This window comes from Camponotus floridanus, unplaced genomic scaffold (assembly GCF_003227725.1).
Source record: "Camponotus floridanus strain SB8 unplaced genomic scaffold, Cflo_v7.5 scaffold18, whole genome shotgun sequence".
Lineage (NCBI taxonomy): Eukaryota > Metazoa > Arthropoda > Insecta > Hymenoptera > Formicidae > Camponotus > Camponotus floridanus.
The window spans coordinates 249747-371642 of NW_020229303.1; the positions used below are offsets into that span (position 1 = coordinate 249747).

General features: G+C 31.8%; 15 protein-coding genes across 20 annotated transcripts; 9 read left to right on the forward strand and 6 right to left on the reverse strand.

The window, feature by feature from the left end:
- Nucleotides 1–2280: 2280 nt before the first annotated feature.
- Nucleotides 2281–5644, reverse strand: LOC105255493 (venom serine protease 34). Its single transcript, XM_011264798.3, has 8 exons — nt 5526–5644; nt 4310–4533; nt 3857–4063; nt 3493–3691; nt 3073–3270; nt 2851–3002; nt 2581–2737; nt 2281–2432 (listed from the first exon to the last, which is right to left on the reverse strand). Exons 1-8 carry the CDS (start codon nt 5530–5532, stop codon nt 2407–2409), a joined length of 1170 nt encoding a protein of 389 aa, XP_011263100.1. The 5' UTR covers nt 5533–5644; the 3' UTR covers nt 2281–2406.
- Nucleotides 5645–7525: 1881 nt separating this feature from the next.
- On the forward strand, nt 7526–12377 carry LOC105255492 (ATP-binding cassette sub-family E member 1). 2 transcript variants are annotated; one of them, XM_011264797.3, is made up of 9 exons: nt 7526–7688; nt 8935–9160; nt 9423–9638; nt 9729–9936; nt 10022–10208; nt 10290–10696; nt 11089–11401; nt 11486–11720; nt 11966–12013. In XM_011264797.3, exons 2-9 carry the CDS (start codon nt 8948–8950, stop codon nt 12011–12013), a joined length of 1827 nt encoding a protein of 608 aa, XP_011263099.1. In that variant the 5' UTR covers nt 7526–7688; nt 8935–8947. The 2 variants fall into 2 exon arrangements, with proteins under 2 accessions (XP_011263099.1, XP_025263352.1); XM_025407567.1 differs by lacking the exon at nt 7526–7688 and having other exon boundaries at nt 8948–9160; nt 11966–12377.
- Nucleotides 12378–17395: 5018 nt separating this feature from the next.
- Nucleotides 17396–23294, forward strand: LOC105255509 (retinol dehydrogenase 11). The gene is made up of 6 exons (XM_025407586.1): nt 17396–17609; nt 18136–18217; nt 21575–21876; nt 22098–22217; nt 22682–22898; nt 23103–23294. The coding sequence occupies exons 1-6, from the start codon at nt 17492–17494 to the stop codon at nt 23251–23253; spliced, it is 990 nt and encodes a 329-aa protein (XP_025263371.1). The 5' UTR covers nt 17396–17491; the 3' UTR covers nt 23254–23294.
- A 5953-nt stretch (nt 23295–29247) lies between these two features.
- On the forward strand, nt 29248–31497 carry LOC105255490 (26S proteasome regulatory subunit 7). Its single transcript, XM_011264793.3, has 6 exons — nt 29248–29622; nt 29706–29743; nt 29896–30378; nt 30461–30625; nt 30706–30872; nt 30950–31497. Exons 1-6 carry the CDS (start codon nt 29550–29552, stop codon nt 31326–31328), a joined length of 1305 nt encoding a protein of 434 aa, XP_011263095.1. The 5' UTR covers nt 29248–29549; the 3' UTR covers nt 31329–31497.
- On the reverse strand, nt 31470–35522 carry LOC105255491 (cytochrome P450 302a1, mitochondrial). Of its 2 annotated transcripts, XM_011264796.3 has the most exons (10): nt 35404–35522; nt 34593–34711; nt 34271–34455; nt 33796–34036; nt 33498–33673; nt 33120–33324; nt 32455–32605; nt 32070–32318; nt 31733–31957; nt 31470–31650 (listed from the first exon to the last, which is right to left on the reverse strand). In XM_011264796.3, the coding sequence occupies exons 3-10, from the start codon at nt 34446–34448 to the stop codon at nt 31537–31539; spliced, it is 1539 nt and encodes a 512-aa protein (XP_011263098.1). In that variant the 5' UTR covers nt 34449–34455; nt 34593–34711; nt 35404–35522; the 3' UTR covers nt 31470–31536. The 2 variants fall into 2 exon arrangements, with proteins under 2 accessions (XP_011263098.1, XP_011263096.1); XM_011264794.3 differs by lacking the exon at nt 35404–35522 and having other exon boundaries at nt 34271–34601.
- A 62-nt stretch (nt 35523–35584) lies between these two features.
- On the forward strand, nt 35585–38582 carry LOC105255508 (retinol dehydrogenase 11). The gene is made up of 6 exons (XM_011264824.3): nt 35585–35739; nt 36482–36563; nt 36792–37096; nt 37303–37419; nt 37938–38154; nt 38334–38582. Exons 1-6 carry the CDS (start codon nt 35622–35624, stop codon nt 38488–38490), a joined length of 996 nt encoding a protein of 331 aa, XP_011263126.1. The 5' UTR covers nt 35585–35621; the 3' UTR covers nt 38491–38582.
- Nucleotides 38583–38971: 389 nt separating this feature from the next.
- LOC105255489 (retinol dehydrogenase 11) lies at nt 38972–44382 on the forward strand. 3 transcript variants are annotated; one of them, XM_020028865.2, is made up of 7 exons: nt 39549–39812; nt 40210–40536; nt 42077–42158; nt 42333–42637; nt 42799–42915; nt 43568–43784; nt 44197–44382. In XM_020028865.2, exons 2-7 carry the CDS (start codon nt 40419–40421, stop codon nt 44345–44347), a joined length of 990 nt encoding a protein of 329 aa, XP_019884424.1. In that variant the 5' UTR covers nt 39549–39812; nt 40210–40418; the 3' UTR covers nt 44348–44382. The 3 variants fall into 3 exon arrangements, with proteins under 3 accessions (XP_011263094.1, XP_019884424.1, XP_011263093.1); XM_011264791.3 differs by having other exon boundaries at nt 40302–40536; XM_011264792.3 differs by lacking the exons at nt 39549–39812; nt 40210–40536 and adding an exon at nt 38972–39103.
- A 5446-nt stretch (nt 44383–49828) lies between these two features.
- LOC105255507 (retinol dehydrogenase 11) lies at nt 49829–54996 on the forward strand. The gene is made up of 6 exons (XM_025407588.1): nt 49829–50080; nt 50481–50562; nt 53461–53765; nt 53981–54100; nt 54324–54540; nt 54720–54996. Exons 1-6 carry the CDS (start codon nt 49963–49965, stop codon nt 54868–54870), a joined length of 993 nt encoding a protein of 330 aa, XP_025263373.1. The 5' UTR covers nt 49829–49962; the 3' UTR covers nt 54871–54996.
- A 3973-nt stretch (nt 54997–58969) lies between these two features.
- On the forward strand, nt 58970–74401 carry LOC105255488. Of its 2 annotated transcripts, none has more exons than XM_011264788.3 (4): nt 58970–59119; nt 71482–71741; nt 71828–71947; nt 72070–74401. In XM_011264788.3, the coding sequence occupies exons 1-4, from the start codon at nt 59084–59086 to the stop codon at nt 72674–72676; spliced, it is 1023 nt and encodes a 340-aa protein (XP_011263090.1). In that variant the 5' UTR covers nt 58970–59083; the 3' UTR covers nt 72677–74401. The 2 variants fall into 2 exon arrangements, with proteins under 2 accessions (XP_011263090.1, XP_011263089.1); XM_011264787.3 differs by lacking the exon at nt 58970–59119 and adding an exon at nt 63975–64360.
- Nucleotides 74402–76280: 1879 nt separating this feature from the next.
- LOC105255487 (endocuticle structural glycoprotein SgAbd-2) lies at nt 76281–80335 on the reverse strand. The gene is made up of 4 exons (XM_011264786.3): nt 80209–80335; nt 78655–78830; nt 77805–78066; nt 76281–76515 (listed from the first exon to the last, which is right to left on the reverse strand). Exons 1-4 carry the CDS (start codon nt 80218–80220, stop codon nt 76420–76422), a joined length of 546 nt encoding a protein of 181 aa, XP_011263088.1. The 5' UTR covers nt 80221–80335; the 3' UTR covers nt 76281–76419.
- Nucleotides 80336–82085: 1750 nt separating this feature from the next.
- On the reverse strand, nt 82086–85364 carry LOC105255506 (stabilizer of axonemal microtubules 1-like). Its single transcript, XM_025407543.1, has 12 exons — nt 85316–85364; nt 85149–85208; nt 85007–85051; nt 84775–84924; nt 84528–84717; nt 84219–84373; nt 83716–83997; nt 83121–83310; nt 82712–82949; nt 82525–82598; nt 82396–82437; nt 82086–82315 (listed from the first exon to the last, which is right to left on the reverse strand). Exons 2-11 carry the CDS (start codon nt 85167–85169, stop codon nt 82406–82408), a joined length of 1377 nt encoding a protein of 458 aa, XP_025263328.1. The 5' UTR covers nt 85170–85208; nt 85316–85364; the 3' UTR covers nt 82086–82315; nt 82396–82405.
- A 765-nt stretch (nt 85365–86129) lies between these two features.
- On the reverse strand, nt 86130–92542 carry LOC105255485 (folliculin-interacting protein 1). The gene is made up of 12 exons (XM_025407542.1): nt 92325–92542; nt 91216–91420; nt 90744–90830; nt 90562–90641; nt 90394–90467; nt 89860–89979; nt 89561–89792; nt 89010–89342; nt 88863–88947; nt 87261–88603; nt 86605–87058; nt 86130–86511 (listed from the first exon to the last, which is right to left on the reverse strand). The coding sequence occupies exons 1-12, from the start codon at nt 92423–92425 to the stop codon at nt 86299–86301; spliced, it is 3327 nt and encodes a 1108-aa protein (XP_025263327.1). The 5' UTR covers nt 92426–92542; the 3' UTR covers nt 86130–86298.
- Nucleotides 92543–93581: 1039 nt separating this feature from the next.
- On the reverse strand, nt 93582–96332 carry LOC105255505 (dnaJ homolog subfamily B member 13). The gene is made up of 6 exons (XM_020028860.2): nt 96214–96332; nt 95746–95967; nt 95339–95483; nt 94859–95036; nt 94146–94317; nt 93582–93876 (listed from the first exon to the last, which is right to left on the reverse strand). The coding sequence occupies exons 1-6, from the start codon at nt 96330–96332 to the stop codon at nt 93582–93584; spliced, it is 1131 nt and encodes a 376-aa protein (XP_019884419.2).
- A 3865-nt stretch (nt 96333–100197) lies between these two features.
- On the forward strand, nt 100198–109563 carry LOC105255503. The gene is made up of 6 exons (XM_025407509.1): nt 100198–103622; nt 104330–104838; nt 105039–105183; nt 105367–105545; nt 106365–106502; nt 106590–109563. Exons 1-6 carry the CDS (start codon nt 103430–103432, stop codon nt 107103–107105), a joined length of 1680 nt encoding a protein of 559 aa, XP_025263294.1. The 5' UTR covers nt 100198–103429; the 3' UTR covers nt 107106–109563.
- Nucleotides 109564–112941: 3378 nt separating this feature from the next.
- LOC105255484 (brachyury protein homolog) lies at nt 112942–118405 on the forward strand. Its single transcript, XM_011264783.3, has 6 exons — nt 112942–113675; nt 114871–114966; nt 116080–116323; nt 116461–116614; nt 116725–116922; nt 117191–118405. The coding sequence occupies exons 1-6, from the start codon at nt 113359–113361 to the stop codon at nt 118075–118077; spliced, it is 1896 nt and encodes a 631-aa protein (XP_011263085.1). The 5' UTR covers nt 112942–113358; the 3' UTR covers nt 118078–118405.
- The last annotated feature ends 3491 nt before the right edge of the window (nt 118406–121896 follow it).

Below are 121896 nucleotides of genomic sequence, written 5' to 3' on the forward strand. Positions count from 1 at the left end.
CCGTGCTGATTGGATTAATTTCCGGAATAAATGTAATCTCAGTTCAGTACTTAATTATAAGTTCTGCTCTCAAAGATAGCATACACGGCTTACTTAGCAATTTAACTTTATATATATATATATATATATATATATATATATATATATATATACTGACACACAAATATACTCATGCATATGAATCTATCTCTATGTGCATGTACATGTCCGTAACTGTATATTATTTTAATTTCAATAAACACTTCTTTTCTTAATTCTTGTTCTTGAGTATCATGTTTCTTAGATATGTGTAAATAAAATACATTCTTCGTTATTATGCTTCAGTTTCCAAGTGTTCTCTTTATTGTTTCTTTTCTCGAACAAAAGAAATTTCGGTTACAAAAAACATGTCGGAAGAATAAAAAGCATTAAACTATGAATAGCCAAAGAAATGATAAGTCATTAAATAAAAAAACCATTTTCTATATGGAAGCAAACATAATGAATATTATGTTTATATAATTAAAATAAAATATAATATAAATACGTTATTATAATATTATAGTGCATACATTTTATACATATCTTTCTACAAAATTGCGAAGCATTGATTTATTGATGATAAAGAGTCATCATAATCTTGTGAAATAATTATGTAAAGAGATTATTCTATGCCACAAAATCGGACATCTAAAATAAAAAACATGATATTGACTTTATCTTTTATTGCGATGACATTTTCATATTTCTAATTTGCCTATTTGTCAATTCTTACCAGATGTTTCAGATAATATCCAATTAAAGCAAGCTCCTACACGTACATACATAGCTGGCATGCTGAAGCATGGCTAACACTTTCAGATGTTATATAAACTAATACAAGTCTTTTTATAGTAAGATTCTTCCATAAGAGAGGCCCGCCGCTGTTCATCTGTGGCAAAACATATAGAAAAAAATGTCATAACTTTGAGATGCTTTATATATCACTGTTCTTGAATATAATCATAACTTTGCATTAATAACAATCAAGCAATAAAAAAATGTTGTTTTTTACTTGATAAGTATCCTTTTCCGAAGTGTAAGTGCATATGTTTTTGTTAGTTATGTTAACATCATTACTTTTAGAATAAGCATCTTCGCATTCTTTTGGATTTATCACATTTGAATTTACTTTTTGTAGCGAATCAGGTTTGCTGCCAAATTCCATTAAACCTCAGTCTGATGGTTGAATGGGATTATATCATATAAAATCACTAATTGTAAATATATTTTAAATCCAGAATATTTCGTACATGTCGTCAAATATTTTCTACTCACTTTTATTCTGCTTGTTTAAAATTTATAAATTGTTCAACGAAATAAATTAATGTTATTTTTATACGTTCAAAAAATAATTTCCAGAGATTTTTTAAAATCTTACTACTTTATCTAGAGCTTCAATTAAATATGATTTTCTTAAGCTAATCATGCGTCTAATTTTTTCATGCAAGAAAAGATATATTATTACGCGACTCCAGAGATGATTTCCGTTTTATTAAGGAGATTCTTGATCAACAAAATGGACATTTTGTGGAAAGTTTAGACACTTGAGTTTTGCAACTGCAATGTGCTACGATAGCTATGATTATTGCAATATTTTTCTGTGTTTCTAAATATTATTAAAATTATTATGTGCTTTTCAAAGAATATTATTATTTTGTACAAATGCTATGGCAAGGGGATATTACGAAATTAATCGAGATTGATTCATGCAGGTATTTAAGATCATATTAAGATCAAGATCACTTGGATTCAGTAATCAAAGATATTTACTGCACTCAATAACTGCATCATGTTTTGTTGTGTAGTTTTAAATAACTTTTGAACCATTAGTGAATTCAAATAAAATTTAGGATAAATGTTAAAATTAATAAATTCGTTAAAATTAATAAATGGAAAATTTGATTTGATTAGCAATGTCTTTTATCTTTATTAAATTTCTCAAGTAATGCTGCAATGCACAATAAGAATTAATTATTTTAAAAATTATAATCAATTTTGATTAGTGTAAAAGTTAAATAACTTTAATCAGATTGAGAAATCATGCTTAAATTTTGAGCAAATAATTATTATGAGAAATAATAAAATAAAATATGAAATTTTTATATTTTTTAATGTGTTTAAATATGTGACTAATATACAATTTTAATTCAAATCTGATATTTTAATTGGTATGGCGATAAATATAATTAAATATCTTTATTAAATAATATTTAATTATACATTATACAATATCTTTGCTAATTAAATGATATTTAATGCACACATTATTAATATTTATAAATACATTTCAAAATACATAATTTGCAAAAATTGGTAACATGCAGAAAGCATGTAACATAGATCCATAATTCTACAAATTAATCCTTCTCTTTAGTCATGCAAAACTCATTCTACCTTGCAATATTGTACATCTAAAATAAAATAAAATATAATAATAATAAAAGAACAAAATAATAATAAAATAATAATAAAAGAATAATGAATATATTACACCGATTTTTTTTCGTAGTAACAAAATTATTGTATTATTCTAATTTCTCTTTTACTGCCAATTCTTACCAGATGTTATAGACTGTATCCAATCAATGTAGGCTCCTGTACGTTTTTCAACAGCAGGTTCGTCTGAAGCACAACCAATACCTTTAGATATTATACCAGCTAATACAAGTTTACGTGTGGTAGGATCTTGCCATAAGAGAGGTCCGCCACTATCCATCTACAAAAAAAAAGAAGGAATTGTATCTTTGAAATGACTTGTTTCACTATGTTTTTGAATAATACAGTTTTGCACTCTTATGTTATAACTATTAATAAATATTATTTCTTTACCTGGCAAGAATCCTTTCCAGGACTATAAGTACATATATCGCTATTGGTTAATTCATGATAATAATCCTTGCAGTTTGTAAGATTTATTACCGTTAAGTTTACTTTTTGTAGCGTAGTTGATTTGGCGCCGCCAAATTGTTTCAAACCCCAGCCTGACAATATAAATTATATAAAATTAGATTGTATAATCAATAATTACGAAAATAATTAGAGAATACTAACCCAACGCAACTACATCATTATCTTCGAACGTGTCTTGTTTATGATGAAATGGTAAACAGACTGGACCAACCTCAGCACTATAATTTATGGTACCAATAATTTTACAAACAGCTATATCGTCTTGTTTATTTTCTTTGTAAGAAGGATGCATTATGCACTTATTCACAAGAAACAGCTTAGTTGCATTGGTCTCCTCACCTATTTACAAAATGATATAGTTCAAGATTAAGCTATTATTTCAGTGTTGAAATTTAGAATATTCTCGATGCATACGGAAAAGCATTTCTTTGCTGCTTTGAGTTTCTTTCGAAATATCATACGAAATCAATTGATCAACCGGACATGAAGACTATTGCAATCACAAAGATTTGCTTAAAATTTTTTTATAAGTATTAATTAAATATTTTAGTATAAAATTACCTGTAGTTACATCGTGTTCACCAACAAGAATGCCAATTCTAGTGATATCTTTATTTTCAATACAATGAGCTGCTGTCAATACATATTGTTCAGATATTATAGTACAACCACAATATATAATTTTTTCATTAATATCAACGAGTCCGCACATCATAGGATATTCATTTACTCCAGTTTCCGTACCGCCTACTATTCTGGTCTAAATAATTTAAATTATGATTGATACTTTATTTTAAACGCTTATCAAATTAAAGTAGTTTTAATAAACAGTTATATACTTGGCTATAGAATATAAAGTCAATTACAAATCAATAACTACTAACCAATTAGTAAATAATATTTTATGAATATAAATTGTACTTACTACTTTTTTCCAACCACATTTGCAATTGTTTTCATCGAACGGGTTCTCTGCTTGAATTTTACATAAAAATCGACCTCCTTGAGAAGAAGAAGATGAATTGAGTTTTATAATCGGATCTATCCCTTCAAAACCCAATGTACTGAAACCACAATTCTGTATATTTCCTCCAGTAAATTCGATAGAAAAACTCTCTTGTTCACAACCATTCTATGAAATAAAATAAAATAATAATTAATAAGATAATATAAGATAATATAAGAATAGATAAAATAATATATTAAATTTATTCTTTCCATTCTATACTGTAGCTACATAATATAGTAAAATACAATAAAATGATTTTTTTTCTTGGATTCTTTTCTGTTAAATTGTATTATGCTTGAAAATTTCCAATTAATGCTAAAAAAAAATCTATGCATAAATCTCGAACAAAGTATTTATCTACAAACTTACAGACGCTGGTATCTCAACACTGCAATTTATTTTAGTAACATAAGGACTTTTAGTTTGCCACATGCAATGTTTTTCACCGTTATATTTATTGGGATACTCAGAATTATACACATAATATATTCGTCCAGCTTCTAAATTTTGAAAGTAATTGCAGGCAGATTCATCCCCTTTAGCATCAAGAATGGCAATCCCATTTAGCAGCAGGAAGCCAAATAACACCTTGACTAATTGTAAGATAATTGGAATTGGTTTTTTTATTACACTATATTTGAGTAATTTTCTGCATAAAAAATTTTATATATTTACAAATATGAGATAGCGCATTCAATAAAAAACTAATAATTAATAATTAACTATTGGACACATTGCTTTTGTAATTTTTAAAATGTTATTGTAATATTTCTTGTAAAATATTACAATTATACATATCTCATTCTTACAATATCTGTACAATATACATTGGAACTTGCAAGAATATAACATTGCTGCAATATAATTGATATATTTCGTGTTATATTAATTAAGGCATGTTGAGTATAATATTTAAGAAACAGTTTTTCTGTAACATCAAAAATTATTTCTTGACAAATATGTAAATGTTTATTTATACATTAATATTTACAGTATATAAAAAATTCTTTTTATGAATATTAAATATATTTTATGAATATTAAATATTAAAACACAATCAAATAATATAAATAAGATATAATTACAATATTATTATTGACGTTATTATAATTAACTTTTCAAGAAAAAAATAAAAGATGAATTTCCTCTTATAATTATTTCTTATATGCACCATATTTATCTTTATCCTTATCTATTATTTATAATAGAAATAAAATACAATAATATAACTATAGAAATTAAAAGTATATAAAATACATAATAGAATTTGTATTTTGCTTCATATTGTATTTTTGTTCATTTAGTTGGACTAGAATACTACTAATTTTTGCAATACTACTAATTGTTGCAAATATTGGAATACATATAAAATATACCAGAAATATTCTAAATCATATAAATAAAGTCCTCCTAACAAATATTAACAAATATTCTATAATGTTTGATTTAAATAATTTAATTTAAATAATTTATATATATTTAATTTATATTTGTTAATTTATATGATAATAAATAATAAAATCATATAATTATTTATTACTTCATATACGATTCACTTTATATATTATTTCGAATTTTCACATACCCTTCATATTTCCACAGAATTTCCAACAAAATCCTATAGTCAGAATACAAGTGTATATTGCGACAAGTAAGTTTCGTAAATCATTAAACAAGTAGCTTGCAGCGTCTAAAGTATTATATATTGTGTCAAGTTTCTCTAACAAAATGTAAAAAAGCGGAATTGTTTCCTGGAAATAGCAATTCTGCTCTATTATTTTGCACAAAACGATAACGCCGATACGCAATACTGATATTGCAAAATATCGAAATTGCAAAATTTTGAAAATACAAAAATACAATATATACCGATCACATTTTGTTCTTATTTCTACACATATGTATAAGAACTAAAAGTATTAAATATAACTATTATAACATTTTATACAAATGTTGGAAATTTGATGGCTTCAATTTCCAATGAAAAAATTAACATTATAATGTAAAAAAAAATAAAATAACATAAAAATTTGCACGTATGTTTTGTTTTTAATAATACCTATGTTTATATAACTTGAACTAAATTTTGAATGTGTATATAATTTAATAAAAAGCATCCTCTCTCCAAATTACTTTAATATTAACATATATTGTCAAAATTGTGATTCTGAATAATCTTTAAAAGATTTTAATCGCTTATCATTAAAACAAACTAATTAATAATCGTTTTTCTCTAATGCTTTCAGTTACTCTTTACATGAAGATCTATCGATTTCAATTTTGTACGATGCTTTCAAACAACCATTATACAATACTTTTAAATATTTCCCTTCTTAACAGCTTTATATTTCTTGCCTTCATTTTTTCAAATTAAAATATCTATGAAAGAATACATTCTGAGGAAAAATAATTTATAATATATGTATATAGAAGTAAATTGTAAATTATAAATTATTAAATTTCTATCTAAATAATACATATACACATATACATGCGAGCGCGCAAGTATTTTACCATTTATAAATTTAAATTTTATCAATTATAGCGAGAGAAATTAATTTATGTGTAAATAAATATATAATTTTTTATATAAAATATATTTAAGCCAAATGCAAAGACTGTAATTTAAAAAAGTGCTTACTAGTTACATACACTGTCCTTGAATATTTTTCTTGGAAATATTTTCCTATCATTAAAGATAATAAAGTTATTTTCAGTTATTATGATAAAAGTCCTATTTTGTACAACGATGTAGATAAAAGTATTTTAGGAAATAAAAAAGTAGATTCAAAGGACAAATAGCAAATATACGTGCGATATATTAGAGCATAATTTATACAATATTTTATGAGAATCTTTGTCAAAGAATTATGACAGATATAAAATAAAAACCAAATATGAAAAAATTCAGTACTATAATGTAAAATAGGTAGTTTTAATTTGATTGAATTGTTTGATACTTTATATATATATATATATATATATATATATATATATATATATATATACATATTGTTTCCATTTTATAATAAGTTCGAATGCATGCACTATAATAAATACTGTGCATATTAAATAAAAAAACTCTGTTGTATACAAATTTACAGTAGCATAATAAATATATACATATATTTATTCTAAAAATAATAAAAAAGAAAAACAATTTGTTACAGGTGCCTCCTTTATTCCTTATTAAATTAAGAATTATTAAGAAAATTGATTGAGAAAATTTATTTTATTGTATACACATGCGCACATATACATACATATAAAAATAATAATAATTCAATAATAATTTATAATTTATAATAATAATTCAATAATAATTTATATACGCTGCCCATAACATATGCTAAAATAAAAGGACATCACGCGCAACTAATAAAATTATATTATTAAATTCATAATATTTCCGTACTTCTCTGATCCTTACACAATATATGTAGTACGGACATACACCAAATGAAGATTTTACCAACATCGAAGGAATAGATGTACTATGGAGTTTCGGGAACTCTAAAATGAATATAGAGGCGCTGCCATTCAAGCTTTTAGGATCCGTCATATGGTCGATGACATACTCACGCGTGCGCACAAAAGTCCCGCCTAGAAAGATTCGTTCCTCCATCTCGCATTACGTGCACTGTGCACTTGCGTGTTTAACACGGAAATAGCAAATATTCCTTTAGAAAAGTCAGAAAATATTGAGCAGAATCGCTTCCACATTATTGGTTTTGAGAATTTACAATAGGTATGCATCGATATACTGTTCTGTCATTTGTATTGTAACATATGTTTTCTGTGTTATTTCTGATAATTTTCTTTTCGAGATTTATTTTCGTTGAAGTATGATCTAACGTTTAGAAAATGTTAGGTTAAAGCCGCATGGCATTAACATCTTTTACATTTACAATAGTTAAAATCCAATTATAAGTGAACTATTTAATGCATTTGCGTGTTATTATTTTATTTACTCCAAAATGTAAAGTATACAATGTTCATAATATGGAGTATTATCTTAACAGCTTGTATTAATTTGAACATTGATATTCTCATGTGAATTATTTTAATTTATTTCATTTATACTTATCATCGTTTTGGTCTTTTGTTATTGTATATCTTATTTTAATTTTGTGTTATATGCTTAATTAAAATTTATAATATATTCTTTATATATATATATTAATTGATATATATTCTATATTCTTAAAATACTTTGTTATATATCTTTAATGCATTATTGTATTCAAGCTTTATTTAAGTTTTTGTTGTTCTGCTGATTTTTCTATCTGTAGAGATTATAAAACATTCTGTTAATCATAAAAATATAAGTTTAATAAATATAATAAATTTTTGGAAAAACAATTTAAAAAATATTTAAAAGTGTATTAAAAGAAAATTACAGAAACTTTATTTACTTCTTATTGCAAGTTTCATATTATATAACTTGTACAAAAAAGTTATAATTCACTTATTGGAAATATAAAAAATATATAGGTGTATATAACACAGTTTCTATTAAATAAAATATAATATATACATATAACTTAAAAATATTCTAATATATATTCTAGAGTGAGGAAAAAGAGATAGGGGAAGAAAGAGAGAGAGAAAGAGAGAGAGAATCTGTATATGTGTGTGCATATGACACTATATATATTTAGTAATTCTAAAATAATGTCATCTAAGATATAAATACATATAAGAGAAATTTAAAACTATTTACATATACATACATATATATATCTTGAATCTCATTTATACTTAATATGGATAGTCTATATATATAATTATAATTATATATATTTTAAGTATTTAACTTACTTCATAACAATCTGCATAATATTTATGCTTCAGAATACATAAAAAAGTTAGAAATAATTTTGACAATTATTTTGTAATATATACTATATTTAGAATATTGAATATAGTAGTATACATTATATTTATATATAATTTATTTTAATTGTACTTAAAGTTCTCTTATCTTTCTTAAGTTGATATTCTACTATGCCGCCGAAAAAGTCAATGGAAGAGACAGATCGGTTAACCCGTATAGCAATTGTGAATTCTGATAAATGTAAACCAAAACGATGTAGACAAGAATGTAAAAGATCATGTCCTGTAGTACGAATGGGAAAACTTTGTATAGAAGTCAACCCAAATAGTAAAATAGCAGCTATTTCAGAGGAGTTATGCATTGGATGTGGTATCTGTGTCAAGGTAATAATTATATTATAATTATACCTATATTCTCAGTTGTAACTATATCATATAATGTGCTTATAATATAATAGAATTTATATATAATATTGATATAAAATATATAAAATGTTCTTTATTAACTATTTAAACATTCCTTAAAATGATATTATCATTAAATTATCAAGTTTCAAATATCTTGTATATATACAATGTCTATCTTTATGAATATTACACAATAATAATTTTTAATAATGATACTAACAAAAACATATTCTTGCAGAAATGTCCATTTGAAGCAATATCTATTATTAATCTTCCTAGTAATTTAGAGAAAGAAACAACGCATCGCTATTCGAAAAATTCATTTAAACTGCATAGACTTCCTATTCCACGTCCTGGAGAAGTTCTAGGACTCGTAGGAACTAACGGAATTGGTAAATCTACTGCCCTTAAAATTTTAGCTGGCAAGCAAAAACCAAACCTGGGAAGATATTCTGTATGTACCCATAAAATCGATTTAAACTATATATATATGAATATATAGTTTTTCAATAATAAAATGAATAAAATTTGTTTTATTTGGTAGGATCCACCAGATTGGACAGAAATTTTGAGTCACTTTAGAGGTAGTGAATTGCAAAATTATTTTACTAAAATTTTGGAGGATGATTTAAAAGCACTTATTAAGCCTCAATATGTTGACCAAATTCCTAAAGCTGTAAAAGGTACTGTGCAGCAACTTTTAGATAAAAAAGATGAGTGCAAAAATCAAATGGAAATTTGCAAAATGCTTGGTGAGCAATAATGTTAATTATTATAATTTTGAATATTTAACATATTATATAATTCTATTAAGATTTTCTTCTTTTCTTTTTTTAGATTTATTGCATATACGCGATCGAGGTATTGAAGCACTTTCAGGTGGTGAACTTCAACGATTTGCTTGTGCAATGGTTTGCATCCAAAATGGAGATATTTTCATGTTCGATGAACCTTCCTCATATCTAGATGTCAAACAACGTCTTAATGCTGCTAAAACTATTAGATCTCTCATTCATCCAGACAAGTAAAGATTTATTTTGTAAAATACTTTACATATATATTAATTTTTATTAAATTTTTAATATATTTATATTTTATATATTAGGTTTATAATAGTAGTGGAGCATGATCTGTCTGTTTTGGATTATTTATCAGACTTTATTTGTTGTCTCTATGGTGTTCCTGGGGCATACGGCGTTGTTACTATGCCCTTTTCTGTAAGAGAAGGAATAAACATTTTTCTTGATGGATTTGTTCCCACGGAAAATTTACGATTCCGCGAAGAATCTCTTGTATTTAAAGTAGCAGAAAGTGCAACTGAAGAAGAAGTAAAACGCATGAATCATTATGAATATCCTGCAATGACAAAAACAATGGGAACCTTTAAATTGAATGTTGAAAAAGGACAATTTACCGATTCGGAAATACTTGTTCTGTTAGGAGAAAATGGAACTGGTAAAACAACATTTATCAGGATGCTGGCTGGCAACTTAGCATTAGATGATGGCTCAGGTAAACTTAAATATAAGTATGCAAGATTATATGGTTCATTATTAATTATTTTTATTTATTAATTTAAAAAATCAAAATTTTATTTATTTAAAATTTATTTAAGATTTTACTTAACTTTATTTAAGACTTATATATATATATATAATAAAAGTAAATCTTTTGTATCATTTCTATGTATAAAAAATAGTTAAAGATGTAAAATAAAATTTTATTTACAAAAATCTTGCTTTTGAAAAAATTGAATTAAAAAATTGCCAGATATCTTTATGAATAATATCATTTTTGTGTTTTATACTTTTGGGAAACTTTTATAAAATATTTGATGAAAGATATAAAAGTCTACACATTATATATTTTATATAAAATAAAACGATAAAATTATTGCTTTGCAGAAAGTATTCCTCAACTTCATATCAGTTATAAACCACAAAAGATAAGTCCCAAATCTCAAGGTATTGTTAGACAATTATTACATGAAAAGATTCGAGATGCATATGTACATCCACAATTTGTAACTGATGTAATGAAGCCTTTAAAAATCGACGATATTATGGATCAAGAAGTGCAAAATCTTTCTGGAGGAGAATTGCAACGAGTTGCTTTAGCCCTTTGTCTGGGAAAACCAGCTGATGTTTATCTAATCGATGAACCATCAGCATACTTAGATTCTGAACAACGTTTGGTTGCAGCAAAAGTCATTAAAAGGTATTTAATAAGTATTTTTAATTGTGGAAAATGCGCAATATACATAAATAAATAAGAATTATAAGAATTGAACTTACATTTTAGATTTATATTACATGCAAAGAAAACAGGATTTGTAGTAGAGCATGATTTTATTATGGCTACATACTTGGCTGATCGTGTAATAGTATTCTCTGGTACACCATCTCTAGCAACTACTGCCCATAGTCCTCAGTCTTTATACAATGGAATGAATAGATTTTTGAAGCTATTAGGTATTACTTTTAGAAGAGATCCCAACAATTTTAGACCAAGAATTAATAAAAATCAATCAGTGAAGGTATGTATAAGTTTTATTAATATATGTAAGGTTTCTCATATATTTATTCGAGATTATATTTGTGAAGAATTTATTAAAAATTGCAATGTGTATATTTTTGCATACACATAGTATTTTTAACACACACACACACACACACACACACACACACACACACACACACACACATATATATATATATATATATATATATATATATATATAATAAAATCTTACACGTATATAATTTTAACTTTCTTTTATAGGATTTAGACCAAAAGAGGGCTGGACAATATTTCTTCTTGGAAGAATAAGTACGTTCTATTTTCTACAAGTTAAATGGATGGCATATATAAAATATTATTGAAGAAGTTTTTTAATCTTTATATTTTTTAAATGATATTCAGAAATAAACGTATAATGTATATCATAAAATATTAATGCTCTGTTTTATGGTATTCTGGAATTGATTATTTAACAGAAATATTATTCTCTTGTGGGAATAAATTATTTTACTCTGCAAATAATGCAAAATACGTACATAAGTTATAACAACAAGATAATAAAATGGATTATGTATATGAAAAATTAAAAACATTGATTTTGTACTAGTATATTTAAGCTATGTAATTCGCATGTATCCGATATGAAAATAAAAAATAGCTGTAGTAGTGTACAATGAAATCTCGAAATAGTGCAAAACATCCTTTCCACATTGTATTAAATCAGAGAGAAGACAGAGATATCATGATCATGACCTGCTTTTAGGTAATCTCTGTGAAAGGGATATCTAAATCTCCCTGGACATTAAAAACGTGAACTACAATGTCCACAAATGTTCTTAGAGGATATGTTATCATCTTTTTAATGTCCAGAAAGAGCGTATTACTTTCAGAGATCACCTAAAACGGACCATGATACCTGTCAGTCTTCTCTTTGATAATATAAATAATATAAATAAAAATATAAATACGTACGATCGCTTATTGATAATTTCATTAGTTTTATTTGTTTACGTTATCTCGCGTCTATCTACAGTTATTTATTTTATTTATTCAATAATTTACTTCATTTATTTATTTATTTTTTTTACGTGTTGGGCACTTTTTTTAATAATAATTATTTGCGGTTAACGAAATTTTATTTTTGCGTTTGGAGATTTAATATCATGAATACATACTCATGGTTAAAGGATTAAGAAACTCGCACATATGGCATATGACATATGATATAAATAATTATGTTAATTACTTACCATATATCTCATTGATCCGTCCATTATTTAAATCTTCTTTTTCTTTCTTGCTCACTTTGTTGTTTCTCGTGGCACTTGCACTCATTCAAATTCCTCATGGCACTCACTCGCGCAAATACTCGCAATTGCATTTAAAAAAGTAATTCGACAATATACGAAGCATATTGGATCACTACCTCAATTTACATAAATTATTATATACATATATGTATATATATTGCAATGAAAATTCTCGAAGTGCATATTTCGCGTAATTTATTCATTTAATCAAGTAAGAATCGTAGAAACAGAAATCTAAAATAATAAATTGTAGTTTTGATGTGAAATTGATTTTTATAAGAAATTATTAATGATATATATTTATAGAATACATAATTTGATCGCGATGCTTTATCTTGTTTTATTTTTCAATTATTATAAATTATTAATATAATTTTCAATTATAAATATAATTTAGATTCAAAACGCACAGCAAAACAAATCGAATCATAAATCGATATAATTAACATAATGAAAAGCTTCGTAATATATCAATCCTTCAACAAATATTATTTAATTAATCTGTATAATCTAAAACACTTCTATACGCTTTAATATTCCGTGTACAATATTAAAGTACGTAAAGTATTTCGACAATGAATGGACAATAACACGTTTGGCCTTGGCGGCGTATGACGCGCTGTGTTTACTAGTGTGGCTTTAATATTATTCAGTGATGCCAGAATACCCACGCGAGCAACACGCAATCGCGAGTGGAGGGGGTAACGATCATATGAGCCATTCAAGCTCCGTTACCCCCTCCATTCATTTCATCGTGTTGCTCGCGTGGGCATCATTGATACCATTCATACGGCAATATTCGAGGAGTAAGGTGCGAAATACTTTATATATTGTCAAATTTTCTCTCTAAGAATAAAATCGCGAAACATAATTTGCCATGATAATTATAATTAATACTTGCTAAACTTTTAATTGTAATTATTACGCGATCGAGAGTGCTATGCAAAGTGTCTTACGATCGTTGCGTACACTAATCTTAATTAATTAATCTTAATTAATCTTATTTTCGGGAGTGAATGTGAGTGCAATGAAGAAATAGCAAGGGAGAAGAAAAGCAAGTCTGAAAAACACTGGGCAACGTACGGAGCAACAATATGCGGTAAATAATTTATAAATTATTTATCATTTATATTTATCATTTATATTCAGATTATACACAGAGAAAAATGTATACTGTATTCAAATAAATATTATTTATTTTAACTGTATCGTAAGTTTGTATATCCGCACATATATCATAAGTTTACCACAAGCATTAAATTTAATTGAATATATTCTGAATTTTAGTAAGTGCAGTATTTTAGTCAAGAATATTAAATTAAAACAAAAATTTGGTTTGCTTATTACAAGAGCTGACGTAAAGGAAGTTTGATTTTTCTTTGATACAACTTTACAATATTCTTGAAGAGAAAATAAATTCTTCTTTTGAGTACATGATAATGAGATTTCCTAACACTTTTGATGAGTATATTTTAAGATTATTATCAAGAATATATTCGTTGTTGAAGAAAACTATTATTTAAAAAGGAAAAATAAACTGAGTAATCGCTTTTCTTGACAGTAGAATGATATTTTTCTCTGTGTATTATATATATCATTTATATATTAGATTTATATATATATATATATATATATATATATATATATATCATTTCTATTCAGATCATATTATATATTGCTTGTTCTTTTTTCATTTTCTCGGTAATGATTCTCCTTCCCTCTCTTTCCCTCTCTCCCCCTCTCTCTTTCTCTCTCATTCTAAATTATCTAAATTATTTAAATTTTTTAATTAAATTAATATAACATACATATGTATAAAATATTCTAGATTTTATTTTAATATACTCGAAATATTTATAAAATGTTCTCGTATTAATTAATACTTTTAGGTAGTAATATCTTATAAACTTCTTCACAATAATATGTTATTTAGATATTTTATGCATAAAGGGTCCTATGATGAATTGTTAAATAAATAATCAATTTTAATCAATAAATTAAAATACTTCTTAATTTAATATTCTGCGCGTGTGTATTTTATAGTACATAAAATATTTCGGCAACAAATTCATCAATAAAATCCTGACTTTGACTTCGTAAACAATAGCGCGTTGTTTATATGTTACGGTTTTACTATCATTTGCGAGCAGTAAGTAATAATGCGAAACATTTCATATATTAATGATTATATTAATATATTAATTAATACATAGTAATTAATATATAATAATATTTATTATATTATTATATTAACATTTTTGAGTAAAATGAAGCAAAAGAGACAATAATCGAAAGAATACAGTAAAAGATACTTCAGCAATTTATAATATTTGTTAAAAATGCTTGAAGAGACAAATTGCCACAAAAGGTATTCCAATGGACATCACAAGGAGAAGCGTTTCTACAGTTTTAGGATGAAGCAGTGCGACAGTTCATAACAATCCGAAGACTTCAAGAAAATAATGCATTAGACAGAGACACATAATAATACATATATATATATATATATATATATATATATATATATATATAATTTTATATTGTTAAGATAAGAAGGTAAGAAAGAATCAAAGACGAAACGTTTGTTATTTTTGTAGGTTTTTAGTTTGAAATAAGCAACAATTAATAAAAAGGAAGTGTTATTCCTTTCCTGCGCTCCAATTACCGCGCTGTGACTTTATGTGCCAATTTTGATTTAATTGATATAAAATCAATTTTTACGAGTAGAAATTACTTTTTATTGATATTTATATAAAGTCAAATATAATTTATTTTCAACATGTTATCTATTTTTCAATCATTTAAATACAATTCGGATTAAAAACGCGCACTAAACATCGAATGATAGAATCGTCTAAATAATTAACATAATGAAAATCTCTATAAAAAATATATTAATCTTTTAATAAATAATTATGTAATTAATCTACATAATCTAAAATATTTATGTACTTTAACATTCCGTGCATATACTTGTTACAGTACGTAAAATATTTCGATGAATGGACAATAACATTTTGGCGGCGTAAACAATAGCGCGCTAATGTTTACATGACTTTAATATTATTCGCCAGTGATACTCGAACAAAGATAGTGATACGAAATACTGTGTATATTATCGAATTAATAATTAAGTAATTATTGCATATTATGACTTTAATCAATCTTTCGATCTTATAATTCGTGTTAATATAATGTTAATATACATATATTATACATATATCAACAATAAAAATAGCATTTAACGAGTAATATTGAGTTTGGCTTGTTATAAATGTCGAATCATATATGTTCTTCGTGTTCTCTATCTCTTATAATATAATAAAGTGCATTTTTTGTATAATTATTCCACGATGAGACGCGCAAGATATCTCGCAATCATTCCATAATTATAATTAGTCGTATTTTCGAGTATGAGTGCCACGAAAAAAGGACAAACAAGAGAGGAAAATGAGATTGCAAGCATATAGGATAGGCAACATACGCGGAGTAATGAAATTGCACGGTAAGTGATTTATAAAAATTATTAAATTATTTTTCTTTTCTCACACGTTATGTAAATTAGTTTTTATTACATATCACTTTATTATAATGTTAAACGAATTCAACGGCATAATTTGCTAAAATAAAATATATTTTTAAACATATTAAAAGTCTTTGTTTTAGTTGTATTTTATTAATAAGTTATTAATAAATTAATATTTAATTCCACACATATTTTACATTTTCAATATACTTAATATACGTTCTAGTATTGTTATTAATATGTAGCTATATATTTGCTAAAAATTTACAATTATTTATTAATTCATAAATCTTAAAAAATAATTAAACTGTATAAATTTTCCTATCGAATATAAGTCTCAACATTTAATAATAAGTCGCACAAAAACTAATTTATATTGATTATATTGTGATTCATGACATGCAATAGTGTATGACAGATAATAGATTAGAATAAAAAAAAATAACTTCTTAAAAAATAAATCGATAACTTTTTGAAAAGATAATTTTTTTTTCAAAGTTATTAAATCGTGATGTTTAAAAAGATAATTTATATTAAAACATGATACAGAAGAGAGCACTAATGCATGACGACAATAATAACCGAAAAGAAATAATTTTTTTCTATCTAATGCAAATCGTGATATATAAAAAATTATTTCATATTAATATATGATGACGCAATAATAACAAAAAAATTTTTTTTAATTTTATAATCATTCGTAGGAGGAATCGAAACGATAAAATTGAAATTCACGTTAAGATTCTCAATAGAAGGAAACGGTTATTATAGTTCTAAAGTGCGTAGTTCCACGCTTCTCCTTCTTCTCTTACGTAATTTTTTCCCGTCATTCAAGTATCCTTCCCATCAATAAATACCGCTTTATATTCTTGTTGTGCTCAGTGCAGCGCTTAGTTCAGCTAGATAAAGAAAGCATTTTATTCGCAAGATAGTGAAAAAAAGAAATTCCAAATGTGGACCTATAATAGAATGTGTACCAGTAAAGCGCGTCTTGATGGTAAAGTTGCTATAATAACAGGTGCGAATAGTGGAATTGGTAAAGAGACCGCCAAAGATTTTTATAGGAGAGGTAAATATCGACTTTTAATTTTTACATTTTATGGAATACGTAATCACACATTCATATGCAATATAATTATAGAAACACTCTCACATAATTTTTGTTTCATATTTTTATAAACAATTTACGGAGTAATATTATATATACAAGACTTTTAAAAGATTTAAATGTTTCTTTTAAAGGCATTTAGATATTTTAGAGACACGTAGATGTCTCTTTTTTTGGCCAATTTGAAATCAATCATTCTAGTAAAAATATCAGTAATGCATAAATAAATATCCAAAAATAAAAAAAACTCTAGTAAAAAAATCTTTAGTATTAAAAAATAAAATAAAATAATTTCACTAATTCTGCTTACATGCGTGTATTTTCATAAATCATTTAAATAGATATAATTATTTCTTATAATATTTTAATAAAACAATAATACAGAATGTAAGTATATATATATATATATATATATATATATATATATATATGTTTATTTATTTATTTATTTATTTATTTATTTATTTATAAATAATAATTTTTTTAGGCGCAAGAGTGATTTTGGCTTGCCGGAATCTGGAAAAAGGAAAGGCTGCAGTGGAAGATATAAAAAAGAATCCAGATCCGAGGTAAGCATGTGAAATTATACTTAAGCTTATAATTATCGTTTTGATGTAAATTTATTCTAAAGAAAAAAAGAAAAGTAAAAAATTCGAAATAATAAGTTATGAATTTATTTATCATAGATATTTAGCAGTTCTATTAATTATTATAGCAGCTATTTTAATTATTATAGATAGTTTGATTTAAAAAATGAAAGTAAAATTCTGATTGATTTAAAAGATGAAAATAAAATTCTGATGGTTATATATATATATATATATATATATATATATATATATATATACATATATATACCCAGAGTTAGCACATATTCGTTTCAAAAATGTTTCACAAATGTTTCTTCGAAGTGTTTCATAACCAACTCTTGAAAACGTTTCTGATTGGTTAAAATATCTATGTGAAAAACATTAAGAGATATAATTCTTTTCTGATAAAAAAACGTTTAAAAAAGTTTAAAATATGTTTTTTTACGTTAAACGTTTGTTATATGTTCGTCATATTTAAAATACGTTTTTTTAACGTTAAACATTGTTTTCTCATGGAATTAATAAAATAATGCATTCATACGCACTCTCTAAAAATGAATCAGCATATTATCAAGGAAAACAGTAAATAGAATCGCTGATGCAGCAGTTATAAGTTATTACAGCAGTGTAAGTCAAGCAGTTATAAGTTATTATAGCAGTGTAAATCAATAATATTTCACTGAAAGAATTAGTAATTTTAACTATTTTAATCAGTAATATTAGATTATAATTTATCTTGTATAAAATTAAAAATTTTATTTATATTTACATGCATATTGAATATGTATCTTAAATGGATGATGATTTATTTTACTTCACTAGATAAACGAATTTATTTTACGGATTTATTTTATTTAAATAGATGAACGGATCATTTTTGTTTATTGGTCGGACATTTAGGAGTACTTATTCGACTTATAAAATCGATTTAATATCTGAAATTCCTCTATTAAAATTGTATCAGAAATTAAATCGAAGTAATACTTTTAATTTTATTTATCGCTCTGCAAGTTTTATATAGTTCTCATGACTAAAACTTAAGTACGAGAAAAATAGCGTACCGTAGCGTGTATTACCATAACGAACTAGCGATTACTGATTTTACAATGAAATTTTATTTCCACTGACTATAATTAGATATAAGAGTGAGATATAAGATAAAGTAACAAAAAATAAGCGTTTCTACTGGAGATCAATGAAATATTTGACTGTTTCTTAGTGATTTTATTCATATATTCATAAATAGAAATTAATACATATAGTTTTCGTAGTAATTATATATATATATATATGTATATATAATTTGAAATTAATTAAAAATTAATTAAAAATTAATTTTTATTTTGTCTATAGAAACGTGAAAAATACATTTACTTAATCGTACATTTTGTAATAAAATATTTATTAATCTGGACAGAAAATGGTGGAATGTACAATAATATAAAAACTATTTTACGGAATAGTATAGTAATATGTAAATTAAACTTAATTTTTGTATATTTTATATAAATACATATCTTATACATATAAATATTTTTCTATTTCATTTTTCACATTTTTTGTTTAAAATAATATTCTTAAATATTAGTGTTATTTCAATTTATAATTGATTTTTATTTAATGTAATATTAATATACAATAAATTAACAAACAAAATCAATGAAATAATAAATTATAGCTGAAGTAAGAATCTTGTAGGTAAAACTGCGAAGATTAATAAAAAATGTATAAGCATTATGTATGCATATGTAGGTTTTTTTAAGCATATAATTATAAATCATGACGCAAACGTTATTCTGACGTATATTTAAATTTAAATATCTATTATATTGGAGCTATCTAATACATACATGATAATGTTATATTTCAAGGTCTGAGTCTGTCCAACTTTTAACAAAGTGTAATCGATTTTCATAATCAACAAACATATCACCGCATTTTTTTACTTTTTTTTGAAGTTCACAAGATAAAGAGTTTAGCACAGTAAAAACAAATAAATAATGATAATGCAATATACACAATTTATTCTTTTTAAACTTACAAAAATATTTATATAATATTAAAAATATTTTTAATATTATAAAAATATTTTTATAACTTTTTAAAATATCTATTACATGTATTTTCTTTTCTCTTTTTTTCTATATTTTTTATGCATAATGGCAAAGTTTGATTATTTTATTCAGATATATATATATATATATATATATATATATATATATATTATATATGCAGAATTGGGAAGTAACGCGAGTTATTTATAACGTTATTATCGTTACTTTTTTTCCATAATGAGTAATTGTTAATTTTTTTTGTCTGTAGCGGTAATGATAACGTCGTTACATTTTTACAGTAATCGTAACGAAACCGTAATTTACCGTAATTTTTATCGTTTCTTTAGTTATTTTTATTTAATAAATCAGCATGAATAGTTGTAATATTGAATATACGCAGTTACATAGTAAGTGCTTATGGATATTTTGATTCTACATGATCAATAATAGAAATCAACGAGCTTAGTGTAAGTGTAAGTGTATCCAATAATACGACCGTTTACTATGTATTACTGACTAAATAACAGTGTAATTGGTTGGATACAAAGGTGAAAACGAATCACATTTTACTGCTATTTAATCACTGTAAATAAAATATATCTATATGATATGACATTGATCAATTCAATCGTAATTCTATAATTCCTGATATCTTAGTAATTAAAAAATTTATTTGTATTGCAAAATATCTTGTAAATATTTTGAAAAATTATATATGCAATTTTTGGTACCGATAAATTTAAAATTTCTAAATTACAAATGGAAAATTCAATATTTTGGAATCACAGTGCATATATTGTACATGAGTAAATTATTTTTGCTATCTTTATTGAATATAGTAACATTTTTAAGAAATGATAAAGAAATTCCAAACGTCACTGATGCCCTGAGTTCAATTACGGATTATTATGTCACATTATTTCATTCAAGAAAAAATAAAAAGTATAAAATTAATAAGAATCGAACAAAATTGGTTTACAAAATATTCTTTACAAGTGATTTATAAAATATACTTTACATTCCTTAATTTTATATATCACATTTAGGCATCCTATTGATCAAAAATATTAATTTTATAATAGTTTATATAGACAAATAGAAAGAAAAGATTCTTAGAAAACTTTCTGATATTTAAATATATATAAATCTATGTAAATAAGATATTTATTTTATGAAAATTCTTTTACGAAAAATTAAAAATATGTAATTTATAATTATTTTAAACTACGCTAACATTCTATATTTATAATTAAGTATATAATAAATTTTTATTAACATTTAGCACAGGCAAAAAGTATAACGATAAATTAGGCGAACTCGTGATCTGTTCATTGGATCTCACTAACTTAAAGAGCGTAAGAGAATGCGCTAGGAAGATTTTGTCAGATGAATCAGTTATTCATATATTAATAAATAATGCCGGTGTAATGATGACTCCGTATGAAAAAACCAAGGATGGATTCGAGCTGCAACTGCAGTCCAATTATCTCGGTCATTTTCTTCTGACATTATTATTGTTGCCGAGAATACAATCATCCGCTCCTGGCTGCAGAATAATCAATGTGTCATCAATTTGTCACCGCGGTACGTATTAAGAATAAAACATAATACAAAAATAAAATACAAGAAATAAAAGATAAAGTATTTTATTATTAAAATATAATATCTCGGTTTTTATCTTCTTTTTTTATTAGCCGAAAAAAGAACAAAATTCTTTTTATTACTTTTTTTACTAATATATTATATATAATATTAATGTATAATCAGATAATTACATATTAGGTAATCCGTTATTATCATTGCAGTTGGTAAAATATACTTCAATGATATAAATCTAGAAAACTCGTATAGTCCTATGAAGGCATATGGACAAAGCAAACTAGCGAATATATTATTTACCAAGGAACTTGCACATCGATTGAAAGGTGAATAGAAAAGTGAAATACAGATATACACAATGTAAAAGAAATTACAATTACTCACGTTTAAATAATAAATTATTTAACACGTTAAATGCCATGTGCATGAAAAAGTATACACGCTAGTTTTGTCTTTTAAAAAGAAAAGGTTAAGAAATGAGAATAACTTAAAAATAAATAATTTACAAAAAATGTAATTTTACTGTGTAATAGTCCTAAGTACATCATTCTTAGGAAAATTAATAAAAAAAAGTGATGTGGCCTGAGGGACCTTTTTCCAAAAATACCCGCGACAGTTAACGTATTAAAAATTAACTTACTCTTACTACTCTTTTGATATGATAAAGTTATTTTACATACTATATATTGTGCCAAAATGACATTTTTTAATAGAAAATTTGCATATAGTTCCAGTTGTAATCTAATCCAGTTGAAATATAAATTTTAAAATATGAATTTTATTTTTTCAGAAGCTAGGATTAATGGAATAAACGTGTACTCTTTACATCCCGGCGTTATAAGAACCGAATTAAGCCGATATTATAGTAGAACGATAATTCCAGGTGCAAATTTCATCTACCGAAATATTATGCGACCATTCATCAAAAATCCGGTACAAGGAGCACAAACAACGATACATTGTGCGGTTGATGAAAAAGTAGCTAATGAGACCGGTCTTTATTATGCGTAAGAGCAAGCCATACGACATAAAATCTTTTTTATGAATTACAATAATACACAAATGTCAAAGAATTTTTTTCTTGTAATTTTTTTTTATTTCTAAAATCTATTTCTAAAATCTATTTTTAATAAATTTATATATGTTGTTACTCACTCGTTCACTCACTCTCTCTGTCTGTTTCTCTCTCAAAATTATATTTTTTTTAATAGAGAATGTCGCGTGTCCAGCCCACAATGGAGAGCGAGAGATGACCAAATATCCAAGAAGCTATGGGACCTTACTTGTCGGCTATTGCATTTGGAACCTGATGAAAATTTTTCCACATTTTTGCAAACTGTTTCACGCCAACTTGCTGAATAATGTTATTCGTATAAAATCGATTCATAAAGTAATAAATATAATTTCTTATCTTTGATAAATATTTACATTTATAATATATACTATATATACAAAAACATGATATATACGATAAATATAAATAGTTAAAATATAGATACGGGTTACATGACTTACATGTGTGTCTCTGTATGAATAAATATTTTTAATATTTTAATAATAAGTTAACTCTACGCATATAACATTTAATATGTTAAAATATTATCTTTAAATCTTTATATCTTTAAAATATTATTATTACTAATAAAAAATAACAATTTTTTATAAAAATAAAAAGTACGTTTTAAATAATTTTAATATATAATCATGACATAAATATTTAATATAATTAATTTTACTATAAAAATTGAATTGTGTATTTTCTGTTAACAAAATCATTTTACCTAATCGACGAATTGTTTTTTCTAAAGATTTCTAATTTAATTGTACTTAAAAATATAATTATATCTAATATATATACATATATGTGATTTTATATGATTATGATGATTTATATATCATTAATTCGTTCGTTTACTGCTACACGACGCTATCTATCTCGTAAATTTAATCATGCGAATTATATAAAGCTTCCAAAAAGAGTGACAAATACGATAAAAATATTTTGTTTGAATTTAATTTCTGATACAACCTCGGTGGAGTAACTTCAGATATTAAATTGATTTTAGCAATCGGACAAATAAATATGCGGCAAATAAATGGATTCTTATGATTCGTATATTATACAGCATATAATACGCGTATCAGTTGTATACAGTAACACGCATTGCTGTAGCGAATGATTTCAGTCTCGTGTAAAGATCGTGTTGCTCTCTTACGATTTAATAAAATGTGTATTTTATATGATTATTTCGCGATCGAGTCTCGTGCAAAGTGTCCTATGTATTCGCTTAATTATAATTAAATCGTACTTTCGTGGGCGAGTAAGAAAACAATACCACGAGAAGAAACAATGACGAGCAAACAACGAAAAATATACAAGAGAGGAAAAGAAAGTCTGAAAAAACATCAGGCAATGTATAGAGTACATACACATGTGCAGTAAGTAATTTATACAAATTATTTGTCATATTTATGTTAATTTCAAAATGGATATGTGTTGCTTGTTTTTTTTCATTTCGTCTGTAATTATTCACATTGTAAATTATCCTATAATATAACGTATATAAATGTCATAATACATAAAATATATGTCGTAATATATATATATGTCAAAATATATAAAATATTTTTGCAACAAATTAATAAAAATATCGCGTCCGATCTTTAAAATCCATTTGAACTATAAAAAAACACGCAATAAAACAATTGAATTATATACGCAAATAATTAGCATAACGAAAGGCTCCGTGATAAATTGTTTCATAAATAATCAATTTTAATCAATAAATTAAAATACTTCTATAATTTAATATTCCGTTAGTGTATATTTTACAATGTATAAAATATTTCGGCAACGTATTATCGATAACACGATGTTTGACTTTGGCAATATAAAATATAAACAGTAGCGCGCTATGTTTCGGTTTTGTCATCATTCGCACAGTGACTCTAGAGTAATAAAGTAGTGATGAGAAACGTTTCGTATATGGTAATTTTTTTACTAAACATGATTATGATTAGAATCAGAACATAATTTGCTATAACTATTAATAAAAATTAATTAATTAAAAGTTAATTAGCGTCATGAAATTATATCGTAACGATAAATCTTTATCTTATCATAATCATTCATTACTGTGATTAAAAATTGAAACAGGGAATACAGAAAAAAGAATAAAAGAATTAATTATATTATCCTTCAATCATTAATGCTTATTATAATAATATTTCCTTAACAATATTAGAATGAAATATATTTCAACAAATGCTTTATATTTTCTCAATCCTTGTTAATTAAACAATATACAATTTAATCGAGAATCGATAAAATGATAGGAATACAAGATATTAAATAATCACTTCGATCATTGTAATCTCTTACAGACAATAATTATTATTTTAATATTTATTATTTTAATTTTATTTAGAGTCAAAAATATTTCACCCATGTTACTTTGTCGTACTACTTGACAATCTAAATGTAATTTGCATTATGAGAGAACACAAAGTAAAACAATCGAACACACAATTACAGATGCAAATAATTAACGTAACGAAATGCTCCGTGAGAAATTGTTTAATTAATAATCAATAAATTAAAGTATTTCTGTTATTTAATATTTCGCGTTAGTGTATATTTTATGATATATAAAATATTTCAACGAATTGCCGATAACACGGTGTTCGGCTTTAGCAATATAAAAAATATAAACAGTAGCACACTATACGTTATGGCTTTGTCATCATTCGCACGATGACTCTCGAGTAGTGAAGTAGTAGTGAAAAACGCTATAAAAAAAGTTATAAAATTTATATATTATATTATATATAAAATTATATATAATATAACCCTCCCATGGGGTACACCTTGTCGCGGTGGGAGGGCTTAGTACCTGGACGGTGCCTTGAGGTTTATCTTAAATTTTTCAATTTATGATAAATCTTAAGGTGCCTGAATGGGAAGCTAAGTACCCTTTCGCGTCGTCGGTGCCGTCAACGTGCCGCGGACGGCAAGCGCTTCGTCAACGCGTCGCGTTAAGTATTAATTAGGGAGTGCCGTTAAAGGTATATACATATTAAGTATATGCATCGCGCGATCAAATATAAAATTTTTAATCGCATCGAAATAGTGCGGGAGTGCCGTTCAGTATCGCGCGTAAAATAAAAAAAATAGCGATATAAAAATATCGCTCGCGAGTGCGGAAGTGTCGTTCAGAATCGCGCGCCAACAACATGAGAGGAGAAGGAGGCCTGGTAGAGGCATCGTGCTCCGGCAACTTTCTGGTAAGCAATTTATTTATTTGTAATTATATATTAAATATTAAATATATTTATTATAATTTAAATTAAACAATTAATCGCAACAATTAATTTGATGTTTTTATTTATATTTTTATTTGTATTTTAAATAAGAGAGAATTAAAGAAAAAGATTTTTAAATTAAAGCTATAATCTTGTAAAGGTGTAAGCTTTTATAAAGTTATAAGAAAATTATTAGTAATGTTTTTTAAAATTTATAGAATTATTTATTAATCTGCTATTATTATATGCATCGAATATAAAATTCAATGTATACAATAATTTTTGAAATATTAATTATTTTGAGCGCTGCTACATTGGAATCTTCTTTTGTATGTTATAGATTGATGCAATAACCCTGATGAGCTGAGAGGAGGAGCAGGCCTAGGAGAGGCATCCTGCACCAGCGGAACAACCTGATGGTGAATATTATTATTTATATATTAATTGTTATAAATCGTTAACTTGTTATAAACGAACAATAATTCGATCTTATTATTTAAATGAATTAAAAAGAAAGATTTTTATAAAAGTCATAAAATTTCTGTTTAAAAAACAGTTTCAAAAATTTATAAAATTTTTCCATGTGTGATTATCTGCTTATTATTTTACATGTCAGATATTAAATTCCGCGCGATAAAAATTTTTTAAAATATTAATTGCATTTTGTGAGCATTATTATAATAATATAATACAAATATAAATGAATTTTATATTTGTATGTTACAGACAACTAGCTTCGATTACAACAACTCCGCTGATGCGCATCAGTGCCGGTGAGTGAAAAAAACTTTTATTTAACTTAAGGTAACGGATTCGTAGAAATTGCAGATGTAGATGTAAATGAAGATTGTAGATTGTAGATAAATCCGTTGCCTTAAAATGGATGAGCTAGGATAGATTAAATTAAATAAATTAAATTAAATAATTAAATTAAATTAATTAAATTAAATAATTTTAATAAGTTTTTTTGACTTATGCTTTACATCTATTGCGAAAATATATTAAAATATTAATTTAAAAAAGGAGAGATCAAGAAAACATTTTTTTTTAAGATTTTGTCTAATTTATTAAATGAAGGACACCCATTAATAATTATCAATTTTATCAATTTTTGATGCTAATTTATTCTTATAATACGCACTTATTTTCTAATTGCTCATAGCTTATCCATCGTAGAATTTGTTTGTAGATATCGTTTTTAAACTTTATTTTAACTTAATATAAAGCCAAATGATTAAATAATTAAATAATTTGTAATATCATAAATGTAATATCATAAAAGTTATACATACACATGAATTTTATATTTTATTAGAAAATATAATATAAAGAAATTTGTAGTAATTTGGCTTTATTTTGAGTTAAAATAAAATTACATTCAAATATTTAACGAACGATCGTAAACTCGAGCGATCGTTACGATGAGCGTGAAATATTTACGCTCATTATCACCGGTAATTAATCGACGATAATATTTAATAAAAGAAGGAGTGTTTATTTCTTTTTTCGATCTCTGATTAGAGATCGAGCAAGAAAGTGGCCAGGATCAACGAAAGGTAAATTCAACTGGCCTGAAAAAAAGATTTACGTACAATAGCACGTAATGTCGGACATTTATTCACGCGGTTAGGACACGCGGTTAGAAAATGTAATTAGGGCACGTAATTTAAAATATACGTGATTAGAGATAGGCTCGAATAATTTCATTTAATCAAGAAATAAGATTGTTAGGGTTATCAAGTGATTATTAAGATTTTTTTAATTTTCCTTTCAAGAAATAGAGGATTGTTAGAACTATGATGTGATTATTTTAGGTGATTAATATATTATGTATCTTTTAAAGAATCAGGAAATGTAGGTTTAAATAATATTAGGAAAAACAGATCAATAAATATTTCAATAATTATAATTAATAAAAAAAGTATAAGACTCGAAATATAAAATTGAACAAATCAGTTTTAATGGCAATACGAGTTATAAGTGTTGATCTTATAACACAATTATTTATTATACAATCAAATAAGTATGGAACAAATTATAAAGAAAAGTTAGCGAACGTTTCGACCCTATTCTTGGGCCATCTTCAGCACAAATGTGATGATGTGATAAAAAACAATAACAAAAGGTTTTATATCGGAGTCAATTACAAAGTATGCCGTCTAAAGTAATAATAAATGCCTCGGTATCTCTTATTTTGACGATGCCTGTATTAAAATCAGTCAAATTTGTCAAAGAAAAAATTATTTAAAATTAAAAAACAAAAAGTGAAATAAATTAAATAAATAATGTAAACTAAAAATAAATAAAAAAATAGAATAATGTAAAAAAAAAGGATTGTTAGGGCTATTAGGTGATCATCAAAAATAAAATAATGTAAAAAAAGGGATTGTTAGGGCAATTAGGTGATCATTAAAATTTTCTTAGGAAGGGACAAGTATGACAAGTGATGATAATTTTTGATGTTAATACAAAGGAATACAATAAATCATAATAATCCAAGAACTCGAAGAAGAGAATATATTGGATAGAAATGCATAGTAATTGGAAATTGAAAGACAGTATGCATACAACCTATTTATTAATAGTAATACTATTTTGTAATTATATTAAATTTTATAATTTAGTACATTGTATTATATGAAGTATTAAGCATAAAAGTTATGCTGGTATGAAAATTATAATAAAAATATATAAATAATGTTAGCTATATTAGAATGGAACATATGAATTCTTTATATTTTATATAAAGAAGGAAACATTTAAAATATTTTGCAACTATCTATATCTATATTTGTTGAATCTTAATTATAAATCCTTCATAAGAATCAGCGATTAATTTAAATAAAAAATTCTATACATGTATTATTAATTAAATTTTTAAATAATTAAAAAAATGATTGATGAATATCAAAGATCAAATTACTGTTAAAAAGACTTAAGGAAATTTATAGAAATACGGTTAAATATGTTGTTTAACTCTACAGCAGGCATTTTGTTTTTTGTAAATAAAAATATAAATATGACAATGAATATACATATAGAAACTGAATATATATAGCACTGGTGTTATCGACATTTTGTGCGCATAGCACGGAACACAATCCGAAATTGTCCATTACATGTTACCCACTGAAAACATTCGTGGATATTGACTTCGTAGTTCATATGCACGTTTTTATATCCATAGAGAGCGCATAGCTTTCTAAAAGAGGACCGTCGCGATTTCGCTAATTCACTTGTAATCGAAAGGCAACATAACCCTCCTATACAACGATAGAATTGTCAATCTCTCCATCAATTTTGCGAAAAATAAATGCGTGTTGTTTGAATAAATAGACGATTTAATAAACTCAAAGATGCCGGATCATTTAGGAGAAGATATGCGAAAAGTGAAGAATGAGGAAGAAAAGGAAGAGAAGGAGATAAAATGTGAGTTGTAGCTCTCTCTGATTCTTTTATGTCACATTCACTATGTCATCTTATTTTCTAAATACTGTTCTTTGAATTTTCAGCATTGGATGAAGGCGATATTGCTTTATTGAAAACTTACGTGAGTTTAATTATTGTTAAAAGAATTTTAAAATTAGATATGATTCAGAGACGAGTACATTAATCGTATCAAAATGTCATATTTTAAAAATTAATATTCTTCTAAATTTCTAGTACATTAACATATGCAATAATAATTTTTATAATAAGCAGGGCCAAGGACAATACACAAAGAGTATTAAAGGTGTTGATGAAGATATACAAACTATCATTAAGCGTGTAAATGAATTGACTGGCATCAAGGAATCGGATACTGGTTTGGCACCACCAGCACTTTGGGATCTAGCAGCGGATAAACAAACTCTGCAGAATGAACAACCATTGCAAGTGGCACGCTGCACTAAAATTATAAATGCAGATTCCGACGATCCAAAGTATATAATAAATGTGAAGCAGTTTGCGAAATTTGTAGTTGATTTAGCTGATTCTGTCGCACCAACTGATATAGAGGAAGGTATGAGGGTAGGAGTGGATCGTAATAAGTATCAAATTCATATTCCACTCCCATCCAAAATTGATCCTACGGTAACGATGATGCAAGTAGAAGAGAAGCCTGATGTTACTTATAGCGATGTTGGTGGCTGCAAAGAGCAAATCGAAAAATTGAGAGAAGTTGTTGAAACGCCATTATTACATGTTAGCATATAATCATATTTTCTTTTAGCAATTTTTTTTTCTTAATAAAGTGCCAAAAATAAATAATAAAAATTAATTGCAGCCAGAAAAGTTTGTTAATCTGGGTATTGAGCCACCGAAAGGTGTTTTACTGTTTGGACCACCAGGTACAGGAAAGACTTTATGTGCCAGAGCAGTGGCTAACAGGACAGATGCCTGTTTTATTCGTGTGATTGGTTCAGAATTGGTCCAAAAGTACGTTGGTGAGGTAAGTCAAATCTCACGTAAAAATCCAGTTATAAAACTTTATATATAAATTGCGATACATGACAATTTAATCTTTCGCAGGGCGCTAGAATGGTAAGAGAACTATTCGAGATGGCGCGAAGTAAGAAGGCTTGCTTAATCTTCTTCGACGAAATCGATGCCATCGGTGGTGCCCGCTTCGACGATGGTGCCGGTGGCGATAACGAAGTACAACGTACTATGTTGGAACTGATCAATCAATTAGACGGGTAAACTATCTTGGTCTGAAAATCGTATGATTTAATTTTTCACAATTTATTTATAAATGAGTTCATCATTGTTTTAGATTCGATCCACGCGGCAACATAAAGGTTCTAATGGCGACGAATAGACCGGACACGTTGGATCCCGCGCTGATGCGACCGGGTCGTTTAGATAGGAAGATAGAATTTGGCCTGCCGGATCTCGAGGGACGCACGCACATCTTCAAGATCCATGCGCGCTCGATGAGCGTTGAAAGGGATATTAGATTCGAGCTGCTCGCACGTCTCTGTCCCAATAGCACAGGTGCTGAAATTCGATCCGTTTGTACCGAAGCTGGCATGTTCGCGATTCGTGCACGACGCAAAGTTGCCACGGAGAAAGATTTCCTCGAGGCGGTCAATAAGGTCATCAAGTCGTATGCCAAATTTTCCGCGACACCCAAGTATATGACTTACAATTAGAACGTACCCACGATCCGTTCAATTTTCATGCCTCATAAGTTAATATTAGCGAGATATAAATCTTATAATTATTTCTATTGCTGTCTATCTATTAAAGATAATCAAGAAACTCTATTAGATAATTAAGAAACAATTTCGTTCTAATAAACTATTGTTTCTCATACAAAGATCTTCGAGAGTATAATTGTAATCCCAATATCTAGATTTTCTACGTGCATAAGTCTTCGAATTTTATTTTAATCGGCTTATCAGGTAAATTTATTAATAACGATAGTGAACCGAGGGATTCTCCACACCATGTAAACCGCAGATTTCTGCATATCTACAAAGAATATGTTAAATTATGAAATTGCGTACTACGATATCTCTTTAGTGTATAGCTTTTAATATTTTAAAATACGTACCCGAAGTAAGAGGACTTGCAAGTTCTGTTCCGCGAATCGTCTCGCGATACACGATCGTGGACCGTGACCAAAGGGCAATACTATATATGGATTTATAGATTTTTCTTTTATAATTTTATCTGTTCCATTACTATCGCGTAACCATCTTTCTGGTATGAACGAATTTGGTTCGTCAAAATATTCAGGAAGTCGACAAATTACTTGGTTTTGCGTGACAACGACAGTCTGAAACATTTAAAATATATTTTCTCTCCACACAAAAAGAATTTCTCTTAAATATATATATTTTTTAAATAAAATATTTAATTTTATATATATAAGCAAAATATAATATTACCCCTCGGGGAACGCGATATCCGCTAAGAATCACATCGGTTTGCAGAATACGGCCTATTCCTACGGAGATAGGATTCATGCGAAAAGTTTCCTTTATTACAGCTTTAGTGTATATGGCGTTTCTCAAAGTCTCTGCTGTTATTGGAGAAGTACGATTTATTAATAAAGCCGTAGCTTCCGATCTTAGCTTTTCTTGGACATCTGTATTTCTTGCTAGATGATATAAAGCGAATGCCGTGCTATATGTCGTCTAAAACGAAAATCGCATGTTCCTTGTTACACTTTTGTTGTCTGTGGTAATTAGATTTATTTAGAAAATTAATTCAGGAATTAATTTATTTTAATTCTACGTATAAGATACATAATTAATTCTGAAACACTCTTACGGTATCCACGCCAGCGAGCAAGAAGTCACATGCCATGCCCACAATATCCTTGATATCTAAAGTTTTATTTTTCAAATACTGCTCGAGAAGCGATTGTTTTCGACAAATTGATGTGTCCTGATTTTTCTGAGTAACCATTTCCAGCGCTACTCTGAAAGGCAATTGAAAATTATAATAAAATTGCGTATGAATAGTGAAATTTTAATAGAGATTGATTTCACAATTGTAATGGTCATAAGTAATACAAAAAAGTAGTACATCTTTTTATGAAAAGTTTAAATTAAAATAAAATTATCTGCATATATTTTCTTGTCATCTCTTGTTCACCTTTTTTTATTTAATTTTTTAGTCTCCTTTTGAAAATAAAATATTCATGAAAAAATTCAATTAATTTTTATTCATTGATAATGCCATATATTTCATCTATTGCATATGCAATTTTACTTCCCAGCAAACACAGAATATTGCAGCAATATTACGACAATATTATAACATTGCAGTAATGTTGCGGCAATATTACAACATTGCAGCAATGTTGTTGCAATATTCTGTGTTTGCTGGATTATATTATTGCCTTTTTCGAAAAAAGATGATGTAAATATAAGATTAATTACGACGATATTTGTATATTTAAATATTATTATAATTAATTTTTATAAACTTACTCTTCCATATAATTTTGGGCTTTGCGCATTTTTTTGTACAATGGTGTTTCGAAAAATCGCCAAAGCATTGGACCGTTGTCTAGTTTCAAAATTGCGCTGTTTGTTGTAAATGCTGCATTGATAAGTCTTGAACTCCGGGACTTTTCATGTCTTTCTTCTTTTGATAAGCTCTCCATTTTTATGTCAAAGACAACGAGACACATCACTGCCATTATATAAACAAAGTAAATTGTAAACAAAATTTATATTCATTGGAGAATCAGTTAGCTTATATTTTACGTGCTCTTATTTTAATATGAATCGCTTTAAACTAATTAATTAGTAGTTTTTTCATAAATGAAATATAATTCGCCTTAATAATTTTAATAAAAATCTTACATTCAAGGAAAAGACGCGAGAATAACGGCAAGAAATCATCGGTTTTTTCACGGGAACAGAGCCGTACGAATTCCTGAACAACGAGATCAGTATCCTCCAAATAATCGATGACATTTTGTGGTTTACTAAGGACCTTTTGAAATTCACGGCGTAATCTCCACCATTCAGTGCCATTTCTAATTAAAAAATTAAATTTTTGCATGTATTTTTAAAATTATTAGCGGAACAATTCTACCTGGCTCTGTAGACTTTTCTTATATTACATGCGAAATTTTGTAAAAATCATAAAAATTCTTACGTGGCTATAAGACCTCCACTGTTGTAGATGTTACTTCTGTCTTTTCTATACTTAAAAAGTGCCAGGTGAGATCTTCTTTTGGGATGTAAACCCGCTTCGGCTTTGAAAATTTTCGCGATATCTTCCGGTCGAAACACCCATACCACTGATTCACCTGGTACTATTTCTTCTCGCACTAAAGGTCCGTATCGCTTTAGTTTCAATAAACCATTCGTATGCATTTTAACGAAACTGTATTCACCTACGTCATTGACGGTTAATAAAATTAATTTATTATAAAATTATAAAATGGAAAGATATATATTTATATTAAATGTAAGAAAAAAATATAAAGTAAAAATCGATAGAATTAAAATGGGAGTCCCATAATTCAGTAGAAATAGAAAAAAATAGAAAAAAATATAAGTTTCGCGCTCCTATCACAAATTTAATTTTGAAAATTTATAATCCAACATCATAATAATACTATTCTTACCGATAAAAGGCAAATATTTATACAACGTGCCAATAATGGGTAAAGATCTCGGTCCTGGAATGTCTTCAAAAGGTTTCGGTTCGATTTCTTCAACATGACTTGAATCAGTCGCACAAGATCGAACGTACAATTTCTTAATCACTCCGCTTCCTATACATTGTTTCACTCGCATGTACATTATTGTCCTATTTGTTTATCAAATATATATTTTACACGTATATATATTAAGTAAATAATGTTGTCGCCAAATGTTACACTTTTTGAAGGAGAACTGTAAATAGATCACCAGAGCGAAACAGGTTTCAGAATCTGTACAGCCTACCTGAAGTCTCGACCGGTCAATGATTTTCTACCTCTCGTTCTTTACTTCTCCGCCTTTCGTCTAATCTTCCAATCTCGTTCTGAATCGTTGGCATAAATTTGATGCTAGAAAGATAAAACCTGCATATCGTTTTTTAATATTGCTTTTAAGGAAACATGAGCGTACTGACGTATATTGCTGACTGCTAACGCTGACTCTTGTAACTTTAACGAAAGATTCTCTGACACGATATTAAATATTTACTTAAATATTAGCTGCCCATATAGGACTCGAAATATCTTCTACTTTAAATTTATCTTCTACTTTATCTTTGATAGAGAATATAAAAACTTGTATTCACATGTAAAAGTCTATAAAAGATACTATTTTAAATAAAAATAAATGTTCATGTGTGAAAATTGTCGCAAAATTGTCGTACGAATTTAATATAAATTTACTTTGCTAAAATAGCAACAGTTTAGAATATCGTAAAAGAAAGTTTAAAATCAAAATATTTATATAATAAAATTTAAAAAGTATGTAATAATACTCTTATTAAAAATTTACAATAAATAAATCATTCCTTTTATTTAATATTACTTTTAAACAGCTTTAAATTTTGAGTAAATAAGAAATTAAGAATTTTATACATATATATAATGGAATTTATTGTTAACGATATTTACTATATATATATGTATTTTATCAAAATTATCATATAATTTTCTTTTTTCTTTTCATTTTTTTTAGCACTTGACAGCGATAAGTTACAGTAAATATAAGTACCGTTAACAATAAATTCCATTTCGCACTGAAGAATCAGATACTGCACCTTTCTCCTGTACCGTTTAATCCTCGTTCTTGCTGTGTTCGCACACTGTGTTCGCAAACATTTCGACTGACTGATCAATAACAAAGTTTGATTAAATGTTGCTTTGGAGTGGATTTAATTATCAAGCATAACGAATTTATTGAGACAGATAGTGACAATTGCGTTTAAAAAAACTGTGAAGTAGCAATTGAAAACTAGGTAAAAGAAACATTGCAAAAATGTGGCTGTTCCACAGTCAGTGCACAAGTAAAGCGCGTCTCGTAGGCAAAACAGTGGTTATAACAGGAGCGAATACTGGAATCGGCAAGGAAACTGCCAGAGATCTTTATAGGAGAGGTATTTTTATATTTAATGCAGTTTATAATTTTTTAAATTTTAACAAATGCACAGCTTTTTGAAAGCTTTTTGAAAGTTTTATAGTTTTTTTGAAATTTATTAAATTAAGAAAGAGAGAGAGAAAAGAAAAATTAATCACATTTTAATATTAAAATTAATTAAATATGATTAAAATATAAAAATATGATTAAATATAAAAATTAATAAAATATTATTAATTTCTCTTTCATATTAAAATATTTAAATATTATTAATTTCTCTTTTATATTAAAATATTTAAATATGATTAATTTCTCTTTTATATTAAAATTATTTAATATTAAAATTTAATAGTTTAATCAATTTTACAAAATTCTTTATTATTTCATATATTTTAAATAATATGTATGCCATACACAACAACGCACATATTTTGCGATTAAAACATTATAACATAATTAGAAGAACCGTCAATATTTAAAAATTAATCAGATCCTTCTTAATCAGATATTTAATATATACTTCATATTGTTTATGTAGTTTCGGAAATCTTTCAAAAATATAATTTTCATATCACATTTTTAACGAATTTTTAAACAATTTTATTTTAGTTTATATCTCGTATTTAATTACTTATTAATATAGTTACATAAAATATACGTCATTATATGTAATCACTAAAGAACAAATGACTATTAAAAAACATAGAGAATTTTAGTTTCTTTAGCCTATGTCTTTATGAATATGACATTTCTTTCTATAGGTGCAAGGGTAATTTTAGCCTGTCGAGATTTACAAAGAGCAAATGATGCACTAGAAGATTTGAAAAAAAATCCACCTTCAAGGTAAGAATAATCATATAATTTAATCATCATATAATTTGATAAACATAATTGTTATTAAAACATCAAATTTTTAACATTTTTTTAGATTGTTTAATATGATTTTTATAATTATAATTTGTTAATTAATAAGCTAATGATGTATATTTAAAATCAATATTTAATAATTAACAATAAATAATTACAAAATAATTATAATTGTTGTTTATGAGATAATGCAACAATTTCCAGAGCGGATAGAGAACAATTTCAAGGTAATCCAGGTGAATTAATGATTTATCGATTGGACCTCTCTAGTCTAAAGAGTGTGAAAGAATGTGCTAGAAATTTGCTGACAAAGGAATCGGCTATTCATCTGCTAATAAATAACGCCGGTGTGATGATGTGCCCGCAACAAACAACCGAAGATGGATTCGAGTTACAATTACAGACAAACTACATCGGTCACTTTCTTCTGACGCTTCTGCTATTGCCAAAAATGCGGTCTTCTGATCCTATCTGTAGGATATTGAATGTGTCATCGCGTATTCACATTTGTACGTAAATTTAATAAGTTATGTATAACTTATCTTAAGTATATAATTTAAATGTAAATATAAGTTTAATGATATAAGCAAAAATTACTAATGAGCAATAATTTTATATAAGATTTTAATGTAAAATATTATAACGTTAATCTAATAATTAATATCTAATAATAAAAGAAAATAACTGATATATCATGACTATTAATATATTGCAGTTGGTGCTATACATGATGATTTAAATTTGAAAGAATCATATACGCCTCTTAAGGCTTATATGCAAAGTAAATTAGCGAACATATTATTTACCAAGGAACTTGCTCGTCGATTAAAAGGTAAATGATAAAGCTTATTAGATGAAAAACTGAAATTATACACTGAGAAAAATAACCGATGAAAAGATAACGAACGGATATTATCCGATTATTAACCGATCACTTTAATCGAAAAAAAAAGAAACCGATCAGATATCCAATCAGAAAATATCAATCGATCGGATATCTGATCAGAAAGTTCAAAATTCGGAACTTTCCGATCAGATATCCGATTAAAGTGATCGGTTAATAATCGGATAATATCCGTTTGTTACCTTTTCATCGGTTATTTTTCTCAGTACATTTTATCATATTTTATAACACAAAAAAATACAATCAAATCATAAAAAATTATCTTAAATATTAATTTATTCCATGAGCTAAATGTTTCTAATAATGTTGTATGATATGATACGATGATCTCTGTCTCTCTTTTTTTCATCTTTCTGCTATAATATTGAATTATAAAAAGGATAAACAAATCTTCTAAAAAAGATTATTGTGGAAATAATTAATAAAGCAAAATTATTTTTTTTCAGAAGCAAATATTAAAGGAATAAATGTATATTCCTTACATCCTGGTGTCATCACAACAGAATTAGGTCGGCATTTTAGTAGAACAATATTTCCAGGTGCAAATGCACTTTTTCGAATGATTTTGCGACCAGTTTTAAAAAATCCTGAAGAAGGTGCACAAACGACAGTATATTGTTCGGTGGACGAAAAAACAGCTAACGAAACTGGTCTTTATTATCAGTAAGAGAAATATATAGAAATTATTTTTTACAAAAACTAATCAATAAATATAATAATAAAAATTAAGTTAAACAATTTTTAGTGATAATTATATGTGTTTTTCTATTCTTTCTACATATGTATATATATATATATATATATATATATATATATATTTCGTTAAAAATATTTTTTTTCAGAGAGTGCAAAGTTGCAACTACACAATGGCGAACTCAAAATGATCGGATTGCCAAAAATTTATGGGATCAAACTTGTCGACTTCTACATTTGAATCCTGATGAAGATTTTGACACGTTTTTGAAAACCATTTCAAATTACTCATTGAATCATATATAAGATATATAAGATTTTGACACGTTTTTGAAAACCATTTCAAATTACTCATTGAATCATATATGAATGCATAATATATGATTAAATAATCATTAATATATATGACTGAATTAATAATATAAATTAGTTAGCATTAAAATTGTTGTGGGAATAATATATAATAAATATAAATAGGATAATAAATATGAAATAGGATAATAAATATGAAATAGGATACTTCACCCCACATACAACATATAAATTAAACATGTATGTAATGTATGTGTGTGTGTGTGTGTGTGTATACACACACACACACACGCACGTTATACATAGTATTTTCAATAATTATTTAATTTATATGCTGCATGTGGTGTGAAGTATCCTAGCAGTTATTGTAGCTCTAAAGTGCTCTATAATTCCATTTTTCTTCTTACGTAATTTCCTCTTACGTAATTTTTGTCCTGTTATTAAAGTATCCTTTCCGTCAATAAGTATCGCATTGTATTCTTGTTGTGTTCAGTGCAACGCTTAGTTCAGTTAGATAAAGGAAGCCTTTTATTCGCAAGATAGTGAAAAAAGAAATTCCAAATGTGGACTTATAATAGAATGTGTACCAGTAAAGCGCGTCTTGATGGTAAAGTTGCGATAATAACGGGTGTTCGACAATTCCAGTACTTCTTTTAAATTAGATTAATTTCTAAATTTAATAGCAATCTTATATATTATTTTATTATTAGTTTATTAGGTTATTTTATTATTATTAAATAAGGAGATTAAATATGAATTCTATTTTAAAATGAAAAAATTAGTAATCTCATAAATGTTGCATTAGAATTAATGGTAATTATACATTAGCAATTCCTCACCGAGGAAATTTCAATGACCTTAAAATATGTTGTCAGGAGCATGATTCTAAACAACTTTTCCTTATGTATATAATTAATGTATATAATTATCGAATTAATCATTTATATTATTAGATTCATATTATGTATTCATGCATACATATTGATCATTCATATGTTATTTATTAATGTTGACTTTTCTTATTTGATATCTGTGAGAAATGAAGCAGAAATCAATGCACATTAATACAAAGGATTTATGGATATCGCTTCAATTATAAACGTGCCTTTAGGATGACGTTGCTATTTTTTCTTTTTATCTGGGACACGCACGCACTAAAATGGCAGCAGTAAGCGTCACGCATTTCTATCTATCACATGTAATTGTGTCTTTATAAAGTCTATCATAAAGTTTTTCGACAAAAGTCACTTAACCACGCTGTGCCCTTTAATAAGAGAAACCTCTGACAACATCAATTGAACATTAATAATAAATGAGTAATCAGTTTATTTGTATTATGTGTGCTTGTACATACATGTGATAGCAGCTCTTATTTAATCCTAAGTGATATGAATAATCGTAATAGTGAAGCATTTAACAAAAAATAGAAGAGTTCATAATGAAATTAACTTTTGTTAATAGAGATACATTTTGTTTCAAATTTTTGAAAATAATAATTTTTCATAAAAATATCATAGACAAAAATTTTTAGTTAAAATATTTATAAAAGAAAAAAAATGATATTTTTATTAAAATAATAAATAAATTTATTTTTTATTAATTATTTTTTATTAATTTTATTTTTAAGTAGCTATAATTTTATGAATAATTAAGAATTTGTACATATATCTTATCAAATTTAAATTTCTGTCTTTTTCTTTTCACTTTCACGAGACTTAACACCGTGGCACTGTCCCTGAACTACATTATATAAGCACTAAATTCCATTAACGTTACTTCAAGCCACTCTCTTCTCCTCTATTCAGTCTTCATTCTTGCCTCGTTTATGGTACATTTCAAACTGACGCTGGATTATAACAGATAGTTAACATTTGCAACTTTTAAAAAGTGCACTAAAATCATATAAAGAAAATATTGTAAAAATGTGGCAGTTCCATAGTCAATGCACCAGTGAAACGCGTCTCATAAACAAAACAGTAGTTATAACAGGAGCGAATACTGGAATCGGCAAAGAAACTGCCAGAGATTTTTACAGAAGAGGTATTTTTGTAGATACATAATTCATAATTTTTTAAACTAACAAAATCTTTTAAAACAACTTATTAAATTAAGAAAAAAAGAGAAAATTTTTATTTTATATTGTATATTATACATATATGTTATATGTTCATCACATCTAATTCTGATAGCATTTAATTATTGATAGTATTTCTATTTTCTGACGTATTTTATTCTGACGTATTTTATCTGAAGTATTTTAAATTTTTTGGAATATGTTCGAAATCGAGCCAAAAATAACAAAATAAAGCTTTCATAATTGCCTCATTAAAAAACTCACTGAAAGTTGTCGTTTAAAAGTCAAGACCAATCTATTCGACGCCTAATCTGAGGTAGCTCGATAACGATATCTCGTATTGTCAGCGTAATCCAAAATAGCACTCATCCTTCTCGAAAGATCCAATAATAACAAATAATAAAGAGAACGTTAAATTTATACATTGTTTCGGATTTATGGTTCATGCAAAATTTGAATCTTCCAAGAAAAGTCTAAGTATAAATTGCCGACTTTTTCTCTGTTGCTCACGGAAATCAAAATCGATTAACAATAAGTGAATATCTGTATTAGTGTCTCCTTTAGAAGAACTCTGTACTCTGTACGAAGAAAATTACGTATCGATATATCATGATCATAATATCAAAATCCGGGTGATACTTTAATACATAATACAATATATAAAATATAAGTAAAAAGCGACATTTATACAGAATGCATGAATAACAAAATAGCTATTTAAAATAATTTATCATTTATTAATATTAGGGAAAATTAGTTTTATATAAAATATTTTATATTTGATGATGTTTGTCAAAGGAAAGTTTTACTTTTATTTCCAAAGATATCAAAGTAATCACATAAATTTGTTAGATTGTATATTTTTTAAATACTATGTTATCTTATCTTTAAGTACTATGTTGTAATTCATAAAAAGATAAATTTATAACAAATTTATTTTGATATGTTGCAAACATATATTCGTAAAATTCAATTTGCGAAAATATCATTATGTTCTTAATACATGGTATAGACAGTGACATATGGTACAGGTGTGATATTTATGATAATGCGAATCATAATATTTATGATAAGGTGAATCTTAATATTTATGATAATGCGAATTATAATATTATAGCTGATATTAATTTCATTTGAAGTTTTATAAACGAAAAATTTCTTGCATAAAAAGTTTGTATGGGTTTAGCATTCTTTTGATATTATCAACAATCTTATCAACTTTATTTTATCAGTTGTACTAGTATGTAATTTTGATAACTGTGGCGAAGAGAGAATCTATTCTAAAAATATTTTGAATGTTAATGATGAAAAAAATAATATTTATAAACATAAGAATTAATTATTAATTAATTAGTAATATTCCAAATTATTATGAAAAGATAAAAGTTAAAGAATTCATGCTTATCTTTTTATTAATGAAATTTAAAATGTTTCAAATTATCTTAATAAATATCTCACAAAAGATATAAAATATAAAAAAATATAAACTATATATTTTCCTTATAGGTGCAAGAGTAATTTTGGCTTGTCGGAATATACAAAAAGCCAATGATGCAGTTGAAGACATTAAAAAAAATTTACCTTCAAGGTAAGAATAAATAATATAAAGAATAAATAATATTCAACCTATCCCGGATTATTTTATTTTGGTTTTATTATGTAACAATTGTGAAATCTTCGCAAATAGCAGTTGTCACATTTAAAGAACTAGTTATGATAATTATAATAATAATTATTCACAAGATAATGCAATAATTTTCAGAGCAGACAGAAAACAATTTCAAGGTGATCCAGGTCAGCTCATTATTTATGAATTGGATCTCTCTAGTCTAAAAAGCGTAAAAGATTGCGCTAGAAATTTGTTAATGAAAGAATCGGCTATTCATCTGTTAATAAATAATGCTGGCGTGATGATGTGCCCGCAACAAACAACCGAAGATGGATTCGAGTTGCAACTACAAACAAACTATATTGGTCACTTTCTTCTGACACTTCTATTGTTGCCAAAGATGCAATCTTCTGTTCCTGGCTGTAGAATAGTAAATGTATCGTCGTTTCTTCATCTATGTATGTTAGTTTAATAACTAATATAAACATAAATTTTATAATATGTAGATATAGATTGCTGAGAGAGATGAACACATCTTAATGTGAGAAATATCGTAATATTATCATAAGTTATATCCAATAATAAACGATAATACCTATATGGCATTAATATTTTGTAGTTGGTGCTATACATGATGATCTAAATTTAAAACAATCATACACTCCTATGAGAGCCTATATGCAAAGTAAACTGGCAAATATATTGTTCACCAAAGAACTCGCTCGTCGATTAAAAGGTAAATAATAGTAATTATTTACCTTTTAAGGTAAATAATTTTAAGGTAAATAATAGTAATTAAACGAAAAATTGAATATTATTTAGATAGTTGTTAAAATGACTTAAATATTATAATAACTCATTATAAAAGATTGAGTAAACTGTGTTTTAGCCACAGAGATAGTAATATTAGACCGAGTCCTCTTATAAACGCTGAAACTCAGATAAAAAAGAACGGAAATAGATGCCATTGACCTTTCTCTCTAATGAGAACAAAGTAGGGATAAGAAAAAGGAGCGATCAGTTTTTCCCTCACTTTTTCCTATCCCTACTTTCAACTCGTTAGAAAAAGAAAGGCAGTAGACAACATCTACTATTCTTTTCTATCTGAGTGATTTTAGCTTACATATTAATTTATCTTATTTTTTTATAAGCCAATTATTTATAATAATGTTATACGAGTACAATGTGATTAAAGGACCTTTCTTTTTTCCCATTTTTAAAATGTTAGTTTACAAACAAGATAATTCTTAAAAATCTTTTAGAAAAAGGTTATTAATAAAATAATTAATAAATAGAAATTACTAAGATATTGTTAATATAATAATTAATACATAGAAATAAGTAAAAATAATTAATAAATTAATAAATAAAAATTATATTTTTTTCAGAAGCAAACATTAATGGAATAAATGTATATTCTTTGCATCCTGGCGTTATAACGTCAGAAATAGGTCGACATTTTAGTTCAACAATGTTTCCAGGTGCAAGCACTGTTTTTCGAGTATTTTTGCGACCAATTTTAAAAAATCCTGAACAGGGAGCACAAACAACGATATATTGTTCAGTAGATGAAAAAGCAGCTAATGAAACTGGTCTCTATTACAAGTAAGGAAGAAATTATATTTTATAGAATTATTTTTCTCTCTCTCTTTCTCTCTCCCTTCCTTTAGAAAATATATAATCAATGAATTTAATAAAAAATAAATCAGATAATCTCTAGAAAATATTTCCATATAATATAATTTTATCAAAAAATGAATTATATTACATATATGTGTGTTCATGTATTTTTTGTATCTTTATTATAAAAAATTCAATTCTGCAATTTTTCATATTTGTACAAATAATGCTTCCTTAAATATCTCAGTTCGTATACACATATATATTTTTTATATTTAATTATATTTTATTCCTTATATTATACATAGCAATTTTCAAAAATATACATTAAACATTATATGTGTGTATACTATTTAATTCAATTTTTTAATAGTATTTTGAATATTATTTTTCGCAGAGAATGCGGAATTGCGACTCCACAATGGCGAGCGCAGGATGATCAAATTGCCAAAAATTTATGGGATCAAACCTGTCGGCTCTTGCGTTTGGAATGTGATGAAGATTTTGCAAAGTTTTTAAAAACTGTTTCCCTTGAAATTGTCGAATAATATATGCATATTGAATTAATGATATATATGAATTTATGACTTAAAAATTGTTATTGGAGTGATGTACATATATATTAGAAATTAAATATAAATTTTGATACTTTTAATAATATATTTTATATATATATATATATATATATATATATATTTCAATAATATATTATATAAAATTTTTTAAACAAATGTAGAATGTATTTTTCCAAATGCTTGTATCAAAATAGTGTTTTAATTTATGTTTTCCTAAGTGGTCGCGTTAAAATAGTCTTTGAAAAAAAATAATTTATGAATTTAAAAGCAACATGACATTTTTTTATAATATGGAAGGTTGACAGCCTCATATTGAGAGAGTTTTTGAGTTATTTATATTAGAAAATTATTATTATAGTCATTTTTTTATTTTTTTACAATTAAATTATAATATAAATTTTGTAGTTATAATATATAAATTTTGCGTTTTTGTAACTAAGCTTATTTGTTTCTAATAAATTCTAATACATGTTTTAGAAGAATTACTAAGACCTGTATTTATAATCATGATTCTGCTGAGACACTCAGCTGAAACTAATCTTGAGATGTGATACTAAATCACATCTCAAGATTACTAAATAAATCTTAAGAATGAATATGGTATTTATTTATAATCTCGATTCAATAGAGATACTCAGAGGAAGTTTGTCTTGAGATGCAGCTTGAGCTGTGTTGATTGCATATTAATACGCAATTTTTTTCAAATCTAATCTTAGCTGATACAAAATCCAAGGATTATGTACACGTATGATTTTTTCTCAAGTAGCGATTATTAAAATCCAATATCCGCCAATACTCGATCGTGATTGATCGATTTCTTTATGCTTACGTTTTATGTGCTTATGGAATTTTATGTGTGATGGTCATTACGCACATTACCAGGCACGCAGCTCGCTGACATGCGGCCGTCTAAAGATCAGTGCTTATTGATGCAATTTTACTCAATAATTACCGCTTTTTTAAGCATTGTAAAAAAAATGATTCAGGGCTTTTCGACTCGATTTTTAATCAGATATAACGCTATTTGCTTCGTAAGCGCTTTTTCAGTTACACCCTGTATACCGCGAATCTCTCGAATATCAAATGTTCCGAGAATTTACGAGATCTCACGATCATCTCGTTTCTGTAGCAGCCACGTTTCACAACAATCGATTCAAGGCCGGAAATGATACATTAATAACTTCCAACAACAGAAAAATATAAGATTGATATTATAGCTTGATATGCAATTTTATTATAAGTAGTATTATATAAGAGAAGATAATAATATGTAAAAAAGGTGTACATGTAAGACTATTGCATATTCAAAACATATATATCTTTGAAATATAAATAATGAAATAAGAAGCTAATAAGTGCTTATTCCTATAAAAACATAATCAATTTATTTAATAGTAAAATAGTGTAGCGCTGTAGAAATTGTAAAATAAAAATTGTCTGAAGCGCTGTAAATTAAAGAACTACATAGAATTTTTTATTTTGATTAATCGTATTATAATAATGTAAGTAGACTGTTTAAATTAATCACATAAAATTTTAAATTTTGTATTTTATATTTAAATATTTGCGATTATACATGTAATATAAGTTGTAAAGTTGTCTTATTCTAAGTTTACATATTACATCTAGTTTTATATATATATATATGTGGAAGCTATGTAAAATATAAAAAATATTAATTAGTACAAAAATATTTTATCAGATATTTTAAATATTTTAAAATCTGAAATTTTATATATGTATTATATTAATAATTTAGAATAAATCATACATGCTATTGAGAAAATGAAAAAAAAGAACAAGTAATATGTCTCTATTTTGAAAATAATATAAATAAAAATGATAAATATTTTATAAATTACTTATCGCATATCTTTGTTCCATATGTTATTAAGGATGTAATTATTTTCAAAATATTGAGAATTTAACGAAAATTGTACAGAATGTCCTTACATATGTCTAGAATCTTCAGTACAATTTTTAAATCCATTCACTAAAGCGTTTACAAGTTATAAAAATTTTAATTTGCACAGAATTAACATGTATTCTTATGGGAAACGTATAACCACGTCGATTCAAATGACAAAAACACATGGAAATAGTATTCAGAATTTGTTTAAAATCTGCAAAAATTTAGATACAGAGGAAATATTTGGTCAAATAATATTATATAAGTACTAACTGGTTAAAAAGATATTAAATATAATTCAATAAAGTTAGCCATGTATCTGTCACAAGGCGAAATTCTCTGCCAAAAGTTAATTATTTCGATTAACAAAATTCGGAATATTTCAGTAAAAACGTAATAAATATTAAAAAATACATCTCTGCACTGTAATTTTTTTGTCAATTTGCATACAGTTTTTGTTGCAAAGATTAATTGAGTAAATCGGATACATGCATTTATATGTAATAAAAATAATCAATCTTAAATTTATAATTTTTTTCCTTATTGTATTGATTTTTATTTTAACAGTAATAAATAATCGCGCTTTGATAAAATCGCATTTATCGTTATAACAATATAGTTTTGTGTCGTTCATTAAAAATTTAATAATCATTAATTATAATAAGCGAATACATAGCGAATTATCATATTGCGATATTGATCGTGATTGCATTTAAATAAAGAATCATACGTCAATTCGCTTTTTTTTGTTTAAATTAATAATTAGAACCATAACTCACCAGATTTCGCGCTTTTTATAATTTTGTAACATTGCAACAAAGAGATAATTTATAACACGGAATTCTTCTTCACTTTAATTTTTATTTATTTAAATGAAAAATTATGTAAAATGCGCGTTTTCAGATATATCATCACAATATATGTGTGTATATAATTACATATTACTTATAAAAATTAATTAATCATATAATTCATTAATCATATCATTCATTATTTATATTATAGCAAACAATTTATATACCTGTTGTGACCGTATTTATTAAATTATGCAAGAATATTTAAAATATAGGTAAATTATTTATTAAATGAGTGATGCATATCACACAAAGCTTATCGTTATATTAATTACTCGATTGTGCAACTTGATCGTTTTACTGCGCATTCTAATCTGAATTATATTTAAATCATTTCTGCCGAAAAATCGAATGATAAAACATCAAATAAAATATATTTAAAATTTCTTTAAATATTATATTAAAGAAATAATTATTATCTGCAACAAAAATAATTTATAATATATTTCATTTATAATTTATAAATGAATATAATAATTTATTTCATTTTAGATTCCTTTTTCTCACATATATATCTCAATAGCCTGTATTAAAATATATTATATTTAATGCATATTTCAATAATCTAATACATATTTTATAAATAGTTTTATAAATTTAATCATAATGTTAATATATATATATACATATAAATATTACACTTAAGTGTGAGTTCAAGAAGCAGAATTCGGATATTCACTGTAAGTCAGCCGCTCCTCGGGCGATCGGGACGAGATTTAAACGGTAGTGCCGCGAAATGGTGTAGAATTTTATGCAAAAAGAACGAAATCGCTATCGCGTCCGGAAGTCGAGATATAAATTGGCCGTTTTTCGTCTGCTCGCGGACAGTCGAAATCGTGCACGACGCCGCGCATGTTGCCTGCCTCTCTCGCGCGATATTCACTGTAACGCGGCGAGTAAAATGGCAAGCAGAATGCAAACGTTCGATTAATTCGTTAAATATTTATATATATCGAATGAAAATCATTTTCTATGTTAATTTACTATGCAAATACAAGATTTTTATTAAAACGTCTTAGCTCTCGCACACTTACCAGACTGCTAAATTTCTTATTAAATATCTTTCTTATTAAATATTCTGGTAGCTCACGTCGAGAGCTTTCCAAAACGCTATAATTAAGTATTTCTTCATTAAGTACTTTTCGAGTTATGAGGCTTGAAATCATTTCTTACATAATTTTACATAAACCGTAAAATATCTTGTAAAATATTCATTTTTTGATTATCTTACCGTAATACTTTTATGTACAAAATAATGAGAGGAATCAATTGCTCTCGAGATAAGCTACAAGAATAAGTAATAAAAAATAGGGGGTTTTATTTAAAAAATTGAAGGTGTGACCTTCAAACAACTTTTCAAGATAAAACCAATAATACCATCTTATGTCCCCTTTCAAGCCATACATCTTTTGTCTGAAACATTTTTTCCTACAATCAAAATTAAAAAAGTTATTCGGGGGTCATCGATTAAAATGGGACACTTTGTATGTTAACATTATGATTAAATTTTCGCACATTCTGCAATAATTGCTTGATATTTTCCAAGGTCAACGAGTTATTGCAGCATGTACAAAAACCAGTTCAGAGGTATTGAGAAACATACATGTTTCAGGAATTAAACGTTTGTATCGATGTTAGGGCTGGTTCTAATCTGAGCGGGGCCTGGTGCGATTTAAAATGCTGGACTTAAAACTTTTATATTATCTTTCATTGAAATCTATTTTATATATATTTTATATATTTTATATATATTTTATATATATTTATTTTTCATTGAAAACAAAAAACATATATTATTTTCTAAATATAGAAATAGTTATTTTTGTATTACATATTTAAAAATAACAAATACTTGACTTTTTGCTTCGGGATTTAAAAAAATTTCATATAATAATATGTAAACTTAAAAATGTCGCACAGATGTTGGACACAGATTCAGTACTCAATTTCCATTTATATATATTCTAAGTAATATAAGTAATAAAACTTTACTTTCGTTTGCACACAATCCGCTGAGCGAGATTTCTAATCGACTAATTGTAAGGCTATAGTACTAAGACTAAGGGTGCTATTACACATTTGTTGTATGACAAATATAATATCGGCCTAATACATGCATCATACGATAAGCTTGTTTCAATTAGCTATCGGATAGAGACATATGTAATATTAGCATTATAATGAATTTGACTGCTTAGATAGCGTGGGGCCGCGTGCAACGCCCTGTTCGCACGTCCCTAACGCCGACCTTGATCGATGTAAACAGACGTCACTTCGAACACTTATTATGAAGTAGCAATCATTATTTTACTCCATTATTTATCCGAAACTCATGCGAATATCATCCGAATGATCTTCAATTATAGGTCGTTGAAATCGTCTCAAAATACGCTATCGAACTAAGGATAAAAAGGTATAGCATGCCATTAAAAAAAATAGAGGTTGATCTTTAAATCTCCGAGGCGCCTCCACTTTTTGAAAAAATACTTTTATCACATTATAGCTCCTTTGGTATAGTACAACTTTGGTAATTACAATTTTTTTTATAGCTCTAAAAGTAGCGAACATATTCGAAATGGAGAGAGTCCCATCCTGTATCTTTATATTCCCCTCTCTCTGCATCTCTCTTTTCTCCTACCTACTATGTTTTCACTTTGCATTGATATGTCAAGTATATATCGTTATTTCTTGCTGTGGTACTGTTAGTCGGTTTTCAGCAGTTAGTAGGTTTGCAGCAATTAGTAGGTTTTCAGCACGGCAAGATAAAGAAAGTACATAAGTAAAATCGTTTCTCGTCGAGAGTACATAAGAAAAAGAATTTAGAAATGTGGACGTATCATAAATCGTGCGCCAGTAAAGTACGTCTTGATAATAAAATTGCAGTGATAACAGGTGCAAATACTGGAATCGGCAAGGAAACCGCCATAGATTTTTATAGAAGAGGTAAGGATCGATTATTTATTTTTACATTATTGATATACAATAGATAATTATAAATGAATCGTGATATATACATACATACATACATACATATATATATATATATATATATATATATATATATACACTCGTAGATAAAATTAACGCATAATTCTTTTCTCACTTTTTCTTTACAATTTTTCGTTAAAATTTAAATATCAGTTTTTAAATAAAAAATAAAAAAATATGCGTTAATTTTGTGCACAATATATATATATATATATATATATATATATATATATATATATCGCGATTCATATTTATACAATACAATAAAATATAATAAATAGCTAACAAACATTGATGCATTTCAAAAATTAATATATAAATATATCGCGTATATATAAATATATCGTACATTTAGGTGCACGAGTGATATTGGCCTGTCGGAATGTGGAAAAAGCAAAACAAGCAGTTGAATATATAAAAAATCAGCCATTTCCAAGGTAAATAAATGAATAAAACTCTCTCTCTCTCTCTTTCTCTCTCTCTCTCTCTCTCTCTCTATATATATATATATATATATATATAATTGTAATAACTAAATATATCTATATAATTATATAATATTGTTTAATACTCTAGAGAAAAAAGCAAATATACTCTAGAAAAAAAGAAGCAAAAAAATTTGAAATATTACTTGTGCAATTATATATGTATATCAAATTTTAAACAGTTAACAATCCTATTTTTATTGTTATAGACAATTTAATATTATATAAAAAAATTAAAAAGAAAATGGCATAAGAGCTAACACGTGATAATTGGAGCGCAGAGAAGAAACAACACTTATTTCTTTTTTCAATATTAGTTTATTAAAAAAACACATTATAATAACAAAAAGCGAACGTTTCGGATCATCTTTTGATCTTTCTTCAGCGCGATGTTAACAATATATATATTACAGATAGTGATGCGTTACATTAAATTTATTCTCGACGTGTAGATGAATTTATTCTCGACACGTAGATGATGCTGCATCCCGCGAAGGTCTAGTGAGCACTCTGCTTTCAACAATCAATTAAATATACTATAGTCATGCTATACGACGTCACAGCAGATTTAACAAATCGAGTAAAAATAATAAAATAAATACCGAAAGATATTACACGTGAATAAGCTTTTTTGCTTAAATTAATAGTTAGAAACATGACTCATCAAATTCCGCGCTTTTTTACAATTACACTGAGAAAAATGTCCAAATGAAATCCGATGAAAAGGTAACGAACAGATATTATACCGATCACTTTAATCGGATATCTGATCGAAAAGTTCCGAATTTTGAACTTTCTGATCAGATATCCCATCGATCGATATTTTCTGATTGGATAACAGATCGGTTTCTTTTTTTTCCGATTAAAGTGATCGGCTAATAATCGTTAATAATATCCGTTCATTACCTTTTCATCGGATTTCATCGGACATTTTTCTCAGTGTATAATAATATAGTATGCCGTTGTGCGTCTTATGTCGAGATTTGATGACGAACTGTATAAATATGTCAGTTGTTAGAAAAACGTAAAAATAGACTCAACCAAGGATGTAACTTAATGACAAACATATAAATATACGAATGAACGCTTCATTTTCGATAAATGATCGATTATTGTCGCAAATGCATGATGTAAGCCCTTCCTCTGCAAGTTCAAGTTATTTTTTTAACTCTTGATAAACAGTATTTCAGAGACAAGTCTTTTATTCAACGAGGACTTCCTGTCCAAAATCTCAGATTTTTCAATTAAAATCATGACCGAATTCAAGTCTATGATTGATTAGGACTGAAAGTTGTGACGTATTTCGTCGGATTTCGATGTTCAGAAATTTGTTTTTTAATTGTCTGTTAGTCTGGCCGACATATGATGCATCACAATCATTGCACGAGACTTTATTATATAAAAGATTGAAATTTGACAATTTGCAGCATATGTATCTTTCTTTATATCGTGAGTCGTTTCATATCATCGCAGAAGATATATATTTTGATAATTTCTTTCGAACGCGAATTTCTTTTGATGAATTAATATTTATACCTAGGCTTTTATAAAATGTTGGTTTTTACAAATATTCGATTGTTTAAGCGTCTATCTCATTTTGCATATGTATTTGAAGTTTGACTAACTTTGTTTCTTAAGTTATCGTCATCTGACGATAAGTAATATAAAGATTTGCAATATTTTATGTATTAGATTGGTGCAATAAATAATTATGCAATTTTTATATATCGAAGCTAAACACGCATCAAACAACTGTTGTGAGTGATCAATATTAAGTTCTTCTGCCACATTTTAAATTGGTCCGCTTCATTAATGGCACTTAATTTATTATTGTCAATAGTTGAAGGACGTCTACTACTTTCTTGTTTTTCAACTTTCACTTTCCACTTTCACAATATTTTTCTAATAATATTGAGCTGTACATTTGCTAATCTTGGCCAAAAACAAATTTGATATTTTGAGTTCGCAGTTTCTCTTACTTTACATCCCAATTTAAATTCATATAATAAAATCGCATAAATTTGTTTTTTCCCATAGTTAATTTAAATAGTTATATTCAGCAATACTAAACTCTGTAAACAATAAACATAAGCAGAAATCAGTAGTACTAATTTTACTGTTTACAATAATGTATAAAGGTAAAAGTAAATCGGTATCAAATTTAAAGTTATAAAAACTGCATTATTTTTGCACCAACCTAATAATTTATATTGTAAAATTTTTATAATTTTCATAATTTATATTATATAATTTTTCCCGCTGAGTTATGCCAATCACATAATTATACATATTAAATATTTAAATAGATCAATATGTAATCACATTACATGTATGAATGGAATGTTGATGTATTTATAAATATTGAGAGAGAAAGGGAGAGAGGCACACATAATGCTACATTACATACTATATATCACATACTATAATGCTACATTAGATCATTATACATTTTATTATTTTATATCACATCAATAAATATCTGTATATATATATATATATATATATATATATATATAAATATATATATATATATATTTATTTATTTATTTCATTAACAATATATAATGTATTGTTAATAAATAATTGCTAAGCATTTGGAAACGCTTTTATGAAAAAATAAAGAAAATATTTCAGTTAAAAATTATATATACTATATAATTTATAATAAAATGTATCATATAATTTATTTAATAATTTAATTATTAATATTAATTACTTATATACTATTAAATTACTATATTATATTATTAAATTGTATTACTATTAAATTATTAATATTAATATTAATTTAATTATAACTATTTATTACTTAATTATAATAATAGTTTAATATAATTTATTTAATAACAGTACAGAAAGCGAGCAGTACAACGGTAAATTGGGTGAGCTTGCGATATATTCATTGGATCTTTGCAGTTTAAAAAGTGTAATAGAATGCGCTAAACAGTTATTGACAACTGAATCAGCTATTCACATATTAATAAATAATGCTGGTGTAATGATGTGTCCGCATTACAAAACCGAAGACGGGTTCGAGTTGCAGCTACAATCGAATTATCTCGGACATTTTCTCCTGACATTATTACTACTGCCGAAAATACAATCATCCACTCCTGGTTGCAGAATAGTTAACGTGTCATCACTTGCTCATATTTGTACGTAAAAATGAAATAGAAAGAAGTAAAATATGTGAGAAATAAGAGAAAAAATATTATATTATTAAAATCTTATTAATATCTTTTACAACTTTCATTTTCTTTTCGGAAGAATTTATTTCTTTATTTCAGTTAATATTAAACATATTGATAATATATATCCTAGATAATAAATTTATATTATATCTGAGTAGTATCTATTGTTATCATTGCAGTCGGCAATATACATTTCAATGATATAAATCTGGAAAAATCGTATAGTCCATTGAAAGCGTATGCGCAAAGCAAAATGGCAAACATTCTATTTACTAAGGAACTTGCACGACGATTGAAAGGTAAAAAATGAAGTAAACATACATATATTATAAAACAGTCAAAACAGCGATTACTTGCGTTTAAAATAACAAATTATTTAAAAAATAATATATTTTTAATAAAGATGAAGTTAGATGAAGAGAGCTAAAGTTTTACTTTATCTATAATATTGTGACAAGATAACATATTTTTATAGAAAAGAATATAATTTATATTTTTAGAAAATATAAATTTTATTTTCAGAAGCTGATATTAGTGGAATAAATGTGTATGCTTTGCATCCCGGCGTTATAAGAACCGAATTAGGACGACACTATAATAAAACAATAGTTCCGGGTGCGACATTCTTTTTTCGTCATATTATGCGGCCATTCATCAAAAATCCGACACAAGGAGCGCAAACAACGATATATTGTGCTATTGATGAAAAAACAGCTGATGAGACCGGTCTTTACTATTCGTAAGTGCAAATTATATGATATGAAATATTTTTTGCAAATTAAACAACATATTATACAACATAATAACAATTTAAACTTATTTTTAAATTTCCTTTTTTCTTCTTTTCTTTCTTTTTCTAAAATCTATTTTTAACAAATTTATACTTGTTGTTACTGTCATACTTTTTCTTTTTAATAGAGAATGCCGCGTGTCCAGGCCACAATGGAGAGCCAGAGATGATCAAATATCCAAAAAGCTATGGGACCATACTTGTCGGCTTTTACACTTGGAACCTAATGAAAATTTTTCTGCCTTTTTACAAACTGTTTCGCGCCAACTTGCCCAATAATATTCATTTGTATAGAATTTATGTGTAAAAAATATACTTTCATCTTCTACTATCTTATCAAAGATATGCTACAAAAATAAATTAGAGTATAAATAAGGAAAAACTAAAAATCATCTACGAAAAAATATTACGAAAAAATATTTAATTTTAGTATATGTTATGATGTTTATTATTTAAGAAAATTAGATTACATATGCACAAATTTAACCAGAGAAATGAGGGAAATAAAATTAATCGTGATTTTTTTATACATTCATTTAAAAGAGATTGGTAATGGGCGGAAGTATTTTTTGATATGTATGTACGACTACTGAAAGACTCTGTAGTGTAGCATGATATGATAACGCAAAATTGCAAAATTGATATTGACATTTAAACTTGTTAACACATTTGTGACGTAAGCAATATAACACATAATGCAATTTATTATCCAAGATAAAAGTCTAAGGTCGCAGGTAATGCATATTAAATTATTTTTATGCGTAACAAGATTGTCTAGATAAATAATTTTTGTATTAATTGATAAAAATAACGTGCGAATTGTTATTATATTTATTCTATTATCTTCTAACAATGCAAGAAATATATTGCCTAACAATTTCTAAATCTATTATTATCGAGAAATTAATAATCTATATATTTTTGCTTTTTAGTTGTGTATATTATTTTTAAAAATATATGTATATATATATATATATATATATATATGTGTGTGTGTGTGTGTGTGTGTATATATATTTATAAAAAAATATTATGTGTATATATTTTCAATTGGATGTAATATCAAAGAAAGTTTTAATATTTTATTCACTTTCTTTCAAAAAATAAAACCAGCCATCCTTTCAATGCATTCATCCTTCATGCATTGCATTAATTGTACCAAAAATGAAGGACTGTTATATAAATTTATAATTATGATCACCGATTAATTCTTGATATATACAATTCTTGATATACAACTTAAAGAAATATCGGTAATACTGTTCTGTTAGCCGTAAAGAATACCTATACCTAATTAGAAAGATACGTGGGTATTCACATAATTAGTTTCTACTTCTTCCCTTGATGATATGTAAGTCTAGGTAAATGCGAAAACCGAGCAAGGCCAAAGTGAAGGTAACAAAGAGTCCGGCATTGTATGATGCTTAAACTGTATGAAGTAACGATGATATAATCACATTACAAAGCCCTACCTGTATGTTGATAACATATTTAATGAGTAACATATTTAATAAATAAATTTTTTAAATATTACCTTATTATATAAGATTATTTTGATGAAAGAGATAGAAAGAAAAAGAGAAAGAGTGAGAGAGAGAAAATATAAAACATTATAATGTTATATGAGATAGGAAATATATATAATTGTTCTTTTAAGAAAAAAAGAACATTTTTTTATTAAATATTTTATTATTGTTATTTAATCTAAAAATTTCGACTATCAAAACATCAGTCTATCTGATATTGTAATGAATTAGATGCTTGTTTTTTAATGTCTTTTAATCTAAACGCTTGGACTATCAAAAGATCTATTTGATATTGTAATTATGAATTGAATGCTTGTTTTAATTATATCATCTTTTTCTGCTGTACTTTTGTTAAATATTTATTTTCAGAAACTTTTTTCAGGCAAGATAACGAGACGTTAAATGAGACAATATCATTTTTCTATTAGATGTAGATCTATTATTAGATGTAATAATTTTAGTGACATGTAATTTCTTGTTTTCAATGATAGTTTTATCTGCGAAAAGATAATAAAGAAAAAGAAAGAGAGAAAGAGAGCATATTTGTGTCTAGTCAAGTGGGTGATAATCTTTTTATACTTTTTATGAATGAATGATAAACTTCTATATGTTATATTAGAGCACTATCAAAACGATGTCACCTATCAAATTAAAAGGCAACTATTTACAATTAAATTATGCATTAATGAACAGAAATATCAATTTATTGATCAATATATACAAAAAAATATGATAGTTTATATTTTAATAATTGCCGACAAATTGAAATATGACTTTGTGTTAAAATACAAATATTAACTCAACCTATATTCTACCCAATTATAAATCTTTCGATGTTTAATATGGTTATATAATATAATAGATATAATATATAGAAGTCTCTCTCTTTCTCTTTTGTGCAATGTAAATATTGTAATAATTAGCTATTGAATGAGAGAGAGAGAGAGAGAGAGAGAAAGTATTTTAAATATTTTTATCTTTTTATCTGATATTACATAAAATTACAGTTGATAATTTTTCGTTACATATTTATATAGCATATGTGGACAATAATTAAATTTTTCAAAGAATAACTCTCTTTTACTATTAAAAATATTTAATTAATTAAATTAATAAAAAATATATATTTAGTACAAATATTTACATTATAAGATTAACCGTATTTTATGTAATAAATAAGATCTATAGCATTTACCTATCTCTTATAAAAGAATTGAAAACTTAATTTGTTATAGATTAAATTTACTGTAAATTGTATATCTCTTTCGTACATGAAATAAGGATAGTATTCTTTGTAGTTTTGAGTTAATATCCTAACAAATTTTTTACGATTTTATCATCTCTGGTCAACGACTTAGGTGAATGTTCGAAGACAACAATATGCAGGCGTCTTCGAGGACGATAAAAAAATCACGCGCCCACGTCACTTTATCTGGCATGGATTCGTATACTTTGTGCGGTAACGTTGTGAATTCTTAAATCTAGCAATTACGTCATACGACGCATTAAGCATAGAGGGCAAGCTAGATCTAGTTCCATCTGAAAAATGTAGGCAGTTTGCCATGGAATAATATTCCAACTATAATAGTCGCATAGCACTATAAATCTTGCATAAATTACCGCCAAAATTACTGAATTCCCACAATTATTCGCGGCAGTTTAGCAACATTCTCACATGCGCGATAAAAAAATAATAAAATATGTTTATTATTCGTGTTTGTAATGATTCTCTTTGAATTTATAATACACTGGATAAAAAAAGAAATTTGAATTGATTCGATGATTTTAAACATTTGACCATAATATAATATCGTCTTTAAAAAATGAAAGTTTTATTATTTTTTTCTGCTTTAATCGATTTATTGAACAACGTAACAAGCATCAATTACATTTGATATATAAAATATATGAAAAATATATGATATATTGATATAAAATATATATATTTTTATCCTTGAATATTTTAAGCATAGACATCGACTGGTGCTTAGACACAAACACAAACTTAATAGTTTACCACATTGCGTTCACGTAGAATGATCACGAAAGCGATCATTATATTACATTTTCCCGCCCTGCAATTTTGATGTCATGCGTGTGTAATGCGCAGGAAATATTTCCGTCGTTTCGTAAAATTTCGCGCTGTTGTTGCTTTTCAGACATTCCATTCCTGAATCGTTAGTAATCAACATTGATTGAATGCGATTTCATCTTTCCTCACTCTGAAGCCAATAAAAAGTACGAGGCAAAGTATTAGAAGTAGCATCTATTTCTTTCAGATGTTGCGAAAATTGCGTTTTTTGTTCAATAGAAAAAAATTACATATTTAAAAAATATTCTATTTTTTGTAAATTATTAAAATAATTAAAATACTACTGTCAAAATTCTTTTTCTTGGAACTTACTTGAAGGTATTTTGAGGAAAATAAAAAAAGTTCCTCCTACATATATAAATAAATTTCTAACTCAATTCTGAATTAATTCTATTAATTTCTCAATTGTTCGCATCATTGCTTGTATCAACGTTGCAAGACTTGCGTCTCAAATTTCACGGTTTCTAAAAAATATATATTATGTAAAATAATCCTTTTGAAATGTCGTGATTATATATATATATATATATATATATATATATATATATATATATGTATTTAAAAAATGACTGTGCACGAAATCAATATTAATTTATTTATCTATCGAAATTGTCAATATACATATATAATCCAGGAGATATTCGTAAAGGAAAATTGCGTGGTCCAGTTTACCCTGCCAATTACGGAGCCTTGGCTCGTTTGTGTAGGCAGCAAGTACAATCTGACTTCGGCTTAGTAAGCTTTGTTTCGATCAGTGATCGAGCACGATCAAACACGACAAGATCGTCTGCATGTTTCCCGTGATTCGCGTAAAATTTAATGCTCAATTAATCAGTATTGGCTCTCTCTCTATCGTTGAAATTATCGAACCAGGATGCGATGGAAACTCGCGTCCATTTTGTTGCTTGTGGTGAGTCTTATCTTGTTGTCCTCGGTAACAAGTTTATCAATGTCAATATAATTGCAATAATTGCATTTTCGAAAGTTAATATACCTTGTATTTTTTTATTTTTACACTAATACGTCATTATACCAGAGCAATATTTCTTAATGCATTTTTCGATAACCGCTATTATAATTCTTCCTTTCATATAAAGATACAAATTTCTCTAAAAATTATGACTACATTTGACTTATTTTTATAATTAAAAAATTAATAATTAATAGTTAGTAATAAAATTAATAATTATTAATTAAAAGTTAATAATAATATTTTTTCAATTTTGCAATATACTTAATCACAATATTGATATATACATTTTTAAATTGTTAATTTTGCTTGTTGCATTTTACGATTTAAGCTGCATTCTCTTCAATTATTCCCGATAATTATTATCTCATAAAAACAACAATATCTGTTATCTCATAAAAACAGCAATATCTGAGAATCATATGTAAGTGCTTCATTATCAGCATGATAAAATACTTGATTATTAATGTTGAATAAAAATGTCAATTTCAGAATATTATCCAAAGTTTTCCGTCTACGTAATAATAATTTAATCTTACGTAATAGCAATTTAATAGTAATTTAATTTAATAATTAGATAAGATGAATCAAATTAGAAACAAAATAAGAAAGGCTTGCATTAGAAACATAAGGGTGTCGAGTGGCGGATACGCGCAATGTCAAACGGTATCGCTCATACGCATCAGGGGATTACGAGTATATGATTTTATCAATTTCCTGCCATAAGACTGCATACATAGCGATCGTGAGAATTTTATTTCGTCTCTCTGTGCGAATTGTTGCATTGCGTATGCAATACAAAACTGTTTGTATACGTTCTACATTCCTTTCCTAAAATCTAGTGTGAGCGAAGCTCTTTATTATTGCTAAATAATTCATATATCAATCATTTTTATTATATAATATTCAATTATTTTGAAGGTAAACGTAATATAATAGTTAAAAATATAATAACGTAGTATAATAATTAAAAATATGTTAGATAAAAGAAAATCAATATTTTAAAAATATTATTTAATAAAATATTTTTATACATTAAATATAAAATAAATATGGCAATATTTATACAAATAATCTCAATTGTTAGAAAGTATTGAGTACGTATATGATATTTTTAATAACGCTCAAGCTCATTACAAATTTATCTTTTAAATACTAATAAATAAAAATTATTATTTTTGGACGAATTTATTAGAGAGCTAATTGCAAAAGCAATCTGCATACGCGTATGTGTAGTAGTATTAATTTTGAGTTGTCAAAACAATTTCGAAATTTTGCTATCAAAAATAACTATCACATACGCACACGCAGAAATCGGTGCCTATCCAATCGCCTCTGCTTACGGCTCGGCTCGTAAAAGTGAAAGCACCACGTCGTAAGCGCGACAAACGAAGGAGAAAATACACAGTAGACTCACTCGACTGTCAGATCAAAGGTAGAATCCGAATCAGGTTTGCGTACATGGTAGAGTGATCTCAATATCGATGAGCGTAGCTTAAAAATAGAGAATTCAATCGGAATTCAATCAACTTTGAATGGACTGATGACTGGAAAAAAATTTTATGAATTTATTTAAATCAATTTAAAATTAATCTCTTTTTAATTTTTCTTTTTTACAGCTTCTTTTACTAGTAGTACTTTAATACTCGTAGATACATAAATTTGAACATAATATAAAATGCGCATATGAAATGTGTTTTATCAAAAGATTGAAACTTAAAATTAGAAAAGAGAAATGAAAAATAAGATTTTATCTTCAACGATATAAGTGGACGATAGAACTATGTTTTTTTTTTCAATTTCCCGAAGAAATTTTAATTTAATAAGAATGTAAAAAATTTGCGCATAAGAAAGTTTGACAATTTCTTATTTAGCTAAAAGGAATCTAAATTCATCAAAGAATGTCTCTTTAAAATATTTTTTTATTCATCTAGTGTAAAAAAGCAAGAAAAGGTTTTGCTCAAAAGACTGCTTGTTCTTTTCAAGCCTTTGTTACGAAGGGACGCGAATGGAGCACACTCCCACACGCCTCGGACAATCGCGAGAGCGATCTTGTCGCGCACTCTTAGCGGCTTTATCCTGGCAACAAGACGTTTTCAAAAGTAGCAAGAGACGATAGGAGACGTGCAGAGTTTCGATTCGCCGGTGATGAAATGTGACCAGTGACATTCTTTTCTTGGTATCTTTTTATAATCGGATTATAAAAGCTGTAGATATTATTTTAAGTCTCTCTATTAATCCTCCTTCCCGTATTTCGGTCTTTTTCGCTATTTTGCAAAGCTATGTAAACGTATGACAGTAAATTTATAATAAAATGACGCGATGTGTTTCACTGATGTAACGATTATTTCTTCTAACGATTGTGTTACATGTATCCATCCTACACAATTTTTTTGCAATACTTAGAGCTTTCTCGATGTTGCCTCGGAATATCTTACACGCACTTTCGGTTTCTCTTACGATGTTTATAAAATAATAAATATAACATAAGCTATCGAAAGTGTCATGTATCGCGTATTGGATTAGAGTATTAGATATTATTCATTTACATCGTTTGCATCTTTAACATGGTAACGTGATACCATTTACTATAACGATAGGAAATGGAGTATCCGCGGCAGAACCGGATTTCATATCGCATTAGAAATCATTTATTCGGATCACGGTGAGATCGTTGAAGTGATAATTTCGCAGAGAAAATTTTGCTTTATTTATAATTTTATCGAGCGACTTCCTTGCCAGTTTCGATAACATCTGCGTCTCTATGTCTCACCAGCAAAAACACTTGATGACTGTTTTTACAAGCTCTACGCTTTCTCGTGATCGAAAAGATCCGTTTGATATTTATTAATTTAAAAACATACCAATACGAAGCAGATTTATAGCAATTCATTGTATACATAGAAGTAGGGCATTCTATTACAATTTTTCTATGTATCTCGTCTGAAAAGGACGTAATATTAAATTGTAATGCATCAAATTATTAGATATAATTATTAGAAAATAAAAATCCACTTTCCATCATTATTTTTATATTTTTATATTAATATTTTTATATTGATGGAAAGTGGATTTTTATTTTCTAATAATTATATCTAATAATTTGATGCATTCTGATAAATAAATTTAAAGCAAATATTTATTAAATCATTCTTTGTGCCGTATTCTTTGTAAATTATAAAACATTTTGCTATCTTTAATTCTATATATGCATTTATGCAAAGAAGAAATGCATGCGACGACGCATACGATTAGTCACCATTTGCGTTTGAATTGATACGAGATTACAAACGATGCAATTTTTAACGTAAATGACAAATTCTTCCGGTGACTAAAAAGAATGTCAGGTTGGCGGCATTTGTTTCGTCAGATGATTACGGATAATGCGAGCCATAATTACGGAACGATGATTGCTTGATGATGTAAATATACGAGATGACATAAAGCTGCAATGTTGCTTCCTGCTACTGTCGAGGTCCTGGGAACATTATTGAGAATATATATTCAATATAATGTAATAAAAAAATGATGCACATTTAAATTTTTTTCTGATTTATCGTAAAAAATGTGCGAATAATAATCGACAAATGGGAAATATATGTAAAGTATTCTCCGTTAATTCTAACATCCTGAATGATATCCTTGAGTTGTAATTATTATAATTATGATTCATTTCTCTAGAAAAATAATATTATGAATGATAAAATCTAGAAAAAATACATTATAATTATTTTAATATTATTGTTGAAATAAACAGTAAGAATTTTAAAAAATAGATGAAAAAATATGTATTACATCATTTAGAAAATTTTATAGTCAGCCAAAATTAATTAAAATTATAATTTTCTAGAATAATAATTTTCCCTCTTATCTATTTTCTAAAGATATTACAATACAACTGTTAATCGTAGCATAAGTAATAATTGCATCAAGATACGATCTTCCATAACATCTTAATAGAAATTCTATATTACAAGACCTCGATCTTTCTCATCGCTCGAAGAATTATAAATTTCACATGCATCATGCAATTTTCCTTTTATAACTTCCTCAATATATTACATTAAGATCGCATGTTATTTGTGATTGGTGGCTATATATTTAAACGATTGCCAGTCATGCAAAACAAATTAAAAAAAGACTTACTAAACCCAGAGAATGATTTCTTCAACGATACAATGTCAGCAACTACAAAGACGTCTAAATTGAAACATACTATTCCACAAGATATTTCTCGATAATGTCGAAACATTTTTCTATCATATCTTTCACTCTTTTTTCTCAAATAAATGATAAAATAATAAAATATTGTAGTTATTTAAAAATTAGAAAAATAATTTTAAGGAATTTTAATTGTCATATAAGATGACAAATTGCGCAAAAATAAAGCGGAAGATGCTTTGATCTTATATGGATCGAATCGCTATCCCTTTACGTCATCCGACAGGATCGCGGAATCACGTGCAACGATTACGCATGCTCCAAGTTAGTAATTCCAGACTTGTCTTTGAAGCACGCATCATACAATGCGAATGTAGAGTACTCGATGGTGGGCGAGCGCGGTCTCGGTCGCCGGGAAAAACGGTCTCCTTACGGAGGGGGATGGTTGCGAGGGAAGGAGCGTAGGTAGGTCCGACGTACAGCGGATCTGAAAATGTGCAGAGACACCGCCGGTTCTCAGTCATAGTATCGCTTCCATCCGGTCCGCCTCGACGACATCGACGCAATCGATGACTCGTCGACGCTGCCTTCTCCCGCCTCTCTTTCCGTAGACATCCGGTCCGCGAAAGTGGGTGCTTTTCATTTTCCCTTCATTCATTCTCGACAATGTTCGCGAATTTTTAAATCCCGCGGCGTCACGTGCTTCTCTTTTTTTTCACGTAGAGATCAGATTTCACAATTAAATCTGTATTGATATATCTCTTCGCGTTTAAAAAGAGATACCTGTTTCTATGAATTTTAGATTTTAATTATTCGATCGAGAAATTTCTTTACGCGATTAATCGTTGGAGACCGTAATGTATGCAAACGGGTAACTTTTGCGTAAGAAATAAAAAAAATCTATCTAGCGAGATCGCCGTGATTATTGCAAGACGATAAAAAGGAAATCCGAGGAAATTACAAGGTTGCATCGGCGTGATCATGATTTTGCGAACCTGTCTTTGCCTCAATCTCTTGACGGTAGGATTTATAGATTTGTTATGCATAAATAAACCTGCATTTACACACATATACACACAAATATATACATATATAAATTATTATTAGTTAAATATTTCTTGGCAAATAAAATTAATATTTCGTGTTTACATATGTATATATACACAAAACGTTAACTTTATTTGCCAAGAGATATTTGACTACTAATAACGATTAATTTGATGTCATAGAACAGATATTATAGAACAAATTATTTTATAAGTTTTATTAATTTCACGCAAGTTTCTGTTTATAATGCATCAATAACTCATAATATTGAATTAAACCGATGAATTCGATGTTGACATTGAACCTGATAGAAATATTTTCGAAGTCAGGTTACTAACCTTTTCGTAAATCTGCATGCTATAAACGTTTATCATATCGACATTGAAATTCTACATTGATGTAGTCCAAGATCCTCAACCGAGTAAAACGTCGGTCTCGAATTAATGAATTACGCAAGGTTTCTTAAATCATCCAGTAGTAGTGGCAAATGAATCGGCAAAAGAGACTACGTAATCTTGTTATTTTTAAAATTGTAAACATAAACTTCGTAAAGTAATATTAACAGTAAAATCGCACGTACTAATTTCGCGCTAAAAAATTTAGAAAGATTATCGTACAAATTTTATTTCAATTCAATTTATATATGCTGGACAAATCACTTTATAATTATTGTAAAAAATATATTAATAGATCTCTCTTTTCCTAATAGATCTCTCTTTTCCTCTACCTCTTTCTATTAGTATTGAGAAAGAAACCGAATTAAAACAGTTTATGTTTGAAAGATTTCTGAAGAATTTAAATACACATAAATATTTTTAATAAAACTTCTCTGATATAGCTTTGCAATGATTTATAAATATTGTTTAATTTGATGTTTTACATTTAACAATTATAGCTTTAGAACGATAAAAACTGAAAGTGTTTACGTCCATACATTATCGAGACAACGTATGATACTTTGCATATATTTAACGATGACGGTTCAAACTCATTTGCGTAACCACTCGTGTCTATTTACTGCTGATTGTTTCGCACACTCATCGAGTGCAATTTATCACGCGTATATTCACATCTTTGCGCGAAACGTACGCTCGATCAAAACTGACACCTATGATTTGTGGAAGGCGTTCATGAAAGTCGAGCATGCGTTCGTGAAAGAGGTACCCGGCTCTATTCTTACTCCGAGAGAGTTCGATGCACGAGCTCGTGTACCGTGAAGATCGCGTGAATAGAAGTGTAACAGAAGAGGACGTTCTCTCCTCTGATCGTGTGGTCGGGTGGTATGCAAATAAAAATGCATGCGTGACAAACAATGCAATTTAGATTGAAATCAGGTGAGATCAGTCTGTTTCTAATAATAACTCGATATTTAACTCTGTATTAAATTACAATTTTGCCACAGATTTCCGCGTAAAATTCATTTTTGTACTTAACATATTTATTTATTCATGTAAAAATGCATTATGAATATTAATATATTCTATAAAAATCAAGCATTAATCGCTAAATATGTAGAGAGAACAAATATATGAGCTGTTAATGCCAATTTATTTACAAGAATAAGAATAATGACAATAACTTTCCAACAAATAAAAATAATTTTTTCTTATAATTTTCATTGAATAGATATTAATGAAAAGGCTGTGAGAAAATAAGATTCTAGATATTAATAATTAGCTTGTTAAAGAAGTCTCGTCTGATTTAATTAGGCATGATATTCTTTTAATGCAGCAATCTATAAGAATTTATTCCAACATATTTCCTTTTCATTGTTAATTATGCATTATTTTTCTTTCGCGGCGGTGTTCAGGATATCATTATAATTAATAAATTATTAGCCAATTATTTATTAGCCAATTAATTATTATCTGTTATCTAATTAACTATTACAATCAAAAATAATTTAATATTATTCAATATAATTTAAATAATCTAATGGATTGTAGAGTACATTTCTTTTTAAATCAAAATTTAGAATTTATGGCTTTTAATGTCATTTATTCATGTAATTGTGAACTGATAGAAAATAATAAAAAGACATTTATATTTGAATAGAATTAGGAAGCATATTTTAATCTTAATATTAAGAAGAGACAATATTAAATAGTTCGGTTAAAACTTTAATTTAAAATATATTATAGACTACGTAAGTGTGAATTTCAAAATTCATGCCAAAATGAAAATGATATATAAAGTATTCACGTTTGAAAAGAGTTAGAACAGCTCATCGATCCTTGTAACCGTAAATATCAGAACGACGCGAAGGTAATTAATATCGCGCACTCCGAATATTAATTCGCGCGCGTGTTTGCGCGAAGGTCGCGCGATGCGCGTTCATGAAACACCGACGCTCTTCGAATATCAAATAAGATCGCAAACAAGATCGCGCATACCATGCGACATAATCTACGATTACGAGCTGTGTAATATTACGATTGTATGCGATGCAGTGGGATCACGGCAAGATGCCACCAACGATGATGTTGCATACCATGAGCGCGAAAAATAGCCTCGAGATCTCAAAAGCTTCTTACAATGTGATACAAATGCGCATTATAAATAAGTAAATACAACTTTACTGCTATTAAATATATAGAAGATGTTGAAATAAATGACAATAAAAAATAAATTGCAGAATGACTCATAAAACCTTATTAAGAGATTTGAAGAAGCTTTTCTAACAAAGCATAAATACAATGTTAAGGAATAAAATGTATAGAATTTTTTCAGATTATTACTTTCTAATAATTTACTCGATTTCAAATTTACTCGATTTATTTTATTTCAACCATGCTATTTGATATTGATATCTCTCCTTGATATTTAAGATCAGAATATGCTCCCAATTCTATTCAAATATAAATGTCTTATAATTATTATCAATTACATGAATAAACGAGATTGAAAATGATAAATTTTTAATTTTACAATTCATTAGATTATTTAAATTATACTGAATAATAATATTAAATTATTTTTTATTGTAATGGTTAATTAGATAACAGATAATAATTAATTGGCTAATGAATATTAATTTATTAATTATAATTTACAATATTCTGAAAACGGAGATAAGAGAATAATGTATAATTAACAATAAAAAAGAAATATGTTGAAATAAATGTTTAAAATATTTTACTTATTTATTTAAAATAATATTTTTAGATATATTTTATCTAACAATAACATTAATAGAGCATTGTAAGCTTATAAAATACATACGATAATTTAAGCAATAAAAATATGTCAATGCCAACTTAATTACCTCAGACAAATCATGAAAGCAATCAACCGAGAATCTCATTAATTTGTTTCATCTTTAATTAATTACCTGTGCAATTAGCGTAATCATTTCCTTTTTCGAGTGCTGAATTCATTGTCGGCTACCAATGTCGCCAATTTCCGGGGGGGGGGGGGCACCTTAATTATAATGTCAGATTATATCACGTGATTAGGCACGTGGGAATCGCGGGGGAGTGTAAAGTGTTTTTAATGAGATCGCGCGCGAGAGGATGGAGAACGGCGGCGGAAGCGAGCGAAAGGAGCCGCGGCAGGCTCCTGTGCAGAAGTGAAATCACCGTGACCGGTCGGGACAATGGACGGTGCAATGATAATTTAGCGGGTTAATCGCGCGGCTTGGATGGCCTCGTGCAGAATCGCCGGCCGAAACGACGACTTTCCTTCGAGTAGATGGAAATTGATGCGTGGCGATGTTAAAACGCGCGCTAGACTCCTCAAGTTTTTCAAGTTGAATTACCCCTTATTACGATGACACGAATAAAAATTCGTGATGTGTGTTGAGTCCTTGATATATGGACGCTTTATTCCCCGTCTCGATTGTTTATAGTCCCGGTCTGGGATCGCAATTATCCGTAGAATATAACTCTTTCACCGCGGCGCGGTTCAAGAGAAGATCATTGTGCGTTCTCTCTCGTTTTAAGACACTAAATTACTTTCTCATGCCGAGCCTCTTCGTGCATCTAAAAAAGAGAGAGGGAAAATCAATTAAACTTTAGTTAACTTTAATTAATGTTTATACGGGAATGATTGGCTTTAATTTTCAGCTAAAATATTATACCGCGAGAGATAATGAATCATACGTTAGTGCTCATATATGAATTAACACGTGTATCTTGCGTTGCATTTTTTGCGAAAAGATAAACGAATATCTTTTACTGACTTTGATAATACAATAAGTTTCCCAATTATGATTCCCCCCTATGATGCCATTGAAAGGAAGAAACAGTTCCGCTCGAATGAAAATTAATACTTTCTTGCGAACACTATAATTTTGACAAAGATAGAAATAGAAAAAAGGTCCACGTAATTTCTCTCAGAACAAACCTCAAGTTCCAGAAAGGGAAAGGTTCATTCTACAATATATATAGAAGCTATATAGATAAATTATGTCATGAAGTTCGCAAAGATTCTATTTCTCATATCCTTTTTTCTCAAAATTGCAGATTATATCTATATTGGACACGCGAAACAGATCTTAATCTTATCATCAATCAATCGATCTATCATTTAATCTTCTATCTATCATTTAATCTGGAATTTCACAGAATGGAATGCAAAAAAGCATATGCATGCAATACTGAACTGATAGAATCGATAATCGAATCTGTGGACGAAGTATCTTTCGAAAAGATTTACATCATAAATACATAGAATATTAAGGCAATCAGTTTTATATAAATCAAATACTTTATGAGAATTTGCATATACAAAAATAAAATCATGATTCTCTCAGAGATGCACGTTTCAAGGATATCGATCTAACATTGAGTCCGACTCCTACAATAATTATCATTTTTCAAGTTAAAATGCCTTGCAGCTATGACATGAACCAGTTTCAAGGATACTAAAGCAATCTCGAATGTGAATTCTTCCCAGCGAAGAGATGCAATAACGTGATGATTATTAAGTACACATATAATGGGAAGGTCCAAGGTCAATTGTGGCGTACCTTGACACTCTATCTCTTTCTCTCTCTATTATATTCCATAAAACTAAATTATATTTACGAAAGAATTCATGAAATCAAATGTCGATTAAGAATATTCCAATATGTAGTACTTGCGAATGTTATTTTATTAATTATTTTGTTTCATTAATTATTTATTAATACTTTTGCTTTATTAATTTATTTATTAATACTTTACATATTAAAAAATCTCAATATATTGCGTGTGTGATTTTTTAAACTTCTTAAATTTAATAGGAAAGGTAACATTCTTTTAAGAAAAATTATCTACGGACTCTTCTCGAGAGAAAGTTCTATTTCTTTTTTACATTTTTGCAAATATTTTCACGGAATACCTTGATGCGTAATACTTACTCGCCAGCCCTACGCTCAGTCGACCTGGCATCTCTTAATATGGACTGACGAGAAGTGGACCTCGTGGTCTTGGTCAATCCCACGCAAATCTGCGATAGAAGGGATAAGTATCTCTTACGTGACCACTGTGTTTGCGCGCAATGTTCTCCGCTATGAAAGATATTACGATAGAAGGTACTGCATTCCCCGCGTGGTCGGAATTATTCTGGTACATTGTTGCATATATTTTCTGAGTAAACATGCAGCGAATAGGTTCAGGTCCAAGATATGCGTAAAATAAGATCGTTTCGATTTTTTATCAACTTTCTATTTTATTTTCGAAACCAGAAGGCGCGAATAATTATGAATCATGGACCAATCTACGGACTTCGAGCTCTTTTATGATGACAATGACCAAAAACAAAATATGATTTTAATCTTACGGGAAAATTTTATTTTTACACTAACTAAAATGAGATACACGACACACGACGTATTGTTTTAATTATTATATCTGTATGTCATTGTAATTTATGCAAATGTAATTTATACTACGCGGAGAAAAAAGTTGTTTGATCTTAATAATTGTCATTGATTAATCTTTTTTTGTAATCAAAATTAATAAGTCTTCATTACGTATATTTTTATGAAAAGAAAATTAGCTTCGAGGAAATCTTTTTTAGGAAAATTAGCTCGAGGAAATCTTCATTACGTATATTTTTCGAGAAAGTCTTCATTACGTATATTTTTATAAAAAGAAAATTAGCTCGAAGAAATCTTTCTTATGGCATTTATATTTCCTTTAAACACTGTCGTGAAAGACACAAAAAAGTCAACAACATGAAGAGAGAAATTCTAAAGAATGTATGCAACACTTACAGAAAATCTTTCCGTCCGAAAGCTTAACGACTTAAATTTATAACAAGAATTCAGCATAAATATAAATTTTTAGTTGCAACTTCTTTGCCATCGTCATGTGATATACGCTCATGAATGAGCAGAGCAGCATGAATTTGCCATCAAATGCTACGAAAGATTCAACGAAATAAAACGTTTCGAACCTGGGCTGGTTCAAAGTCATGCTCGAAATGGAACGTTCAATTTTTCATCGTCTCCGGGTCGTAACGCCGTAAATGGAGTGATTACGACCGACAGGCGAAGCAAAGTTTATGTTCCCGCGCCTACAAGCAATCGTGTAGATTGTGAGGAAGAAAAGAGAGACGGGTCTCTCGTAAAGATCCAAGAACGATGCTGACTAATCGTTCGCGAAGAGAACCTCACGTAGCTGCTCACGTCTCTTGTACAGTTAATTCGCGTACGTGCTTGTAGATATTAAACGGTTTATTGATTATATTTGAACTTGTAATATTTAGTCAGCACATCTCACTTTCATTCTCTGTAATCTAGTCTGAATGTCATCATGGATGAATAATTATACTTGAATAATTTGTTGTAATCGAATTTTTTTACAGCTTTTATAACTTTTAGATCTGTAAAATTCGAAGAAATGTATTTGAAGGGAAGATGTATTTGTTGTATTTTTTAAATAAAAAATACACGAATGTAAAAATAAATTTACCTTTATACTTTTAATCTCTAATATTTTTTTCTTAACTTTTTATTAATAGATATTGATTGACTTAATATTTTTCATTCGAAATACATCAAGTGGAGATCAAGCTTGAAATTCTAATAAGATGCTTGTTTTTCCATCAATAGCAATAACGAGGGGTTGACGTGACACGGAAACGATTCAAGCAGATTCACGTTGCAGGTTTCGGCACTATGTTTGACAGCGGATGAAATCGAGGCCCAGAGAAGCGGCTGGAATCTAAATCCCAACACTCAGTATCATATTCAGACCGATGAGGGCCCAGAAAGATTCTTTCGTTTCCAGACATCGAACGGTCAGTACAGAAAAGAAAAGAGATTGGCTGATGGCACGGTGATCGGAACAGAAGGCTGGCTGGACCCTCTCGGATATTTACGACTGAAGGATTATATCGCCGATCACGAGGGATTCCGGATACTAAGGTTTAACGAAAAATAAAATTAATGACAATAATTAATAACAATAATTGCAATTGACGAAATTCATTCGAAATGTCGAAATTTTTTAGATCAAAAATGGTTTATGTGGGTAAGGATCGACCCATCCAGGACGCAGTGGCGGAAACAAAGAAAATTCCAGCACAGACTGGAGTTCTTGCAAGACCCAGAAGACCGCCTAATCCTTTCAGGTAAAGATTAATCGATAAACTCATCAAGCTTATTTAATATATTACATTATAACTAAAATAAAATTACTGCAAATAAATTTCTTTTAAATAAATATAAAAATAAGTGTAAATTTATGTTTTAGGCGACCAGATTCTAATGCCATTGTACCTTTATCGGGTAATGACATTACCTCCGGTTATTATACTCCGACGACTATCAGACCTCGACCGATCTACTCATCGATATCAGGCAATAATTATTATTCGAATCGACCAGGTTACTCTTCCGAATCTGGATTGCAGAATCTGGATACTCATCGTCGACCACAGACTTACTATCGCGGATCAGTCGCTCGTCCACCGACTCAGCTCCTCGAAGCTCCTTACGATCCTGCTGTCGGATCCTCCAGTAAACCAAGCTACTCTCCAATTTCCCGAAGTGATACGGCCGATTTCCCGCCATATGATGGCACTTATACCACGGCAAACGGTTTCCAATATTACCTGAGGAGGCAATATCACGAAGAGGGACGAGAGCCCGATGGCAACAACGTTGGTTCGTTCGGTTACATCGATCCTTTCGGTATCAGACGGGTGATTTATTACAAGACAGATCCACTCACCGGCGGATTTCTCCACAAGAAGAACAATCGATACGTCGGCTTCAATGCAACTCCGTACGATCCGCTTCCGCCCGATCTATCCAGAACACGCGTCTCGAGAACCTCTTCAAGAGCCCCCTCGTCATAATAGTTCCCTCGTTGTTCAATCGCTTTGTCACGTTGTAGCACGACGTTTATCGCGAGGAATTCATCGCATCCGATACTACATCGACGCTGAATTTCACCAACGCTGGACGGCCTCGGTTCGACTCGAGACCGTTCATCGGACGGAACTGCCGCCTTGTCGATGTTCTCTGAAGAAGTTCTCGTTGGTCGCCTATTTTCCGACCGCGATAGAATCGACGAATATTGAAGGGAAGAAGAACGATAAATAGAGTCTCTTGAATAGACGTGGAGACGTTCTATGTTCCATGAGAAAGAATAATGTTCCTCGACAGAGAATTCTGGTTTACCAACGTTGCTTATATAATATTTTTCGAAGTGCCACGATTTTTTTTGTCCGACCTACGACTCCGTTGTGTCATCTCTGCCAACGGTTGCCAGTATTATCCGAAATAATATAGATTTACGAGGAATGCGAGGATCGATGGAATCAGGAGACGATCGAGATGCAGTGTGGAGGAAAGCGTAGATTGCATAAAGAGAAGCGAGATATAAACACAAGGAGTTATCGAGAACCTCGCGGCGGCGGCTCATCACTTCCTGATTCATCGTTCTGCTATTGTTGCGTTATTATCGCGAGCAGATGATCGGATACCGCCAAGAGACAACGTTAGATGCCATGCTGGACTAGATTTAGTTTTCAGGGAAGCGCGGTGGGACTTTCTTGAAAGAAAGAAAATCGTCTCGGACAATGTTCGCCAACTTTTCCAGTTGCATCATTGATCTGTGAAACGTGCGAAGACTCGGTCACCATTGTCTTGCGCATAAGCTTCATACGTATAAGCTTCAGTAGCCTAGATTTTCACACAGAGAGATACCTTAGAAAGTTTATTCTCATTCATCCAAGACATTGTTAAAGTAGTACATAATTTTTTATGGCAGAGGATTTTTAAGGAAACTTTTTTTTCTGTTCGAATGGAGTGTCTTTAAATCCTAATTTCTCTTTTACCTTCTTCCAATGTTGGCGAATATTGAACTGCGATCGAGAAGAATTCCACCTAACAAATCAAAATAGAATAGGTCGGCACTTTGGCGTGAGCGGATCATACGTTAATCCTACAATGTGTTATCTTTTTTTATTTACTAGCGAGGCATTTTACCTTTTAAAACCAGGTTAAAAGTTATACACAAGTATGTATTATCGCGTCTCGCATCGTAGGATTAACCCAGCGTCGCAGATTCAGAAAAATCTTGATAGCTTCTACCTTCTATTCTGCTGACGCTAACGTAATTTCCTTGCTAGTTTAATGCGTGCGTTTGAATATTTCTACGTACTAATTAATCTGCTGCCGTTTAAAGTATCCGCTCGTGCCAAACGAGGAATAAACGCGTAGCATTAATCGATAGAGTTAATCGTTAAATATAAACCTCATTAAGTCGCGACAATGGTGCTGATTGTTAGGTAAAAGCGGATGCATCGCTTTTACACTTTCCGTTCTTTTATGGCGATGAGAACCGTGCCGTTCCGCTCTGTGCATGTAGTTAATTGCGATTTTCGGATTATAAAATCTCTCGCGAGCGACATTATCATCGACACATCTGTCTGGAGATTAAGGAACACGATTTGTACGTAAGATATCGTGCTTAACTTATTTCATAATAAATGCGAGAGCGAATAATCGCTTGCGCACGAGTACATGTGATATGAAATAGAATTTTACGAAGATCGAATAAATAAAAAACTATTTAACATAGAGAAATGTTATTTTACAAAGAGAATTTCATGAATAAAAAGAGAATAAAAGAGAATTTCATGAATAAAAAAGAAGCAAGAAAGTTTAAAGAATTTTCTATCACATCTTATATATTAAGACTACGTTTGATGTGAAATTATAACACATCACATCGATTCTTGATGCTGTCGGCATTTGTAACAAATTTAACTTAATTAATTTAATTTAATTTTTAGCTTCTTGATTCATTTCCGACATATGCAATTTATTGTGTTTTATTTAAAAACTGACAAAAATATTTTCAATGTATGCTAATAAATTTCGTTGAATTCCTAAAAATGGAATAAACTGATTTTAGAAAAGTATATCAGTAAAATATCCCTGCTGATATCTCTCTCTTTGATACCAGAATATTCAAAAGTCTAATTTCGTTCTGATCAAATATATTTTATTTATATATCAAGTATTTTTATTTTTATCAATTTATTTAAAATTTATTTAAAATTCTTTTGTTTAGAAAGAGATATTTATATTTTAATTTAATCTTTATAAATCTCTGGAGTTTTATAAAACTATCTTTATAAATCTACAGATTTGTCATAATTATTTTTGAACAAATGTCAATAATTATACTTACTATTTATTATAGTACTTGTTCAATTTCAAAAAGAACGATTATCGTGCATTACAAATATAAAAATATTTCATGTATTACGTCAATGCAATTGTGGAACGTGCACGCGGATATCACGTGTCGCATAATTGTAATGATGACAGTGCAGCGTGCATTCAAAAGCATCAGCATCTGCTTATTCGAGCATCATGCTTCATTTAAAATTTTACCAGCATTGACGCGCTATTTCATGAAAAATTTCATTGACCTCGGAGTGCGCTCTCTTTTCTCTTATCTCCGAGCACGAAGACTGACGCTCTTATAGATTTGTGTGTATCACGAAACTAACTAAATAGACATGCTTTGCTTCGTTACATACATACTTTTTTATCTCTCTACCTTCCTCTTTTTTTCCTATCTCTAAGCATAGATCAACCATAGATCAACCATAGATTTTTATCGGTCACTTATACAGTTTATACTACAGCGACGATTTTTTATCTCACGGAAAGTTTATTAAATAGTTCTACATACCCATATATAAATTGATATACGCATAAGAATACGTTTAATAACTCATAAAAATGTGTGGCTGAGAAAGAGTGTCCATTTATTTATCTCAAAAATGAATTATTTGATTCTTTTTGTCATGAAATATTGTTCTGTGCTTCTGTTCCTAATTGTTGTTGCACCAATAAGAAATGAACAAATACTCGAAATTTAATATTTTCGTAAATACATTTTTCTACGATAATCCAAAGATAAAAAAGGAAGAAATAAATATTTTAAATAAATTATATATTAATTAGACACAAAAAATAAAATACTATATGCAAAGGATATTATAACATGTGAAAAGGAAAGATGCTTGAAAAAAATTCTTTTTTGTTGCATCATGATATAAAAAGAAAAATTAAAAAGTTTGTCAAGGTTCTAAGAATTTGCATATTAAAAAAACAAGATTGTTACATATGGAACATATAAAATAATAGCACCATAAATAAACTTAAAGACGATTAAATTAGGTCGCTGGTACGAGTTACTCCTATGACATTCTTCTTTATCGTGATACAATGAGAAATGTCAATTCCCAGCATTCGAAGAACACAATTACGACAGCGGCTTGCCATAGAAGGAGACTAAGAAAGAAAAAGAGAGAAAAAAGAGAGACAGAGATGTGGAAATTAATCAATTAATGCTACGCCAGTGTCTCATTTAAGAAAGGATCGATATGATCAAACGGTGGAAGGACGAAAGAACGAAGACGAACTTATCAAGCGATGTCTCTTACTGCAAATGTATATATAATGGTGAGTGTATTTGAAACGCGCGAGGGAATAATGTAACTTAACAACTTAATTGCTATTTCTTGAATGATACAGTGCTGTAAATGCACTATATCGCAGGAGGCTTGACAGGAGCTCACTGCTGATACTTTCTGTTGTAATCGTCTCGCCTATCAATCTGCTGGTTCAATGGTATTTGCGACTTTTGGGCCGCTGCACGGGCTTCTTCTTCCTAAAATGTAAAACATAAATTTCAATAAATTGCCCCTGCTAGTTTGATATGAGATACAAATAAATCTGATTTTTATTCTTTGATCGAAATCAAATATAGAGATTATTTGAATGTCGCAAGCATTAGAATTATATTTATTATCATTATATAAAAAATAATTTTCATAAAAATCGTTCAGCGTCTTTCTCTTCCCTTCATATTTCAAAGTTTAATTAAAAAATTGCTCTTCTCCCTTGCGCGTGAGATAAAATATAGAAAATGAGAAATATAAAATAACTTAAAAATAAAAAATATAGAAATATAATTTAATTTAAAATATAAATATGAAATTTTGATGGATTCATTTGATAGAATGTTAATTATCGTTGTTTATGAAGTAATTTTAATTACGCGCAGACCTCTCAGCATAGATCTATCTGTGTTATGCTGTAAGATTGTACTTTTCTATACGAACGAAAGTAAAAGCTGAAGAAAATTGGTAGCCCTATTGTAGAGACACAAGTGATTAATGAGAGTCGAAAGGAAACCGTGTACGATAGCAAGTAGCTACCTTTTCGCTTCTCTTCTTTTTGCGCAAGTCATTTATACCTTTAGTCTTTCCATCGATATGGATCGCTATCATGATTTCGCAAGTGCGCTCACTTAGTATACGGATAACTGAATGACTTTTCACAAATCCCGCTTGTGGAAACAGTGACCTATGCTAGCTATGGCGAAACAGAAGTTTTTCCCATAAGATCGAGGAGAACGTCTCCCATAAAGGTGAACATGAATGTGAACATGAACAGATGTGATAAGGAATGATGAGAGAGGAGGGGAACAAGTAGGGATAATTGAGGACAGGAAATTGTGAATGGATTTTAATGTTGAATGCAGCAATAAATATTATCCCTTTCTTTTCCCCTCTCCATGAATGAATCTCAATAGTTTCTTTAATAGTTTTATATCTTGTAGTATCTGTTTGTTAATTTTTACATTCTTTTTCACAGATACAGTTTTAAATACCAGTATCCATTTTAGAATCTCAGATAGTCAGTCGAATTGAAAATTTAATTACGTAAATTTAATTACTTTGCGAGAATTTAATTACTTTCTTAATTACGAATAATAATAAAATCGTGCATAAAATTATTTTATTATACGAATTTATCGTTGATTAAATTCTATCTTATGGAATTTCATGCAGTCTCGAATAGTCACTAAAGTAAGCATGAAAAGAGTATCCGAGGGTCTTTCAGTAATCGGCAATGAGGGTTGGACGGAAGAGGAAAGGTCGTGAGTATACTTACCTCTTGCTGACGAATGCCCGCGTAGATGAGGTCGAGGCCTTTCTGGATCTCTTCGCTAACGGGTGGTGGCGTGGGAATGTGATCGCCCTGAGCGTGAAAGCCGGTCTCGTCGGCGGTGTAGTGAATGGTGATCAGCTGTCCCTCGGGACTCGTGTACGAGAAGGTGCCTTGCTGAACGATCGCCTCCGCCCGGTCTTCACCTTCACCGATGGTCTTGATGTAGCCGCTTTCTTCGGCAATGATGTTGTTGCCCGTTTCGTAACTGCAAGATGCAAATCACCAGGACGTTAAATAATCGATTGCGCAAACGTATGGCTCAGAAATCGGACTGTATTACATAATATTAAAATGATCGTTGCCGAAGCTCGCACAGATTCAAGACAGATTCAAATAATGAAGCCGGTCCAGGATTGCATCGGTGTCTTCGGGATTACGTCAAATTCTCGTGTAATGAATATTTTATTGGGCGATATAAATACTATATGATGGACATAAAATACATTGTATCGACGAAATATATATATATATATATATATATATATATATGTTTGCATATATAATATAAGAAAGTGTATAAGAAAAATTATTATATAAAAACAAGGCAGACTTTAAAGATTTGAAATTTCATATAATTATTTTTAGTACTATTTTTTAGAAAATTTTCTTCTCTCAAAAAATGCTAACTAATATAAAATATATATGGCTAATTATTTTCGCAATATTCAATTCTTTATTTAATAATTAATTTTTTTAATATTTTTATTTTTTAATATTTTCAACTTTTTAATAATTTTTTTTATTTTTAATACAACTGTGTCTTGAATTAAAAGTATAGAAAATATAATTGTACCTAGTTTTATAAGTTCCATCGTGTTCCTGTTGCTTGTTCCAGTGCAAGATCGGGATGGGCGTAGTAGATGTAGGTCGTCTACTGTCGACCTGATGTTGTCCATCATCCTGCTGATAGTTGCGTCCATGAAAATTTGGATCTTGTGCCACCGCCAATCCCAGAATCATTGCTAACACCTGAAAGACAACAAATGATATTTTTCTGTCTCGATTATGAAAATGCGTAATTAAGATATATTTCTAAAACGCATATCTTAAACGCAACAATGCGATTGATGCAATGCAATTATGTCATTAAGTAGAAACATTATATCATAGGGTTCAGATTACGTCAGTTTACGTCCCTTTCTAATCGACATTCTGAAACTGGAGGAATTAGCGGATCAAATGATGGACGAGGGTAGATACGGAAGAGCGTAACACGAATGCCAAAGTGAATTTATCGATTTCTCTGCTACGAAATCGGCGATGCGCTCTCAGGAGATGAGTGAAAGTAAGAAGCAAATGCCAACAGGGGTCATTTAACTCCTGACCCATTGGGGTCCGTCCCATTTCATCCCAACCTATCGTGAATCCCGCCTATGTTTCTTAATATCGCGTTACTAGTTCCATTATCGTTTCGATTTTATCGTTTATCGATTTAATCGAGAACTTATCTTTATAATATTGCTGTTTCCTTTGTTGTAATTTTATTTTCTTATAATTTTTTTTTGTCATTTTTCTTTCTTGTACAACATTTATAATTAATTCGTTAAAATTGATTCTGTATTGATTACTAAAAAAAGGGAAAAATTATAAATCTAACATATGTAGATATAATATTAATTGTTGCCGATCTTTTTAAAGAAAATATGTTCAAAAATATTATATTATTCAATATAAGTTCAATATATTATAAAAATATATCATGAACGAATATGTTTATTTGAGGAAAGTGATTGTGAAATCCAAAGTCTCAATCTTTGGATTATGTAAAGTTATTCCCACACACTTTTTATTTCATCACCTCAACGATAAATCTCGTGCATACAAATTAATAAATGCAGATTATATCAATGTATCAACGACAATGATAAGTTCTTAAGATTCTACAAGCATCAGTTTTTTCGCTATTATCGTTTGTCTAATAATCTTTTGATAATTAAAAATATATTTATAAATATATTATTATATGTAATATATAATTTTTCAAATTCTTAATTACTATAAATTAAGTTATTTAAACTCTATTTAATTTAAAAATTAATTTTTAAAATCGTCGTTGTTTTAGAAAATTTTATATATATATATATATATATATATATATATATAATATTATATTTATGTTGTCTTTTTCTCTAAAAATTAAAAGAATAGATAAAAAATAAGTTAAATAAAAAATAAATAAAATTAATATTCAATATTGATTAATCATATCATCTTTTTGATACTTCCTTTACAGTCAGATGATCAAGAACAATGGAAAGAACACAATAGTATCTTTTTTTTTACTTTAAAGGCAAAATCGCTTCGCGCTCGATTGACGTTCCGGAAGATGGTCCTCACGGTTACTTACCACGTATTTCATCCTGACTCACGAGACGTGCACCTTGTAACAAGATAAAAACGACGAAGGGAATACGTTGGAGTACAAACGCAAGGAGATAGTCGCAAACCAACGAGATCGACTGCGATCCCAAGAGAGGAAAGAAATCCTCTTTTATAGCCACTCTCACTTTACCCCTTCTCGAGGAGGCCTCGAAAGATGCTTCGTGTGCTTTATGGCGAGAAGCCTACATATTTACCAAAGTAAATGCGTGTGGGATCGTCGCTTCTTTCGTGAGCGATCGTGTCGAGATCTCCCTGAGATCGTGGTACCGAGAATCGTCCTGCTCCGATTATCTCATTGCCCGAGACGACCTTACTCTTGGCTGAAACCTATCATCGCTCTTTCAATAGCTTTCCAATGGCTGCTATTGTTTGCAAAAACGTTGCGCTCTACTTCATTGTGATAAAACTATAACTTCAATGAATTGATTAATAAATTGATCCATTTAATCTCGATATGGTTCATTACACACATATATAAATATTGATCTAAAATATTAAGATATTTCGTAAAAATATCATCTGCGATAATTAAATTAATACTAACTTAAATTTGAACCATTATTCGCTCACTTATGTCATGTGAAATATTCCTGTATATTCTGCATACATTGCGCTCTGAAAAAATTACACATACAACGAATAAATTATATAGTATTGTGATTCTGTATATAATGTCATATAATATTGAAACACTTGAGTTTCTCAGTCATATTTCGCATCGTCATCGCAGATGACTCGAAACTTTCGTGTCGCTTCCGGTAGAATCGTGGGTGCGGATCATCTCGGATCCATGTACTTTCGTAGTTTTACGAATTATGAGACCAGCAAGACAATGGGCGAGGAACGCATTCTAATATGCATACTTACATATGCATCAGAATGCGCGTAATAATGCCATCGCAACAGCCCACGATCAACGGCCTGCGACTGCGCTTCCGATTAGCGCAATGCATTTGTTGTTACGCGGCCTTCGGATTACTTTCGCGCGTTTCTTATCGAGAAGATGTATTCTTTTGCGCTTTAAGCCACGATTAGGTTTCCAAACTTTTAAAATTTTGAGAAAGCAGAGAATTAATTACTTTAATTAATTTTAACACATTAACATTTTTAATTTATAATGAAAAAGCTCTAATTAACTCGTACAACGATGATCCATTTGATATTCAGGAAAATTAAAATCGAGCATTTTATTCAAATATTCAATTAATGGAGATTCTACTGCGAAGATAGAAATTAGTGAAAGTACAGCCAGTCGTGTTAGTCATGTGCATAAATAAATAATCATGAGAACGAGCTGTTCAATCTGAAGAATCATATATATGTGTAATGTTACATACATATCAATTTTTTGCATAACAGTTTTTATATAATTTTATGCTGCTACGTTATGTATGTCTTTAATTTCTTGATGGAGTCTGAGTCAGTTGTTAAATTAAAATAATTTATGGAAACGTGTCTTTTGCCTCTTGCACTCTGTTACTTTTATTTAAAGGTGTTTATAAAAGGAGATGACACTCCGCGACTATTACGCAAATGGATAGATATGCTAACTACTTTCACGCAAGAAGCTATTAACTTCCGACGTGACATAAAATTCATGTTCTTACGCCTAGAAGCTCGAATATTATATTGTCTAGTCTAGCATCTAGCATTGATCCATGTTAAAGCGTAGCTTCTTGTAGATACAATCTGATGAACATTGCTCATACAAAATGGAATACAGTCACAGATAAATCGATCATCGATTAAACTATCCATTACAATTTAATTGTTATATATAATATCAAATATTATATAATTATCGTTACATCAAATAAAATATACATTAAATGTATCCTTTTCTTTTTTTTATATAGTACAGCAGAAAAGTTAAAAAGAAAAGTTTCACATTGCAATTGATCATACATGATTATGATAACTGTAAAAGTGCGATTGTAAAATTGTTTTAATCGTTTTGCTCAATTTTCGCATAGTATTAAAAAGTCATAATACACAAGGACATTTTATTATCACAACAATGTACACACATTGCAGACATTTACATTCATATATGCATTCGCATGATTTAATATCTGCAAAAAATTATAAAAAATATTTATATCAAAATTGATTAATATATTAATAATACTTTTCTTTGATATATTTTGCTTACCATCTCTCATTTATGATGCGGAACAAGATTGTTGCGGTGACACTAAAATAAATTACATAAACCTCAGTTTATATTATTTAATACATTATTTAATACAAAAATGATACGAAGAATTTTATAAGAATTTACTTTCATAATCCTTGGCAGAGCGACAAGAAGTGGAACAGGATGACAGTGGAACGAGAGTTCCAGGCGGAATGTAGCTAGAAAAAAAATTATTAGTTTCAAAATTCATAAACAGACAACAAAAATGTAATAGGAATTTTCTGAAAAATTAAATTAACAAATAATTAGTTAAGAGTAAAAAATATCAAACCTCAAATTGTACGTGGTATTGTCCTCCATAGGATTAACGGGTGGATAGTAGGCAGCCACAGAGCATGATTTCTCGATCTGATCAGCTGATTCCACGGGTTGGTAACTCAGTCGCATCGTAGTCTCGGATTCCATCGGAACGTCAGATTGCTGATACTTGCATATGGGTGCGTACGATTTATTAGGCAGCAGATATTCATGATTGTTCGGTATGTAAGATAATCTATGAGTCGTGCAGGCTGAAATAATCATACGTTGGAAATAAAAAAATCAAATGGAGCAATCATACAGTCTCTAAGATTCTTTAATCAAGAAAGAAACGTCAAGGAAATAAATATTGCAAATAATATTTTATAAACTAATTAAATTATATTTAATAAAATCTTATACAAGACTACATTGCAACTTACATTCTAGCGGCGAAGGCGAGAAAGTGAGATTGTTTTCTGGCCGAAACTCTGTCGGCGGTATCACACGTTTCCAGGTGTAATCGTGCTTCTGAGTAGTTTCATCCTGCATCGGGCCTCTGCCTAATAATTCCTTATGGCAAGGCGTGATAGGTGTTTCCTGTTTGATGCACCAATTGCCCAGGAAACTCAGCTGCAACAAAAGTGCAATCAATTGAAGAAACTTCAAAAGAATTGTAAGAATTAAATTGATATGGTTCAAACAAATAATTGCACGCGATCTAGATTATTAAAAAATTTTAATTGATGATTAATAGAGATTTTATCGTTTTTGTATTTCACGATGTTGAAACGAGAAAATCGACGTTCTCAATCTTACAAGAATATTTATTGTTGTCATTTCATTACAATAGCATTAAGGCTCAATAGAAAGATGGCAGTCGAATCAATCTACGAGGAGACGCAACGATTGTTAGGCAATTGGAGAAAATTATCTCGTAATCGTCGCATAATGCACTCGACAATGTCGACCTGATTTAGTGTGTCATCCGCGCATCGAATTCACCGTGAAAGTGCAATTTCGCACGAATATGCTCACCCGATTGACGGTGTCATGAGAGAGCGGACATGGTGAAAAAATTATATTGCCAGGCTGGCGAATGGGATCTGGCGGCTTATCACCGCCACACCCGAAATAGCTAAGACGATACGTGGTATTGTCATCGAAGCAGCAACCGCCGTTCAATAAGTTTTCGTTCTCCGGCTGGATAAAAGGTTCGGGAGGCTTTTCACCGCAGTGAGGCCAGTAACTTAATCTATAAGTCGTGCATCCGTCCATCGGCGTCACCGGGCGACAATATTCTCTTTTTGATTGCTCCTCCTGAAGAAGTATAAATAATTACATAATAAATATATAAAAAATTTTGTTCAACTTGCACACGCAAAATACTATAAATTAATAAAATATTATATTAATATATAATTTGAAGTAATAGATATAAAAAAATAGATATAAAAAATTATTCAAAAATAAAAAAGGAATACTCATTAAAATTTATTAAAATACGAATTATGGATAAAATAGATTTTAGAATGATTCACTTTTATAGGGATCTCATTCGGCCAATAACTAAGCTTATAAGTCGTATAATCTTCCATTGGTACATCCGATTTGACATATTTTTTAATCGGCGCATAAGAAGGTGTGGGAATTAAGCAGGAGGAGTTGTAGTAGCTCAAACGATACGTCGTATCGTCTGTTTTCGACATGTTATTAGTTAATTAATTGAACAATTAAAATCTTATCATAATTAAAATGTCACATTAGATTTGATCTTTATTAAATACTGAAGGTTACTAGATTATAATTGTAAAAAATTAGATATTCTTATCTGGCACAGTAGAAGTTACCGGACAAAGCAGCACAGGGACAATACAAATTATCCTGCACTTTTATGGGTTGAATACGATCGGTGTATTTCCATAAATAATCGTGTTTATGTGTCGTGACATCTTCCATCGGACCTCTACCTAGCAATTGCCTGTCGCAGGGTGTTATTGGCGGATCTGTTTTCACGCACCAGTTGCCAAAATAACTCATCTGAAAGAATAATCAATTATCTGCCGACGAGTCGTCGTAAGTAAAATATTGTCATACTTTATGTGTCGTTTCGTCAGATATTGGTGCGTCACCGCATATCAGATTGTCCTCGGGACGGATAGGTTCCACTGTAGAACTCGGGCCTTCCCAGTAAGAGAGTCGATATGTTGTATCTTTTTCCATTGGTACGTCCGATTTCGAATAATACTAGAAAGAAAAAATTTTCTAGGAAGAAATTTCATAAAAATTTCATGGAAAATTAAAAATTTATTTCCTTTAAACTACTTACACGAAGAGGCGCGAAGGATTTCGATACCTCCGGTTGGATATATTTCTGTAAAGATCATTTTTGCTCTCTTTAATTTATGCCTCTTTAAAATAATGAATATATCAATACAATTGTATATAAATATTAGAACATGTCAACTCACGTAGCATGTGGGCTGTGGCATACAACAGCAGCAACAGTTGCAACATGCATCATGACCTAGCTAAAATATGTTATGTTCCAGAAAAAAATGTACAATATATAGAGTGAAAAAAATACTAAAACATCAAACACAAATATCACAGAGTAATCTTTTTTCTGTAAACTTACCCGAATTTTATTTTTTGCTTCAATAATTGACTGCTGCGGAATTTGCCTAGGTCTGCAGATAAAAATTATTACGTTTATTATTTACTTTTAAATAAATATTTATTTTAAAAAGATACGTTTTTTGTAAATATATAAGAAATACATATGATATCGAAAACAATTCAAAATTCAATTAACGAGTTATTGCGGTGTCAAAGCTCACGGATCAGGGGGGCAAATCTCCATGATTCTTGGTATAATTTATATAAATGCTGATCTCACATCGAATAAAACCACAAAAATAGAGCGAAAAATTTAATTAAATTGTCATAATTTTTATACATTTTAAATACAAAAATGGCCAAATCATGTGACGTTATTTACCATCACTTCGAGATATTGATAAAATTTCCAATTTGTTGTTGAAAAACGGATAAATTCATTTCATTAAAGTTTCACATTATATGTGTGCATATGTAAATTTATATTAAAAATTCCATTTGTATTTTAAACCAACAAAATATAATGTAATTTATTAATTTAAAAAATTGATGAAAATACCGAGGAATTTTTGAAGAATACAACAGGATAAAAAAGTTCATTCGAATTTTATTAATGAAGTGTACAACTATAAATTTGCATAAATCATATAAAAAAACCAAATACGAACAATATACACACATACACACATTCTATTAGTCAGAATCAGTCCGATTTCATGTTAGAGACGAGAGCTAATTCGCAATAAGACGCTGAGAGCATGAATAAAATGTGATATTCAATTTATGTAATTTATAATTTAAAATTAAAATTTAAATATTACTATATATTTAATCATAAAATTACGTTATTATTTGCGTATATTCGAAAAATATAAAGTTAGTTTCTCTTGGTCAAAAATATCAGAGCGTATATTGATACGTTATATTCAGAAATATATATATGTATATCTATAAAATACCAAGTAGAGTAAGTAGAACACCAGTATAAACAATTGAACGGATTTAAGTTAGCGTAAAACCAAATCGTTGCGTTATTTCCGGAGAATGAGTGGTCGCGACCGCAAGTAGAAGCGGTATGTCGGCTGCGTCGAGATCAAGAGCATTGGTTAAAGTGTTCACATTGGTATCGCACACTTCCACGGTCATCATCATTTCTGCCAATGCTTCGCTTCTCAACCATAATTCCCTCAGTTTAGCCTCCAGAATTCCTATACACTGAAACATCGGTTTGATTCGAAAGAATAATTTATTAAGGAAAAAAAACATACAAAGAGAGATGATTAATTAAATTATTAAAAAAGATCTCACGTGAACAGGAGAATGATAATTTCGCCATACATAGGCGAAAGATTCCAACATGTTCGACACCAGACGTGACATCCCGACTGGCAAGGGCGGATTTTGACAGGGCGTATTGTTCGACAGGACCCCGACGTGCCACGTGTCCAGATCAGCCAGCACGCAAAGTGCCTCCGCGACTGGTTGATCGATTGTAGGGAATCGAACGCTGGCCATAACTTCTTCCCGCATATATGACCACCACTTCTCCTCCGTCTCAATCTCGGCGTTGTCCTTCTCGTATTCCGAATTTTTTTTTCTTTTTCTCCTCTTCTTCTTCTTGGTAACACCCTGTAGTACTAAACCCCACGTGTAGCCCATATCTAAGGTGTTGGTCTCGTCGTGCATTATTTTATTTCGGACAAGAGTCTTCGTGAAATCCGTTTCTCTGACTAAATCTTTATTTGATGAAACCTTTCTCGACCTGCAACGTCATCATAATGAAACAAATAATTTGTTTTAATGAGATCATGAAATTAAAATAGAATGTTAGTCGTACATAAAATTGAAAAATGTTGAAACTGGCCTTTTTATGAATTTTAATTAATTTAATTTTCTAACAAAAAAACTTAAATTAATTTAAAGATTGCATTTTTAAAGGATATTATTATGGGAAATACACTAACTGTGGCATTGGTAGCTCGACGACGCTATTGGCTTCCATTAGAGCCTCCAGACTGTTTGACCGCGCTAATTTTATGCTTCTACCACCTTCGGAACTTCCTGTACGCAATACTTCCGTCGCGTTTGTCGGTGTTTCCAATACTTGTTTGTTACCATCGTAATCTTGCGAGGCAATGTATCCCCGACCGTTGCATTTTAAACAAAAGCCAGTGGAACTCGCAGCCATACCAGACGTCGCCCCCGGTGGCGGCTGTATGCTCTTTGATGATTCAGGAAAGTTTCGCTGAATGATCTTTCTCAGCACACCCTCCGGAAGTTGTGCGGATGTGCTCGGCACCCCTTTCGTGAACGTGTACGAACACTGACACGTATTACCGAATCGCGGTCTCGGCGGCAATTTTACGGATTTATCTTCACCTCCGAGAGTGAAGAAGACCTGCGATTCCTTAAAGTCGTCGACAAATCCGCCATCCACGTTGAGCGGCAACTCGGGTCTATTATAAAACATTTTTAGCGGATCCACATTGTCATCAAACGGATGCTGCAGTTCAGCCTTTCCGGCCGCGAGATTTTCTTCGGACCCGAGCGCATTCAGCTTCTTTTCGAAGCTCAGTAACGGGTACTCCGAATAATTTTGCGGCTGATATTCTCTCTTCGATGTTACATCCTCCTGAGATTCAATCTCGCTAACGATTATTTTCACTTTGCTCGATACATAAGTTCTCTCGTTATCCTTAAGCGATTGAGGGTTCTGCTCGTATTTCTCGGTCCCGTTTTCGCGCGGCGAAAATTCCTTTGCTGGCAGTTTGAAGTCTACCGACGCCTCGGTTGACTTCGTCATGAGCGTGTCAAGGCCGGATTTCATAGTGTCGCTACGCTTCAAGGGGCTGACGGATCGCGAAATCCTCGATCGTTCCACGGGATACTGCACAATACCATCGCCGAGCGTGTTAATATCGTTGGTATCAGGCGATCGCGTTGGTTTACGCGATGGCAAAACGCGTGATTCGCATCTGCGAATCGCGGCATCTCGATCGTTGAAAGCGCACGTCGGCCTTCTGTTACCGAACAGATGCGGTCGCTTAATGCATGCCTGCTCCAATAAATTCGTCGCCATTTGCACGTCCTGTTGCAACGAACAACGGTACTCCCGACGTTTCTGTATCATCCCGCTGCGAATAAAATAAGACAGAAACGACAAGACGGAATTAATCAGATCGGTCTTTCGAGGATCCCCCGCAACTACGGTATGTGCCACTTTCACGGGGTTGCCTAACGCGCCGTACAAATCGCCAAGCTGCGCCCAAAGCGGATTGCAAGAATACAAATTGCCCAATTTCTCGATCTAAAAATAAAGGTAAGTGTCATCACCGGAATTTTAATAAATTTTCCTGTTAAAGTTATAATAATAAATTAAGGCAATTAAAAAATACGTTTAATTTTATTATTATAACTTTACAATACTAGCATACAACTCTACCTGTATTAAACAAGTAAAATTGCATTATTAACATCTTTAAATTTTTTTTTAATCCCTAAATTAATATATACAATTTTTATATTCAAATAATTCTTAAAGTTATTCTTATGATTTTCTTATTTACCATTTGTCGATCACGCGGAGATTGCACGGTGTATATCCATCCAAGATGATACGTTAATACAGCTGTTACTACGGTACTTAGAAAGCTGAAAGACACAGAAATAAATGTACGTTTATTATAAATAGAGATATATAGTCCTATACTTACAAATTTGTCGACTTTGTATCGATCTCGTCAAATAATTGACACATTTGTTGCAAACTGCGATGTAAGATATTCGTATTATCATATACTGTCACCGAGTTGAGTAAAACATCATGCCACAGCAGAGGTGCACGGGTATTAACGTCGACACTGACGTTGAGAAGTATGTGTAACAGCGAAATGACAAATCGAGACGTCGCTCCGCATATTCTATCAGCCAGCTGTATCTTGCAGGTTGAACCATTGACTTTGTTGGTCTCAATGCAAAAGTATCTTAAACGATCCAGCATTCCTTCTAAGAGAGCCATGTGTTCTAAAAGGCGCGCCTTTATCTGGCTGCAAATATTTTTCATCTATTTATAACAATCCTTTATCACACACAAATTAAAAATAATCTCTCAATTTTTTTCAGTTACAATTACTCGTATCTTTAATTTTTGTTTTTTATTATGATTAACAAAAGATATTTAAAATTATTATATTTATATTTAGAGAGATGTTTTTTTTGTATAAATATATATAGATTATATAAATACATGCATGTAATTCTATACCTTTCGTGGCCCTGAGCCAATTGCACCAACATCGTCAAACCTAGCCTGGTTTTGTGACGTTTCCTGTATCCGTCACGCCCGTCGTTTCCATTTTCGCTCCAGTGCAGCATCCCGAAAGCATCATCGGAATCCGATCGTCCGAGAGAAGTCGAGACCGCCCTCAACCATCTTCTACGCAAGCTAGTGAGACTGCCGATGCCGGACGAGCTGTTACTCTCCAACGATTGCGAACCTGGATCATGATACGATGTGAATACACCAGCAATGAATCTTGCTCTAATCGTTTGACGTGAACTTACTACCCGTCCGAGGTGTTACATCTATGTCCAAACCGCTGCCGATACTCGAGCAGGTCGAATTCTTCCGCGGACCCGCGAGCAAATCGTTACCCGATAAATTGCCGGAACTAGGCCGAGAGTCTGCGATGGAAACCTAATCAGGGTTTATTCTGGCACTACTTTTAATAACCCTTCCAACTATTTGTGACATTTTTATTCATTCAATTTTTGTCATTTAAAATTGAACAGATTATTTGCAAAATTGTAAAAATTAATGAATATCATATAAGTAAGATTATGATAGCAAAGAATAATTTTTTTAAAATTCCATTTTCTAAATCTTTTTTTAAAAATCTGTTCTCCATACAAGATGTATTAAAAATTTAATAAGGATATAAAGAAGTATGGCCATAATAAGGTAAACTGATATGTCTTTTTTTAAATTCCATTCTTCAAAAAATATATCTAATCGAGGAGCTGAAAGGGTTAATCTTTATTGTATTTTGTATTTGAAGTTATTTCGAATGAACGTAAAATTAATATTAATATACTTACAAGAGGAGCGCATACTAGTATTGCTGGAAGCAGAATCTACATGCATTGATCGTCCTTCATCCAAAATTCTTTCACTATAATGCAATCAAATAACAAGTAAAAATTAAGAAAAGTATTTTAAAAATTAAGAAAAGTATTTTATGAAAGAAACAGTGGAAAATAATTTACTTTATCCTGCATGTGCTGTGTTCTGTCGCTGGAAAAATCTTCGTGCACATAATGCATGGCGGAGAATTCATCGAATGAACCTTCAAATTGTGAAAAAATAAATTAATAATCAAAATAAATCTATGATATAATATTATGACAAGATAAATTAAAAAATAAGATTTTTTTATCGATTGACTTACTTTAAACGATGATCCTCTGTATGTCATCGCCACAGTACCGAATACCATTTCGCTCAGTAAGTTCACATCATCTTCGATCGCATTTTGCTAAAAATTTGAAATGCTATATTTTGTTAACAATATTTAATTTTTATATGTTAGAAATGTAAATGCTAGAAAGTTATAATTTCATTTTATAATTAAAAGCATCTTGTTTAATTAAATATATATTATAATATAAAACAGAAATATAAAACAAAAATTACTATCTCTATTATAAACAAAATGAAGATTTATTTTACAGATATAATAAATATAGAAAATATTATCAAGTCATATTTGCCTTCTCTTTCATAATCAATTAAAAATTTAAAAATACATGAAAAACTGATATATGAAGAATATTATTATCATAAATTGTAACGAGACAAATAATTTAACATTGTTAATAATTACATATATAATTCGTTTGTTGAGTGAAACTCGTAATTACCTCGAAGTCACGAGTGGTTCCTATATTAAAAGACGTCTCGCACTTTCCCTCTGCATTGTTGTTTATCACTGTGCATACAGTCTCGCTTTTACTTTGATGCTTCTGCACCGTCATCGAATCGAAGAGAAGTTTCCTACCGCGCCATTCACATTCTCTAAATAGTAAAATTCGAACTTGGTCCGCTCCAAGAAGCGACACAGAGTTCCTATAAAATAATCACATTTACAATTTTCACCTGCATGCCAGATGATTAAAACATATATGTGCTTAACAAGTGCATAAATTTAATATATTATACAATATATTATTCTAATAATTATACTTTTATTCTTGCATTATTGCGGAGAAAAATCTCATTTCCGAAAGAAAATCTTAAAACATATTCATGTAATCGATTTACAATAAATACAAAAAGATATAAATATATTTTAATTCTATTATAAATAAATATAATACACATTTTTATATTATTTTATATTATTAATTAATACGTTTTTATATTATTCTACGTTATATTATTAATTTATTATATATGTATAATGCTAAATATTATTAATTTATATAATTATCAATAATGCCTTGATTTATTAACTGTAATAAAGGAAAGGAAAAGAAATGAAAGAATTTGATACTAAAAGCCAGCAATTATTATGTAGCATAAAAATTTGCATACATAAGAAAGAACCATGATAAAACTCTCATGATATCTCTCTCAAATGACTCGACGCGCGGTCGCTTTGACATCACGTTGGTAAAACAGATGAAAACAAGTAAGTGGAACAAAATAATCACAGTGTATAGCAAGTTAGGTAATCATCAATTTCTCTGATACGATAATTCCATGTTTTCAATTGACTCTTCATTATCAATTCTTCACTCGACGTAATTATCATTTTTATTTGATTGCTCGGATGATATGTAAATGTATCTCGCGCTATTTTAAAAAAAAACTCAACTTTTCTAACACTAATATAAAATGACAATAATGCAAACGATCGATGTGATGGGGCGTGAAATAATATCGTGATAAGGATGAATGCTCCGCAAAGAATATCGACGATAAGGAACCGTGCTCCGAAATGGAGCCGCGCGCGCGATCTCTTGCTCACCTATCATTCTCAGCTGTTCGCGCACCGGACACTAGGTTCTCGACACTTTCGCGTAGACTACTCTTCTTCAGAGGCAGCAACTTATCGAGCAACGGCATCATAAAGCCACGGCCCGTCGTCTATAGTTAGCCCGCATCGCTCATCAGACTCATGTCCCCGCGGTCTATCATGTCACGCGGAACTGCACCATACATGTTCGCGGGAGTGTAAGTCTACTGTAAATAAAGTCACGTGCGGAGGAGTCATATGATTGCCGGAGATAATAGCACAGCTGAAATCGCTGTCGTTGGCTGAAATGGCCCTCGAGGCTTGACGGATGCCCAACGCTCCTTGAATCGAGCCATCATATTTTTCATATATCACGTGAATTTTCCCACGTCTGTCATGCATGAATGAAGTATTTCCATCATCCTCTTGTGATGAATGAAATTTTGTAAGAATTCAAAGTATACCGATGGACGAGTTTTGTTGGATCAGTAATAGATGCCACAAGATGGAGACACCCGTTAGATCGTGCAACAATGAGCGGTCGCTTCAAAGGCATGTTAGGTCTGCTGATGCTGGAATGCTTACATCGCTCATTTAAGGGTCGATGATATCAGACGTCAGCTATTTTAGCGTTGGAAAGAAAAATTCAGGCTAATTTACAGTCACATAAATGATACCACATCAATTAAATTTGCTTTAGTTTTTGATAAAAATATATAAAAGATATATAAATAAGAAAATATATGTTTGCAATACATATATAATTATATCGATGCATAATATGTCACAAAATTAAATGCATGAACGTAAAAAGATGAATATAATTTTCGAATGGTATTTTATATACACCATCTACGTTCTTGGTCTTTTTGTTGTTAATTTATCTTTTAAATATCATAATTAATTATCATCGGCTGCGTTCAACAGAAAAAGCTGCTTTGCAACTGTTGTAAAATTCGTAAATTTGATTCGTGTAGGCTCTTAATTTTTTTTGGCTAAATCTTAATACATCAATCAAATTCACGAATTTTACAACAGTTGCAAAGCAGCTTATCCTGCTGAACGCAGCCCTTATCATTTATATTTTACAATAGTTTAGCTAGAAGTATTAATTATGTATTGGAATAAAATAATCAACTGCGCACAGAGATAATAAATTTGGAGTAACTTTTATTTTCTTGCAGAATTTACGACGTTGAGAAATGTAAGTAATGTCGAATCAATATGCATATCAAATAAAGTGCGAAATATATTTGCAAAAGTCCGAAATCACGTTTCGCATATAAATTTTAATCGCTCCGCTTCATCATTCGCGCCTCGTCGTAATGAAATGTTGTCATCGACGTTTCTGCGCATCTTGTTGGCCAATATAAGGCGATGAATATCCTCAGCATTCTTGACGTTCGTACGAGACGTTTCGAAAGCTTTCTTGATGTGATTCTTACTGAATAACGGCAAATAAATCGGAAACTCGATATTAAATCTCAGTATCAGATCGCCTCTCTGCTTCGGATTTGCTACGAAGGGCATACCTTCGCCTGGTACACGTTTGATGTAATCCGGTCTGCGATTTGAGATGCAAAAGATGATTTAAATAAAACCTGTTTAATTCTCCCAATTAAATAAAGGAAGAAAATTGTGTAAAATCGAATAATGTAAAAAAAGTTAACGTAAAATTGCTTTTAATAGATTATTTTTATATCAAAATAGAGAGCAATATTTTATATTTGGAGACTCTTTTTGGTCCAAGGCAAACTAGTCCCGGGAAAATTGATAGAAATAGCGTAACGTTGAACGACAAACGTGATGCGGTCTTATAACGGGTTTTCGTACGCAACGATCGATGTTATCGGGATCCGAAGAGTTCTGTCGTCGACGGTGTTAAGCGTGATCACCGTTCCGGTCAGCGCTTCCCTTAGAAAGATATCGACCGTCGTGTGCAAGTCCGAGCCCTCTCGCCGGAACGTTTCGTGAGGCCGATCCTCCGTGACGAAGATAACATCCGCTATACTGACGTGTCTTAGACTTAGTGAAGATATCATTCCTTGTTACGATTAATCTTTAACCCTTATTCCACGGAAGTCGCATTGTCATGTGACGCGACGTGCGATTTGATCATATTATATTTGATCACGAATTGACGTAATCGTCATGCAAATTTTTTCGTTTAACTTAACAGGACTGGAAAATAAAACTATCGAGGATACGACTAGTAAAGATTAATATTGATAACGATATAAGAGGAGAAAAATTAAATATTATTTTATCTTATCTAAAATGTATATTAAATATTATTTTAAAATTAAATAATATATAATAAGAATTTATATTAAATATTTTATTTTAAAATTAAATATTTTTTTATCTTATCTAAAATTTATATCAATTAATTCTTTTTTATACATAAAGAATTATTTGCTCTTGTAAGCAGAACTTGATGAACAAAGGAATAATCCATTTGTTTTATTATTGTAATTGTAATCATACTCAAGCGACCACCCTTATAGTCGTAAGCTCAAATTCAAGAACACAATGGAAAGACTTACCGGGTATCTTTGTGGGTCCTTGATCACCTTCTTCTGGAAATAGTATTTTAGTACCTGGGGGAATCCCCGGTTTAATAGGTATCGTCAAGATTTTTTCCATCGATACAGTAATTGACTTATCGTTGCCGACCAAAACCAATCTTTGAATTTTCATTTTTTTTATTCCACCGAAAAATACCTACACGAAGCATTTTCTGTTGTTCTAAATACAATTATACTTATCTTCGCTTTTTATTTTTGTACATTTATATATTTATATAAAGTTTAAGATATTAAATTAATTTTTATTATCTTCTATGAAACTTAATATAATATTAATAAGGAAATAATTTAAAAGGAAAGAAAGAGACAATTCATAAATAATTTGCAACCTCTCTCTCTCTCTCTGTCTCTCTCTCTCTTGAAAAGTAAAAGAAAAAATAAATAGATATAGAATAATGAATATAGAGATAAAGAACAATGCAAAGATCAGTTTTATACCTCCGAAAGAGTTAAAAACAAAGTTTTGATCAAGGGTTCTTCTTTTCGTTTAATACCTCGACCTTCAGGAAATTCGAATAGAGGTTGAGGCTCACTTAGAATATTCAAGAGATCATTATAGGGATCTTGAACTGCAAAAAATTCTCTAAAAATTTATAACATGACATTAATATTTAAAGTATCAAAAATTGTTTTTATAGGAAATCAAATAATTATAGTTTAATTTATATATTTAATCTCCTGACAATGGGCATATAATAAATACATATTTCAAAAAGAATATTAATTCCGAGAGAAAAATGCTTTAAAATATCATGTTGGTCGTGAAACCAAAATAAAAAACAAATATATAAATTCACAATTCAATTTAATAAAATTGCAAAAAAATCAATAGTTTCCTATTTCACCTAAAGGTTCGCATTGGTTCCCCGTGATAGACGTAAGGTTTCACAAATCCTTCTGGTCGCGATACACCATTTTTAAGCCCTTCTTCACCGTATTGATCATATACGGTTCTTCTAAGAGGATCTGAGAGCACGTCGTACGCTTCAGCTGCTAAGGCGAAAATCGCCTCGGCACCTCCGTTCTTTTGCTGTAAGGGATTGTATCGTACAGCGCATCGTCGATATCTAAAAGAAAATAATAGCACTATTTTGTGATACACTCTTTGCTGTTATATTTTTGCATAAAATGTTACTATAATATTGAATATAATTTTGTCAGAGAAAGAAAGAGAATTTATATATATCGTAAAGAAATTACATTAATATTATAAAAATATTATTAATAAAGAAACTAACAAATATAGTAGACACGAGCTATATTATCAAGAATATAAAGGAGCTAATCGTTTTCTTGTAAAAAGTCAAGCTTACGCTTCTTTGATTTCTATATCGGTGCAGCTTCTTTTCAACGACAATATTTTGTAATAGTTTATACTGTTAGATCTACACGTGCATTTATCAAGATCTATATTCACAACTTGAGAAATCATGTCGAGAAACGAAAATGACAAGGAAATAATGCAAAAAAATGGAAAAATGACAATTATACCGAGTAATCGAAAAGTGACATTTATGAGTCTTTTGCGACGTCTTTTATTCTCTTTGGCAATTCATTAGCGTCATTGGATGACAGAAGGATCAAAATAAGACGATCGGTGCATCGTTACGTGCTTTCAACAAGCGACGCGATGCCGACGACAACAGAAGAATGCCTGCATTCGTGTGTCATGTTTCGCCATTATCGGAAGATTTAAGAGTGCATTATTAAACCGGCATAACAATATCGCAAATCGGCGCGAAGGTTGGTCCTCGGTGGCGAGTTTAAGCGACAAATTTTCATCGCTATGGAGACTCGCGAACGTGTCTTGAATTTCAACGAAAAGGGTAAGCGTATAAAATTGAGTTAGACTCCTAAACATTTCATGACGCGACAATCGTCTGAAACGCGCATGTCGAAACTAAATGCACATTGAATAATGCAGAACGTGAAACATTCGCGCGAAATGTTTTTAAAACAGTTTAAAGTAGGAAAACTTCAAAATTGTTAATTAATATTCAAAGATCAATTCAGAAAGCAATGAAATAATTAACAAAATAGAGGATAATAAATAATATAAAATATACATGTTAGAAAAGTTTTAAAATTTGATGAAATTTTTCCCGAAGAGAATTCATCGTTAAATTGAATTTAAATAATATTCTCTATGCACAGATGAAATAAATGAGATCTGTGAAGAAAAGCGATGCATCAACGACCGCGAAAGAAAGATCATTGTCGTGGTATCAGCAACGGAAACAGGACCATCCGTTTCCAGCGAGTATCTGGAGAGAAAGAAGGTCAATGATGAGATTAGCCTCCTCGATGTTAGGTCCTCGATGCATTCTTTTCGAGAAGAAAACGACGACGATGAGGACAAGGAGAACGAGGAGGAAAAGCGCATTCCCGACGAGCCGAAGATATCGCATGGCAACCGCGAGGCGGACAAGATTTTTCCGCAGCAACAGCAGCGGCAGCAGGTGAATCGATCGCCCGGACGCAAAAGCGCCGGCATCCCGACGTTGTTATGCATCGATGGTAGAGGACTTGCGGATGCGACGACGCTTGGAGTTAAGCGCAAGATTCCGAGGCCGGCGAACGCCTTTATGCTCTTCGCCAATGAATGGCGACGAAAATTTGCCGCCGAGAATCCCCAAGAATCCAACAAGGACATCAGCGTCAGGCTAGTCCTTTTTTTCAAAGAAAGATACTCGTTTCAGTTAACTTTAACCATCAAACTTTAACCATGAAGAATTTCTCGATTTTAAATTAATTTTAAATCTTGAAAGGGTCTTTCTTTTTTAATTTATATAATAACTATTTAATTTATATAATAAATTTACATACTAATTTCTTGCTATATTTTTTGAGGAATAAATTTGTGAGATTATTTAAAGATGTTGAGATTGTATTTTGAGAATAAAACGCTTTGTTCTTTTTACTCTTTTAGATTGGGCATCTTTTGGAAAAATATGTCAAAGGACATGAAGGAGAAGTATTTCGCACTGGCGCGTGAGGTAGACAGGGAGCATAAGAGGAAATATCCTGGTACGTCCTGCTCCAATATCTTTCCTTAATCCGATCTCATTTTCACGTATCTGGCGGATCACGTCGAAATTTCCTGATTTATCTGATCACGCATAATGTGCTCTCCGCAGATACGGATTTTCCCATCCTTGCAAAGATGGATCGATGCGAAGGATAACGCGGATAAGAATGTGTCGATAAAAAACCGAAATGTTTCGTAGACTCTCGCGAATCGATAGACCGTTCGAATTAGATAATCCCATTTTTTTGCGCCGCGTGCACGATGTGCCAAAGTGTCGGGCCGCGCTCTAAAAATAGTCGAGCTAGATTAGATAATATCGATTGCCGGCGATAAGTCGACTCGCGTTATCAGCCGATGAAAAGCGAAAAGTCCATCCACCCCCGAAGATCTTCCCTGATTCAGACCCGCAAACTCAGCCCCGTCGCCATCATTCATGTTTTCTCCGTCTAAGGAAAAGAATATTATGCATTTAAATAGAAATATATATATATATATATATATATATATATATATATATATCTCATATTTCCAAACGAAAACGTCAGATTTTTGTTTAAAATTTATATCAATCACAGGGGGTAGAGAAAAATCGGGGGGGCGGGTACCGCGATTCTAGGTCGGCGACGACGAGCGTGAGCGATTCTCGCGGCAAGAAGGGAGGACGCGGAGTGGATGCGAGTTTTGCGGGTCGAGGTACAGGGTGGCGAGCGGAGAGAAATATTCTCGGGTGAGTGACGCGGGGAGAACGCGCGGGTGGGAACGGCGGAGAGAGAGTACCGGAGGTATTGATTGCGACACGACTCTAGGAACCTGCCCGATACATGACCACAGGCTTTCTCTCTATACTTCCACCTACCTACTACCTACCTATCTAACTATCTACACCCACCGAAGACGAACGAGTAAACGTGCGAGAGAACGAGCGCGATTATGCTACATATATTTGACATTGCTGTCGAGCGTCGCGAGGGAAACGTTTGATATGCTAGTCGTCGATTTTGAATATCCCTTTTTATTTGCGAAAATTGCAATAATAGTGGATCTTGCTTCCTAAATTAAAATTCTGTCAACCTGCGATTATTTTCTCCTAACTTTTGTGCGAAAAAAGAAAAGCCTATAAATATCAAATATATACATATATTCCTTCAAATATATTTTTTTTAATTTATTGTAAAATCTTCTCAATAATCTTTAGGTATAAAAAGAGCATAAAGCTGTCGAGAAAGTAGTTCGAGTGACCAATTTTTTAAACCGATTATAGGGCTGCGTCGCTGGAGGGATAGTAAAGATAGTTAACCCGTTAGATCGATACGTATTATTTTTGTCCGTGTCTCTCGCAGCCGGTACTGTTCAGATCCTTCGTTTCTTCGAGCAAACCGCAAATTGTCCTTCTCCCGATGCAGATATTAGCGAATCGATTTTTATAATTTTACTTTTTACACGATTCATTTCATTTGTACGTGATATTTTATTATAATTATATTACATATTCTTTTTTACATAACTTTGAAATAATTTTTTCTGATAGAATAAGCATAAAAAATCAAGCGCGATACAATTAAATAAATTAAATAAATTCTAATTATGCAGATTAATACTATTCACAATCACCTTATTTTGACGAGTAAATCATCAATATATAAATAATACTAATCGGGATATATTTGATAAATACGCGACAATAATTATAAAAATTAAATCGAGAGCGAGTGTATAATCGTATCCTCGTCGATTGATTGCCTTCAACGCTTTATGATTTATCGTAACGATATTAAACTTCACTTCTCCCATTTTCAAGTTTTATCACATCATCCCGGCTTTTTCGAAACGCTCGCTCGCAACAGGCACCGGCGCAATTCTCTCGTCCTCGTTTTCAACCATCCGCCGATAATGTAATCGATGCCAATTTCAGTCGCGGGGAGGAAGGAGAGTGAAGGAAGGGGGGGGGAAGGGGGAGGTCGGGCGTCCGTCCCGAGTGGTCAATTAAGATCACCGGGAAGCGGCGAGACCGCATCGATGCGTTCTGCGCCGTCGGACATCGACGAAACGCGTCGACCGAATTCACGTGCATCTGCGCGCGTGCGAAATGCGGAGAGCGAGGGTGGACCGGCAGAGGGGGGAGGGGGCGAGGGTGGCCGGCGAAGAGCGAGAGGGTCGCTACCGAGGGGGAGGGTCGAGGAGCGAGAGAAAGAGAGAAGCGAGGGATGGGAGAGAGCAAAGGGGGTGGCTGGCGCGCAGTAGGTCGCGCCGAGAGAAGCCGTCAAAATGTCGAGGCCCCTGCATCCAGGCGGTGCACGACGAGCCGACGGTGGAGTGTCGCGGCGTGCACCGGGCTGATCGCCGGTCATCGATCCACACCGACGTGAACGCCGATGGGAGCGAGAGAGAGGGCGAGAGGCGCGGGAGAGGGTGAGGGGAGCAAAGGGGTGTCGGGCGCGCGAAGAGGGAGGCTCGTCGATGCGTTGTTCTCGGATCGTTCTCGATGCGCGTGGATCAGCAAAACGATGATAATGGGAGAATATTTAATCGGCGGCGCGCGGCGACGCGATTAATCTCGGTCGCGCGAAACGCGACGAAACGCGCCGTCGCGCCTGCCGACGCGCGAAACTGCCTGTGCGCGAATGAGGCCGAAGGGGTGGAGAGAGAGAGAGAGAGAGAAAATCGAGGATTTTGCTCGTCAGATTGATGTAGGATATCGTCGGGCATGGACAAGCGTGCGAGACAATTAGGGGAAAGTAATCGGGGAATTGGGAAATTGCGCTGAATGGACGCGTCGTGCATAATTCCGCAATAATGAGACATATGTCGAGCGTCTGGCGCGTTGCTCGACTAACGCGGATACAGCCGCTCCGATCGACGCGGCTTCGAGTTAATCCTCTTCGATCGCTCCGCCGCTCTCTCCGGAACGATCCTCCGCGCTCCGGTCGAAGCGACGCACCCTCAAATCCGACAACCGGGAGTGAGAGACGAATTATCGACTCGCGCGAGGCGAGGCGAGGCGAGGCGAACGCCGTACGCCGCTTGCGGAACTGCGTCGATGCGAGAGCATTGCACGAGGGTGCTCCGGCTTGAAGCCGTTGAAGAAGGCAACGACGGTGGAAGAGAAGAGGAGAATCCCGCCGGCACCCCTCGTCCCTCTTCCTCCACCTTGCCCTATCAGTGGCGGATTTAGAGCCTGGGAAACCCCGAGCGAGACAATATCAAGTCTACGCGCATAATTACGATAATCTCTTCTATTTACGCCACTAATGATTCCAAAATCAAGATGACGTCAACCTCAGAGATCGTCATTTATCATCGAAAAGATACATCTGCGAGAGACATATGATTACGCGACGATAATCCCCAAGAGGGTGCACCCGTGGAATAAAATGCGGAACCCTCCTTGGTCGTTTATCGATAAATCCGCCACTGTTTTCTCCACCTGCGAGCCCCCCGTCCCGCGGCGCACCTCGCGACGCCCGCGAAGAGGGTGGGGTAGGCGCCCTCCACGCTCGTGCATCCCCTTTCGCGGCACTCCGGCTCGTCGATGACGAAACGCACGTAAATTCGTCGCGGCGCCGCCGCCGCCACCACCGTCACCGTCGCCGCCGCCGCGGCCGCTGCCGCCGGGTGAAATCAGTGCGACCCAAGTGCACCGCGAGGGAAGAACGCGGGGCCTCCCGTGTTCCCGCTTGCGGCACGCGCGCGCGCGCGTCCGCCCGCCTCTTCGTAACGTGTCCGTTTTCTCTCTTTCTCCCTCTCGCCGCGCGAGTGACAGCGTGACACAGACGGCGGGATAACAGACAAGTAAATGGGTCGTTGCGCGCCCCCAAAATCGAGAGCGAAACGCACCGAAGCGGGGCTCGAAAGCGCGCTCCTTTGCTTATCGTAGTAAATAGAAGCGCGGTGATCGTTGTGATAATAGCGTAGATAGATATTTATCGGAAAACAAGAGAGAAACGATATGTAATTAGCAAAGGAGCGTACTTGGTAACTTGAAAATTGATTAGGATCCTCTCTCTCTCTTCGTAAAAGAGGAACTTCGGGAGAAAGATAAATAACGACGAGTATTTCGCGGGGAAATGAAAGCGTGGAAAATCGCGTCTCCGAACCGACTAATCGATGTGCGTCGCGTGGACTAGGTCAAGTGACTAATTAACAGTGAGAGCAAATTAGAGCGGGCGTCAACGGAAAGACGAAGGCGTTCCACGACAGTTTTGCGAGCCGAAACGAACCGTCAATCTTTCGCGAGGAAGATCCAATCGATCGAAACGAGAAAAAAAAAAAAAGAAAGAATCCAAACGAAAAGATCGAGTTCGTCGACGACGCGAAAGAAGGCCGCGCTCGCTCGTCGGAGTAAAAGTGCGCAAGACGTGCAGCAGGTGCAACGGGAGCGCAGCTTCTGTCATCGATCTCGCCGCGGCTGCAGCGAGCATGGCGCGGCCCACCGGACACGCCGGATCGCGACCGCGCGCGAACTCGCGACGATTTGTCGTTGACGTTGCGCGCGCGGCGATCGACGGCGTCCGGGGGTTGACAGTCGGCGCGATCGGCGATCGCGACGCGCACTGATTCCGGCGAGTCGATCATCCCCGAAGACGATGGCAGCGACGACGACGACGACGACGAGGAGGAGGTCGGCGTCGACGGAACCGCGAACGCTGAATCTTCCCGATGGAATGCGGGAGATGGATCGAACGATGCCTCCTGACTGTCGCACGGCCCACCCACGTAAGCGTCCGGCGACCTCGCAGTGAGGACGAGGAGTCCTTCCGACGCTGTAGAACGCAGAGACTGGAGGAACGCCGGTCGCGCGCGGCCAGTGTTTATATTCGCGAGAGGCGCGAGACGCGGACCCGCGAAATCGAGATATCGATCGGGCTCCCTCGCGGGGAGCGCGACTCTCTCGCCGACGAGTATTGGTGCGATCGCGCGTCTCGTTTCTTTCCCGCGCGTTCGGTGCGCTTGGACTCTCGAAAGACCTGAAGGCGCGAGGGCTGAAGTTTTGTCGAGCGTGTCGACTGGCGAAGAGCGCGAGATTGGCCAAGATCCCAGCATCATTCGCGTCGTTACACCGAGTGTTTACATATCTGTGTTTACATCTCTGTACGATGCGTAAAGTCGCCAAGACTCGACGAGGATTCCCACAGACCCTCCTTTAGACACTAAGACAATAGAAAGGAAATATACATGTGCGAATTAATATCGAGATTGATCAAGATGTCGAGCAGTCGCCAAGTCCGACTAACTTTGATGATTCGCGTGCTATCATGAAAAGTACCAACAGCGCAATTTTCGGGAACATCGAGGGAAAATATTTCAGAGACGCGTTCGTCGATCAAAGTATCAGAGCTTGGTCTTTGGATGTTCACGTTGCGATACATTGTAGCCGAGATGGATCTAGATTGAGCTCTCTCACTTGGATGTCTAACATAAGCCCGACGAGAGAAGCGTAGCCTAAGCGTGTCGCTGGCAGACGAGATCTAGATCGATACGTAAGGAATCATAATCGCGCAGAGATGGACTGCTGCAATTACATCGAGGCTTACGCGGCAGGTAGTCACTTTTATCAGCAGCAGCAGCAACAGCAGCAGTACTTTTGTTACGATAATGGTAGCGCGGCGTACGGCGGCTACGAAACCGCGCCGATCTCTAACGCGATCGACATTAACGCTCGATACAACGGGACGATACCTTCCACATATCCGACAGGTAGATTACCGCAAAAAATGTAAAATGCAATATGCATCGGTCATTCACCATAATCTTGCTTTAAACACATTACATACATATAAACTATGTGAACAATAGATAATTATGTTGTTTCCTTTTTGTTCCTCGAAATGATTGTTTAATAAAAAATGTCTAAAAAATGTAGGCATTTAAATATAAAATAAAAAAATATCTATAAGTACAGGGCAAAAAATATAATATTGAAAAATATTTGATTTCAAAATTAATTAAATTGCTAGATGCTGGGGAAATTTGAAAATTTCTTGGCATTTTTGAATTTTCAGAAAAAATAAAATCCTAAAAGTTATCTACAAGTATAGGACAAAAAAATATAATATTAAAAAAGTATTTGATTTCAAAATTAATTGAATTGTTAGATGCTGGGGAAATTTGAAAATTTCTCTACATTTTTGAATTTTTAGAGAAAATAAAATCCTAGAAAATTAAAAAACAACTAATTCAACGCGATTTATTACGCATACATGATGAGATTTCAACATGCATGCGTCATAACACGTCTTAAAGATCTTCTGAAAAATCTCGCCTCTTTCGATATCTTCTAAAAATTCATCAAAGTGGTATTCTCTCTTTTCTGTATTACATGTAAATATTCGAGGACAGGCCACAAGAGACTCAGCGTGACGTTTCTTTCGTGTTAATAACGATCCCGTGTATGTTTTCCGCAGATTACGTGTACAACCCAAAGGAGGCGAGGTTGCGAAAGGCGATGCGCGAGCAGACTCGCGAGCTGTCGCGCCGATCAATCCTGCAGAGCGCGATCGCGAACGCAAACGCGCGCACGATCGGCGGCGGCGCGTCCGCGATTTCCGGCGAATTCCTCAACCAACATCACCGTTTCGATTGCGCGTCCGTGCCCATGGGTCCGAACGTGAGTCCCCATCAGGAGTCCTGGTACCAGGCCGCGAATCGCGGCCTGAAACCGACGCACTCGCCGCGAATCGGCGACTGGTACGGAAACGTGTGCGGCGATCCGATCGAGAGGCTCCAGGCGATGGGCGCGATGCATCAGCAGCAACGCGATCTCGACAAGCCCATCAAGGACCAAAGAAATCAGGCGTTTGCCTCCAACGGCTACTCGCCGGATATCGCGGCTGCGGAGAGGGAGATTCGACGGCAGGAATCCGCTGCGGAGTACGCCGATTTTGTCGACGGCCAGAAGTGGCATCCTTATCAAGTAATCGCTTTCGATTTTGACACATAAATATTTCGTTTATTAATTTTTTTTACTTTTTTTTAATACGATTTCTGGGCCTTTCGTGAATAAAGTCGAGGCGCTTTTTAATTTCTGTGTACTTTATGTAGCGAAATATGAACAGGCAGTTTTCTCGCTAGATTGTCACGTTTGCGAAAATCGCCTGATATGTCTGATTGCAGAATAGCGTGAGCCCTCATCCACATCCGAGGACGCCGCATCCGTCACCGCAAATGGGTGGCATTCTTCACCCGAATGTCCAGAATACAAACGCGCATGGACACACGCACGGTCCATGGGGCCAATTTTGCCCGGGCGTGCTACCACGTAAGTCTTACGTCCAATTTATTCTTCCATGTCGCGCGTAATTTTATCGTTTAATTCATAACATTAATCATGCGTGTTTACGCGCGAAATAATTGCATTAATCGAGCGGTGTGTCGCGTGTAATATCTACGAAATATCTTGTACGATCTGTTTTTCTCTTCGTTATACGACATGTTGTTTTAGATGTCCCGCTCGTGGCCCACAACGCGACGATTCGAGGTCCGCGACATGCAGTTTTCTTACGGGATCGTACGCCAACCAGGCACTGCGCGTTTTCGGAAGATGCGTCGCAGATGAGTTACGCTCCGAGAAAATTAAACATTGATAACATCCGCGCGTCTTATCCGTTACCGGAGCATCAGGTATACAAAAATGAATACTGCATTATTCCTCAGTAAAGTGTTGATAAAATAATTTTACATAGCACGAATAGATATTATAAATTACAGCAAAAAAAATAGCGCACTGAGAAAAAAATCTGGTTGCATTAATTAGAATTCTGGTAGATTCAACCAGTATGTCTGTTGGAAAATGGACAAACCAGAATTCTTGTAGGAATTATCAGATGAATCTGATTAATTTCTTCCTGTTAAATTTATCAAATTTTCTGGTTAATAATACTAAAAATTTTGTCCATCTAATCTCAAAAGTCTGCTTAATATTCTGAATTCCAACAAGATTATTGGATAAATTCAATCCAGATTATTGAATAAATTATTTTCAATTCAGTTTGTCAGAAATTAAACCGATAAACAGTAATGCAAGAAGAGGATGCAGCTTAAACACACACAATCAGAGAGCTAGTGTCCTCTTTCTGGTACTACTGTTCATAAGAGAAAAAAAATATACTTTGGATTTAACGTTAATATTAGTTCTTTATATACATTTCATGGCAAATATTGAATACGAGTTAAGTTAAGAAGCAAGCAAAGAAATTAATGTAACAAGAAATTTTATAGATTCAACCAGAAAATAAATCTATTAAATGTTCTAGTTATAAAAAAATCGAGTCTTATCATGATAACTAGAAATTCTTGTTTGATTTAACCCAAATGCCTTCAATCATATACGGTCTTGTTGGTACAATCAAACGATTTTTCTCAGTGCGGAAAATTGCGACTCCGTCAAACTTTATATCAATTTAATCTCCCCCGAGAATCAATATCGAATTATCTATACAGATGCCAAGATTGCTGGACTCATCCGTGGACTCCGTCATAGACTCGACGACGACGATGAATCGGCGCGAGGAGGACGACGGGACCAGATGGGAGGCAAACTCCGGAGTATCTCTCGACGAACTCGTGCCAACCTCTACGGTACAACCCCCGCAATATTGCATTCTCCCGCAAACACCTGTTTCACCCATCACAATTACAATTCACCAATAACCGCGCCAATTTCAGCCGCAGGAAGGCACAGTTTCCCGCGAGAAGGAGCAGCGCGAGTCCCGGCACTCGAGCGAGCGATTCGAGGCGAAGAGGAGGCCCGTATCCAAGCAGCCGCTCCCAGGCTTCCACCAGGCCTTCGGCTCCACGGAGATCGGCAGATTCTCCCGATCCGAGTTCTTCGTCAACATGGTGGGCGAGACCGGCACCGGTGGCGGCAGCGGAGGCGGCGGGGACGCCGGCGACGACGGCGGCGACGACGGCGACGTAAGTAAGGAACGTCCGCCGCCGGAGGCGACGGGGAGCGCGGCCGCGGCCGCGGCCGCGGCTGCGGCGGCCGCGACGGCCGCGACCGCGGCTACGGCGGCGACGGCCGCTGCAGCGGCGGCCGCCGCGGCCGTCGCGGCCACCACGTCCTCGAAGATCTTCGACGCCGAGGATGGCCAGGCTTACGCCGTCGGCGCTTACTGCGGACAGCCGGCGGCGCCGCGCTGGCACAGTCCGCACGTAGGTGCTATAGGTAGCGAAATTTAAGCGGTCTGGCGTATCGTCTCGGCGACATTCGTCCTCCCTCGTCGCTTTCTTCGAAGGTGCCGCGAGGTTTTGGGGAAAATTGATAGAATTTTTTTGTTATAATTGGAAGGGTTTACGTCCAATATTTGTTAGCGTCGTTTCCGAGGAATTATGACGAATGCCACTGATGCGATACGGAGTACCGCCCGCGGATCGACTCCAGGAGGACGTTGTTCTTGTCTTTTCTTAGGCTAAAGCGGTTCCCGTAGCTTTCCGACGCGTGACAGATTGCGATGAGGTTGAACGGCAGTATATTGCATTTCCGATAGATATAAGTTACGAGTGTAACGTTATGGTAGTTTTGATGTGTAGCAGATTTCAGTGACGAAGAAGTGTCCATACTTTGTGTTACATATGCCAATGAAGGAGACTCATTCAGAAATTGCAACCGCTACAGTTTGCTGCGTGCATTTGAATTTTTAAAACCCTCGCAAGACTCTTACACGTGACAATGACATTTCCGATAATTAATAGAATCGTCTCTTATAATATTAGATATTGAGCTGGTAATTATATCGGCTTCAATTCCTGGACTTGTCTCCGATAACGAAACCTCTGTCGAAACCTATAGCGCCGCTCGGAAAGGAAAAGCGGGACACGCGTGTCATGCGTAGCGAATGCAAGTGCATCGATTAGCGAAAGCTGTCGGGGATCGATGTTGGCGTACGAAACGTCCCGACAAACTGCGAACGTTCGTCGAGATTGTGCCTTCCAGAGGATCGGGGACGCGTCGGGGAGTTCTCGTCGAGTTCTCTCGCCTTATCGAGAATCAAAGCAGAGCACGATACACCGCGTCTCGTATGCCAAAAGGAAGATGTAATCAAAAATAATTAATGCCGAGATGATCCGTAGTCGATCGGCACCTTCCATCACTGTTGTTAGATGCCGTCGGTGTTATTTACGTCGACGAGAGCGATTATACATATAAATATAAATATATATAAATATATATATATATATATATATATATATATATATAATACTCGTGTGTAATATGTGAAGGAACGAATACGCGCGACGAAGAGAATAAGTTATTTAGTAGATTCTTTAGATGAGTACGTATTGCCGCGCGGAGAAACGATCAAATAAAAGTGATACACGCCTGCGAGCGTTAGAAGCCGGAAAGTCGAAACGTTTTTCCGCTTCTGGAAAATAATTGCGAAGGGATAATGCACGGTGGTTCGTATTAAGAATCTGCGCCTAGACTTCTTTTAGAGAAAGAGAAAGAAAAAGAATCGACCCTGTTCTGGAATTAATTAACATTTATCAATTATAAACATTTCTTATATATGTTTATATATATTTAGGCAATATATTATAATTTATATATTGCTCATTAAATTTAAAGAGTTAATCAATGCTAAGAGTGTTTTAATTAAGCGGTATATTATATTTTATTTTATTTAAACGCGATTGTATTTAAGCTTGTATATTTATTTCTCGTTATGTCAATCTCGCATACTCTATTTTGTCCAATGATTCAATAGTGTTTCGCTGGCAGATTATTAATACGCGCTAATATCTGTAACTTGCGTCTAGTCTACTGACCAGTTAATTCGGGATAAATTCGTGCCGGATACCCTGTACCTATGATGGGACCAAATTACGAGAAACTTTTATGTCGCGTTCACCGTCGCGCTTACGTCCTACGATGTATGGTCGCGTAAAAGAAACCTCCCTCATTCTGTTCGCGCGATCGCTCGCGAGTGAAAAAAAAAATACTTTCCGCTTCGAGAAACGTGGAATATATTCTGCAGAATAAAGCGTGACACATATGAAAGTATATAATATAATTAAAAATATATTCCACTTCTTGCAACGGAGAATAAACATAATCACGCCTTATCAAAAACATATTTAGACAATTGTCGAATCAAAGCGTGCATATAAAAATATCATAACGAAAAAGAATGACGTTATATCCGTAGGACGGAGAGATTGAAGTAATCTAAACTAGATATCGATAGTATTTGACGTCGTAAAGAAATCGTCTTTTTGGCGTCGATGTACTGTGCATATTGAAAGATGCGAGTAACCTTTACAAATAAGGGGGTACTGTTTAATTAATCAGAAGAACGTAAATGTACACTGTGTGATGCGCAATATCATAAGCAACGGTAGCTAAAAAGAGATAAAACAAACCGACCTATAACAGACCTACAACGTTTTATGCGAAATAGGTACCACAAATGTCAAGTTTTTTCCGATGCAGAAAATATTAACGCGCATGCTTTCAAAATAAATAAAAGAAATACAAAGTTGAATTGGCATTTGCGGTATAATCGTCCTGTGATACGAGATGGATGTAAAGATTCATCTCATCGCAAAATGTATGCTTTACTCTCATTCGATTGGGACGATCGCGAGCAGTATGACAAGAATAAACGGATGTCTATGCGACAGTAAAGATAAAATGAAAGAGCCCAGTCTCACTAGTCTTATTTTTCCCAGTTGATCCCAGAAGCCTACCTGACGACTCCCTTGCTGTTTCCCTTTCCATCGACATCCAATAAAATCCTAGGAACCAATGCTTTTCATGGAATCACAGAAAATGGACAACTAGTTTCGCGCATTTTACCCAACGAATGTTGCTGGTTTGCGCAAAGTGGACATGCGATAAATAAGATACCCGACAATCTAGTGGTAAGAATGTTGATATCATCTTAAAATTGAAATTATAATTAATTATATTTTTGCTTCTGATATTTATTTGAATATTGTAATAATTTTGAAATGTTTAATTGAGATTCGATAATGAATTATAATAGACTTATGCAGCTTTATTGGATTATTCTAATGATTCGGACGAAAGAAAATGGATGCGACAGAAGGTGACAATCGCGCATCCGATGGATTTCCCAATTTTGCTCGGTAATCAAAGTATGGATCGCGAAAGAATTATTAGCAATCATGCGCCACGAAATTGTGTCACTGCCAGCGAAGACAAAATTAGGGATCGCGACATTCGACGAGAACAAGGAAGCGAAGCTGTCAACCTGAAGATTGATCGTGATCAGAATTCACTCGTTAGCTTGCATGAATCTGAGAAAAAGAATTGAAATCTATTTATTTTCGCTATAGTTATTTGCAGTGATTTTTTTTTAATATTATTAAAAATTTTTTTCAAATAATTAAGCAATTGATTTTTGCAAATATAATCTCTAAAAATTCTCTCTCTCATTCTTGTTTTTAAATTACCCTGTTACCTTTCGTTCGTTTACAGGATCTTAAATGAATTCATTCGCGATAACGCATAATAAATAACTTTAAACTGTCACAAAAATTTCTAAAAATTCCGCATTACATCTTATCATTGATTTTTAAATACGTCATAAATGCTATAAATTGAACGATGTTTTTTTGACTGAAATTTAAGAAAAACATAATTGAGATTCTGTGAAAGATGATGATATATCTTAACTAATAAAAACCGCCCGTTTTTGACGTTCAACTGTGCACAACTTCCCCTTAGAATGTTCGCTGAGTACAGTTTGTAAATAGATGAATACAAAAGGATAGAGGCAATTTCGGCGCAGTTTATCAAAGCGATCGTAACCACGGCGGCATATCTTGAAACGCGATAAATGAGTTGTCGAATAGAAAAAGAGACCTTCTGATTTGTGTCCAAAGACTACCTAGCGGCAGGTAGCAACAATCAAAGATACCTGTATCGTAAACTACCTCTGCAGTGTTGCAGGCTGCGTAGAAGTTGTCTGGGGTAAAAATTTTTATGACACGCCACCGTGTTGTGGACAGAACAGATGTGAATCTATTCTGGAGGAAATATATCAATTTTCAAATCGTGTAGCAGTGAATTGAGGCGGGCTGCACATCTCAATTGCAGTATATTATATGTAAAAATCAGAGAGAAGAGATGAGAGAAGAGGTTTACGTTAAATAAAAATAATATAATTACAAGATATAAAGAAAAGTTAGATTTTGAACCAAGGTAGAGGACATTAGACATATTTATATAAATCATAAGTAAAAAAAATTATGACAATCGTGAAAAAAAGTATAAGATTCCACGCGAAAAATTGGCTCTCAGCTTCAAATATAGAAAAGTTGCTACTCGCATTCTTGTTTCTAATATAATAAAATTCGCATTCACAATGGTATCATTAAATTGAAACCTAAACAATTATTTTTCTTACAACTATCAGATGCTGCCCAAGGATACACGCGACACTTTCATTTTCGACGGCGAATTTTCGAAAAGATCTCGCCCGGTGTTGATGTCATCGTGCACTTTGTGGCCCAAGGACCAGTGACGTTGTTTTTTACAAATACTGACGGATCCAATCGCGCTGAAAATTGTAATTACCTTTGGCAACCTCGGACCGCCTTCGTTCAATAAAGATGGCTCAGCTCGGCCTCCGGCCGATGTCGCAGCATCAGGACGATCGCGACTCCGTGCTCTCCGCACGAAATTGCTAGCACAAATAACCGATAGGGTTATGGCCGTCTCGCGTCCGCCGATTGCTGTCCGAAACCGTGTGCACGATGGCAAACAAGAAACGGTCCTGCTCAAATATCTACTCGCGATGCCTCGTGCAGCTGGTTGAACGACGCTCTGTTGATTTTTGTCATTTGACTCCAGACAACCAACACGATTCTATCTTCCCGAACGTTTCTCCCGTGATAGACGAGAAGAATTTCATTTTCATAATCGACAAATATCAAAATTGCCGCGAAAGTCAATTCCTTAGAAAGATCTTTTTTCTTTCTGAAAATTTCTTGCCGAAAAATAATGCACATATGTTTTGACATTCTAAATAAATTATGTAAGATTTTTTAAATTTCTGATATTTCGTCATATCTAAATTGCACAAGAAAAAATTATAAAAATTTAGGTGTAATTAGATATAAAATATAATAATAAAAATCTCTATTTTTTGAAGAAAACGTTTAAGGATCAAGTCATCAGTTTTCATCCGTTGCAAAATGAAGAAAAGATATACTCCTGATTCTGTCTTATTTTTTCGGCTAGAATATATATAATCCAGATTAAACATAAGTATTTAGATACAAGTTCTCGATCAACAGCACTCTAAAAGAGAAAATCGATTTCTCGAGTTTTTGGCGGCTCCATCGAGATCCGTTATACCTCGGCAACAAGAGCAGCACTTACTTATCTCACGAGGAACAAATACGTGTCGCATACTTTCCTGAGCGCAACAGACGCAAATATTAACTCGAGGAGGTGACATGTCGCCGCGACTCGATCCGGTATCGCGGCCGCGCGTCTTCTGGATCCGCGCGAGGAGGAACACTTCCTCGCGACCTTGGCAGACTCGGTTCCTCAGCATCGGTCGCGACGTTCATTATCGATCGAGAACAAATCCGAGCCGATCGATCGCGTGAGAAGCGTCGATCAAGGTGGCAAATCACGGCGCGATTCGGGGACCATCACGTGCGAACCCTCGTACATCGTCCGCGAGGACTAATCGAGAGAACCTGCCGACCAACACATGGGCGGACTGGCGAACGTCGCGTTCACCATCGGACTCACCAACCGTGGCGGATTCGTCGAACCGACTCGTTCGACCATTGGTCAAAGAAAGCCGCCGAAGGCGGCACTCTCCCTCGCAACGACCGGACGACCGATCAAACTGTCTTCGACCAATGGACACCGACGTGGTACCCGCCATGCTGCACCCGTGAGCTTCTAATTTAGCGAGTAATTAGCACCCGGCAAACGCGAACGCGACTCGGTCCGGTGCCTACTCTCGAGAAACGGAGAAAGAAAGGACGCGAAGAGAGAACAGAGAGGCAGATATACTGTCGGTCAGTCTTCGGCGAGTCTTCGCCGGCTAGTGTGAAATATCGCGCCCAAGTGTTACGAGCCTACGGTCACGCGGCGCGGCTCCTCGCGATACGGCTATCCTCGGCCGTTGATGGAGACGTCTGAGGTGCCGCGACGAACGACGATTTTCCGTCCCCTTTCGCCAGCTCCCCCCGCCGCCCCCCGTCGTGGGATCGCGTCCGTTTTTCTCGCGGGACATCGCGAATCGATCGCGACATCGACGAGAAAAATAATTCCGAGTCTCGTTCTCACTATCTTTTATTTGAAAAACACATTATACCGCGGTTCTCTCTCTCTCGTTTACCCTTCGAATACGCATTGTCATTCAGAATTCAAAACGCTTTAATTGGTTTTTTGTAAATTCGAATCGAGAGGGCGAAAGGCACGAGGTACCGGAGAACGTTGAAGATGCAATCGGCAAGCGCTCCACGAACGCCTGGTTCTCCAACGCGTTCTTCGTGTCACGAACGCGATCGCGAGCGCGAGAGGGAACGCGAACAGGAGCGGAATCGCGAGCGAGAGCGCGGAAGGCAGAGTCGGACGAGTCCTGAGGAGAATCGAGAGGATCGCGAAGAGCGGGGTGCGATCGCGAGACAGACTCTCGGACCTCCTGCCGCGATCACGGGGAATCAAGGATTGCCGCTGTCCTTGTCGTTGGAGGATCGGGAGCTCTGGACCAGATTCCAGTGCATCACGAACGAGATGATCGTCACGAAAAACGGAAGGTACAGCCATAGACGCACATGTGTTAATTGGAAGGTTAATAAGCATTATTGATCTTGAAGGAGAGATTAGTTTTGACACGCGCGTTATTGAATTTGTAATTTCTTTGTGTTCGTACGCCGCGATAATATGATTTACGAACATTTGAGATGAAAATGATTTCAAGAAGAGATCTTCAGATTTTTGTGTACTTCAAAAAATTGAAATATACATATGAAGATCATCATTGCACAGTTTTTTCATTTATAATGATATCAAAGTCACATAAAACTATTTACGTTTATTGGGAGCAGAGATATTAGTTAGAATGCAAAGTCGGAAATTTAATTCAAAATTGAGAGAGATGATTTCTCTTTGTTTTCTTGATTTAGCTAGTACTTCAGTAGATTTTAATTCTAATTTTATCAACAAGGAAATATCATTGTGAAATAAAACAAAATAAATTGATTGTCAGGTAGCTGCCTTTTAATTTTTACTCCGAAAAGGTAATATCGTAATTTTTACTCCGAAAAGAGAAATATCGTAAATATGCGACATCCAACGTTCTTCATATTCAATCAAAGAGACACACTTTGCTAGCAAAACAAGAATATTAAAAGCATGGTTTAAAAATGTTACGTAGTGAATTTTAAGCAGTTTCTTCTCTTACTTTTTTCTACGTTCCTTTTGACATGTGGCTCTCAATAATTATAGGTTTTTTTCAAATAGTAAAAGAGAAAATTGGAATTGTAATTTGTATAACCTGTCACGAAAACATTTAAAAAAAAATCCACATGCCTGGATATCCATTAATTGCAAGGAAATAAATAATACCAAGCACATAATGCATAATTAGGATACTAAAATAAATGATAAAGATTCGATCCGTAGAAAGAATAGAGTTCTCTGGAATTATTGTGAGAAGATGCCAGCCGTCGGCAATAAAACTTTACGATGCTTACGATCCTCTTGTAAAACGTACTCTTGTCGAGCTGATGCCTGCGAGCGAGCACTTTACCTGCACATCCGCAGTCGACAAACCGTAATCGCTTTTATTAATACGCGGCTTGTAAATGCGCCGAAGACACACTGTCTGCGAGGCGGTTACCTTTTGATCCGCGCCGTGAATCTCGTCGTCGACATTGGTCTCTGAATCTCTGAACTTTACGATCGGTGTCTCATGCAATGGTGTTCCTCATATGTCACTTTCGCCCGTAGGAGGATGTTTCCCGTGGTGAAGGTCGTTGCACGTGGTCTGGAACCGGCGGCCATGTACACGCTGCTACTGGAATTTGTTCAAATCGATCCACACAGGTAATAATCTGATTATTTATTCGTCAAATGTATCAGAAAAATAGCAATCATTATATTTAACTTTTGTCGCAAGTTAAGGACTTTAGAACCTCCCTTTTTAAAATTTTTCACAAAACATATATCGAATGTGCAACTTTATAAAAATCAGACATCATAAAAATTCAATAACGTAAAAAAAAGGCTTCAAGTATTTGATATTGTAACAATTAAAAACGTTCATCAAATAAATATATATATTTTAATGTATATAAAATCTTTACGTGTCCTTTAGGATAAACTTTAATATATTGTACACTTTTATTTCCTCTATCCTGCTTTTTTCCAAGTAAAATGAATTAAACAAGAAAATATATATATTTTTATAAAATACATAATATTTTTATTCTAATATTATATATATTAAAAAAATATTTTTTTCAAACATGAATGAACGTTTCAAACATATTATGTTTTATATTATCTATATTATCTATATGCTATCAATTTTACAATTTTAGATCTTGAATGATTCGCTATTCGCCCGGATCGAGGATTAAGTAACCATTTTTTAGGTAGTAGGGAACTGGAATTGTGCAAATTATAAAATTATGCTAAGAGCAAAATAGAAAGCGCATAGCATCGAAATGTTGCGTAGGCAGTAAACGGATGAGCGGGTTACCGATTTGCGTTGATTTATCTCGCGAGCAGAAAGAACGGGGGGCGCGAAGGACACTAACAGGTCGTAATTACCGTACCCTTTTCGTTCAAGCATCACGTAACGTCGCTAAAGTCGATTCTAAACTTGTTAGAGCGTTATTTTTAACTCGTCGGCGATTCGTCATCGGTGTTGAACGAACTGAGAAGAGCTCATAATAGCTTTCGCAAAACAATCTCAGAAGACGAAAAATAATACAAGAGACATTTTCTGTTGCTGGCGAATTTTCTCAATCAAATTGGCTTACGCAAATTTTCCTATTCACTATTATTTTCACAAAAAAAATATATGTGAAATCTAAACTCATATTTTGAGAGAGAACACATGCATTTTGCTTTTTATCACATTATCACACGTCTACATAAGTCACGAATTAATATAGAGATGAAATTTGTTTTGATTAAATTATATAATATCAGATGGAAGTATGTCAATGGCGAGTGGGTACCAGGAGGAAAGGCGGAAGTTGCTCCGCCTAATCCGATTTATATACATCCGGAGAGTCCGAATTTCGGTGCACATTGGATGAAGGAGGCGGTATCATTCGCCAAGGTCAAGCTAACAAATAAGTCGAATGGCAATGGGCAGATCATGCTGAACTCGTTGCACAAGTATGAACCACGTGTTCATCTGGTCCGAGTGGGTGCCGAGGAGCAGAGAACGGTACGTCTTCCTTTTCTTTTTCCTCGTTTCCTCTTTCTTCCTCAAATTACACACTTATATTTTTATTATTAATGTAATGTGGCGTTTAATCATTTTATTTACACGGGATGCAAATAATGATGTCATCATTCGAGCAGGTTCTCACGTATCGTTTCCCCGAAACGCAATTCATCGCAGTGACAGCGTATCAGAACGAGGAAGTGACGAGTCTGAAGATCAAGTACAATCCTTTCGCGAAGGCATTTCTCGATGCTAAAGAGAGGCCCGCCGATTCACAAACTTATCCTCAATGTAAGTTGATTTATGATATGTATAATAATATATTGAACGCGGAGTGGAAATCGAAATCGAGTCAAATATATTATAATAACAATATTTTTAATAAGATAATATTGTTTCAGATGCGGGTGCATTGTTTTTACCGCAGCCCACGATGGGATATGAGTACAATACTGCATCCGCAATAGCCGTCGCACAAAATCAAGTTTCGGCCTGCGTTAGCAATCACTTTTCCAATTCGTGCACGGTCACCACTTCTGGACACAGGAGCACCTGCAGAGCAGCTCCTTATAGCTTGAGACATAAATATGTCCAAGATGGTACGCAAAATTAAATTATTTATCATTGTTCCTTCGGAATTTTAATCGATCCTTGAAGAAAAACTTTAATTAATTTGCAAGAATCTCTATCTATATAATCATTAAATCTTCTGGACGTCTACTTTTCAAACAATTTTCAATTCAATTTTCCAAATCTCCGTTGAAACCAAAAGCACATATATACTAATGCATACATGTTATCAAAAGTGTAGTACATCTTTTTAAAAGAAATTCTTCCGAGTTACTTTCAATTATCACTTGTGTGCAGAACAACACGCAGACGCATACACGCCGATGCCTCTGTTGCATTCCACGGCTTACGTGACGGCACCGGCTTGGTCGCCTCGCAGTCCGGAATCACTGCAGAATCTCAACTCCACGTGCTTGTCGTCAGCTGCGTCGCAAGAGTGGCCGACATCCCCGTCGCCGTCGCCGACGTCGTCGGCGCACACGGTCCTCGGCAGAGCCGTGGTCGGTACCGCGTCCACGACGACCGTGACCGGATGCACCCTGTACGTACCGTCCCAGGAACAGCACGGACACTGCGTCGACTCGTCCTGGATTCATCCATCCGCGTTGGAACAGCAGCAGCAGCAGCAGTCGCAGCATCAGCAGCAACAGCAATCCTACTTAAATCTAAATCTTCACCTGCACCATCAGATGTCCCCGTACGGTTCCGTTCCGCACACGGGTCTGCATCATGGTCTGCATCCGCAGAGCGGAGATCCCGTCGCTCCGACAGACGCGAGCGAATACGTCCACGAGTATCATCACGCCTCGCCGGTGCAGTCGACCACCCCCGATCAGCACCGTCATCATCATCAGCAGCAGCACCCGCAGCATCACTCCCAAGCGCAGATGTTGCACTTGCAGGCTCTACCGCAGACGGAAACCTCTTCGCCGGTCAGTGTGGAGTACGATAGTCCACCTAAGGAGCACCCTCATATTCCGATGGGTTACCCCGAGCAAACCGCGGACGCCTTGAACGAGGTGCAACCGGACGACGAAAGAAGATACTTGACGGTCGTCGATCGTCATCCTCCCCATCATCTTCATCATCACAATCATCGACAAGATACGGAGATTGCCGGCGAGCAGCCGAACGCTTGGACGCCGTTGACGCCACCCCCGGCACCGCAGACCACCGCCATTTGATTTGAAAATTCAGAAAAATGCTGCATTACGCAGAATTACGCATATTTAAATTTATGCGTGACCATGCGTAAGATTGTCACAGCATTCTTATCGGTGTGACGTGTGATTGCGATGGAAGCTAAGTGTATTAAGCGCGATAGTTAATCAAGAAAATCCTATCGCACGCAATATTGAGAGAGAGAGAGAGAGAGAGAGAGAGAGAGAGAGAGAGAGAAAGAGAGAGAGATATTAAAATATCAAATCGTATCAATCCGTCCTAAATAATGTAGTATTTCGATTATTTTTAATCAATTGCGAATATTGTTAGTAATGCTATGTCAAGTATATCAAGAGAAAATAAAATATAAATCAAATATTTGGTTTTCTTTTTTACAAAGAAAAAAATTATTTTATTTTATTCGAAACATAGAGAGAAAGAAATTTAATATTGTAAACATACATACAAATAATTTGTCTAATTATCTCTGTCCAATATGACAAAGTTTTATGCAGAATATCCCATAAAAATGACAAAATAATTTCAAATTTCTTTACTAATTAAATATTGCGATAAAATTAGATTTCTGCAATAAAATAAGAATTCTGTTTTGTGATAGATATGTGTAAAATATCAATGTCTCTTTCTTATTAACAGCAGATAAGATTCTCACAAGATAAATTCTCATGGATATCACCATATAGGATAACAAAATATTTCTAAAGCTTCTAAATTTCCGATAGAAAGTAACATTGAACGCGTGTGTATTGTTACATGATAAGAGAATTCCTCAAAGTTATCAAAATCATAGTTTACATATAAAATATGCATATATAATAACAAATAGTTTTTGTTCTTTTATAAAATATTCAGTAAATGTACAAAAGACATCTTTGACAAAACGATATCATTGACGATATTCATGATTAAAATTTTTGCACTCTACAATTAAATTTTACAAAAATTATATATCACATAAAACTTAATAAATATAAAAGTTTTACATGTATGTCAATTTATACGTGAATTTAGAAATGAATTAAAAATGATTGTGGTAGTAAATTAAAATAACGATACTTAGCAATCAATAAAATCAATAAACAATTTATAATTTACATAATTTTTTTGCACCGTGTTTATATAATTTATAAAATTTCAAAAGAAAACTCTGACGAGATGCACGATAATTTATGTAAATATTATACAAGATTATTATCGTTTATGAACGATTTTTTATTTTATTTTTATGTCATCGATTTAGCTCTCTCATTATTTCTTGAATACATCTCTCTAATTAAATGAATCTTATATAATCTTTGGGCCAATGTAAATGTAATACTATAAAAGTTTCAAAGTATTTGATTAATTAATCACAGCAAAAAGAAAAATCTTTTGTTCTAATCAAATAGTTTAAAATTTTCCTTAAAAGGATTATTTTAAATTATCTGGTGAAATCTAATGTCAGCATTTTAATATATCGTATTCGGAGTTTTGTATTCATATTTGAATGCAAGTTATCTTATATATGTTGCTGTGCGTAATACGTCATGTCGATTTGTGAAATATGTATTCGCTTCACCCCCTCATATTTTCTTCTCACTTTTTTTTATTACTCTCGTCTTTGACGAGCCATCGGGAGGATTTATAGCACCTTTTTACAAAAGAAAAATAAGCTACCTCAAAAACACTTGATGTCAATTTTCAAACTTCAAGATAATACTTCGAGATATTACTTTGAAATTTGTGTTTTCTTTTTCTTTTTCGCTCTTGCATGAATATCAGCGATCGAATCACGCCATTAACGAAACACGAATGCACGATCGTTTAGAACTAGCACGTTGTTATCCAAAGTGTTCGGATGTCAGATAACGCGGACAAATCTATACATATATGTATGTGGACAAATCCGCGCTTGCAGTATATCGATGTACACAATCACACGCGAAATTGCACAAACGCTTCTCGTTTGCAGCAGCACGTTCGACTCTAACGATCCATAAGCGCGCCGCCCTTTTTACCCGATCGTTTTGCCCAAACCACTCTCTTGCACGAACAAATAACGTAAAACGAATAATGAAACGATATGGCTTCTACGGCCCTTTCTCCTTTACCGGAAGCGAAAGATCACTGGAATGCAGAGTATCTCATCCGCAGAAATGCGAAAGTATAATGATAAGGTATGCGAAATGATCTAAACACCTCGTTGAAGTTTGGAACGTTCTTGGAACAAAGCATTAGCGAATTTCAAATTTTCGCTCCAAGAACGTTCCAAACTTGAGCGAGGTATTTAAAAGTTTTCGATATTTAATTATTTTTGCATGACTGCCCTAGAAAATAAGGTATTTCGAAATTATATAATTAATAATTATGAATTTACGACAAGTTATTGAGAACGTATTCATTCAAGTGAAATATGCGTCGGATAAAATTTTGAAAACGATTTTGCGACACGATTACGGCGCCCCAATAATCGTAAATCACGATTTCAATTACATATCGTCATCGCGTGATTACAATTATCGCGTAAAGATATGAGATTAATTGAGCCACATAGTTAAGTACAAGCGGTAAAAACAATTAACCGTGGAGTAGCATGGCTATGGCAACCTTGGTAAACAGTTCTCCATGATAATCCTATTATCGGCGTCCGGCAAACGTTTACAGGCTTAGCGAGGCTTACCAACCTCTCTCTTCCAGAGAACCCCTTCAACCCGCGTTTCAAGGTCCACCTTTTGTACTATATGGAAGCTAATGTGAAATCTATTTCCCTTCATAAATATCTATCAATATTATTATAATTATTGAAGACAGTAAATTTACAATATTTATATTATAAGAAATTATAAGATAAATGATCGTATAATGGAATGAGTTAATAATTGTTAGAGCCACTTGAATAAACATACCTCTGTCAGAATGGAAAGAGCGAAGAAATGGGAAGAGAGCTCGCGAAATACGTGGCAATTAGACTCGCGATACTTGTAACTTGTTTATTTTGTTCTTAGTCAAATTCGCAAACGTTTGTTTCTTAACATTTAAATGCAGTCATTGTTGATGACTGGTATTTGCTTTATTTATTGCGTTGCGATGGCGACCCCCGTACTAATTAAAATGCTTGCAATAAATAAAAATCCCGATGCTTTTAAAATTCTAAAAAATATTAATATAAACCATTAATCATTTCTTTTGCTCACTTGTTTTATTATCATCACAATAATTAATTTATATATTATATAAAATAATAATATAGTTATATTTAACATTCTTATTGTCAATTAAATTTCTATTAGAATCCAAAAATGAATTCAAAGAAGATTCATCCTACGCGCTCCTGGTTTTATCGCGTACGAAATGCAACATGTGTTTTATCTTTTTCATATTTCCGGTTACCATTGCACGGGAAATTCAATGTTAACGTTCGCAATTGTGAATCGTTTGATGATTCAACACCGGCGGCACTAATATTTTGATGAATGCAATTTTCAAGGGAGCAAAGAAGAGAAAGAGGGAGAGAGAGAAGAGGAGAGTTTGATGCGTGCACGCACGATGATTGCGAACGCTCCTGGTGGACGCGGTGCCTCCGCAGGATTACGAATTAATTTGTAACGTCCTCGCGATGACCGCGGATCTAGCACGCGCGGATTTATTGCGCCGTGATTACTTGCAGAATGCCAAATGTTAACTGGCCGTGAACAGAAATTGGCATCGCCGGTGCTTCGCGTCCGGCGATCAAATCGAAGATACCGCCTGTCGCTTCCAATAACATATTTGCATGGCAAATCACAAACGCAATATCCCGCCACCGTTCGCAATGTGATTTCGGAAGTGACGTATTCGCCAAT

Excerpts from the sequence above, each read along its gene's own strand:
- LOC105255490 (XM_011264793.3), top strand. The coding sequence starts at position 29,550 with ATGCCGGATCATTTAGGAGAAGATATGCGAAAAGTGAAGAATGAGGAA. Across the intron at positions 29,623-29,705 it reads GGAAGAGAAGGAGATAAAAT|CATTGGATGAAGGCGATATT; the intron begins GTGAGTTGTAGC and ends TTGAATTTTCAG. Across the intron at positions 30,873-30,949 it reads CTGATCAATCAATTAGACGG|ATTCGATCCACGCGGCAACA; the intron begins GTAAACTATCTT and ends TCATTGTTTTAG.
- LOC105255489 (XM_020028865.2), top strand. The coding sequence starts at position 40,419 with ATGTGGCAGTTCCATAGTCAATGCACCAGTGAAACGCGTCTCATAAAC. Across the intron at positions 42,159-42,332 it reads AAAAAAAATTTACCTTCAAG|AGCAGACAGAAAACAATTTC; the intron begins GTAAGAATAAAT and ends AATAATTTTCAG. Across the intron at positions 43,785-44,196 it reads GAAACTGGTCTCTATTACAA|AGAATGCGGAATTGCGACTC; the intron begins GTAAGGAAGAAA and ends TATTTTTCGCAG.
- LOC105255503 (XM_025407509.1), top strand. The coding sequence starts at position 103,430 with ATGGACTGCTGCAATTACATCGAGGCTTACGCGGCAGGTAGTCACTTT. Across the intron at positions 103,623-104,329 it reads ACCTTCCACATATCCGACAG|ATTACGTGTACAACCCAAAG; the intron begins GTAGATTACCGC and ends TGTTTTCCGCAG. Across the intron at positions 105,184-105,366 it reads TTGCCCGGGCGTGCTACCAC|ATGTCCCGCTCGTGGCCCAC; the intron begins GTAAGTCTTACG and ends ATGTTGTTTTAG.
- LOC105255493 (XM_011264798.3), bottom strand. Across the intron at positions 4,064-4,309 it reads GTGTTGAGATACCAGCGTCT|AATGGTTGTGAACAAGAGAG; the intron begins GTAAGTTTGTAG and ends TTTATTTCATAG. Across the intron at positions 3,271-3,492 it reads TGAACACGATGTAACTACAG|GTGAGGAGACCAATGCAACT; the intron begins GTAATTTTATAC and ends TTTTGTAAATAG.
- LOC105255506 (XM_025407543.1), bottom strand. The coding sequence starts at position 85,169 with ATGCCACAGCCCACATGCTAC. Across the intron at positions 84,925-85,006 it reads AATCCTTCGCGCCTCTTCGT|TATTATTCGAAATCGGACGT; the intron begins GTAAGTAGTTTA and ends TTTTCTTTCTAG. Across the intron at positions 83,311-83,715 it reads CTCATGACACCGTCAATCGG|CTGAGTTTCCTGGGCAATTG; the intron begins GTGAGCATATTC and ends CTTTTGTTGCAG.
- LOC105255488 (XM_011264787.3), top strand. The coding sequence starts at position 64,322 with ATGATTTTGCGAACCTGTCTTTGCCTCAATCTCTTGACG. Across the intron at positions 64,361-71,481 it reads TTTGCCTCAATCTCTTGACG|GTTTCGGCACTATGTTTGAC; the intron begins GTAGGATTTATA and ends TTCACGTTGCAG. Across the intron at positions 71,742-71,827 it reads GAGGGATTCCGGATACTAAG|ATCAAAAATGGTTTATGTGG; the intron begins GTTTAACGAAAA and ends GAAATTTTTTAG.
- LOC105255487 (XM_011264786.3), bottom strand. Across the intron at positions 78,067-78,654 it reads GATGGAACTTATAAAACTAG|TTACGAAACGGGCAACAACA; the intron begins GTACAATTATAT and ends TGCATCTTGCAG. Across the intron at positions 76,516-77,804 it reads CGGGCATTCGTCAGCAAGAG|GAAGAAGAAGCCCGTGCAGC; the intron begins GTAAGTATACTC and ends TTTACATTTTAG.
- LOC105255508 (XM_011264824.3), top strand. The coding sequence starts at position 35,622 with ATGTGGCTGTTCCACAGTCAGTGCACAAGTAAAGCGCGTCTCGTAGGC. Across the intron at positions 35,740-36,481 it reads CAGAGATCTTTATAGGAGAG|GTGCAAGGGTAATTTTAGCC; the intron begins GTATTTTTATAT and ends TTCTTTCTATAG. Across the intron at positions 37,097-37,302 it reads GTCATCGCGTATTCACATTT|TTGGTGCTATACATGATGAT; the intron begins GTACGTAAATTT and ends AATATATTGCAG.
- LOC105255485 (XM_025407542.1), bottom strand. The coding sequence starts at position 92,425 with ATGATGCCGTTGCTCGATAAGTTGCTGCCTCTGAAGAAGAGTAGTCTA. Across the intron at positions 89,980-90,393 it reads TACTAGTATGCGCTCCTCTT|ACTCTCGGCCTAGTTCCGGC; the intron begins GTAAGTATATTA and ends TTTCCATCGCAG. Across the intron at positions 88,948-89,009 it reads GATACAAAGTCGACAAATTT|CTTTCTAAGTACCGTAGTAA; the intron begins GTAAGTATAGGA and ends TGTGTCTTTCAG.
- LOC105255507 (XM_025407588.1), top strand. The coding sequence starts at position 49,963 with ATGTGGACGTATCATAAATCGTGCGCCAGTAAAGTACGTCTTGATAAT. Across the intron at positions 50,563-53,460 it reads AAAAATCAGCCATTTCCAAG|TACAGAAAGCGAGCAGTACA; the intron begins GTAAATAAATGA and ends ATTTAATAACAG. Across the intron at positions 54,101-54,323 it reads ACTTGCACGACGATTGAAAG|AAGCTGATATTAGTGGAATA; the intron begins GTAAAAAATGAA and ends TTTTATTTTCAG.
- LOC105255491 (XM_011264796.3), bottom strand. The coding sequence starts at position 34,448 with ATGTACATGCGAGTGAAACAATGTATAGGAAGCGGAGTGATTAAGAAA. Across the intron at positions 33,674-33,795 it reads AGTGGAGGTCTTATAGCCAC|AAATGGCACTGAATGGTGGA; the intron begins GTAAGAATTTTT and ends TTTTTTAATTAG. Across the intron at positions 31,651-31,732 it reads TGCAAGTCCTCTTACTTCGG|ATATGCAGAAATCTGCGGTT; the intron begins GTACGTATTTTA and ends TATTCTTTGTAG.
- LOC105255492 (XM_011264797.3), top strand. The coding sequence starts at position 8,948 with ATGCCGCCGAAAAAGTCAATGGAAGAGACAGATCGGTTAACCCGTATA. Across the intron at positions 9,161-9,422 it reads GATGTGGTATCTGTGTCAAG|AAATGTCCATTTGAAGCAAT; the intron begins GTAATAATTATA and ends ATATTCTTGCAG. Across the intron at positions 10,697-11,088 it reads AGCATTAGATGATGGCTCAG|AAAGTATTCCTCAACTTCAT; the intron begins GTAAACTTAAAT and ends ATTGCTTTGCAG.
- LOC105255484 (XM_011264783.3), top strand. The coding sequence starts at position 113,359 with ATGCAATCGGCAAGCGCTCCACGAACGCCTGGTTCTCCAACGCGTTCT. Across the intron at positions 116,324-116,460 it reads GTGCCGAGGAGCAGAGAACG|GTTCTCACGTATCGTTTCCC; the intron begins GTACGTCTTCCT and ends TCATTCGAGCAG. Across the intron at positions 116,615-116,724 it reads TTCACAAACTTATCCTCAAT|ATGCGGGTGCATTGTTTTTA; the intron begins GTAAGTTGATTT and ends ATATTGTTTCAG.
- LOC105255505 (XM_020028860.2), bottom strand. The coding sequence starts at position 96,332 with ATGATTTCTCAAGTTGTGAATATAGATCTTGATAAATGCACGTGTAGA. Across the intron at positions 95,484-95,745 it reads GAACCAATGCGAACCTTTAG|AGAATTTTTTGCAGTTCAAG; the intron begins GTGAAATAGGAA and ends ATAAATTTTTAG. Across the intron at positions 95,037-95,338 it reads TGTTTTTAACTCTTTCGGAG|GTATTTTTCGGTGGAATAAA; the intron begins GTATAAAACTGA and ends TGCTTCGTGTAG.
- LOC105255509 (XM_025407586.1), top strand. The coding sequence starts at position 17,492 with ATGTGGACCTATAATAGAATGTGTACCAGTAAAGCGCGTCTTGATGGT. Across the intron at positions 21,877-22,097 it reads GTCATCAATTTGTCACCGCG|TTGGTAAAATATACTTCAAT; the intron begins GTACGTATTAAG and ends TTATCATTGCAG. Across the intron at positions 22,899-23,102 it reads GAGACCGGTCTTTATTATGC|AGAATGTCGCGTGTCCAGCC; the intron begins GTAAGAGCAAGC and ends TTTTTTTAATAG.